At 50.2% G+C, this 144,179-nt stretch overlaps 1 protein-coding gene across 1 annotated transcript; it reads left to right on the top strand.

Moving 5' to 3' along the window:
- The first annotated feature begins 45,489 nt into the window (after positions 1 to 45,489).
- LOC116942072 (coronin-2B-like) lies at positions 45,490 to 131,811 on the top strand. The gene is made up of 12 exons (XM_032953630.2): positions 45,490 to 45,992; positions 102,519 to 102,713; positions 104,353 to 104,469; positions 107,989 to 108,138; positions 109,474 to 109,638; positions 111,068 to 111,184; positions 113,725 to 113,829; positions 114,670 to 114,766; positions 116,400 to 116,512; positions 117,834 to 117,924; positions 120,892 to 121,103; positions 124,053 to 131,811. The coding sequence occupies exons 2-12, from the start codon at positions 102,519 to 102,521 to the stop codon at positions 124,422 to 124,424; spliced, it is 1,734 nt and encodes a 577-aa protein (XP_032809521.2). The 5' UTR covers positions 45,490 to 45,992; the 3' UTR covers positions 124,425 to 131,811.
- Positions 131,812 to 144,179: the final 12,368 nt, after the last annotated feature.

The raw sequence follows: 144,179 nt of genomic DNA, 5'->3' as shown, positions 1-144,179 counted from the left end.
GAGTGTGTGTGTGTGTTTGGGAGTGTGTGTGTGTGTGTTTGGGAGTGTGTGTGTGTTTGGGAGTGTGTGTGTGTTTGGGAGTGTGTGTGTGTTTGGGAGTGTGTGTGTTTGGGAGTGTGTGTGTTTGGGAGTGTGTGTGTTTGGGAGTGTGTGTGTGTGTGTTTGGGAGTGTGTGTGTGTGTTTGGGAGTGTGTGTGTGTGTGTGTGTGTTTGGGAGTGTGTGTGTGTGTGTTTGGGAGTGTGTGTGTGTGTTTGGGTGTGTGTTTGGGAGTGTGTGTGTGTTTGGGAGTGTGTGTGTGTTTGGGAGTGTGTGTGTGTGTTTGGGAGTGTGTGTGTGTTTGGGAGTGTGTGTGTGTGTGTTTGGGAGTGTGTGTGTGTGTGTTTGGGAGTGTGTGTGTGTTTGGGAGTGTGTGTGTGTGTGTTTGGGAGTGTGTGTGTGTGTGTTTGGGAGTGTGTGTGTGTGTGTTTGGGAGTGTGTGTGTGTGTGTTTGGGAGTGTGTGTGCGTTTGGGAGTGTGTGTGCGTTTGGGAGTGTGTGTGCGTTTGGGAGTGTGTGTGCGTTTGGGAGTGTGTGTGCGTTTGGGAGTGTGTGTGCGTTTGGGAGTGTGTGTGCGTTTGGGAGTGTGTGTGCGTTTGGGAGTGTGTGTGCGTTTGGGAGTGTGTGTGCGTTTGGGAGTGTGTGTGCGTTTGGGAGTGTGTGTGCGTTTGGGAGTGTGTGTGCGTTTGGGAGTGTGTGTGCGTTTGGGAGTGTGTGTGCGTTTGGGAGTGTGTGTGCGTTTGGGAGTGTGTGTGCGTTTGGGAGTGTGTGTGCGTTTGGGAGTGTGTGTGCGTTTGGGAGTGTGTGTGTGTTTGGGAGTGTGTGTGTGTTTGGGAGTGTGTGTGTGTTTGGGAGTGTGTGTGTGTTTGGGAGTGTGTGTGTGTTTGGGAGTGTGTGTGTGTGTGTTTGGGAGTGTGTGTGTGTGTGTTTGGGAGTGTGTGTGTGTTTGGGAGTGTGTGTGTGTTTGGGAGTGTGTGTGTGTTTGGGAGTGTGTGTGTTTGGGAGTGTGTGTGTTTGGGAGTGTGTGTGTTTGGGAGTGTGTGTGTGTGTGTGTTTGGGAGTGTGTGTGTGTGTTTGGGAGTGTGTGTGTGTGTGTGTGTTTGGGAGTGTGTGTGTGTGTGTTTGGGAGTGTGTGTGTGTGTTTGGGTGTGTGTTTGGGAGTGTGTGTGTGTTTGGGAGTGTGTGTGTGTTTGGGAGTGTGTGTGTGTTTGGGAGTGTGTGTGTGTTTGGGAGTGTGTGTGTGTTTGGGAGTGTGTGTGTGTTTGGGAGTGTGTGTGTGTTTGGGAGTGTGTGTGTGTTTGGGAGTGTGTGTGTGTTTGGGAGTGTGTGTGTGTTTGGGAGTGTGTGTGTGTTTGGGAGTGTGTGTGTGTTTGGGAGTGTGTGCGTGTTTGGGAGTGTGTGTGTGTGTGTGTGTTTGGGAGTGTGTGTGTGTGTGTTTGGGAGTGTGTGTGTGTGTGTGTGTTTGGGAGTGTGTGTGTGTGTTTGGGAGTGTGTGTGTTTGGGAGTGTGTGTGTGTTTGAGAGTGTGTGTGTGTTTGGGAGTGTGTGCGTGTGTTTGGGAGTGTGTGTGTGTGAGTGGGAGTGTGTGTGTGTGTGAGTGGGAGTGTGTGTGTGTGAGTGGGAGTGTGTGTGTGTGAGTGGGAGTGTGTGTATAAAAGTCTGTTAAGGTTACACGGGGGATCGTTGTCTTTGTGCATAAGTGTTAGGTGTGCGTGTGTTACGTCAGTGTGTGACTGAGAGTGCGTGTGTGTATAAGTGTGAGTGTGTGTGTGTATAAGTGTGAGTGTGTGTGTGTTTGTGTGTGTGACTGAGAGTGTGGGAGTGTGTATAAATGTGAGTGTGTTTGTGTGTGTGACTGAGAGTGTGTGAGTGTGTGTGCGTCTGTGTATAAGTGTGTGTTTTGTAAGTACAACTGTGAAGGCGCTGCACTACGAACCCAGCCACGGCCAACGCCAGTGACGATAATTATCTGAACCGGTCTTAGGCTTCCCCTAAGTCGACTCAGCCTCAAATGCCATGGGTGGCATTGCCCCAACAGTCTGCATGCCGATAGTCTGTCTCGCACTGTTGTTGATTGTGATGCTGCTGCTACAGAAGATGCTGCTGCTTATTGTTATGATGATGCTTCTGCTGTTGACGGTGTTGCTGTATTTTTTGTTATGCGCCTTGCGGATGAACAACAACAGCACACGCTGTTATGATGCGGATGATGATGATGATTTTTATTGTTAAGATGCTGATGATTTTTATTATCATTTAAAAAAATAATGATACTGTCGCTTCCAATGACCATGCTTAGCCCCCCCCACTCCACCCCCCCCGCCCCTCGTCTCTGTTCAAACACGAGGAGAGAGAGGGGCGATCCGAGCCTCGAGAGACCCGGAGCGCGGCTCGGACAAACTCAAATAAATAGAGTCGTAATGCGATTGTCAACAGAGTTAAGGGCAATGGCAGAAGCCGGCACAAGTCCACACTCCATAAACAATTGTCTAAACTGTTTGTTTAATCTTTCCTTTTAAATCTCATTCTCCTCCTCTTCCTGCAGTGTCCTTTCAATCTCCTCTTGTCCTCATCCTCTCCTCTCTCGTCTCTCTCGTCTCTCTCCTCCTCCTCCTCTCCACGTTTTCTCCTCTCTCTCTCTCCGCTTGATTATCTCTCCCCTCGTCGTCTCCTCCTCCTCTGTCTGCTTTCTCCCTTCTCTGTCAACCTCTCTCTTCTCTCCTCCACCCTCCATCCTCCTCCCGTCATCTCTCCTCCTCTCTCACCCCCTCACTCTCCAACCTCTGCTCTACTCTTCTCCCATTCAATTCTCCTCCTTCACCCTCTTCATTATCACCATGTGTGGAGTGTGGAGAGTGGGTGGAGGGTGGGTGGAGAGTGGGTGGAGAAGTGTGGAGGGTGGGTGGAGGGTGGGTGGAGGGTGGGTGGAGAGTGGGTGGAGAGTGGGTGGAGGGTGGGTGGAGAGTGGGTGGAGAGTGGGTGGAGGGTGGGTGGAGAGTGGGTGGAGGGTGGGTGGAGAGTGGGTGGAGAGTGGGTGGAGAGTTGGTGGAGGTGTATGGAGGAGTCTTGAGCAGTGTGGTGGGTGGAGGAGTGTGAGCGGATGAGTGTGGGTGGTGGAGTGTGGTGGGTGGTGGAGTGTGGAGGGTGGTGGAGTGTGGTGGGTGGTGGAGTGTGTAGTGTGGGTGGAGTAGGAGACGAGTGGGTGGACCGTTACACAGAAGAGCGATCTTGTTGAGACCCTCGCCACGGTGGGAAGTGGACCGTGGATTTTATTTGAAGAGAAAAACAAAATCATTCCTCCTGCCTGGAGTTGCTCGCGGGAGGATTTGCCCCAATTCGCGGAGCAGGCTCGCGTAGCGGGCTGGGATTGCGGGGTGATATTAACCCAAATTAACTTGTTTGAACGACCGCTTGTATATTTAAAGGAAAAGCAAAAGACGTGTAATGATTTTTTTTTACAACGTAAATTTATTCGTGTGTTATATCTACCGATTTACCCAGTAGGGACTGCCCATGGACAGACTGTTGAGCTGCCCTGAGTTTATGATTGAAGGCCGTCCCGTTCTACTCTGCATTACGTCGTTGTTGTTATTGTTGTTATTGTTGTTGTTGTGTAGGGGTTGGGGTGATGGCAGTAGGGATTGTAGGCTGGGGTTATAGTGAGCGTTGTGATTAGAGTTGGGGTTAGGCTTTGAGTGGACGTACTGTACGTCGAACTTCTTTCGCACCGTACGTAGCCAACCACGCTAATCGGAGGTGCGCGGGAAGGACAACAAACTCAACACAAGAAGCAGTTCTAAAGAAATTAGCATTCAATCTAGATGATTTAAAATTGCATAGATCCAGTGGCTTCCTAGTGACGCTCTTCCTTCCGATGTTAGGAAGCCATTGGAGCGATGCACTTTGAAATCTAGATTGAAAACTAATTTCTCTAAAACTGCTTGTTGTGTTTGTTTACAATAGTTTATTGTCCTTCCCCCGCACCTCCGATTAGCACGGTTGGCTACGTACGGCGCGAAAGAAGTTCACCGTACATACGAAGGAAGAGGATTCCAGACGGCCACAGAAGCGCATCTGAACGCGCTCGATGCGGTGACCACCGTCTTTGTTTAACGGCTGAGCTAAAAGCCTCTGCTGCGAGGATGAGCAGAGTTCCTTAACGAGATCGGCGTGACATTGTGGTTCATTCGTGGCGAGCGCCTTGTGTGTAGTGAGTGCGGCCTTACAAAGTTACGTATGTGAGGGTTGGAATATGAGTTGGGGTTTAGGGTTTTGGTTGAGGGTTATGGTTAGAGTTAGGGTTTACGTTTATAATCGGGGCGAAGGTGAAATTTATACTTCAGTAAAGTTTGGGGTTTGAGTCAGGGCTCGGGTTATATTTATCTTCATAGAGTTAAGGTTGGGTTTGAGTCAGAGATAGGATTAGATTTATCTTTAGAGAGTTAAGGTTGGGTTTGAGTCAGGGCTATGGTTATATTTATCTTCATAGAGTTAAGGTTGGGCTTGAGTCAGGGCTAGGGTTAGATTCATCTTCATAGAGTCAAGGTTGGGTTTGAGTCAGGGCTAGGGTTAGATTCATCTTCATAGAGTTAAGGTTGGGTTTGAGTCAGGGCTAGGGTTAGATTCATCTTCATAGAGTTAAGGTTGGGTTTTAGTCAGGGCTAGGGTTAGATTCATCTTCATAGAGTTAAGGTTGGGTTTGAGTCAGGGCTAGGGTTAGATTCATCTTCATAGAGTCAAGGTTGGGTTTGAGTCACGACTAGGGTTAGATTCATCTTTATAGAGTTAAGGTTGGGTTTGAGTCAGGGCTCGGGTTAGATTCATCTTCATAGAGTCAATGTTGGGTTTGAGTCAGGGCTCAGGTTAGATTTATCTTCATAGAGTTAAGGTTGGGTTTGAGTCAGGGCTAGGGTTAGATTCATCTTCATAGAGTCAATGTTGGGTTTGAGTCAGGGCTAGGGTTAGATTCATCTTCATAGAGTCAAGGTTGGGTTTGAGTCACGACTAGGGTTAGATTCATCTTTATAGAGTTAAGGTTGGGTTTGAGTCAGGGCTCGGGTTAGATTCATCTTCATAGAGTCAATGTTGGGTTTGAGTCAGGGCTCAGGTTAGATTTATCTTCATAGAGTTAAGGTTGGGTTTGAGTCAGGGCTAGGGTTAGATTCATCTTCATAGAGTTAAGGTTGGGTTTGAGTCAGGGCTAGGGTTAGATTCATCTTCATAGAGTCAAGGTTGGGTTTGAGTCACGACTAGGGTTAGATTCATCTTTATAGAGTTAAGGTTGGGTTTGAGTCAGGGCTCGGGTTAGATTCATCTTCATAGAGTCAAAGTTGGGTTTGAGTCAGGGCTCAGGTTAGATTTATCTTCATAGAGTTAAGGTTGGGTTTGAGTCAGGGCTAGGGTTAGATTAATCTTCATAGAGTCAATGTTGGGTTTGAGTCAGGGCTCGGGTTAGATTCATCTTCATAGAGTCAAGGTTGGGTTTGAGTCAGGGCTAGGGTTAGATTCATATTGATAGAGTCAAGGTTGGGTTTGAGTCAGGGCTAGGGTTATATTTATCTTCATAGAGTTAAGGTTGGGTTTGAGTCAGGGCTAGGGTTAGATTCATCTTCATAGAGTCAAGGTTGGGTTTGAGTCAGGGATAGGGTTAGATTCGTCTTCATAGAGTCAAGGTTGGGTTTGAGTCACGGCTAGGGTTAGATTCATCTTGATAGAGTCAAGGTTGTGTTGAAAGTCGATGGGCTACGGTGAGGTTTACGTCTGGGGTCACGGTTGGGGCTAGGGTTCGGGTGATGACGGTTCCTGGCTTTGAGTTGGCTCAGGGTGGGAGATGGGGGTCAGAGTGGGATGGGGGGTCGGGGTTAGGCGAGGGTCGGAGGTGCAATCCGGGACGTGTCGTCTGACGCCGATGAGACGTCGCCAGCGCGTTAATTGAAGCCCGCGGAGTTGCGGCGGAGCGGGCGCGCGGAATGTGGCATCTGTGAGACGTTAACACCCACGGGAAGTGGAGAGAACGAGAGGGGGGAAGGGGAGAAAGAAGCGGAGAGAGAGACAGTCTGAGAAGAGAGGTAGCTAGAAGGAGGAGAGAGAAAAGAGGGATGATCAGAATCTGAATATGTATTTATACAGTACTGGAGGAATCCGATGAGCTATGAAGCTCTCTTTTTTACAGATGTCCAGTAGTCCAAGACAGAGAGAGAGAAGGGAGGGGACATGATCGCGGGGACATAATCGCGGGGACATGGAGGGAGGATAGAGGGATGGGAGAGCGAAGGATAGACAGGTCAAGAGAACGATCGGGAGAGACTTTTGACTTTTAAACAACTTTTATTGCCGCCAGCAGCAACAGCACTGGAGGCGATTCCGATATGAAACACACAAAGTCACCAGCAACACAAATACTCGCTATAAATCCACGCGCTGTGGCGCTAAATGCACCGCGCACAACACGAAATAAAAGTCACGTGGTGGTGGTGGTCATCGCGCACGTCACGGTGACGAGCGAGCGCTTCAGAAGGTGAACACGTGGGGGGTGCCGTCCACGCTGGTACAGAGAGGGGCTTGACCGGCTCCCCAGCGTTCGAAGAAGACGCGCTGCACATCACTGACACGTGTGTGGTATGCGTGCTCCAGCCGGAGCCGGAGAGAGGGAAATATGGAAAGTGGAGATGCGTGGGGAGAGAGGGCAATATAATGGGATGGGGGAGGGGAAGAGCTGAAGGAAAGAACAAGGGGATGAGATAACAGAGATAAGGGGAGTAGAGACATTGAGATGTAGGGGCAGAGAGCAATAGGGGGCTGCGGGGTGGTGGGAGGGTAGAGCGAGAGAGATAAGGGGCGGAGGGGGGTGGGGCTCGCGGGGGCTGTTTGGGAGTAGAGATGGGGCGCAGTCGCCTCGACCACGTGCACCGCGACCCGGACTCAAACCCAGAGGGAGAAGCGCAGTGGCACGGGGACGTTGGGAGAACATTCACTCGCCTGTACAAAGTTAAAAATTCCCCGTATAGCCTTAACATGCTCTTGGGGCAAGTGCTGCTAGCAAGTAGCACCTATGGAGGCCGGCGCACGAGGAAGGGTGGCCAGCACCACGCCCGGCCGCCTTTGTCTCCCCAATGGCGATGTCTAGAACACCGCACCAGCTTAGTCTTTTAATGCCGAGTCGACCTAGGGGGAGGCCGCGAGCGGGAATCGAACTCGGGTCCGTCACGCAGTGCGTTAACCACTTGCGCCGCTTCTCCCCACAGACACCCACCCACGCGCCCGCGAGGTTCGACCCCAGACTCCGGCTCCCCTGATTAGATCTTCCCGGCTCCGCTCGCCAATCCCTCCGCGCCGAGATGAGAGAGAGAGAGAAGTGAGAGGCACGGGGGGGGGGGGGACACACAGACACACACACGGACACACACACGAACACAAAGACAAAAATCCCCCGTATAGCCTTGCCCGACTGTTGGGGCAAGTGCTGTTAGCGAGCACCTATGAAGGCCAGAATGGCACCACGCCCGACCGCCTTTGTCTCCCTCGTGGCGATGTTTTTACACACCGCACCAGGTACTCATTTGAGGCTGAGTCGACATAGGGGAGGCCCAGGACCGGTTCAGATAATCGTCACTGGTGTTGGCCGTGAGCGGGACTCGAACTGACCGCTGCACCACCGCTCCTCACACGGACGCACACACACACGCACACTCGCATGGACACACGGACACACACACACACAACCACGCACGATCTCGCATTCCGCAAAAACTTGGAACACAGAGAGAGTTGGGGGGGGGGCGATTTTTTTTCAACATAAAAAAACACACGTGGCCAAAATCCACATCTGTTAAAATGATTGTCGGGGTGGTTTTAAATTAAATATATATGAAAGATGCAATCCCACCAGAAATATTTTGTGGCTTCTAGCGCTGTCCATACATCCTGCACCGATCTGTCCGCCCGTTCCAGCCGCACCGAGTCTCAAGACGAACAGGCGGTTTCTGCCCACGCATGCTTTGACGCGTTCCATTTTAGTTGTAGCGAGAGTTTGGTTGGCCGGGCGACCGGAGAGAACCCCCGGGGAAAAGCAAAGGCCCGTGCGTAAGACCGGGAAACTGTTAAAGTTCCGCGCAAATGGTTTCAATTATTTCTCGCTATCTTCACACCGACTGTCCACCTCCTCGGAGCGAGCGAGCTGCGGTGGTTGTGGTGGTGTCGATGGAGCGGTGGCGCAATGGTTAGCGCCCTGCGCTACGAGCCCATCGGCTCGAGTTCGAATCCCGCTCACGACCAAATAACCAGTGGCGAATATTTGAACCGATGTGTAGTTAACATCGCCACTAGGGAGACAAAGGCGGCCGGGCGTGGTGGTGGCCAAACTCACCCCTCGTGCACCGTTCCGGCCTTCGTCGGTGCTACTCGCTAGCAGCACTTGCCCCTACAGTCTGTGAAGGCTACACGGGGGAATCTGTGTCCTTGTCTTTTATGGTCACACATCCAAAGTAGCGCGACTTAAACCAGGCTTTAAAAATAAAATGAAAACCCACCCTGCTTAGCTTCTGAGAATCGATCACAGCCGGAGTGAATGTGTCCGTGAGCAGCAGCTTAGTGAGCGCTTAAACCTTAAGGCTCAACGCACACTCGGCGACCCACGACGAGCCGACTGCGATGTCTTGAAGCGATGTCGCCTCGACGTTGTCCCTACTCCCCCTAACCCCCCGCCCGTGTCCTATTCAATGACGGCACGTGGACAGACATACACGTTCTCGGTTCTTTCGTGGGTAGAAAATAAGAAATAATAGAATTGGAAATAAAAAAAATACGTTGGAAATAATAAAAGCAACAACAACAAAAACCACCGCGCGACGTTTCGATCGCAGCACAAGCGGTCTTCATCAGGCGAGAAGATTCGACGCGGGGTGTGTGTGTGTGTGGCGTGCGTGTCGGAGCGAGAGAGCCGCATCACTGTCCTGTGATGCGCGGTGGACACAAGAGACTTTTAACTTTTAAACAACTTTCATTGCCGCCAGCAGCAACAGCCCTGGAGGCGATTCCGATACGAAACACACAAAGTCACCAGCAACACAAACACACAAAGTCACCAGCAACACAAATAACGATCGCTATAAATCCACGCGCTGCGGCGCTGAACGCACCGCGCACAACACGACAAGTCACGTGGTGGTGCTGCTGGTGCTGCTGGTGTTCATCGCGCGCGCCACGGTGACGAGCGAGCGAGCTTCAGAAGGTGAACACGTGGGGTGGTGCCGTCCACGCTGGTTACAAGAGAGGGAGGGAGGGAGCCGTTTTTGTGGGACGTGGGCATTGACAAGGCCCATCCCGAGGCTGCGATGAGTTGGCGTCGCTGGTTTTTGCCGTGCTGGTGTGTTGGGGGGAGGGCGCAGATGGTGCATCGGCCTGTCCCTCTTGGGCAGTGAACACACGGCACCCAGGTCTGTCCCGTGACCTCCTGCCTGCCCAGCCGAGACGTTCGACGCTTCACGTGGCATTAAAGTGCTCCTAGCCTGGCACACAGACGCCGTGGTGACGTCGTCGCCACTATAGAGGCGAATTGCGGTTCTTGTTGTTGTTGTCGTTACTGGTGTTGGGCCTTTGCTTTGAACTGCTGCAGCCCGGCTGTGGTGCCCATTTAAGGCTGAGTCGACCTAGTGGGGAGCGCACAGGACGGCCTCAAATATTCACCACTGTTATTCGCCGTGAGCGGGGATCGAACTTTGGGCTCCGTAGCGCATTGCCGTCCACCGCTGCGCCACCGCTCCCCATCACGAGCACACACAAGACAAAGATGAATATTCCCCACGGTATATTTAGTGGACCGCTGGGGAAAGTGCTGTTAGCGAGCGCCGATGAAGGCCGGAACGGCACGTAGCTAGCACCACGCCCTGCCGCCTTTGTCTCCCTCGTGGTGACGTTTACACACGCCACCAGGCACCCATTTAAGGCTGAGCCGACCTAGGGAAGGCCCAGGACAAGTTCAGATCAAAAGGACAAAGGTTCCCCGTATATGCTGTAACAGACTGTTGGGGCACGCACTCTCACACACACACTCACACACACTTACACACTCTCACACACTCTCACACACACTCACACACACTCACAGACTCTCACACACACTCACACACACTCTCACACACTCTCACACACTCACACAGACTCTCACACACACTCACACACACTCTCACACACACTCACACACACACTCTCACACACTCTCACACACACTCTCACACACTCTCACACACTCTCAAACACTCTCACACACTCTCACATACTCACTCACAAACACTCACACACTCTCACACACACTCTCACACACTCTCACACACACACACTCTCACACACTCTCACATACACTCTCACACACTCTCACACACACTCTCACACACTCTCACACACTCTCAAACACTCTCACACACACTCACACACTCTCACACACACTCAAACACACACTCACACACACTCTCACACACACTCACACACACACAACAACAACCGCCATTCGCCACTAAGTGGCGGTGACGTCACCACGACGCTAGTGCCAGGCTATGTGCACCCTGAGGCCACGTGAAGTGTCGAACGCCCGCTGGCAGGAGGTCACGGGGCAGACCCAGGTGCCACGGGTCGACTGACTGAGATGACTGGCTGATGCACCACCTGTGCCCCCTACTGTGCCAACCTGCTGTGCTTTAGCCACCCGGCGCTCCGCTCGTTGTTCTGAGCGTCGCTCCTCCGTCTTCCGTTGTTGTTGGAGGGCGACTGCCTCCAACTGCCCAGTAGCATCCTTCACAAGCCTCCTCCACAGAGGCCGATCTTGACACCGCTGGTACCAGTCATCGGCAAGTCCACTCAGCTCCACGTCCTCCTGTACCACATCACTCCATCTCTTCTCTAGCCCGTGCCGCGCCCGCTTAGCCCCCTCAATCCGGCCAAACAAAAGCTGTTTCGGCATGCGGTGGCTGGGCATGCGGGCTACATGACCCAGCCATCGCAGCCTTGCCTGCCGGAGGAGCTCACCGATGGGACCCTGCCCAGATCTTTCAAGGATTTGTGAGCTCCTCACACAATCCAGTCTGGTTAAACCCAGGATGGATCGTAGGCAGGCCAGCCTAAATGTTTCTAACCGGCGAAGAGGTTCCATTAGGGGGGTCCACGTTTCGCAAGCGTAGAGAAGGGAGGGAATGACCGTGGCCGAGAAGACCTGAAGCTTAGTGCGGAGCGACAGACCAGGTAGCTTCCACACAGCGTTACGCAACCGATGAAAAGATATTGCCGCTCGACTGATTCGGAGTGAGACCTCTGCTGTTAAACTGGAGCCAGTCATAAGCACACTGCCCAGGTATGGGAAACTCTCCACTCTCTCCACAACTGCCCCTTCACCGATTGGGAGTTGTGGGGGTGGAGTGTCCGATGGTACAAAATACCCAGGCAGGTGCTTAGTTTTGGTGGGGCTGATGGTAAGGCCCCACCTCTTAGTGGCACGCTCCAGTCTCAGCAGCAGCGTCTCCAACTCCTCCTCTGACTGAGCAGCTATTACCAAATCATCAGCATACATAACGTGGTTGAGCAATAGGGAGCCATCCCTTGACCGCACCCGGGCATCGATTAGCCTCCCATTATATCTGTACCATATGGAGATTCCCCCGGTACAGCTATTGAAGGCTTCACGAACTACGTGGTCAAAATAGATGTTAAATAACGTGGGAGCCAGAGGACATCCCTGTCGCACCCCAAGGTGTACAGGGAATGGCTCTGACTCCCTGCCAAGTAGTTTTACCCGGGCCCGCTCACCATCATGAAGGTCCTTAATGATCGTGAGCAGAGGGTCAGGTACTCCAAAAGCACGAAGAACGACCCAGAGCCCAGGCCTACTGATGGTATCATAGGCCTTGACCAGGTCAATAAAGCAGAGATGTAGGTCTTGTTGGAATTCCCTACACCTCTGCTGTAGCAGACGGACAGAAAATATGGCATCTGTGCAGGACCGCCCTTTCCTGAAACCGCATTGGGGCTCCGCAAGCCACTCCTCAGCGTGCCTGGCAAGGCGATGCTGAATAATCCTTGCCAGGACCTTTCCCGGCACACTGAGGAGTGAGATGCCCCTGTAGTTGTTACAGTCTGTGCGGTCCCCCTTCTTAAAAAGGGGGACCACCAGGGCATCCTTCCAATCCTGCGGAACCCGTCCAGTGGTCCAGACTGTTGTTATGATGTCATATAGGGCAGTCTGTGCACAAACGCCACCCTCCCTCAGCATTTCGCTTGGGAGATCATCTCTGCCCGCTGCCTTTCCTGGTCTCAACTCCAGATCGCCTTCAATACTTCCTCAGCAGATGGCACCTCAGCCAGCCACTCACAGGGGGTGACTTCTTCCAATATTTGAGGCACCGCAGCCTCAGCAGGGTCATCCTCACCTTGTGCCACGATGTTTTTCTGGCTGTGGGATTTTCCCTCCCCCAGGACCTCACAGAAATGCTCAGCAAATCTGCGAACCTGTTCCTGGGGGTCGGAAATTGGATCACCGTTTTTTCCCCTAATGATGGTAATAGGTGTGGCGCTGCAGGTTACTTTTTTGATGGAGTTAAATAGAGATTTGTGATCACGGGCCACTGAGGCAGACTCCATCTCCTCAGCAACCCGCGACCACCACCCATCCTTGCAGCGCCTCACGGCTCTCCGAACCTCCGAGCGAAGGCTGCGGTAAGCCTCCTGATTCTCTGACGTGGGATTCTGTAGCCGATGACAGTGGGCCTGTCGCTTTTTCTCAACCATCCTGAACACCTCCTCTGTCAGCCAGGGTCTCTGGGGAGGTCTGGACCGCGTACCCAAAGCAGCCATTGCAGCTGCATGAGTCACAGTCCTAAACCTCGCCCATTTACCCTCGACATCAGGAGAAGTCGGGGACGATGCCAATCCCAGCCGCAAGCGATGATGAAATTCTCGCTTGCAACTTTCATCAGATAATTGAGACCAGGCCACTTTATGTTGGAATGGGGTCCTGGGTGTACACCCACCACCGGAGTGGAAGAATGGCAGGCGCATCTTACAGATGACTAGTCGATGGTCAGAGGGCAGATCAGCTCCACGGTAGGTCCTGGTGTCAAGGACATGGGCTCGCATTCGCTGGTCCGTCACTATGTAGTCCAGCAGATGTTCTTGCTTGGTCCCGGCATGCATCCATGATGTTGTGTGGATGCGCCGATGCCGGAACAGCGTGTTGGTAATTACAAGCCCATGGGCTGCACAAAAATCTAGCAGCCTCCTACCGTTGTTATTGAGCTGATCTGGCCCATGCCCTCCAATCACTCCAGACCAGGTGCCAGTATCATGACCAACTCGGGCATTGAAGTCACCCAACATGATGACTCTATCCCGAGGGGCCACTTTAGCCAGCACCTGTGACAGGAGGTCATAGAAGGCATGTGACTCATCGGCTTTGCCTGCATCCCTCCACGGATGTTCATCTTTGGTGGGGGCATAAGTAACCACGACCACCATTCCTCGCCTCCGGTTGATGGGAAGGCGAGCCCAAAGTAGCCTGGGGCTTACAGCTTCCCACACCTCACCGCCACGCTCCCACGCCCCCTTCATTCTTTTGTTCAAAAGAAGACCCACACCCTGTTGTTTGGCAGTCTGCTGCCCCGAGTAGAGGACTGTCCACCCCTCATGGTGGCAGGAGCCAGAGCCGGTCCACCGGACCTCCTGAATGCCGCATAGATCCAGGCGGTACCGGTCCAGCTCCCGACAGAGGAGTGGCAGCCTCTCCTCTGCAGTGAGCGTTCGAACATTCCACGTGGCCACCCGTAGTGGCTTTTCGTTGTTTCTGGAGTAGCCCCGAGGGTAGGTATTCAATCTCCTGGCTCCGCCAATTGGGGTTTGGCCAGGAGACGTCATAGACGCCTGGCCCCCCGGGGCCTCCGGCACCAAGCTTATTTGTTACATATTTCAGTTTAACTCGTGGTTTCGTGGTAATTAATTGAAGGTGGAGGGGTTACCAGCCCCTCGCACCCGTCCAGAGCCCCCGTTTAGCCCCTGTGGTGGACACATATGCCATGAGGGGAGGAGCCAATCAAAATTGGATATCCCCCCACAGCACCGTCCATGACAGAGTTGCCCGTCCGGCACCGCGAGGAGGTAGGGGGTTGTTTTGCCGGACCTCACACACACTCACACACTCTCACACACACTCTCACACACTCTCAAACACTCTCACACACTCTCACACACACTCACACACTCTCACACACACACACTCACACACACACTCACACACTCTCACACACTCACACACACTCTCAAACACTCGCACACACTCTCACACACACTCACACACACTCACACACACTCTCACACACTAACACACACTCTCAAACACTCTCAAACACTCTCACACACACTCTCACACACTCTCACACACACTCTCACACACTCTCACACACACTCACACACACTCAAACACTCTCACACACTCTCACACACTCTCACACACTCTTACACACTCTCACACACTCACACACTCAGACACACACTCACACACACACTCTCACACACACACTCTCACACACACTCACACACACTCTGACACACACTCACACACTCTCACACACACTCTCTCACACTCACACACTCTCACACACTCTCACACACACTCACACACACTCACTCACTCTCAAACACTCTCACACACTCTCACACACTCACACACACTCACACTCTCACACACACTCACACACTCTCACACACTCACACACACTCACTCTCAAACACTCTCACACACACTCACACACACGTGCACAAGAGGCATTGAGAAGCAATCTCACTCAAGGACGAGACCCCCGACTGGGTTTATTAAACGTGCATTGTGTTCACCCCCCCCCCCCACGCAAACTAGCCCCCCACTCGTGCTTCACGCACAACGCCAGCCTCACCCTTTACTCCCAACTCACAGTCAGCCGGTCACATTCCCCCGGCGACTTGCTCACCTCCCACAAATGCGAGTTGCCCGGGGAGTCCCAGGACCCTGAGCCAGCGATGATGACGAAGAATGAGAATAAGCAGACGGTGTGCGGCCTGGCCATTGTGTGTATGTACAGTACGTTGAACTTCTTCACCGTACGTTGCAAACCGTGCTAATCGGAGATGGGGGTGGGGAGGGAGGGACAAAAGACTAAACACGAAACAGCAGTAATAAAGAAATGAGCCAACGAGGAGGAGGTTGGTGGAAGCGCAGACGACAGCAGAGGGCCGTGGGCCAGGTTGAGTTACATCACTCACTGGCTGTGAACGGCAGCCGGCAATCGAATTCACTTTGGCCGGGCTCAACAGCGCAGCTTGCGAACAACTACGTCACCGCTTCCCGGGCATTTTAATGATTTGGCTTAGAGTTTTTTGACAGTTCACAGTGTTCCTCCTCCTCCTCTTCCTCCTCCTCCCATCTCCCCCTCCTCCCCTCTCCTCCTCCTCCATCTCCCCTTTCCCTCTCTCCTCCTCCATCTCCCTCTCTCCCTCCCCATCTCTCTCTCTCACCTCCATCTCTCCCTCCCTCTCCCCATCTCCCTTCTCCCTCTCCTCCTCCCCTCCATCTCCCCCTCCCCTCCCTCTCCTCCTCCATCTCCCCTTCTCCCTCTCTCCCTTCCATCTCCCTCCCTCTCCTCCTCCATCTCCCTCCCTCTCCCCCATCCTCCCCTTCTCCCTCCATCTCCCCTTCTCCCTCTCCACCTCCATCTCCCTCCTCCCTCCCTCCATCTCCCCTTCTCCCTCTCCTCCTCCTCCATCTCCCTCCTCCCTCTCCTCCATCTCCCTCCTCCCTCTCCCTCCTCCATCTCCCTTTCTCCCTCTCCTCCTCCCTCCATCTCCCCCTCCTCCCTCTCTCCTCCATCTCCCTCCTCCCTCTCCTCCTCCATCTCCCCTTCTCCCTCTCCTCCCCTCCTCCATCTCCCCTCCTCCCTCTCCTCCATCTCCCCGTCCTCCTCTCCTCCTCCACTCTTCCTCTCCTCCTCCATCTCCCCCTCCCTCTCCTCCACCTCCCTCCTCCCTCTCCTCCTCCATCTCCCCTTCCTCCTCCATCTCCCTCCTCCCTCCTCCTCCCTCCATCTCCCCTCCCTCTCCTCCTCCATCTCCCCCCTTCTCCCTCTCCTCCATCTCCCCCTTCTCCCTCTCCTCCTCCTCCATCTCCCCTCCTCCCTCTCCTCCTCCATCTCCCCCTCCCTCCTCCTCCATCTCCCTTCTCCCTCTCCCTCCTCCATGTCCCCCTCCTCCCTCTCCTCCTCCATCTCCCCTTCTCCCTCTCCTCCTCCATCTCCCTCCTTTCCTCTCTCCTCCTCCATCTCCCTCCCTCCCTCCTCCATCTCCCCTTCTCCCTCTCCTCCTCCATCTCCCCTCCTCCCTCTCCTCCTACATCTCCCCCTCATCCCTCTCCTCCATCTCCCTTCCTCCCCTCCTCCATCTCCCCTTTCTCCTCCTCCTCCTCCATCTCCCCCTCCTCCTCTCCTCCACTCTTCTCCCTCTCCTCCTCCATCTCCCCCTTCTCCCTCCTCCATCTCCCCTTCTCCCTCTCCTCCATCTCCCCTCCCTCTCCTCCTCCATCTCCCCTTCTCCCTCTCCTCCTCCATCTCCCCTCCTCCCTCTCCTCCATCTCCCTCCCTCCCCTCTCCATCTCCCCCTCTCTCCTCCATCTCCCCTCCTCCCTCTCCTCCATCTATTCTTCTCATTCTCCTTTTTCTCATTCTTCTTCTCTTTCTTCGTTTTCTCATTCTTCTTCTCTTTCTCCTTTTCTCATTCTTCTTCTCTTTCTCCTTTCTCTCCCCATCTACCCTCCCTCACCCCCCCCCCCCCTTCTTCTTCTTCCCCTCACTATCTCCTCTACACACACCCAACACCCACCCCACCACTCCCCCAACTCCCTCTCCACCACCACCCCCCACCACCCACACCTCCCTCCATCTCCCCCCCACCCTCCTCCCTCTCCCCCTCTCCCCTCTCCCCTTCACTCCCCCTCTCCATCTCCCCCTCCTCCCTCTCCTCCTCCATCTCCCCCTCCTCCCCTCCTCCTCCATCTCCCCCTCCTCCCTTCCCTCCTCCATCTCCCCCTTCTCCCTCTCCTCCTCCATCTCCCCCTCCTCCCTCTCCTCCTCCATCTCCCCCTCCTCCCTCTCCTCCTCCATCTCCCCCTCCTCCCTCTCCTCCTCCATCTCCCCTTCCTCCCTCTCCTCCTCCATCTCCCCCTTCTCCCTCTCCTCCTCCATCTCCCCCTCCTCCCTCTCCTCCTCCATCTCCCCCCTCCTCCCTCCCCTCCTCCATCTCCCCCTTCTCCCTCTCCTCCTCCATCTCCCCCTCCTCCCTCTCCTCCTCCATCTCCTCCCTCTCCTCCTCCATCTCCCCCTCCTCCCTCTCCTCCTCCATCTCCCCCTTCTCCCTCTCCTCCTCCATCTCCCCCTCCTCCCTCTCCTCCTCCATCTCCCCCTCCTCCCTCCCCTCCTCCATCTCCCCCTTCTCCCTCTCCTCCATCTCCCCCTCTTCCCTCTCCTCCTCCATCTCCCCCTCCTCCGTCTCCTCCTCCATCTCCTCCCTCTCCTCTTTCATCTCCCCCTTCTCCCTCTCCTCCTCCATCTCCCCCTTCTCCCTCTCCTCTATCTCCCCCTCCTCCCTCTCCTCCTCCATCTCCCCCTCCTCCCTCTCCTCCTCCATCTCCCCCTCCTCCCTCCCCTCCTCCATCTCCCCCTTCTCCCTCTCCTCCTCCATCTCCCCCTCCTCCCTCTCCTCCATCTCCCCCTCCTCCCTCTCCTCCTCCATCTCCCCCTTCTCCCTGGTATCCCCCCCCTCCCCCCGTGACCTGCTATCGAAAGAATGCGACTTCTCTTATCGTAGCCAAAAAATAACAGCAACACGAGCAGCATCTAGCAATGGCGAATAGCAAAGGCAGCAGAAATATAATCAACAACAGCAGCAGCAGCAGCAGCGGCAGGAGCGATAAGTTCCAGCAGCATCAACCGCAGCATCTCCTTCATCAGCAGCACAGCACAAAACAAAGATCTCCCGTGTAGCCTTTAGCAGACTGTTGGGGCACCGAACACGAGACGCTTGGTGGCCAGAACCACGCCCGGCCGCCTTTGTCTCCCGAGTTCCTATTCCAGCTCACGGACACCAACACCGACGACAATTATCTGAACCAGCCCTGGATCTTCCTCCTAGGTCTACTCAGCCTAAAATGAGTACCTGGTGCAGCGTGTTATAATATCAGCACTGGGGAGACGAAGGCGGCCGGCAGCGGTGCTGGCAATACCAAACATATTGTCCATTCAATGGGTTACTCAATGTCGACTGATATAAAACGTGAACTCACAACCGCGCATTTGTCAACTTTCTAAAAGGTTCAATTTTGCCCGGGTCCCATAGCGAAAAGGTATAAATCTCCCAACGAAATCTCAAAATGTCCCGCTCTGCGGTAGAACCAGTATCCGAAGCGCCAGCATAATACACGTTATCTTTCGTAAAGCCGTGTTCCAGTTGAAAGTGGTGGTGTAGTTTCTGTTGTTGTTGTTGTTCGATCGTGTGCCCGGCTAGGTGCACAACACGCACACGCGTGCACACAATGAACAACGCCTTCTGTCTCTCGATAAAGAGGGTCCTTGTCTCCACGAAGTCCTCCCCCCACCCCTCACCTGCAGCCCCACCGCAGCCCCGCCCCTCCATCCCCACACCTGCGCCCGCACGGGGGGATAGAGAACGAGTGGTAAAATTAGAGGCCGCGAACGGATGGATCTGAAACTCCAAACCCCCGTGACATTTCCTCCACCACCCCCCTCTATCTCAGGCCCCCCCACCGCCCCCTCTAACCTCCAAACCCCCCGGGGCCACTAAGCACTCCGCCGCCCTCCCCCACTCATCCTCGCCTTGGCAGAAAGGTATGCGCGCATGTCAGATATTTTTTTTTGTTGGGTGTTGAGTATAGACAAAGCTCGCGGCTTTCATTCCTCGTCCATTCGTTTATTCGAGTGGTGTTTCTTTCTTGGCCCCGCAGACCACTCGGCCGATGCACACATTTGCTGTGGTTCTTTCGGTAAAGTCACGGAGGTACAAAAAATAATGTCGGTAAAATAATAAAAAAAAATTAAATACAGTGAATGAAAATAAAAAAGATAAAAAAATATCACGACGTTTCGACCGCAACACCAGCGGTCGTCATCAGGAACGACCGCTGGTGTTGCGTTCGAAATGTCGTGATATTTTTATTTATTATTTTTTAAATTCACTTTATTTTCATTTTTCTTTTTATTATTTTATTGTGATTATTTATTTTTGTTTTCTATCTACGTGGCTTTACGGAAATAACCATGGGATATGAATTCCTGCAGTCACGAAAGTTTTCAGTCAAAAGATGCGCACATTTAACACGGACCACCCAGCCTCCCAACTTACCCACCCACACACCCTCCCACCCCTGCGTCATTCATCTCTCTAAGTACCACTGATGCGAACATTATTCATATTACCGAAACATTAAAAAAGCTGGGGTTTTTTTGTTTGAATTTTGTTCTTCCCGCGGTCGCGTGGATTGTTTTATCCGGGTCCTCCAGTTTTCCCCTGCACGTTTAGACTCAACATCACGCGCTTAGAGTATTTGGCTGCTAAACATTTCCGCACGATGATGATGATGATAAGCCCATCTCGGTTAAACTATCATTGGTGATGGCAAGGTCGCTTCCTCAGATATAACTCAGTGGGTCTTGCCGAGTAAAATAAAAACGAGTTTAGTTTTTCACCTAACTTCGTTTCTAATTAAATATAGTAAGCGACAACAACAAAAACAACCTCCGACACAAAAGGGGGATAATAAACATCGTCGGTATTGTCCGGGTCAACTCTGCGTTTGCATCACAGCCACGTGCGAAGCACGCGGAGTGATCGTAGCGAGCCCCTAAGCCGGCGGTACGGGTTGACCACCACCTTGAGGATCACTGCTCTCGACAAAGCTCACGGTGGCATTCTTCATTCATTCATTAATTCGTTCACTCGATCGTTCGTCCGGTCTCAGCCTCGGTCTCGCCTGTGGACCCAGAAGGGCTTTCAGGAGTCGTCATTCCATAAAAATTTGCCGAGCAAGCGTAACGCGATCAGATAGTAATAATGATAATCTCTACGATTTTCTTTGTATTTAATATCAAAGGTACAGGAATCGTCACTAAACATTTGTATCATCGTAAAATAAGGCGGATTATCATCTTACGCGCGTGAACAGATTTCGAGCGTTAAAACCCGACTTATGTATATATGTAATCGATTGATTACGGAGCAGACTGCAACGTCAGCAAAATCCCATTGTTAGACTGTACTACTATGCTTCCATATACGGTATACTGTCCCCGCCTCGACCAACTTGCAACTGACCAGCGTGGTGAAGTATGGACACACAAAACCCGCACGACCTGCCTGTTGTAGGGAGGCGCTCATCCAGCAGTGGATTTACAAAGGGGGTTCAACTCGTCAAAGTGATTTAGCGTGACTCAAATCATCAGTGAGGCATTGGTGCTTGACTCCTGAGCCAGAGGTGACAATTCTACATTGCTATAGTGGGGTTGGGGTGAGCCTCTGCCTACTCCATAGGACAACCACTGTTGATCTTCCCCACAAAGTGGTAGTCGTGTTTTTTATCGAGCCCAGAGGGATGATGGGCTGAGTCAACCCCACGCTCAACCAGGATTTGAACTCTCAACCTTCGAGTTGCGAGCCGCTCTCTCGCTCGACTGTTGTCTCCCACCTGGCCGGGTTCACAGGTGCATTTTACCCGTGACAAAATAGACCAAAAGCTATATATAGTGCACCCGCAGGGACTCCCAGAGATACACAGAGACTCGTAGGGGTGCATAGAGATGCATGGAGACTCGTAGAGATACACAGAGACTCGTAGAGATATTCAGAGACTCGTAGAGATACATAGAGATGCATGGAGACTCGTAGAGATACACAGAGACTCCTAGGGGTGCATAGAGATGCAAGGAGACTCGTAGAGATACACAGAGACTCGTAGAGATACATATAGATGCATGGAGACTCGTAGAGATACACAGAGACTCGTAGGGGTGCATAGAGATTCATGGAGACTCGTAGAGATACACAGAGACTCGTAGAGATACACAGAGACTCGTAGAGATACATAGAGATGCATGGAGACTCGAAGAGATACACAGAGACTCGTAGGGGTGCATAGAGATGCATGGAGACTCGTAGAGATACACAGATACTTGTATAGATACACAGAGACTCGAAGGGGGACATAGAGATACATAGAGACTCGTAGACACACAACAACTCGTAGAGATACACAAAGATGCATTAAACCCAGGCAACATGGTGGTGATTGTGGCTACTCAATTCAAACTATGGACCGATCAGTAAAACCGTAGACACACATAGAGACACATGGAGACACATAGAGACTCATGGAGACACATAGAGACTCATGGAGACACATAGAGACTCATGGACACATAGAGACTCATGAACACACATAGAGACTCATGGAGACACATAGAGACACATGGACACACATAGAGACTCATGGAGACACATAGAGACTCATGGAGACACATAGACACTCATGGAGAAACATAGAGACTCATGGAGGCACATAAAGACTCATGGAGACACATAGAGACTCATTGACACACATAGAGACCCATGGACACATAGAGAATCATGGACACACATAGAGACTCATGGACACACCTAGAGACTCATGGACACACATAGAGACTCATGGACACACATAGAGAATCATGGAGACACATAGAGACTCATGGACACACATAGAGACTCATGGATACATAGAGACTCATGGACACACATAGAGACTCATGGACACACATAGAAACTCATGGACACACATAGAGAATCATGGAGACACATAGAGAATCATGGAGACACATAGAGACTCATGGACACACATAGAGAATCATGGACACACATAGAGAATCATGGACACACATAGAGACTCATGGACACACATAGAGACTCATGGAGACACATATAGACTCATGGAGACACATATAGACTCATGGAGACACATAGAGACTCATGGACACACATAGAGACTCATGGAAACACATAGAGACTCATGGAGACACATAGAGACTCATGGAGACACATAGAGACTCATGGAGACACATAGAGGCTCATGGACACACATAGAGACTCATGGACACACATAGAGACTCATGGACACATAGAGACTCATGGACACACATAAAGACTCATGGAGACACATAAAGACTCATGGACACACATAGAGACTCATGGAGACACATAGAGACTCGTGGAGACACATAGAGACTCGTGGACACACATAGAGACTCATGGACACACATAGAGACTCATGGACACACATAGAGACTCATGGACACACATAGAGACACATGGAGACACATAGATAATCATGGAGACACATAGAGACTCATGGACACATAGAGACTCATGGACACACATAGAGAATCATGGAGACACATAGAGACTCATGGACACACATAGAGACTCATGGACACACATAGAGACTCATGGAGACACATATAGACTCATGGAGATACATAGAGACTAGTGGAAACACATAGAGACTCATGGACACACATAGAGACTCATGGAGACACATAAAGACTCATGGAGACACATAGAGACTCATGGAGACACATAGAGACTCATGGACACACATAGAGACTCATGGACACACATAGAGAGTCATGGACACACATAGAGACTCATGGACACACATAGAGACTCATGGACACACATAGAGACTCATGGGCACACATAGAGACTCATGGACACATAGAGACTCATGGACACATAGAGACTCATGGACATACATAGAGACTCATGGACACACATAGAGACTCATGGACACACATAGAGACTCATGGACACATAGAGACTCATGGACACACATAGAGAGTCATGGACACAAATAGAGACTCATGGACACACATAGAGACTCATGGGCACACATAGAGACTCATGGACACATAGAGACTCATGGAGACACATAGAGACTCATGGACACAAATCGAGACTCATGGACACACATAGAGAGTCATGGACACACATAGAGACTCATGGACACACATAGAGACTCATGGAGACACATAGAGACTCATGGACTCACATAGAGACTCATGGACACACATAGAGACTCATGGAGACACATAGAGACTCATGGAGATACATAGAGACTCGTGGACACACATAAAGACTCATGGACACACATAGAGACTCATGGACACACATAGAGACTCATGGACACATAGAGACTCATGGACACACATAGAGAGTCATGGACACACATAGAGACTCATGGAGACACATAGAGACTCATGGAGACACATAGAGACTCATGGACACACTTAGAGACTCATGGACACCCATAGAGACTCGTGGAGAAACATAGAGACTCATGGACACACATAGAGACTCATGGACACACATAGAGACTCATGGAGACACATAGAGACTCATGGAGACACATAAAGACTCATGGACACACACAGAGACTCATGGACACACATAGAGACTCATGGAGACACATAGAGACTCGTGGAGACACATAGAGACTCATGGACACACATAGAAACTCATGGACACACATAGAGACTCATGGAGACACATAGAGACTCGTGGACACACACAGAGACTCATGGACACACATAGAGACTCATGGATACATAGAGACTCATGGAGACACATAGAGACTCATGGAGACACATAGAGACTCATGGGCACACATAGAGACTCATGGAGACACATAGAGACACATGGACACACATAGAGACTCATGGAGACACATAGAGACTCATGGAGACACATAGAGACTCGTGGACACACATAGAGACTCATGGAGACAAATAGAGACTCATGGAGACACATAGAAACTCATGGACACACAAAGACTCATGGACACACATAGAGACTCATGGAGACACATAGAGACTCATGGACACACATAAAGACTCATGGAGACACATGGAGACACATGGACACACATAGAGACTCATGGACACATATAGACTCATGGACACACATAGAGACTCGTGGAGACAGAGAATCATGGACACACATAGAGACTCATGGACACACATAAAGACTCATGGAGACAGAGAATCATGGATACGTCTCGACTGGTAGTTTGTCGCGATGTACAGGCCTCGTTTGGCTCGCCATCGAACAAAGGCGGTCATTACAATCACGCGGCGCTTTCAGATGCGCTTCTGCGGCCGTCTGGAACGCTCTTCCTTCCGATGTTAGGAAGCCACTGGATGAGCTATGCACTTTTAAATAATCCAGGTTGCAAAATAACATTTTTATAATTGTGTTGTGTGTGTTTAGTTTGGTGTACTATTCACGCACCTACGGTTTCGCGCGGTTGGCCAACGTACGGTGCGAAATAAGTTCAACATGCATACGTGTATGTATCATGGTGTCGCCAGTATGGTCGCATACAGTCTAAAGCTGCGGATGCTGCTGCTGCTGTTGCCCGCATGCGTGGTTAGGCTGCTGCTGCTGCTGCTGCCTGCCCGCCAGTATTTTCAATTAGACGCGCGGCGGTGCGCGCAACGATTTGCTTTAGTTTTGTTTTGTCCGCAGTGGCTCGGCGGGCCACCAGTCCACTCCGCTAGGGCAGGCAGCACCACCACGTCGAGACATAGAAACCGTCTCGTCTCACACGCACCCGGGGATTCGGCCGATTAAGTAGCCCACCCCTGGGTGCTGCTGTGCGCGGTGCTGCTGCTGCTGTTAGCTGTTAGCTGTCAGCGAGCGCCTATTAAGGCTGGCGAGGCGGGGGTTTTGCGAAGCTGTGGCGAACAGAGATGAACGCGCGTGGGGTGGATTGTGTGCTGATGGATGGAACGGCGCAATGCAATACAGTGCACGCAGCTCACAAAGGAAAAGATTCCCCGTGTGGATTTTCATTGAGTCGAGCGCTGTTAGCGAGCGCCTATGAAGCCCGGCGGGGCGCACCAGCGGGTGGGTGGTCGGCACCACGCCCGGCCGCCTTTGTTTCCACCGTGCTGATGTTTACACACCGCACCAGGTACACGCATTTTTTGTTTTGTTTAAGGCTGAGTCCGCCTAGGGGAGGACCAGGACCGGGTTCAGATAATTGTCACCGCTGTTGTTTTTGCGCGAGCGGGAACGCGGATGGGTGGGTTCGTAGCGCTAACCACTTTGCCACCAATCCCAATTACACTTATTCACACACACACGCGCGCGTACAACTCTCGGCCCAACACACACAGACTGACACACGTAATACAACTCTCAAAATGTGCGCGCACAACCTAAGAGACAAAACCACAACACACACCTTTCGAAACATACACACACGGACGCGCACGTGAACACGACAAGCTCAAAATCCATCGCTCACACCGGTGCACGTAACTTTAAAACGACACTCACAGACTCACACGTAACTTTAACAAATATCCCCCCCCCCTATAGCCTTAATACACACGCAACGTCCACTCAAACACACAATTATTACACAGCTCCCAAAACACACACACACACAGGCATGCATTCACCCACACACAACCCACCCACACACACGCGCACACTCTCTACCCAACGCAAACTCGAAATCAATACCGTGCACAACTCTCAACAACACACACACACGCACTCACACGTAAACTCCCTATCCAACACACACACGCACACGCACTCACACGTAAACTCCCTATCCAACACACACACACACACACGCACTCACACGTAAACTCCCTATCCAACACACACACACACGCACTCACACGTAAACTCCCTATCCAACACACACGCACGCACAAACCATCACACAAAACCCAACACACACACACAGACGCGCACGGGCAATAGCACACACACACACACAGGGGTACGGATTAGGGTGGGGGGGGGGGTCCTTGTGTTAGCAGGGATGCCAGTCGGTTGTGGGGGGAGGGGTTAAAGGGAAGGGGGGCGTGTGGGGGTGCTCGATAGAGAAGCTCAGAATCCCTTCCCATCATCAACTCCACCCGCTCGGCAGCGGCGGCGGCAGCAGCAGAAGCAGCGACAGTCCGATCGGCTGTGGCAAATTGGGGCTGACAGCGCCGAATAAGCGGCCTTTGTTGGGCCCTGCAACACCCACAGTGAAGCGAGAGCTCCGCGCAGCCCACTCGGGCCTCAAGACCTGCCATCCATTAGACTGATTGGGCCGAAGCGCCTCATGCTGCTGCCAGCAAGGGCCCTCAAACAACGGGCCAGTGTTGTGTGTGTGTGTGCGCGTGTTTGTGTGTGTGTGTGTGTTGAAGTTCTTTCGCACCGTACGTAGCCAACCGCGGGCTCACACTTCTGGAGAAATGAGATAAATAGGGAGGGTTAGGGGGGGTCCATGGCAGCTGCGGCATTTTATTTTATGTGTTCGCGTAAAGATATATTTGTTGAACAAAAAATGTTGGGTTTCGGGTCAGAGTGTAAAAAAGCTAGCGCACAGAGGAAGGGCATTGTCCGCTGAGCGGGCACCTTTCTCAATCATTCGCGGATATATTTTTGTTGCAGAAACTAAATATAACTTTATTATTTTTTAAATTAGCTCAAAAGGAGAGCGCTTGTTTTTTTGTGGATGTTACAGGGCAAAGTGAGAAACCGTGTGGTAGGTAAAATGTGGTGTAAACATCTCCATAATACCACCTAAAAGTTAAACCTGCACCACACAAAAAAACCTAACTTTTCTGAATCTCCAGATCTGCATCAAGGAAGGTCCCGTATGGGGGTTGTTATGACCACCAATTCCTCTTTCAATATATATTTTTTGTCTGTGTATGGCAGGGAAACATAGTGCGTACCTACTACTGTACTCTACAGGTTCACATACCACTAATGATGATGTACAGCCAGCACCACGGCCAGGAATTGAACAAAGGTTACGTGCCATTGTGGCGACACACATTCGCGCACCAAACACCACTTCCATGTATGGTCTCTACGGACGGATAAGGTGGTGGGTCTCGCATTTCTACTACAACAGCAAAAAAAGTCACAAATTAATCTTTTTTTAAAAGCCAGACTTTGTCCGTGGCCTTGCAAACACAGCTCATGGCGATATGTATACGCGAGTCAATTTCCGATGTTTGGATTGAAAAACAAACAAACATTGACGATGATGACGGTGACAACAATAACCAGCACCCGGTGTCTTTGTGAGAGTAGATTTTTTTTTTACTGCGGCCTTGCTGTGAAGCCAGGGCACATTGGCCACGGCCGAGGAGGCAGTTAGTGCCAGGAATGTGAGACTCATTATGGGGTTATTTTGGCTCTGCTAGAATTCACGGGGGACGAGATGGGAGGCGGTGGTGGTTGGTTGGTGGTGGTGGTTGTGGGGGCGGTGGTGGTGTGATGGGGGAGATGGATGGGGGGGGGGGGAGTTTGAGAGAGGAGCACGGGGGGGGGGAGAGAGAAGGCGTGCAGGAAATAACAGAAAAATTAAGGCAAGCCGAGCACACGCACTTAGCGCCACAATTAGAGCGTCAAGGAAACGCCACGCCGTTGGTTTTTTTCTTTAAAAAAAACGGTCAGAAAAAGACGGAAACCAAGAAGGGCACAAGATTGGACGCATTAACTTCAATGGCTGTGACCGTAGGACGAGGGAGGGCACGGTGGGGAGAGAGGGGGGGGGGGTATGACATGACACTCGACTCCAGCACACACTCGACTTGAATTGTGAACGAACCACCACCCACCCACCCACCCCTCCACCTCCACTCAGAGTGGCCTGTGGCCCAAACAAGAAGGCACTGGAAAACAGCTAAACGTGAACAGGAAATCCAAGTTGAAAAGGGCCACGCTTGGCACGAGGAGACGGAGGAAGAAGAAGAAGAGGAGGAGCATGCTTCCACACTAGCCAATCAGATGGTAATCTAAATCCCTAGTCCTAACTCTAACCAGAACCTTACAGCCGCTGGCTCTTTATGCTGCCTTCTTACCGCCTCCTCCTCCTCGCTTTTGATTCGCTCCTCACGACCAGAGTTCACGGTGATTTCATTCACTGCAGCTGAAGCTCTGGGGCAGGAAGCCACCTCCCACAACCTCCTAATCGTAGTCCAAACAGTTTGTTCGGCGAAAAGTAAACTCTTTGACGATTTATTTTTTTCAGTCTAGCGGCTTGACGATTTTCAGGAAGTTAAAACAACTCGCTATGACGTCCCCGCCCCCCTCCCCCACCACGCCGCCAACTACTCTCGCATGTGATGCGATAAAGTTCACCGGTTCGGATTCTCGGAGCCAAATCTCACGAGAACACACCGACATAGAGGTCCGTGACAACCCGCTACGCGCGCAACGTTGGACCAACGTTGAGCCGACTTCGGTCCAAAGTGCTGAGCGGAGAACGAATGCGTGTACAGCGCGCGCAATTCGCAAAGGGAAAGATTTCCCGGTACTGTACAGTCCGTTCTCCTGTAGCGCGTGTTTTCAGAACGCGAATTGGATACAACGTGATGAATTGTATTGGGGAACACATTTTGTTTTTATAACGCGGATGCGAATTGGATATAACGCCATTAAGTGAACAGAACTACGTCGCGCGAGTAGGAATATGCAGTTGTACGGCTGGGATGCTGCTGGATGCTTCTAGATGCTACCCACTCGCCTCAGTCTTTGTTCAGCCTGAATACGCATCTCACGTGTTAACGTGAACTGCTTTTACCGTATATTATTTATCATAACGCGATGCTTTCCCATAACGTGGTGTTCTTCGGGAATGCAACTACCGCGTTTTTTTGGAGAACGGACCGCCTCGCCTTTTTAACAGACTTCTGGGGGCAAGTGCTGTTAGTGGAACAAAAACCAAAGAGGATTCGTGGAGACGCACGCTCGGAATGACACGGAGAGGCTGACAAAGGAACACGCAGATTAAAGAAAAAATGCTGGAGGCCACTCGCTTGAGACGCCAGGACACTTCATGGCTTCCAACCATCATGGCAACGTTGGCCCAACGTTGTCTTATTCACTGGGGTGATTATTTGGAAATCTTTTACTCGGTCTTTGAGGATCACGATAGCTTCCTTTAGATGTTAGACCACTTCTCTTTCAGTAACGTTAAACCAAATAAAGTGTCCTAACTAATCGTATAAAAATAAAGTCACATTCTTAAGAGCCACTGGAAGTCAGCCATTCTCCTTCCATAGGTAACCCCAACGGCTAAGTCACCAACTAACGTATGGACTCATAAAAAATATACGAAAATCCATGGTAATCTAACTTTTGAAATCCGAGCGTGGGTTAATTTACGATTTTGTAACTCTAGGCGCATGTCTGCCTCCCTCAGAGACCACTGCAAAGCCGCAAGATGGGATGGGATTAATTCCAGGAGATGTTGTTTATACGTGCAGTTTGCTACACGCACTCTTAAACAATTCCAGAAGCGTATAAGGGGCTACGGAGTGGAGATAATGGAAAACAGATGCAGAGTTATGGCATACAGTGTCCGGGCGGTGCTGGATTTTTACACTGTGTGTCAAAAGCGAAACATTCCCATTTAAGTGGGGCAGCCATCGCATAACATTCGATGCTGAGGGCTCTTGTCTTCCAGACCGGCTGCTTTAACCACCACACTTCCCTCTCACCCGCCAAACTTTGTACGTATGGTTATGTACGTTGAACTTCTTTCGCAACTTTGCCGATCAGAGGTAGTGGGGGGGGGAGCAAACTTTGAGACTCCCTCCCATCGCTTCAAACGATCAGCATTGTCGCAACTTTGTGCAATTCATGGAACGCTATCAAATCGTCATTCAGGGCCTCCCTCAATGGCCATTGTTAGTTGCTGGCCGCTTGGCATTTTGTGGAAACTGGACGTGACACCTGGTCCAGAATTGGCATTTGTGTTCCAGGTGGCAGGGATTTGTGTAACAAGATTTTTGGTACCGTGTTGATACTTTTGCCACAGTATTCAACTGCACAGTTGTGTATGCATGTTGAACGTCTTTCCCACTGTTGATCGATTGATAGATCTAAGGCCGACTAAGAAATATGTCTGGAATGGCTCTTAGAAAGGAAGTGGAATTACTCGTGTATCAGTAAACTGTGTTGCAACAACAAAAAAGTTGAGTGCGCAAATCAGAGACGGAATTTCAAATATTGACGAGAAAGGGCCTTCAGTTCAAGAGCGATAATAAGCCGAGTGCTTATATCCTATTTACAGGCCTGGGCTACTGGTGGAAATTACACATTCCCATGGCGGGAACAGTCTGCCCGTAAGATAGCCCACTTGTTGTCAAACGATATATTTAAAATGGTTAGGGCTGTAGTTTACTGTACGGTGTGCTTGCAATCCGTTGCTAGTTTGCCACCTGTCGGTGCAATTGTAGTTTGGTGTAAAAATGTTAAGGGGGTTTAACACGCAGTCGGCTTTCGCGACCAGTATCAATCGTAATAAAGGGTTTTGGGTTAAATCGCGTAAGTATAAATGCGTCGCAACCCTCCACCACACGACACGGACAATCAGTGAACAATGTGTCACGTTAACGCCAATTCATTACTTCTTCAGCCCACCGGTGTGTTTGAAGAGTGAATCCACAACATTTACAATTTGAGTAGTACGACGTTTCGCTGGTAATTACATCCAGCATCTTCGGGAGATTTGCCAGAACAGTGAAGCTACGCACGTGCTTCCGGTCTGAAATAGTGCAGGATGACGTCATCATTGTAGAACCCCATCAGGTTTCGAGATCAGAGGCGAAGGGGGGTATTGTAATTATATAATAGACTAGTAAACACATTCCTGCGGAGGGAGCTGGTAGGAACGTTGGGTTGCTCGGTCAATGGCCAGGGTCAACGGCGGCACGTGGTGTATTCCACAAATATGCCCGACTGTGAGGGCAGGCACAAGCCGGCGTGAGTAGGTTAAACGTTGAGTTTTATAAGGGCACCACGGGGTGAGCAGCCCCTCCCCACCTAGCCCCTCCCCTCCCACCCCCCACCCAGCCCCACCCAGCCCCTCCCCTCTCCACCCAGCCCCACCCCACCCACGTGGACAGACATCCACAGACATACACAATTAATCCCCTGCCTCCTGTGAATTAATCCCGGTTGGGCTTCCAGTCCACTACGTTTCCTACCAGTATAACTTCATTCGTATGTGATTCCTCTATAAGGAATTGTAATATGTATTGTGTATTACTTAATAATACGCTTCCAAATTTTGATTTAAAGCTTTCGTGACTGCAGGGATTCATATTCTTGGTTCTTTCGGTAAAGTCACGTCGAAGGGAAGCAATATTTGTATTATTTTATTGTTTCCCTTCTATGTGACTTTACCGAAAGAACCAAGAATATAATACGCTTCCAGGCTGCGCAAAGTCTGGAGCTATTAGAGCGGTTAAAATTATTGATATTTCTCTCAATTTCGATGGATTCTCTAATTATTCTTGGCCAGTAATAATTAGTTTTGCATAACACTTCAACATTATCAAAATCAATTGAGTGTCCTTGTTGGCAAGCATGTTCTGCCACTGCCGACAGTTGTGTTTGAGATAATTTAATGTTCCTTTAGCGTTCTTTTAGTCTTACACTAATGTTATGTACCGTCTGTCCAATATAGAATTTACCGCATAAGCAATTGATCCAATGCACACCTTCTGTTGATAACTTAGGTAATTCATCTTTAGTACAAGACACAAGTTTTTGAATTTTATGTACCGTACAAAATGTTACTTTAAGGTTTTGCTTTTGCAAAACTAGGTGCTAATTCTGGCAGCTGATAAAGGCCGCACTACTGTAGTGATGTCACGAACAGATTATGATAATACAATTAAATATTTACTGGAGGAAGATGCCTGTATTAAAATAAAACGAGATCCAACTAATGCTTTAGTACGCAAGATTACTACAATCATTGCAAATTAATTAACCCCCAGGATTTAGCAATACCAAATTAAGCCACGGGCCTCAAAGCCACCAAGATTGTATGGGCCACCAAAGATTCATGAAATCGATATCCGATTACGACCCGCAGTAGGTAAGAAGTAGCTAATTGGCGTTTTGTTAACGTGACACATTTTTTTACTGATTGGCCGTGTCGGGTGGTGGAGGGTTGCTACGCATTTATAAATAACGCGATCTAACCCAAAAACCCTTTATTGTGAATGTTAAGGGAGATGTGAAAACCGTGAGGAAAGTTGAGGAGAAATGTTAGCATCAGTTGTTAGTTTTGTGTGGGGTTTTTTTTGAGTGCGTTGAGTTATAATCGCAAACGTTGAAAGTTGTTGTTGTTGTTTGTGAGAGGGGAAAATTGGCGCCAAAAGCCGCGCTCGCGCCACTTCCGCAAACAAGATTAACATGCACGACCCACAATGCACCTCTCGCGAAAACTCCCCATCCTTAACAAGTAATAAAAATTACAAGAAAAAAAACACGTATCTATTCATACGCTTTGCGATGTCAAAATAACAAACGCTATTTGAAGTCATAAAGTTTGTACTTACAATGCATCTATGAGGAAATACGTCTCTCAAAAATGTAAACAAATAATCCGTCCCATGATGTAGCAGACCACTCTGGAATGTGATATATTTCATTTTTCATTAAATAAATCATAAGTTGACAGAGCTGCTGAGTCTGGTGGTTTAATACTACTCATAACTTTCGTGACTATAGGAATTCATAATCTTTGGTTCTTTTGCTAATGTCATGCAGATAGAAACATAATAACACAAATCAAGTGAATAAAAATAGAAATCATAAAAATTTTGATTTAAAGCTTTCGTGACTGCAGTAATTCATATTCTTAGTTTTTTCGGTAAAGTCACGTTGAAGAGAAACAACAAAATAACAAAATATATATAAAACAATAAAAAATTCTCACGACGTTTCGACCATAAATCAAACGGTCATCATCAGGTGTGTCGACACACACCTGATATATTTTGTTATTTTGTTGTTTCTCTTCAACGTGACTTTACCGAAAAAACTAAGAATATCATAAAAATTGTTCGTTTTTATTATTTCCATTCACTTTATTTGTACGTTATCATTATTTTGTTTTATCTACGTGAATTTAACGAAAGCACCAAAGAATGGCAACAAAACAGCTGTGTTAAGATGTTAAAAGACCAAACTGAAAACTTTCACAAGGACTCATGTCTGCATTAACCCAGCCTTGTCTGAAACGGTGCGAGACCAAAAGGCCTCCTCTGGTCTAAGGGGCCGTCCATAAATGACGTCACGCACCTAAGGGGGGGGGGGGGGTCAGACATTTGTGACGATGGGGGGGGGGGGGTCTGCGAAATGTGACGTCACATCAAAATGCGCAACTTTAAATAAATAAAGACAACACGTTCTACTTAATTAAATATATTTTTAAATAAATGTTTGCTCCTACAACATCAGAGTGCGGCGCCACATTTAATACGCACTACGATGACAGTAGTTTAACGCCATTTGAAGCATGTTTTATTTGGGGGTAGGGGGGGCAGAGCTTTGTGACGTCATATTTGAGGGGGGGGTCTGACTTTTTGTGACGCCGTGTGACGACGGGGGAGGGGGGGGGGTCAAAAATCGCGTGACGTCATTTATGGACGGCCCCTAACACCGTTTGAGGCTATGCTCGAAAGAACGGTGTCTCTGGTGTGGACCAATCAGTTTCAAACACAATGCATCATATATTATCAGTGATTTTTGTTTGCATACTGACCACAAGCATTGTGGTTAACGCAGACATGATTCCTTGTGAAAGTTTTCAGTTTGGTGTTTTAACATCTTAACACAGCTGTTTTTTTGCCAGAAAAATAGAGAAAATCTATTCTCATATTTTGGTACTGGCAAAGGAGGTCACATGAAATAGTAGTTTTTTCTTTTTGCAATGAAAGTGCTGTACGTTTGGTTTCATAATGTAATTCAACACTGCCGTCTACTGGCGAAATATATTAACCCATTACAAATTACAAAAAAAACTCAACACATTTGCCAATAAGACCACCTTCAATTAAACAAATGTGTTCACAGTGTACACAATAAGCGACGTTTCGGGCCTATCGCCCGATGGATGAACTTCGCCCCTGCCACGTGAATGTGGAATGTCCACCACTGGCTCGGAGTTCAAATCTCGACGTGAGGTTCACACTCAATGTTAAACTCAGTGTTGTGGGTGGGGAGCGATGGCGTTAGCGAGTGACATCTGAGCTGATCGTGGGCCACTCAAACTTCGCCTTCAACCACCACCGGACGAGCGTGGTGAAGTATGGTTAAACACCCCCACCCCCCGTGTCCGACAGAGCGTGGGGAGGCCTTCATCGAGCAGTGGATGACCAAAGGGCCGGTTAGTGTTTATTCATGTAATTTTTTTTTATATTTGTTTGTGTATTTAGCCGAGTAGGTGGAGCGGTGGCGCAATGGTTAGCGCACTTCGGCTATCACCAGGGGGGTCGGTGAACCAAAATTAACAACAATAGACATTTTTGTTTTCGAATTCGGTGAAAACTCATCGGTAGTTCAAGAGCCGCAATGCAACGTGAATACGAGACGCAGGTTCACTTTATAAATGACGGTCACCAAGCACCCATTAAAGAGCCCGTCGCATGCTGCTCCAGAGCCACAGGTTACCGACTCCTGCCCATGGTAAACTGGACTTCCATGGTAAACTGGACTCTCATGGTAAACTGGACTTCCATGGTAAACTGGACTTCCATGGTAAACTGGACTTCCATGGTAAACTGGACTCCCATAGTAAACTGGACTGTTATCGTAAACTGGACTCCCATGGTAAACTGGACTTCCATGGTAAACTGGACTTTCATTGTAATTTGGACTCTCATTGTAAACTGGACTCTCACGGTAAACTGGACTTCCATGGTAAACTGGACTTCCATGGTAAACTGGACTTTCATTTTAAATTGGACTCTCATTGTAAACTTGACTTCCATGATAAACTGGACTTCCATGGTAAACTGGACTCCCATGGTGAACTGGACTTCCATGGTAAACTGATCATGGGTCGGCAACCAAAATAACAACAAGAGACATGTTTTTTTTCGAATTCGGTATAAAGAAAACCCCCAACTCAACATTCCAAGAGGCGCCCTGCAGCCGTCCAAGAGCCGCAGGTCGCCGACCTCTGCGCGATACGGCACCCGACAACCCGACGAGTTGGAGTCCCGACAAATAGGGCTTAGACAGGTCGATGGCGAGAGATAGCCGAACTCGTCCTGAAGGAGCAACTCTCTGCTTTCACCACCAACCTGCACACTCACAAGCGTGGTGAAGTGCGGTCAAACAACTCCCACGACCGACACGGCCGGCGTAGGTGGCGGATGGGGGCGGGAGGAGTTCTTCATCCAGCAGTCGATTGGGCAGCAGGGGGCTGTAAAATGGCCCATCTGTAAATGAGAATGCACGTGGGGTTCACCTTCTCGTCGGCAGATGGCAGCTGGTGTGCGTTGTGTGTATGTGTGTGGGTATGAGTGCGTGTCCACGCGTGGGGAGCGGTGATTCCCGCTCACGGCCAACACCCAGTGACGATTATCTGAACCGGTCCTGGGCCTCCCCTGGGTCGACTCAGCCGCAGATGGGTACCTGATGCAGTGTGTAAAACATCGACAAAGGCGGCCGGATGTGGTGCTGGCTACCCACCCCCTCTTGTGCTCTGCCGCCCTTCATAGGTGTTCGCGAACAGCACTTTCCCCGGGGGATCTTTGCGTCTTTGAGGCTATGATGATTCATGGTTGCTGGCTAAGAGAGCTAAGGAGGAAATGCGGCCGAGACGATGTCAGCTCCCCCCTCCCCCGCGTGCAGATGGGATGGGAGGCGAACCGTGGTCTAGGAGCGTGAGGGATCGTTGTTGCATCGTGAAGTGATGGCGATGGCATTGGGGAGGCCTTCATCCAGCAGTGGATAGGACGTAGTTGGTTATCGTTTCTTAAGGATATCGAAGGCTGAATGAATCGCCTCCATATAAACTAAACACATGTTTAGTTTTATTTTACAAGTTAGTGGCCCACTGAGCTGTGTAGCTCTTTGTCAGAAGCGAACTGGCCGCAAATGACGGCTCAACGAAGTGGCTTATCGTGTGGAAATGCATAGCAGCCAAATCCTCTAAACGCGTGCTGTTCATTCCAAATGTGGAGGGGAAAACCGGAGAAAAATCCACGCGACCACGGGGAGATTGCCGCCATTTTGCTTGGGCCTCTCAAAATTATTACTCCGGTTATGGTGGGGGGAAAAAAAAAACACGAATCAATATTTTCCCACTGACAACTTTGATTTTATGGGCTCTGTCGGGTGGTGGAGAGTTATAGGTACGGCGGTCTAACCCAAACGATACTAATTATGAATCATAGTGTTGGTCGTGAACGCATGTAAGGATAAAATCACTCATAAAATTTACCCAGCCACATGACAGCCTTATTCCTGATTTAAACAACTTTACATATAAGCGCACCTTATATAAACACCGAACACAGAATAATTATTATGGCGGTCCTTGTGGAGAATATAAGTAACGCATTAAATAGCCACCTGCACCACTACCACCAGACCCTATATCATTGCCAGGGTTAGGGGATAAGTGCTGCATTAGCAATTAAATTAGGAGTTCCACTGGATCCCACACAGAGGCTGCAAATTAGAATCATTCCGATTGAGAGTGGCGGGGCGGCGGGGTGCGGGAGAGGAGGAGGAGGGGGCACAATTGAATTCCCCCATCAATGTCGGCGAGCATCTCTCGTCTCGGATCGTCTCAGCATCGCAGCCAGGTCACGGACATCAAGCAGCAGTGCGTTCATTAAGTGGCCCCCCGCGTCACCGACATTGATTGATTCCGTGGCAGTAATCGAATCAAACTCCACTGTAAACCCCATGACCCCCCCGCCCTCCACATTACCGCCACCCCCACACGCAAAGACAAAGGTCCCCCCGTATAGCCTTCAACAGACCGCTGGGGCAAGTGCTGTTTAGTGAGAAAGCACGGCACACGAGGAATTGGGTCGGTGGTCGGCACCATGCCCCGGCCCTCTTTGTCTCCCTATTAGCGGCGACCTTTACACACCGCAACCGTGTGCCTATTTGAGTCTGAGTCGACCTCGGGTAGGGCCAAGGACCGCTTTAAATGTTCACCACTGTTACTGGCGGGAAGTTGGCGGGAAGCCAACTCGGGTCGCTGGGTTCGTGACTCGGCACGCTAACCACTGCGCCCACCGCTCCTCACCACAGCCCACCGACCCGATACACACGCCCAAACCACCTCTCCCGCCCCGCACCCAAACACATCACGAGAAAATATCAACGGCAACTCTCCCCCCCCCCCCGCACAAACGAGTCCAATAATAGCATGGATGCGTTCAGCAACGCGGAAGGGGACGTTTCGCTGGTAGACGCAGCCGGCATGGTCGGGCTGTGGCCAGATCCTCCAGAGGCGTGCGAGGAAAAGGTCGCCGCTGTTCCGCGAAGGAGGCTCGTGTGAGCGAGAGAAGTCATCCGCCAAGTGCTCCGGTTCTGCTTTGTGGAGGGGTTTTTTGTCGTTGTTGCTGTGACTGTCTGAACACGCGTTCGCCTCAAGCACGGACGCATCACCTCCTCCTCCGTCACCACCTCCTCCGTCACCTCGTCGTCTGGGGCTTTCGATTTGTTTTTCCCTCAACTCCTGATGACAACCATGAAAAAATGTTTTTTTTTCTGGGTTAGATCGCGTTAATGTATACATGTGTCGTTAAGCCCGCCACCACCCGACACAGCCAATTTAGTAAAGTTTGTCACGTGAACAGAACGTGCCAATTCGTTGGCTGTAGCGGGTGGTGGCGGGTTTAACGACACATTTATATATTTACTCGATCTAACCCAACAGAAACTGTATTATGGCCATTGGTCGCGAAAGCCTACGCGCTAAACTGCCCTGATAATAAGTTCGAGCAAAACTAATTGTGTGTGTGTGTATGCTGCACTTCTTTCGCACCGTACGTAGCTAACCGCGCTAATAAGAGGTGTTTCTGCTTGTGGAAATATTCATCTGCCACCGGTGCTGTTACCACTGATGATGCTGCTGCTACTGATCAAGCTTCTGCCACTGATGATGCTGCTGATCATGTTATTGCCACTGATGATGACGACGATGCTGCCACTGATTACGATCGCAATGACTGAAAAATAAATTCGCTTTGATGACGATGATGATGATGGTTATATCCTACTCGGCGGCTGCTTGAAATGTATTCAAGCGCAGTACAAACACAATGTGATTCAGTGAGCATATCCACACATAATCCCAACTTGCTTCTCGCTGTCATTGAGACCAATGTCAACCCCAGGCTGCGCCCGAGTAGGTTTAATGTTGCGCAGGGCAGTGCCGTATCATCATCAGGGTCATAAACGTGGGTCGGATGTCCTTGACTCGGGGCACAAACCATTAGCTCAAGAAACCTTATTCCTCGCCGCTGCGTTATCTAAAGGGGGCGGGGAGCGGTGGTGCAGTTGTTATTATTGTCATTACAATAATGATGATGATGATTTACATTTGTAAAGTGCCGCATTTCATCCGTAGATCCTAACGCGCCACCACCGCGTATGGAAAGCGGGAAATTAAACAGAACCTGCACAGGGCAACCGGTCAGAACTAGGTGGGGGGGGGGGGGGGGGTTAAAGGTCAGTTTACAGAGGTGAGTTTGCAAGACGAGACTTAAACATGGCTAACGACTCTGGTTGCATTCTAAGAAAAAGGCGAAGCGTTCCTAAGCTTTGGGATCTGCACAGTGGCAACAGACCGATGATCATCCCTGCAGGAAATGAGCCTTGACATCGAAGCACTTAACAGAAGACGAGGCGAAGATCTCATGGATCTCGTGGGTGTAGAAGGATGGATCAGTTCCCGTAAACATCGCGCCCAGACACGAATTCGGCGACCCGAGTTCAATTCCCGCGGCCATGCCTACTGCGGCGTCAGTATCAGGGATGTTATTTTTTTAATCTTAGTCCTAGTGTGTGTCTCTCTCTCTTGTCGTCCCTGACTACCAAGTCCCAACAAGAACAACAACACGTGGAGGAGGAGGAGGATGAAGAAGAAGGTGTCGTGGATATTTCCCCCAGCAATGGAACGGCGTAGCCGAGTTCGATTCCCTTGCCACAGCTGACATCAGTGGCGAGCGGAACGTGAACCGGTACCGACCACATCCAAGACTTCACCCAGAGCCGGACCAACTCTGCAACAACGGGGAACGTCCAGAATCATCACCTCATTCGAGACCCAATCATCGTCCCACCTCCTACCCGGCCTTGACATTCATCGAAGAAACCGGCGGTGTGACCATCAACCGCATAAGAACATCAAAATCAGGTATGGTGCTGGCAACACATCTGCTTTATGGAAGGAAATGTTAAATTAAAGACAGGAGCCGCAGCGGTGCGATGGTGACCATTCAACCCCAAACTATGGACCATATCGTAAATCCATGGAGACACACACACAGATACTCAGAGAGATGCATAGAGACCCATCGAGATACACAGAGACCCATCGAGATACACAGAGATCCACTGAAGCCACACCAGTGCGATTGTGGCCATGCAAGCAAAACTATGTTTTAGGTTTTTTAGTTTAGTTTATTTATTTTGGTATAGCCCTGTGAGGCATTCGGCTCTTGAATCGGGTGCAACCACAACAAACAAAAACAAAAACTGCACAGTGAACCCACTGTAGTCTGCGTTCCTTCAACAGAGGTGGAACAGCAAATCGACGCGAACTCTCCCTTTGCTCGACATTGGCATCGAGCTTCCGATAACATTGCTGCCATGCGCGAGAACATATCCACTGCTGGATGGATGATCGGTGGTGGTTGGTGAGGGGTCGGTGGTGATGCCCCACCAGGACCGGCCCAGATATCACTCGGCCACTGATGTTAGGCGTGGCGCGGCGGTAACTGCATCAGTGTCGCTTAAACCCGTATCGTAGATAGGCGAGCGCATGCATCCAGGAGAGTGGCATAACCGGAATGTTGAGACGCCAAAGCTGTACCCGTTAATAGCAGCCCCCGAGCAGAGAGCTACCTCTGTGTGGGTTCATCCCACCGGATTCACACCACATGGGACGGAGACGTGGGCTGGGAGATGTTAGCTACCCCGCCTGGTATACAGGAGGTCGTGGGTTCAATCCTGACCCTGATGCCTGCTGTATATGTGGAGTTTGTGTGTGTGTCTCTCTCTCATCATCATCACGGTGGCTAGGAGATGTTAGTTACCTCGCCTGGTATACAGGAGGTCGTGGGTTCGATTCCGACCCTTCACGCCTGCTGTATATTTGGAGTTTGCGTGTGTCTCTCTCTCTCATCATCATCACGGTGGCTAAGAGATGTTAGCTACCTCGCCTGGTATACAGGAGGTCGTGGGTTCGATTCCGACCCTTGACGCCTGCTGTGTATGTGGAGTTTGTGTGTCTCTCTCATCATCATCATTGTGGCTAGGAGATGTTAGCTACCTAGCCTGGTATACAGGAGGTCGTGGGTTCGATTACGACCCTTGACGCCTGCTGTATATGTGGAGTTTGTGTGTCTCTCTCATCATCATGACGGTGGCTAGGAGATTTTAACTACCTCGCCTGGTATACAGGAGGTCGTGGGTTCAATCCTGACCCTGATGCCTGTATATGTGGAGTTTGTGTGTCTCTATCATCATCATCATCACGGTGGCTAGGAGATGTTAGCTACCTCGCCTGTATATGTGGAGTTGTGTCTCTCTCTCTCCCCGCGGTCGCGTGCATTTTCCCCCGGGTCCTCCGGTTGTTCTCTTCACATTTAGACTCAACATCACCGCGCGTTTAGAGCATTTGGCTGCTATAAAATTCCACGTGAGAAGCCAACTTTGTTGAGCAATCATTTGTAGCCAGGTCGCTTCTGAAAAAGAGCTATTGTAGCTCAATGGGCCTCATCTGGTAAATAAATAAAAATAGTTTAGTTTTGTTTTAGTTCTTTGATGTGGTGATGCTGCTGATGCTGCTGCGTTGGCACAATTACCACACAATTATTCAACACGTTTAATAGGCGACGTTTCAGGTAATGAGCCTTATTCGCCGCACATATAGGGCCATAGAGGTACACTCTCTCATCTTTCGCGCCTCTGCCGTGAAGAAGGCCCATTGCTCGGATCGTCATCTATTTTTTTTCATTTAAGAGACAATTGTGCTGACTGTGGTGGGGTGTTTGAACAAGAAACAAGGATTGCTGGCGTGCTCGCTCGAGCCAGCGGTTCGCTGCCGAGAAGCGAGAAGCAGAGGAAGACGGGGAAGAGAAAGGGGAGAGAGGGGAGGGAGAGGGGGGAGGGAGAGGGGGGAGGGAGATGGAGGGAGAGGGGAGAGGGAGATGGAGGGAGAGGGGGGAGGGGGAGGGAGAGAGGGGAGGGAGATGGGGGGAGGGAGGGAGGGAGAGGGGGGAGGGAGAGGGGGGAGGGAGAGGGGGGAGGGACAGGGGGATGGAGAGGGGGCAGGGAGAGGGGGGAGGGACAGGGGGAGGGAGAGGGGGGAGGGAGAGAGGGGATGGAGAGAGGGGATGGAGAGAGGGGAGGGAGAGAGGGGAGGGAGAGGGGGGATGGAGAGAGGGGAGGGAGAGGGGGGATGGAGAGGGGGAGGGAGAGGGGGGAGGGACAGGGGGGAGGGAGAGGGGGGGATGCGTGCCTGTGCGTGTGGGAGCCTGCTGCAGCCATCCCACGCGCTGCTACAAACACTCCAACATAATTCTTCAGCCATAGCGATGTTGAACTTTTTTTTCCCCAACTAATAAAATCACACTTGTCAACAATACTGCCTTAGTTTAACACTAAGGCTTAATAAAACCGCCTGAAAATGCAAACGACGTTTCGGACAATGGCCCTGATTCATAACAGATAGCGATAGCATGTCGTGGTGATGTGCAATTAAAGAGGGCGATTGCCCAAAACGTCGCCCAATATATATTTATTTTAAGTTCACAGTGTTGTTGGCGAGTGTGGTTGAGTTTCTGTTGTTGATGTAATTTGTGCTTGTGCACCGTTGCCAAAGCAAAAGCAGCAGAAGCAGCAGAATCAGAGAATGTTTCTTAAAAAAAAAATATGAACAGGTTTCACGGCCCCTGCTCACATCCATCAGTGGCGAGTGATTTCTAAACCGGTCCTGGGCTCCACGGACTCTTAACCCATCGTCCACACCCGACTTGCGTGGTGAAGCAAGGCCTTCCAGCAGGTTCGCTGGTGGTGGCGGTGGTGGTGGCGGTGGTGGCGGCGGTGGTGGCGGTGGTGGTGGTGGCGGTGGCAGTGGTGGTGGTGGTGGCGGTGGTGGCGGCGGTGGCGGTGGTGGTGGTGGCGGTGGTGGTGGCGGCGGTGGTGGCGGTGGTGGTGGTGGTGGCGGTGGTGGTGGCGGTGGCAGTGGTGGTGGTGGCGGTGGTGGTGGTGGCGGTGGTGGTGGCGGCGGTGGCGGTGGTGGCGGTGGTGGCGGTGGCAGTGGTGGTGGTGGCGGTGGTGGCGGTGATGGTGGTGGCGGTGGTGGCGGTGGTGGTGGTGGTGGCGGTGGTGGCGGTGGTGGTGGTGGCGGCGGTGGTGGCGGTGGCGGTGGTGGCGGTGGTGGCGGTGGCAGTGGTGGTGGTGGCGGTGGTGGCGGTGGTGGTGATGGTGGTGGCGGTGGTGGCGGCGGTGGCGGCGGTGGCGGTGGTGGCGGTGGTGGTGGTGGCGGCGGTGGGTGGCGGTGGTGGCGGCGGTGGCGGTGTTGGTGGTGCTGGTGGTGCTGGTGGTGGTGGTGCTGGTGGCTACGCTGCTGCACGTGGCGGCCTGTCACCCAGCACTATGGAAGCAGCAGCGAGGGTTGGTGGATCTCCGCACACCTCTCGTGAACAAACCCTTGACGTGGGTGGGCGTCAAGCAGGTTCCTGTACTCTGGCTCGCCAGAAGAAGGCGGTCCAGCAGAAATGTGTGGACTAATCTCCATCCTTGCCTTCTCTGTGCGATCGAGCGTTGCCCCCTCGCACGCGTGAGTTTTTCTCCGGTTTCCTCCTGTGTGGATAAACACTAAATGATTGGCTGGGGGGAAAAAAACATCGTGATATGTAGTGGACCGCAGAGCTTGGTCAATCTTTGGTAGTGACGGGTCACGTCACGTGGTAACTGCTGCTACTGCTGCCTTCCTGCTCCTCGTCTGTGGTTCCTCCTCCTGACGCCTCTGAGTCGTCACCTCTCTCTCTCTGTACGAGAGAGGGCGAACATTGTGTGCCTTACAAGAAGGAAATTATAATTATAACATCGGTGGCGAGTGATATGTGAGCTGGTCGAGCCACCCCCCAACCTTCACCGTCCCGCACTGACCGACGTGAAGTATGGCAAAGAAATCTCCCCCCCCCAACCCCTCGCCCACACCCCCTCCCCCCATGTCTGACAAGGCGTAGTTGTGGCCTTCATTCTGCAGTGGATCGACAGAGGGCAATACATGCCTGTTCAATGTTCCCTGCGGGGATCAAGAGCGGCACCCCTTTCCTCCCGAATGGATTATGGCGTTGCGTTGAAAAATCAGTGTTGAGTCTCCTTCCTTTAAAACGCCTCGCCTGCACGTCATATGTGCTGTCGGCTGATTTCCGTGAAAGGGCATTTCTCAACTTCTTCACGAGTCAAATGTTGCCGCTGGTGCTATCGGAAGGGTCGTATCTCGCCAGAGATATCTCAAGCACCAACCTAAAAATACCACCCAGCACGATCGGATCGTCACGGGGCAGTCTGCGGTCGTTGACGCTCCTGGTTGGTCGCCCTGGCTGTCCCGGCGAGAGAGGACTAGTGTGGGACCTTCCGTCTCGGTCACACAGCCGCGCGCGTTCTCGGGATCGTGGGGGACTGTTGGCATGAGCGAGTGGCGTCCGTGTAAGGCCGGCACGGCACGGCTCGTGCGTGACGGACGTGGTGTGGCCAGGAACACGCGTGGCCACCTGTACATCCCACTGGGGAATTTTTGCGCACAGCGTTGCTAGGCGGTGCCTTTTTTTCTGGTTTTTTTTTGTTCCCGGATGTTTCTGTTGCTCGTCGTCACTTTAAGATGCTTCTTTGTTCGTGTTTTTGTTTGTTGCGCTTGCGCGCGAGTCTAGGGCCGCATCGCTCACAGGGCTACACCTAATAAGTGAAACTGAAAAACTGAAACTAGGTGGCGGTGTTCACACATCGCACCGGGTACTCCATTTTGAGGCAGAGTTGACCTAGGGGAGAGATTGCAGGGCTGGGCACCTCTATCAGCTCCTGAAGAAGGTACCAGCACACGGCGCGAACCGTCGGACATCGTGAACAACACGCCGCCCAGGCCGGCAAAACACAACGGACAGTCGTGCCGCGAGAAAATAAAACCCACAGCCCAACGCAAGTCGTAGTATTGTTGTAGCGGTGGCGACTACGCTGCTACACGTGGCTGCCTGCACTGTAGAGGCAGCAGCGGGGGTTGGTGGATCACCACACAGATGGGGTGAACCTCCCTTCCCCGTGGGCGCCGAGGAGGACGAGCCATACCCTGGATCGCCAGCAGACGACGGTACAGCAAGTGGACTCATCGCCATCTGTTTCTTTATCATCGTCGTTTGTTTAAGTAAGTAATACATAATCGCCATCATTGACTTGGAACAGGGATAGAGCGTTGCCCCCTCGCGTGAGGCGTGGGGTTTCCTCCGGGTGCTCCGGTTTCCTCCTCCTCCCACATGAATAATAAACAAACACGACTCATCATCGTTAAATGGCTGAAAACATCTAAACATAAAAACCTCAAGTTCGTATCATCATCAGCAGCAGGACCCTCCTGAAAAAAGAGCCACAGGATTCAGAGTGTCTCTCCTGCATAAGGCAATGATGATGACGATGACTGCGAATTCATGGTCGTGTGCAGCAGCAGCAGCAGGGATCGTGAGAGGCTGCGGTGGTGGATTGAGGGAGGAGCCTTCATACAGCGGTGGCTAGGAGATGTTAACTACCTCGCCTGGTATACAGGAGGTCAGGAGGTCGTGGGTTTGATCCCGACCCTGATGAAGCCTGCTGCTGTATACTTTGAGTTTGCGTGTCTCTCGCTATCTCTCCCCGTAGTCGCTTGGTTCCCATCCCTCCACGTGCGTCTAAACTACGTGGCTGCTGCTATCAATGTCCACGCGACGATAAGCCAACTTCGTTGAGCCATCATTTGTGGGCCATGTCGCTTGCGAAAAAAATATATAGACCCACACAGTCCACAGCTCAGTGGGACCTTACCTGGTAAAAACAAATATTTTAGTTTTGATCGAGCAGTGGATTGAACACAGCTGCTGCTGCTGCTGCTACTGAGTGGACGGCAGTGGCGTCGTGGATGAGGCGCCCCGTGTGCCCTCCCCCGCGAAGAACGCGAATTGAGGAGGAGGAGGAGGAGAAGGCAGCGGGGACCTCTCCAACCCCGACTCGAGCCTGAGAGGACGAGGGTGGGTGGGGGTGAGGTGGGTGGGGGTGGGGGGTGTTGACGTCACGACGAGAGTCCTTATCTCATCCCTTGCTCTCTCTACCACCCACCCCCTCCTCCACCACCAACCACGCGTCCACACCCCGCCACTTGTACAAGTGATCGTAATTGCCGATCGCAGGCACACACGGGCACACACAGACACACAGACACACGTAGATAGACACCGCGGGTGGTCGCACGAGCGGATACACAGACAGACAGACGGCCAGCGTGCGGCTGCACAGTGTCCGTGTTCTGCAACGCTCCGTTTCGTCTTTCCGCTGTCACTGCCAACGTGGAGACATCGTCTGCCTCATCAGCATCACCACCACCACCACTCCCCCCCGCACACCGTATGGACAGACTCGCGGTGCGGCGCTACAGGCGCGCCTGGCAGAGGAAGGAAGCGACGGCCCGATATGAGAACGGGATACGGTGTTAGTGCGTGAAAGTATATCAGCAGCAGCAGCATCAAGAGTACAGACTGGAGAGAGAGAGCGACAAGGTACACGTGGAACGGCGCAGGTACAAAGGTGAGTGGAGTGTCTCAGGCGCGTGACACCGCGAGACGCACGCGCGCGGAGTGCATCTGGGTTGGTGGTGGTGGTGCAGGTGGTGGGGTGTGGGGGGAATCGACGCAGCCCGCGGGCCAAACACGCGCCGCTACTGCGGTTCGTACCCCTGCCGTGGCCACGGGAAAAGTTGAACAGCCAACTGCTTGTTAAAGGCACGTAAAGTGCCGCGCGGTTACCCCTTCATACCCCAGCCCCTTCATACCCCATCCCCTTCATACCCCAGCCCCTTCATACCCCAGCCCCTTCATCCCCAGCCCCTTCACCCCCTTCACCCCCAGCCCCTTCACCCCCAGCCCCTTCACCCCCTTCACCCCCAGCCCCTTCACCCCCAGCCCCTTCATCCCCTTCATACCCCAGCCCCTTCACCCCCAGCCCCTTCACCCCCAGCCCCTTCATCCCCTTCACCCCCAGCCCCTTCACCCCCAGCCCCTTCATCCCCTTCACCCCCAGCCCCTTCACCCCCAGCCCCTTCACCCCCCCAGCCCCTTCACCCCCCAGCCCCTTCATCCCCTTCACCCCCAGCCCCTTCATCCCACGGCTCCTCGCCAGCAACTGCGGTCCACTCGGACCCCCCCCCGTGTCCTCCCTCCTGGTCACCTTACTACGCTTCCTGGGCATCGCGACCACCCACCATCATCAGCACCACCACCACCCACCATCATCACAACCAACATCACCACCACTATCAACCTCAACATCACCAGCATCACCAACACCACCAGCATCACCACCATCACTCACCATCACAACCAACATCACCACCATCAACTTCAACATCATCACCACCATCAACTTCAACATCATCATCACCACCCACCATGGCCGGCGGCTTGCTAGGATGCTCTGCGCCTTCGTCTATAAGCAATGTTGTGTGTTGATGTGTGTGTGTGTGGATGTGTGTGTGTGTGGATGTGTGTGTGGATGTGTGTGTGTGTGGATGTGTGGATGTGTGTTTGTGGATGTGTGTGTGTGGATGTGTGGGTGTGTGTGGATGTGTGTGTTTGTGGATGTGTGTGTGTGGATGTGTGTGTGCGGGTGAGTAAGTGGGCGATTGAGCGGGCGTGAGCGAGTTGGGTGAGTCTTGTCGTGCTCCTCGCCAACAGCACTTGCCCCAACAGTCTGTCGAGGCTATACGGGGGATCTTTGTCCTTGTCGTTGTGACTTGCAGTCTTGGTGGTGGTTGATGTGTTGGTGAGTTAGTGGCTGAGTAAGGTCAATGAGTGGGTGTGAGTGGGTGAGCGGTGGTGGAGCGGTTAGCGCTACGCTGCGTTATGAACCCGGCGACCCGGGTTCAATTCACCGCTCACGGCCGACACCGCTTACGATTATTTGGACCGGTCCTGGGCCTCCCCTGGTTCGACTCTGCATCGAATGGGTACCTGGTGCGGTGTGTAAACATCACCGCTAGGGAAACAAAGGCGGTCGGGCGTGGTCCGGGCCACCCACCCGTTCGTGTGCCGTTCCGGCCTGCGTAGCTCGTGAACAGCACTTGCCCCATCAGTCTGGTAAGGCTATACGGGGGATCTTTGTCTTTGTTGTTTTTGTGAGTGGATGAGTAGGTGAGTTAGTGTCCATGTTACTTGCATTGTGGTGGTGGTGGTGGTTGATCACAGTGTGGTGGTGGTTGATCACAGGGTGGTGGTGGTGGTGGATGATCACAGGGTGGTGAATGAGACGACACAGTCAGTGTCAGCCAGACACAGTCTTCAACACAGAGCCAACGAGCGAAGTTCGACGTTTCACACACAACAACAACAAAACCACCAGCACAGCAGTTGCCAAAACTTCAACGCGCTGCTCCTTTCTGACAGTGCCGAGTCTGTGGCCGGCCCCACATCTGTTGTTGTTGTTGTTTTATTTGGCTACGTACCTTACCCACCCGCGGGTTAAACAAAAAAAAACGCACACGCTCACCACGACCGCCAGCACCACGGCCGCGAAGCATTGTTGAGTCTGATAAAAAAAAAATTGACACATGACGAAAGCCCCTTCTCCACTCAGGGGGTCAAAGGTCGCTTCGGGCGACGTCTCAGCCGTAGAGGAATCGGTAGCGGCCAAAACATCCCACGAACATTCACCAGATTTTTTTCTGCCCGAACGTTTTTTTTTGTGTGTGTGTGTTTGTTTGTTTGTTGTTCAAACGATTAAAACTCATTCAAACATTTAAACCCGGGTAATCCGCCGAGATGGGACGTCGCACATTTGCAAGAGTGACCCGGGGCGTTTGTTCGGTTGGCGGCGTACGCAGCAAACCACGCCGACGACAACCACGCACGTCTTGAACCTGGAGCTTTGTACGGCGCAGTGCTCTGCATTCGTACATTGGACGCCTACATCCACGGGTGAGCGACCGCCCGATTGAGCAAAGCGGTGGAAGAGTTTACAGATGAAGTAAGTAGAAGGGTTTGCAGGCTGATGAAGTGTTATCATCATCATGGTCGTCAATTAGCATCATCAGCTGTTGACCGGCTGAATGAAGCCATGATGTACCCACTACTGGATGAAGCCCATCCCCCCCCCTCCCATGCTGTCTCTTAGCAAGTCAGGGCGTTATGGGCACCCTCCCGACGCCGACGGGAAATGGAGTCTCGTGATGTCTGCTGCGGTGATCCACCAACCCTTGCCGCTGACTCCTCTGCGGTGCTGGATTCCAGGCAGCTGCGTGCAGCAGCAGCGTCGCCGCCACAGCCGCCGTGCTATGCGTCGCTGTGTTGTACCATTGGCAAATAACAGCATGCACAAGCAGAATAACAACAATCATAATTTACATTGTCAAGTGCCGCATTTCATCCGTAGATCCCACTGCTTCGCCAGCGTGTAGGGAAAGCAGGACATGAACAGAACCTGCAGGGTAAACGGCCACAGCTACAGGGTAAAGGCCAGTCTAAGACAGCGTTACAAAGTGTGGGAGCTGCCCAGTGGCAAAAGCCCGATGATCGCCCCAGGAAACGAGCCTTGACCTCCGAACGCTAACGAGGTCTCGCGGACATCGTTGCTGTAGCGAGACGGATCATTTCCTGTACATATTTGCGGGGCTAACCCACCGGGTGCCTTGTAGGTCAGCAGCAGGGCCTTGTGTCACACATCGTCGGAAATAATTCAGAGCCGAGGTTACCTCCTTGCGATGCCCAGCGCGTGGAGCCGATTCCATCGCTCCATCTCTTGAGGAGGCCGTGTCTCCCGTGGCGTGTTCTCTCCCTCCTTTGGCTGCCATTCTTCCACTGGGCGCGTCCCTCGACCGCCATCCCTTGCCGCCGCGGTGCGTCCAGCGTGAGTCTGCATCCTCTCCGTGACAGTCACATTGGTGCCTCCGATCGATGGCGTTAGCTGCCCGTCGTATCGTCGGGTGCTCGGCACCACACCTGGGCCGACGTTCTGATGTTTGCACAAAGACAAAGATCCCCCGTATAGCCTTCAACAGACTGTTGAGGCAAGTGCTGTTAGGGAGCACCTATGAAGGCCGGTACGGCACACCAGGGGGTGGGTGGCCCCACCGCCTTTGTCTCCCAGTGAAGATGTTTTTACACACCGCACCAGGATCTCATTTGAGGCTGAGTCGACCTAGAGGAGGCCCCAGGACCAGTTCAGAAAATCGTCACTGGTGTTGGCCATAAGCGAGAATCGAACTCTGGTCCACGTATTGGTAGCACAGCGTGCTAACCGCTACACTACCGCTCCCCATATAGATGATTGCACGTACACACAGACACGACTTTGTGCTCATGTACGGCCAAGTCGAGCTAGGAGAGGCCCCAGGACCGGTTTGGTTACCACTGACGTCGTCCAGGGCCGGGGAATCGCACCCAGGTGGGCCACCGCTTCCCGCAATATAAATGCGGCGTGTTTATACACTCGCGTTCGAATGCCAAACCCGTGGCGTGTGCGCGTTACGATTTAGATGAGGCATGTCAACACAAGGTGAGGGCTTCTGTCGGCATCCTTTACCCGGCTGCAGACAGATCTCGGTGTTTTCAACGCGAAACGCTTTCAAAACAGAGAGACGAGGGCCAATGGTGCCCGTGGCTACCCTAGCCAGGAACGCAACTCGAATTTCGTCGTTTTTTTGACCGAGCCTGGCCAAGTTCAAATGTCTTACTTTGCTCCATCATCAACACCACGGGTCAGAAGGAGCCCTTACTTGACCCGTGTGCAATATTTACCGAAGTGTGGCAGACTGACTCGCTAGATAAACACGCGAAGTTCGTAATCGTTTCGACAACGATGGTGATGACGATGAACGTGGTGATGTTTGCGTGTCTAGAGGGGCTTGCATTCACCATCTCAGGTCATCAGCAGCAACAGCAGAAGAAACAGCCATGATCTATCTACTGCTGGAAGGCGGCCTCCCTCGCCTCACCCCTCCTTCCCTCCCAAGCCGTCACCATTTCTCACATGGCAGCCGATTTCATTGCTCCGTCTCCGCGGTGGATGTCCTCTCTCGGGCGCGTTCCATCCTTTGGCTGCTGTCATTCCGTCTTTGGGCCATGACTAACGGCCATTGCCCCGAACCCAACGGACATCGCCCCGAACCCTTGACCAATGGCCATCGGCAGTGAAGGACTGGGACGAACAATTTTGCCCCGAGCGTTTGTTAGCAACACGGGACCCAAATTTCGGTGCGATCCCCATCGGGCCAGTTTGGCGCTTGGTCCAGAAAAAACCTAATTGGACCAGCGAGGAAGGCTCGTTTTGGGGCTGCCCAACATTGTGGGGACTTAACGCCAACCGAGAGCGTGAGTAAGCAATGGGGCGTACACATTAAAGGTAATAAAATATTTCAAGCATAATTTTTTTTTATACACTCTGGTCACATTTGAAATTTGCCCACTGCCACACAGACCGGCTCCACAGGCCCTCGGGATGGACCAGCCCACCGGGCATTTTGTGCTACGGTGGTGAGATGTTAACTACCTCGCCCGATATACAGGGGATCATGGGTTTTGAGTTTGCGTGGCTTTCTCCCCGTGGTCGCGTGGATTTTATCTCCGGTCCTCCGCTTTTTGTCCATATATATTTTTAGAAACATGCGTCTAGAGTATTTGGCTGCTCAAAATTCCACGTGATGATAAACCACTTCGTTGAATACTCTTTGGTATTCTTGGTTCTTTCGGTAAAGTCACCACGTAGAAGGGAAACAATAAAATAATAATAAAAATATATAAATAACATTAAAATCTCACGACGTTTCGGCCACAGCACAAGTAGCCTTCCTCAGGTGAAGAAACAGAACTGTCGGAAAGACAGCGCTCCAATGAACACTGCTAAGCTTGGCAGCGTCTTTTAAGCTGGGTTCTTTCGGTAAAGTCACGTAGGTATAAAATAATAGGAATTAAATCACGACGTTTCGGGCGCAGCACAGGTGCCCGTCATCAGGTGGAACAACCACAGCAAGAAACAAATTGCTGAAGTGGGCAAAAGGTTGTTCCAACTGATGACGGGCACTTGTGTTGCGCCCGAAACGTCGTGATTTAATTTATTTTATTTTCTACCCACGTGACTTTACCGAAAGAACCAACGAGTATGGATCCCTGCAGTCACGAAAACTTCAAATCAAGATTCACTTCGTTGAACTATTTTTATGGTCAGGTCGCTTCTGAAAAAGAGCTGTATAGTTCAGTGGGCCTTACTTGCTAACATAAAAAAAAATAGTTTTCGTTTAGGGCTTCCCTATGACCAGTCCCAGCCTGGCCTTCACCCCTAACCCTTGACCAACGACCATCGTCCCTCACTCTAGCGACGGGTTCAGCCCAAGCCCTACCTTCTGTTCTCTGCACACAACAAAGCTGCTTTATCTTCGACGAGTGGAATCTGCCGTTACGTGACACTTAAAGTGCAGACTCCGTGGAATACTGTATTAAGATAGCAACTTGTAAATTCCAACCCGTGTCCCCCATATAGCCTTTGACAGACTCTTGGGGCAAGTGTTGTTAGCACAGAGCACGTGATGAAGGCCGGCACGGCACATTAGGCATTGGGTGGTCACGGGTGGCTGTATTCTATTTGTTAATCGTGGAGGCTTCGAACAAACGCCTCCTCATTCGAGACACAAACATCATCGCACGCCTCCTCCGGTGGTGTAAGGCATCAACCACGTCACAACATCAGCAGCTGGCCGATGCTGCACCGGGTCTCCTTCGTGAATGAGAAAATGAAAGACGCGAGCCACAATGGTGGGACCTGCGGCCATGCAACCCAAACTCAGTAAAATGTAGCAAACCCATAGAGACACACGGAGATACATGCTCATAGAGATGCATAGAGTTACATGTCCTACTGGGTGAAAAAGAGCTTCATAGCTCATCGGATTCCTCCAATCTAAATAAAGATTTTGATTTTCACATATAGTTAGTTACATGATTAACAACAGTCGTGCTTTCATGTCCATGCAACGCAAGCTACGGAGCGCACAGTAACCCCACTGTGGTAGTCTGTGCTCCTTCAGCGCTCCTTCAACGCAGTAGGAGGAACAGCAAAACGACACGGACTCTCTCTCTCTCTCTCTGCTGAAGCCCTCTCGTCGTGGCCAGCAGTCTCTCTCGACATTGGCATCCAGCTCATGCAAAATAGGGATACACAGAGACCCATAGAGATACATAGAGACCCATAGAGATACATAGAGACCCATAGAGATACATAGAGACCCATAGAGATACATAGAGACCCATAGAGATACATAGAGACCCATAGAGATACATAGAGACACATTGAGATACATAGGGACACAGTGAGATACATAGAGGCCCATAGAGATACATAGAGACCCATAGAGATACATAGAGACCCATAGAGATACATAGAGACACATTGAGATACATAGGGACACAGTGAGATACATAGAGACCCATAAAGATACATAGAGACCCATAGAGATACATAGATACCCATAGAGATACATAGAGACCCATATAAATACATAGAGACCCACAGAGATTCATAGAGACCCATAGAGATTCATAGAGACCCATAGAGATACATAGAGACCCATAGAGATACATAGGGACACAGTGAGATACATAGAGACCCATAGAGATACATAGAGACCCATAGAGATACATAGGGACACAGTGAGATACATAGAGACCCACAGAGATACATAGAGACCCATAGAGATACATAGAGACCCATAGAGATACATAGGGACACAGTGAGATACATAGAGACCCACAGAGACACGTCGAGATGCATTAAAGACAAGCCACAGGAGTGAGGCCATGCAACCCAAACTATGGCCCACACAGGAACCCCACTGTGGTCTGCGCTCCTTCAACGGAGGAGGAACAGCGGACACGACACGAACTCTCTCTCTGATGAAGCCCTCTCGTCGTGGCCAGCAGCAGCAGCAGGACCTCGACATAGGCATCGAGCTCCTGAGCATCAGGTTTGCTGCTGCCTTCGCACGATTAGAATAGTCGAGTCCTTTAACACAGGGAGCGGGGGGGGGGGTAGATGGGCGTGGGGAGGGGGGCTCTGGTGACACCGCCACCAAACAATGGCTGGAATTTGAGATGGCTCTGCCAATAAACGCCATCTCGCTCGCTCGTAGCTCGTTACTTCCCAACCGAATGTAGCAAATATAAAAAAAAACTTCCGCTTGTCACGCCAGGGGAGGGATAGAGCGGCACCCCGTCACCGGAGAGACAAAGACGGCTGGGGGAGTCGCGGTGTCTCAGCGAATTCGGTAAACAAGGCGGCAGTAAGGGAGGGCACCCGGGGGGGACAGGGGGGGGGGGTGACCCAAATCATCATGCATCTGTGGGTGATGTAGAGACTCGGGGTGAAATTATTCAAATCGATGTTGAGAATACAAATAACATACATCATTAGGGAATTCGCCTCCTTCACAGACCTGTCCCTCTGCATGCAAAACAAGTGTTTTTGTTTTCACACATCCCATGAGCCACACGGTCTTCTGAAAATCAATTCAGCATGACGGTCCGATTCGAGAGATATATTTTTCTGTGTGAACTAAACACTACGGTGATTAATTAACTCAAAACTATGTTTTTAGTTTACCAGTTAAGGTTCGCCGGGCCGTATAGCTTTTTTGCAGAAGCGACCTGGCCACAAATTATAACTTAACAAAGTGGCTTATCGTGTGGAAATGTACATCAGCCAAAAACTCCAAACGCCATGATGTTGTTTATAAATGTGGAGGGGAAAACCGACCCGGAGAAAGATTCCACGGGGAGAGACACACGCAAACTCGAAATAGACAGCAGGCGTCAGGGTCGTCATCGTACCCACAACCTCCCGCAAACCAGGCGAGGTAGTTAACATCTCCTAGCCACCGTGGCGCAGCGTCTCCGGTGGCTGCAGGAGTGACTCGAGGGCCCATTCACAGGAGCAGCATCAGCAGCAAGCAAGCAGCGCATGCGGGGTGCTGTTGACGAATCGAGACGCGGACGATTCGATTCCCTGCATCGCGTCATTCGACCCCGTGCGTCACGCGGCGTATGGCTGATGTAGATGCAGAGCAGCAGTGGATAGATCGTGGCTGTTGCTGCTGCTGCTGACGACGATGACCTGAGCTGGTGAATGCAAGCCACTCTAGACACGCAAACACATCCCGTCGTCGTCGTTATCTGAACGATCACGACCACGAGGCTGAGAACCAGGGCCTTAGAGGTGACACGGTGAGCGATGACGCGGTGTGGTGACCTCCACAGGAACGTTGATTGTGGTTGACCTTGAACTTGAGCCGTATCTCCAGCCGTGGAAGATGACTTTGAATGTATGTATGTTGAACGTCGTTGACACCGTGAGCAGCTGACAGTGAGACAACAAACTAAACACAAAAAGGAGTTTCTAATGTCGATTATTTAAAAGTGCATAGCTCCAGTGGCTTCCTAACATCGGAAGGAAGAGCGTTCCAGACGGCCGCAGAAGCGCATCTGAAAGCGCCGCGTGATTGTAGTGACCGCCTTTGTTCGATGGCGAGCCAAACGAGGCCTGTACCTCGCGACAAACTACCAGTCGAGACGTATCCATGATTCTCTGTCTCCACGAGTCTCTGTGTGTCCATGAGTCTCTATGTGTCTCCATGAGTCTCTATGTGTGTCCATGAGTCTCTATGTGTCTCCACGATTCTCTATGTGTGTCCATGAGTCTCTATGTGTCTCCATGAGTCTATATGTGTCTCCATGAGTCTCTATGTGTCTCCATGAGTCTCTATGTGTGTCCATGAGTCTCTATGTGTCTCCATGAGTCTCTATGTGTGTCCATGAGTCTCTATGTGTCTCCATGTGTCTCTATGTGTGTCCATGAGTCTCTGTGTCTCTGCGAGTCTCTATGTGTCTCCATGAGTCTTTATGTGTGCCCATGAGTCTCTATGTGTGTCCACGAGTCTCTATGTGTCTCCATGTGTCTCTATGTGTGTCCATGAGTCTCTGTGTCTCCACGAGTCTCTATGTGTCTCCATGTGTCTCTATGTGTCTCTATGAGTCTCTATGTGTCTCCACGAGTCTCTATGTGTCTCCATGAATCTGAAAGCGCCGCGTGGTGTGGTGACCACTGTCTTTGTTCGATGGTTCGCCAAAAGCCACTGCGAAGATGAGCCGATTGCCACTGGCCGAGGGGGTCAATCAACCACCAAAGACAACGATCCCCCGTCTTGCCTTAAAGTACTTTTGGGGACAAGTGCTCAAAAGTACTGTTAGCGAGTAGCACCTGTGAAGGTCGGCACACACGGTCCATGAATTTTCAAAGCCAAGGTGCCCCTCGGCAGGCGGGTCAGCTCACACACAGAAGCTGTGGTCCATGGCAGGGGGCATGGGATATTGGGTTGGATTTGTGGTTGAGGACGCTACGAGCGAGTGGGTTTGCTCGTGCAGGTGTGTCTCATCTGGGAGGGCCTTAGTTGTCAATTTTTATTTTTTAAAGAGTGAGAACTATTTATCCAGGAAATAGCCTCCCCGAGTTTCGAGAATCTTTATATCGCGGGATCCTTCCACAATGGGGATTTTCGGCCATCAATTCCTTGGGGAGTGAGAGTTGGCCCAGTCCCCGCTCAGATAATCGTCAGAAATTCTGGCCGCCAAAGGGAATGACCAGACTCTGGTCGCCGGGTTCGTAGCTCAGTGCGCTTACCGCTGCACCACAAAAGACAAACATCCCCCCGTATAGCCTTGACAGACTGTTGGGGCAAGTGCTGTTAGCAAGCACCTGTGAAAGCCGGCACGGCACACGAGAGGGGGGTGTGACCGCCTTTGTCTCCCCAGTAGTGACGACATGTGCACATCGCACCAGGGTACTCATTTGAGGCTGAGTCGACCTAGGGGAGGCCCATGACCGGTTCAGATAATCGTCGCCGGCATTGGCCGCGAGCCGGAATGATCGAACTCGGGTCGCCAGGGTTCAAGACAAAGACAAAGATCCCCCGTACAGCCTTAACAGGCTGTAGGGGGCAAGTGCTGTTAGCGAGCACCTATGAAGGCCGGAACGGCACACGAGGGGGTGGGTGGCCAGCACCACGCCCGACCGCCTTTGTCTCCCTAGTGGCAATGTTTACACACCGCACTAGGTACTCATTTGAGGCTGAGTCGACCTAGGGGAGGCCCGGGACCGGTTCAGATAATCGTCACTGGTGTTGGCCGTGAGCGGGGAATCGAACCCGAGTCGGCAGGTTCATAGTGCAGCGCAGCGTGGCGCTAACCGCTACACCACCGCTCCCCAAGACACACACACAGACACTCACCGACACACACCCGCTCGCCTTTGCCGTTCTCATCAGCGAGCGGACGGATAAACGTCGCGCTTACCTGGCGGCAACCGAGCGGCGTTGCCATTGTGCGGCACGCACACGGCGACTGCCACGGGCGGCTTTCCAGTCGAAGGGCTCATGTGACAACAAAAAAACAAACGGTGCCAAGGGAAGACAGAAAAAAAAACCCAATTTGTGTTGACTTTTACATCGTGGCCTTCATTCAGTAGGCTGCAAATTAAAAACACACACACACAGGTACACACAGGTACACACACACACAGGTACACACACACAGGTACACACACAGGTACACACACACACAGGTACACACACACAGGTACACACACACAGGTACACACACACACACAGGTACACACACACAGGTACACACACACAGGTACACACACACACACAGGTACACACACACAGGTACACACACACAGGTACACACACACACACAGGTACACACACACAGGTACACACACACATAGGTGTACACACACACACAGGTACACACACACATAGATACACACACACAGGTACACACACACAGGTACACACACACAGGTACACACACAGGTACACACACAGATACACACACACATAGGTACACACACACAGGTACACACACATAGGTACACACACACAGGTACACACACAGGTACACACACACAGGTACACACACAGGTACACACACACAGGTACACACACACTGGTACACACACACACACAGGTACACACGCACAGGTACGTACACACACACAGGTACACACACAGGTACACACACAGGTACACACACACACAGGTACACACACACAGGTACACACACACAGGTACACACACACAGGTGCAGCTGCAGGCGTGGGGATCCGTGGCGGGGAGAGTGTGCAGGCGGTGCAGCTGCTCCCACCAGGAGCCGGAGGAGGCTCAGGTGTCCAGGATACGAAGATGGAGGAGGAGGAGGGGTGGTGGAAAAAGCGGCCAGCCCGTTCCACGAATTGCCCCAGAGCCGATGCCAACGCGCGCCGTTGCTGCTGCTGCTGCTGCTACGCTACCGCCCCTACAATGAGACGCGGGCTCACAAACCACACAGCTATTGTACAATTACAGCTATAGTAGTTACACGCGTGGGCCGCGTGTCCAGGGGCTGTCTGGGTTAATGAGTGGGGGGAAACATACTTTTAAGTGCCTTTCATGCATGTTCAACTTCTTTCGCGCCGTACGTAGCCAACCGGGGGAAGGACAACAAATTAAACACAAGAAGCAGTTCTAAAGAAATGAGTTTTCAATCTAGATGATGATTTAGAAGTGCGTAGCTCCCATTGGCTTCCTAATATTGGAAGGAAGAGCGTTCCAGACGGCCGCGGAAGCGCATCCTAAAGCGTGCGATGAGGTGACCAGCGTCTTTGTTCGATGGCAAGCAGCCAAAAGCCGTCGCTGCGAGGATGAACATTCATAATAGAGGTTTTTGGGGGTTAGGTCACGTAAATATAAATGTGTCGTTAATCCGCCACCACCTGACACAGCCAATTAGTAAGGTTGGTCACATAAACAGAACGTGGCCAATTCGTTACTTGTACAGCAAACCGGGGTGTTGAAGAGCAAATCCGTTGTGGATTCACGAATGAAAGCTCAGCGAGATGGCTTATCATCGCGTGGAAATGTGTCGTAGCCAAACGCTCTAAAAGCGTGGATGTTGATTTATAAATGTAGAGGGCAAAACCCGGACGACCCAGAGAAAAATCCACGCGACCACGGGGAGAGAGAGAGAGACACGCAAACTCCACATATACAGCAGGCATCAGGGTCAGGATTGAACCCACGACCTCCTGTATACCAGGCGAGGTAGTTAACATCTCCTAGCCACCGTGATGATGATGAGAGAGACACACAAACTCCAAATATACAGCAGGCATCAGGGTCAGGATTGAACTCACGACCTCCTGTATACCAGGCGAGGAAGTTAATATCTCCTAGCCACTGTGACGCCCCTTCTTTATATATTTGTTTTTATCAATACCCAGGGCTGCACATTTGTATTGTTATTATTGTTACAAGGGCGCTGCATTTTCCCAGGCGCCCTGCTGTAGATGTTTTGCCGCACAGCTGCCAAGCCAAACATTTAACTTTTCATTCCCAGGGCTTAAAATGTGAGATATCATTTTTTTTAAATAACAATTTAGTGGGATGTTTGTGGGGTTTTTTTTTTATCGGAGATTGCGCTGTGACGGTCGACTTATCGCGCTTGAGAACCCCATCAGACGCGTCCTACTGCACGCACATCGGCGCGACGTCCGACGTTTCGCTCCACGTACCTCTTCACGACAACGGCGATAGCGCCGTGCAAACCCTCCGGAGGAACTCCTCGTACGGGGGGGGGGGTGGGGGATGGGGCGGAATTCCCACCTACCGCTTTGTAGGAGCGCAGCTTTCACCGAAAAATGTTTTGTGTGTGTAAGCGTCACGGGATACAGCTCGGCCGGCACCTTGTTGGCGTGTGTCCCCCACCTGCCGTGTGGACACACGGCCCCCCCCCTCCACCCCCCCCCCCTCCGGCAAAACAAAACAAACAAAAAAATCCACAGCGCCACCGAAAATTACCCGAGATGGCAATTAACCGGTTTCCTCCGCAGTCCAACGTCACCGTGCTGTGGGAGACGCCACGGGGTTAGCTGCAACCTGCCTGGACAACAACAGAATGAGAAGCCGCGAACACCGACTCGGACCGTGGCATGTCGTGCCAGATGCCATCACGGGCGGCAGCTGCCACGGCGTGCGGTGAAAGGGCGACTCGCGTACCGCAGACTCGCTCGGGGGGGGGGACACACGAGAGAGTTGGGGGGGGGGGCAGAACGGGGGTTGAGGAGCACAGAGTAGTGTGGCAAAGTGCCGCACTTTGCTCTCTCTCGCTGTCATCTCACTCTCATGTCTCTCTCTCTCGGTCTCTCTCACTTTCTTGCTCGCTCTCTCATGAGCTCATCTTTCTTTCACTCTCACTCTCTCGGTCTCTCTCCCTCTCTCTCTTACTCTCATCTCTCTGTCGCTTTGGCTCTCTCTCTCTCTCTCGATCTCTCTCGGTCTCTATCTCTCTCACCTTTCTCGCTCTCTCTCTCTTACTCTTCTCATCTCTCTGTCGCTCTAGCTCACTCTCGATCTCTCTCTGGCTCTCTCGGTCTCTATCTCTCTCACCTTTCTCGCTCTCTCTCTCTTACTCTCATCTCTCTGTCGCTCTCTCTCTCGATCTCTCTCTGGCTCTCTCGGTCTCTATCTCTCTCACCTTTCTCGCTCTCTCTCTCTCTTACTCTCATCTCTCTGTCGCTCTAGCTCTCTCTCTCTCTCTCAATCTCTCTCGATCTCTCTTGCGCGCCCTCACTCGCTATCGCCTCTCTCTTTCTCTCTCGCCTCTCTCTTTCTCTCTCGTCTCTCCGTGCCGTGTCTCTGCAGGACTCCGTGGGGTTTGGGGTTACGCGCCAGAGCTGTCGTGCGGCGCCCCGATGCCGTGCCACCTGTCACTCGGCCGCGATTGTCCGACGTTTCCCCTCCACGTGCCGGACCGGTTTCGACATCCAGTATCTCATCGGCAGAGTCAGGCTCGCTCGAACTGATCCCGGTGAACTGTGAGACGTGCGTAAGGGGCAAAAGAAAATCCCTCGTTGCACGTACGCATGTTGAACTTATTTCGCACCGTACGTAGCCAACGGTGCTAATCGGAGGTGAGGTGGAAGGACGACAACGGCCTCCGTGAGCCACGCCCGAGTGTCACGTGGCCACGCCCACACGGCCACTAGCACCGCCCGCACAGGGAACGGCCACTGCACGCGTAGCCCCGCCCCCTTGCCGGTACTCGCGGGGGAAGGACAACGAAATAATCACTAAAAGCAGTTCTGAATAAGAATAAAATAATAAAATAGTAAAATAAAATAACACAGTAAAATTCTCACGACGTTTCGGCCACAACGTCGTGAGAATTTTATCGTGTCATTCTATTTTATTATTTTATTCTCATTCTACGTGACTTCACAGAAAGAACCAAAGAAGATGAATCCTTGCAGTCACGAAAGCTTTAAATCGAAATTCAGTTCTGAATAAACGGGTTTTCATATTCTTGGTTCTCTCGGTAAAGTCACGTAGACAGAAAACAAAAATTTAAGTTAAAAGCACAAAACCCGTGACGTTTTGATGGCAACAGAAGCGGTCTTCTTCTCTCCACCTGAAGAAGACCGCTTCCGTTGCCATCAAAACGTCGTGGGATTTTTGCTTTTCATTTAGATTTTTGTTTTCTATCTCCGTGACTTTACCGAGAGAACCAAGAATATGAACTCCTGCAGTCACGAATGTTTTAAGTCTAAATTAGTCTTTCAATTTAATATCGTGGTATAGTGTATAGTAGTGTAGTGTATAGTGTGCGGTATAGTAGTGTTGCGTATTGTGTAGTGTATAGTAGTGCAGTGTAGTGTATAATGTAGTGTAGAGCAGTGTAGTGTATAATAGTGGAGTTTTTAGTAGTGTAGTGGAAAGTGTAGTGTATAGCAGTGCAGTGTAGAATAGTGGAGTGTATAGTACTATAGTGTATAGTAGTGGTGTGTAGTGTATAATGTATAGTAGTATAGTGTATAGTAGTATAGTGTATAGTAGTATAGTGTATAGTAGTATAGTGTACAGTAGTGTATAGTTGTATATAGTAGTGTAGTGTAAAGTGTAGTGTATAGTAGTGTAGTGTATAGTGTAGTGTATAGTAGTATAGTGTATAGTAGTATAGTGTATAGTAGTGTATAGTAGTATAGTGTATAGTAGTGTAGTGTATAGTAGTATAGTGTATAGTAGTATAGTGTATAGTAGTGTATAGTAGTATAGTGTATAGTAGTGTATAGTAGTATAGTGTATAGTAGTGTAGTGGAAAGTGTAGTGTATAATAGTGTATAGTAGTATAGTGTATAGTAGTATAGTGTATAGTAGTATAGTGTATAGTAGTGTAGTGTATAGTAGTGTATAGTAGTGTATAGTAGTATAGTGTATAGTAGTGTAGTGTATAGTAGTATAGTGTATAGTAGTATAGTGTATAGTAGTGTATAGTAGTATAGTGTATAGTAGTGTATAGTAGTATAGTGTATAATAGTGTATAGTAGTATAGTGTATAGTAGTGTAGTGTATAGTAGTGTATAGTAGTATAGTGTATAGTAGTGTAGTGTATAGTAGTATAGTAGTGTATAGTAGTATAGTGTATAGTAGTGTATAGTAGTATAGTGTATAATAGTGTATAGTAGTATAGTGTATAGTAGTATAGTGTATAGTGTAGTGTATAGTAGTATAGTGTATAGTAGTGTATAGTAGTATAGTGTATAGTAGTGTAGTGTATAGTAGTATAGTGTATAGTAGTATAGTGTATAGTAGTGTATAGTAGTATAGTGTATAATAGTGTATAGTAGTATAGTGTATAATAGTGTATAGTAGTATAGTGTATAGTAGTATAGTGTATAGTAGTATAGTGTATAGTAGTGTAGTGTATAGTAGTATAGTGTATAGTAGTATAGTGTATAGTGTAGTGTATAGTAGTATAGTGTATAGTAGTGTATAGTAGTATAGTGTATAGTAGTATAGTGTATAATAGTGTATAGTAGTATAGTGTATAGTAGTGTAGTGTATAGTAGTGTATAGTGTATAGTAGTGTAGTGTATAATAGTGTATAGTAGTATAGTGTATAATAGTGTATAGTAGTATAGTGTATAGTAGTATAGTGTATAGTAGTGTATAGTAGTATAGTGTATAGTAGTATAGTGTATAGTAGTATAGTGTATAGTAGTGTAGTGTATAGTAGTATAGTGTATAGTAGTATAGTGTATAGTAGTGTATAGTAGTATAGTGTATAATAGTGTATAGTAGTATAGTGTATAGTAGTGTATAGTAGTATAGTGTATAGTAGTATAGTGTATAGTAGTGTATAGTAGTATAGTGTATAGTAGTATAGTGTATAGTAGTGTATAGTAGTATAGTGTATAGTAGTGTATAGTAGTATAGTGTATAGTAGTGTATAGTTGTATAGTGTATAGTAGTATATAGTAGTATAGTGTATAGTGTATAGTAGTGTAGTGTATAATAGTGTATAGTAGTATAGTGTATAGTAGTGTATAGTAGTATAGTGTATAGTAGTATAGTGTATAGTAGTGTAGTGTATAGTAGTATAGTGTATAGTAGTGTATAGTAGTATAGTGTATAGTAGTATATAGTAGTATAGTGTATAGTAGTGTATAGTAGTATAGTGTATAGTAGTGTATAGTAGTGTAGTGTATAGTAGTGTATAGTAGTATAGTGTATAGTAGTATAGTGTATAGTAGTATAGTGTATAGTAGTGTAGTGTATAGTAGTGTATAGTAGTATAGTGTATAGTAGTGTAGTGTATAGTAGTATAGTGTATAGTAGTATAGTGTATAGTAGTGTATAGTAGTATAGTGTATAGTAGTGTATAGTAGTATAGTGTATAATAGTGTATAGTAGTATAGTGTATAGTAGTGTAGTGTATAGTAGTGTATAGTAGTATAGTGTATAGTAGTGTAGTGTATAGTAGTATAGTGTATAGTAGTGTATAGTAGTATAGTGTATAGTAGTGTATAGTAGTATAGTGTATAATAGTGTATAGTAGTATAGTGTATAGTAGTATAGTGTATAGTGTAGTGTATAGTAGTATAGTGTATAGTAGTGTATAGTAGTATAGTGTATAGTAGTGTAGTGTATAGTAGTATAGTGTATAGTAGTATAGTGTATAGTAGTGTATAGTAGTATAGTGTATAATAGTGTATAGTAGTATAGTGTATAATAGTGTATAGTAGTATAGTGTATAGTAGTATAGTGTATAGTAGTATAGTGTATAGTAGTGTAGTGTATAGTAGTATAGTGTATAGTAGTATAGTGTATAGTGTAGTGTATAGTAGTATAGTGTATAGTAGTGTATAGTAGTATAGTGTATAGTAGTATAGTGTATAATAGTGTATAGTAGTATAGTGTATAGTAGTGTAGTGTATAGTAGTGTATAGTGTATAGTAGTGTAGTGTATAATAGTGTATAGTAGTATAGTGTATAATAGTGTATAGTAGTATAGTGTATAGTAGTATAGTGTATAGTAGTGTATAGTAGTATAGTGTATAGTAGTATAGTGTATAGTAGTATAGTGTATAGTAGTGTAGTGTATAGTAGTATAGTGTATAGTAGTATAGTGTATAGTAGTGTATAGTAGTATAGTGTATAATAGTGTATAGTAGTATAGTGTATAGTAGTGTATAGTAGTATAGTGTATAGTAGTATAGTGTATAGTAGTGTATAGTAGTATAGTGTATAGTAGTATAGTGTATAGTAGTGTATAGTAGTATAGTGTATAGTAGTGTATAGTAGTATAGTGTATAGTAGTGTATAGTTGTATAGTGTATAGTAGTATATAGTAGTATAGTGTATAGTGTATAGTAGTGTAGTGTATAATAGTGTATAGTAGTATAGTGTATAGTAGTGTATAGTAGTATAGTGTATAGTAGTATAGTGTATAGTAGTGTAGTGTATAGTAGTATAGTGTATAGTAGTGTATAGTAGTATAGTGTATAGTAGTATATAGTAGTATAGTGTATAGTAGTGTATAGTAGTATAGTGTATAGTAGTGTATAGTAGTGTAGTGTATAGTAGTGTATAGTAGTATAGTGTATAGTAGCGTATAGTAGTATGCATATTGAACTTCTTTTGCACCATACGTAGCCAACCGTACTAATCTGAGGTGCGGGGGAAGGACAACAATCTTTAAGAAGTGGGGTCCCTAGTTCGATGCAAAACGAATACTACGAACAAAAAAACCACGATAGATTGGCGCCTGATTGGCTCACAAGTGACGACATCACATTTATGCCCCGCTCTATTTAAGACTTATCCACCACTCTGGCTGTCGACGATTGCTGCTGGTTGTAATCACTGGCGAAGGTCATGGTATTCGAATGGTAAATGTTGTGGGTTTACTCTCGAACACACCGGTGTGCTGAAGTAGTAACTAATTGGCGCGTTTTGTTTACGTGACAAACCCCGAACTGATTGGCTGTGTCGGGTGGTGGCGGGTTTAACGACACGTTAAAATGGGATGCATGAAATGCAAGCTAAACATTGATTATGAAATGAAGACTAAAAAAAGTAATGACAGCACTCTCCTTGTAAACAAGGCGCTGTCCTCGAGACAGCCTGATCCCTTCACCTGATGAAGGCTGCTTGTGTTGTGGCCGAAACGTCGTGATTTTTGTTGTTTTATTTTTTACCTACGTGACTTTACCGAATAGAACCAAAGAGTATGGATCCTTGCAGTCACGAAAGCTTCAAATCTAGAATTAAATCTAGAAAGGCTACGGGCGACGGTTGATGGACACACGCGGTATCCCACGTGCCCTCTCCTTGTGCCGCGGTGTTGTTCAGCACGATTGTCCGACGTTTCGCTCCACGTGCCCCAACCACGTAGGGGGCGGCGCGGTGAGGGGCATGGGGCGGATGTGATTGACCATACTTCACCGCACCGGTCGACGCAGTTTGGTTAAAGGGGCGTGCGCCCAGGACGCGTTTGACTAATCGCTCGCTACCGACGTCAGCCAACGGGGCGCGCAAATCGACATCGGGTGACCGGGGTCATAGGGCAGAGTACTGTACGTAGAACTTCTTTCGCAACGTACGTAGCCAGCCGTGCTAATCGGAGGTGCGATGAAACGTGACCCTAGGAAGCCCCCCCCCCCCGCTCCCCCCCAGGGTATTCGCCCCCTACCCCTTCTTCAGGAGCTGTCCCCTTGAAACGAGCTGACAACCGCCATGGTGACCCCACGCGGATGACCCCGGCGCTCCGGAGCCAACGCGACCCAGCGGCTTTGTTGGAGCACGCCGGCTCTGGGCGGGTTGCGATCTGCTGGTGTCAGGCTTTGCTTTAAACAAATTAGGTTGACAACTAATTTCTCTAGAACGACTTTAAGTGCTTTAGTTTGTTGTCCCTCCTTCCCCCCCCCCCCCCCGGACATACGATTAGCACGGTTGACTACGTATGGTGCGAAAGAAGTTCAACATATTACTGTACACTCCACGACACACTACACTATACACTGAACGACTACACACTACACTACTATACACAACACATTACACTATACACTACACTACACAATACACTGCTATACCACACTATACAGAGGACGACTACACACTACTATACACTACACTACTATACACAACACACTACACATTACACTATACACTACACTGATATACCACACTATACAGTGCACGACTACACACTACTACACACTACACTACTATACACAACACACTATACACTACACTATACACTACACTGCTATGCCACACTATACAGAGGACGACTACACACTACTATACACTACACTACTATACACTACACACTACACATTACACTATACACTACACTATACACGACACTGATATACCACACTATACAGTGCACGACTACACACTACTATACACTACACACTACTATACACTACACACTAGACGATACTATACACTACACATTATACTATACATTACACTATACACTACACTGATATACCACACTATACAGTGCACGACTACACACTACTATACACTACACTACTATACACTACACACTACACATTACACTATACACTACACTATACATGACACTGATATACCACACTATACAGTGCACGACTACACACTACTATACACTACACTACTATACACTACACACTACACATTACACTATACACTACACTATACATGACACTGATATACCACACTATACAGTGCACGACTACACACTACTATACACTACACTACTATACACTACACACTACACATTACACTATACACTACACTATACATGACACTGATATACCACACTATACAGTGCACGACTACACACTACTATACACTACACTACTATACACTACACACTACACATTACACTATACACTACACTATACATGACACTGATATACCACACTATACAGTGCACGACTACACACTACTATACACTACACTACTATACACTACACACTACACATTACACTATACACTACACTATACACGGCACTGATATACCACACTATACAGTGCACGACTACACACTACTATACACTACACTACTATACACTACACACTACACATTACACTATACACTACACTGCTGTACATATTGGTGGGTGCACTCGCTCGAAACGACAGGGCGCTGTTCGACAGTCACTCAGGCATTGTTCTCAGCACTGATTAGTATGTAATTTATCTACAGATAAATGTGCTATCCGGTAATAAATATATATACAATATAAAATGTTTTTTAAAAAACTGACACAAAGCAAATATGAAAGCACGAGACTGCCTCCTCCAGTGAAAGACAGAAACATCGTCAATCTCAAACATGTGACAGAGATTCCGTGGCCTTGCGCCTGCTTATCTCGTGCCCACGGGGCCGACGGTCAGCTGACTACTGCTATCTCCTGGCGTCCCCCACCCACTCATCCACCCAACCACCCACCCATCTGTCCACCCACCCAACCACCCACTCACTCACCCAACCACCCACCTACTCACTCACCCACCCAACCACCTACCTACCCATCAACCATCCATCCACCCACTCACCAAACCACCCACCCACCCATCCACCCAACCATCCACCCAACCACCCATCCACCCACCTACTCACCCATCCACCCAGCCACCCACCCAACCAGCCACCCACTCACTCACCCATCCACCCACCCACTCACTCACCCATCCACCTAACCACCCATCCACCCACCCACCCACTCACTCACTCACCCATCCACCCAACCACCCAAACACCCACCCACCCACTCACCCCTCCACCCAACCACCCACCCACCCACTCACCCATCCACCCAACCACCCATCCACCCACCCACCCACTCACCCATCCACCCAACCACCCACTCAACCATCCATCCAACCACCCACCCAACCACCCACCTACTCACTCACCCACCCAACCACCCACCTACTCACCCATCCACCCACCCACCCACCCACTCACCCATCCACCCAACCACCCATCCACCCACCCACCCACTCACCATCCACCCAACCACCCACCCAACCACCCATCCACCCACCCACCTACTCACCCATCCACCCAACCACCCACCCACCCAACCACCCACCCACCCACCTACCCACCCATCCACAGAGACCATCATCCTCTGGCTGGCGCCAACGGTAGAGAAGGGGGCTTTTCTATGAATTGCTGTCAAACTGAATTCCTATCCAAATGATCATTGAGATACTGGTGGGTGTGCATCTCTTGTTAACAGCCTCCGCCAAAGGAATGTGAAAATGTGGAAATTCCACATTCCTATGGCGGAGGCGGCTGATAACTTGAAAGTTGTCGAATGCGTATCGTCAACAACCTTGCACGGATCCAGTAATGTACGTTCCAGGCATACAGCTAGTAGTCGAAGACAATGGGTGGGAAATTAGATATTTTTTCACGAAATTAAGTATGATAATGCAGACATTATTGCACGACACAAGGCGCGATGGATATCCATTATTATTATTTTTTTATTATCTCTTTGTAATTGACGCTGTTATGAACAATCATCATCAGCAGTAGTAGCATCCAGCCGAGCGGCGTACTACGGAGGGAGGTCTGTGTTTCAAGCCGCCGTGAGTTAAACCATCGATTAACCCCCAACCTGCCCCTCCTCCAGGTCCGCCGCCGCAACTCAGCAATCCCTAGAAGGCACTGGCAGTCACCTTGTTGTGGGAAGTTTCCGTCCTCCGGGGGGGGGAAACCTTCGAGTCTCGCCAGGCCATTCGGAGTCTCGCTTTGCGTCAGTTGTGTTGTACAATATTGTAGTAGTAGTAGTAATAGTAATAATAGTGTAATGACGACTTGACACACTTCTCTTGAGATGGCACTTTATTGAAGACACCTTCACTTGACATCAGGCCCCACTGCAACAGCCCCAAGTGTCCCGTGCATCTCCCCCTTATATACCGACCGAGGCCACGCCCCCTTCCCGAACCTTCTCGCTGACTCTGGATGCTCGCTCCACCGGCAGACTCTTCCGTCACCTGACCGCGCTCCCTTCTCGATCATTCCCGTAGCCACCAGTCCCTTCGCACTCACAGCTGACTCCCCTGTCATTACCTCCCGTGGCCACTAGTGCATTCATACAGTAGGCTGACTCCGCTGTCATTACCTCCCGTGGCCACTAGGCCACTCACACCGCATGCAGACTCTACCGTCATTACAATAGCAACACTAATTCACCGCTCACTGCGTGCACACGTCCACCCCTCATGTGCCGCTATTGCGAGGTATTCATCTTCCTATGATTTAGCCGGGCAGTGTCAGCGGTGGTGGTGGTGGTGGCTACGCTGCTGCACGCGGCTGTCTGTGATCCAGCGCTGTGGAGGCAACAGCAGCGAGGATTGGTGGATCACCGCACACAGATGGCGGCGTTAAACTCCTCTCAGATTAGCACGGTTGGCTACGTACGGTGCAAAAGAAGTTCAACACACATGCGTACGTACAAAAGGCATCTTCCTTGTCGTGGGTCGTGGCTGGAGAAACGACGCAAGTTCAAGGTCAAGAGGTCAACCGCAATCAACGTTTCTGTGGAGGTCACCACACCGCGCCATCGCCTCCTTCCCTCTGCCAGATTACGCAGCAGGTGATCGATCAATTCCCACCAGAAGAAGACGGCACAGTGAGTGTGGACTCCATCTGTATGGGATAGAGCGTTTCCCCCTCGCACCCATGGGTTGTCTGCGGGTGATCCAATTTCCCCTGACATGTAGGCGTAACTCGATCCCGCGTCCCCCCATCCCCCCACACTTTGTCTCTCTCTCTCGTCGTCTCTCGTTCGCTCCTTTTGTCTGAAAGCCAGCCGCTGGATTCACAAGCCAGCCATGGGGTTATAGAGTTGCTGCTCAGTTCACGTCCGTACGGCAGATGAAGAAGACGAAGAAGAAAAAGGGAAGAAGAGGAGGGACGAAGAGGGAAGGAGAGGAAGAGGCAGGAAGAAGTACGAAGGAAAGGAAGACCTTGCCAGCTCCACGGGCGACCGTGCAGCTGCACGGCCCCCACTGACCGGCCAGGCGGCTCTGCGGTGGAGCGAGCTGCCCTCATAATCGAAAAGGCTGCGAGTTCAACTCCTGGTTTGGTGGCTTGGTCAGTCAGCCAATCGGTGAGTGGACTGGGTTCACCAGTACGTTGGCTGGTCCGTTGGTCAGTGAAGCGAACCAAGTTGGTGGACTGTCTGCACGAGTACAATTTATTGATTCGTTGGTCAGTCAGTTGGTGAGCTAGTTGACTCGTGCATTAGTGAATTCGTCAAGACAGTCGGTTAGTGAACCGGCTGAGCGGTAAGCTGGCGGGGTTGGTTGGTCAGCCAGCCAGGCAGCCAGGCAGTCTGTCAGTCAATGACCGGTCAGTCAGCTGATCGTTTAATTCTTTTTTCCCACCAGACGCTCAGTCCTTGTCTTTCGTGACCTCGCTGTTGCTGGCTTTGGGGTCACGCGGATTGGTCCGTTGGGCTTAAGACTCAGCTGGGGGCAGCTCCACTCCCCCCCCCCCCTCTTCCCCCCGCCTCCCTTCCGCGACCCCACAGCTGTGATGGGGCAAAGGTCTCCGGAGGCGTCTGCGGAGATTGAAGAAATTCGGCGACTGCACGGCGCGGGTTAATCTACGCGCGTGTGGTTAATGCGTGCGAGACCGGGTAATGGGCCCGTGCCACTTAAATGTAAATTAAGTTTAAACACACAGAGTGCTCCTCGATAGAATGCGGGGAGCGTCCGTAATGGGACGTGGCGCGTGCCTAATGATCCTGCGCTCAATGTTGCGCGGGGTCAGCTTTGTCGTTCTGTTGGTTTCAGAACCCGCCATAGGAACGTGGAATTTCCGCCACTTGCCTCATAACACATCTACAAAGTGAAGCATTGTCAATGAAAGACAAAGCACCCAAACTCTAAAATCAGAATTAGGGTAACCTGTGACATTTATCCCAACCTAATAATATATCCCATCTTATTCACTGCATCCTAAAACAATTTGGGAGACTGAAGTAGTTGGAGCATTGGCCCAGCGCCTTTCAGATTCCCAGTTAATGTCCGGGTTTCAGCCGCCCATTGTTAAACCGGGGTTTCAAGTGTCGAGGTTTTTATTTGACCAGGTAAGGCCCGCTAAGCTGTGTAGCGCACCTGCCTATCACAAATGATAGCTCAACGAAGTGGCTTGTTGCGTGGAAATGTACAGTTGAATAGTCCCAAATGTGTATGTCTTGGAGGACATTTCTCCAGCAATGGCGTGAACAATGTAAGGACCGAGCCTTGATATAATAATGAATTATAGGCGGTATCATTATTGATGTCCAGCCTGCAACAGACGTTTCGGTCCGTCTGAGTTTCTCATCATTCCCAGAATTGGCATGGCCGGATGAAGGAGTTGGACGAGAAGGAAGTGGGACGAGGGTGAGAGACGAGAGGAGAGGGAAGGAGGGAGGTAGGGAGGCATGCATGGGTGGAGAGAGAGAGGGGGGGGGGGAGGGAGGCATGAATGGGTGGAGAGAGAGAGAGAGGGGGGGGAGGTGGAAATTTACAGCAGCCAAATGCTCTGAACGCGAGTGAAATGAAAAATTTGGAGGGAATAACGGGAGGACCTGTAGAATGAAATCTACGGGACCACTGTCAGAGAGAGACACGCAAACTCTAAATATAGTGCTGGCGTCAGGTTCGGGATCGAACCCACGACCTTCTTCATACCAGGAGAGGCAGTTAACATCTCGCCACTGCGGTGCCCCTGATGGACTCAGTAGATGGACTTATCCCGGTTACCAGTGACTCACATAGACACTCATAGACTCACATTGACACTCATATACTCACATAGAGACTCATATACTCACATAGAGACTCATAGACTCACATAGAGACTCATAGACTCACATATAGACTCATATACTCACATAGAGACTCATAGACTCACATAGAGACTCATAGACTCACATAGAGACTCATAGACTCACATATACACTCATAGACTCACATAGACACTCATAGACTCACATAGACACTCATAGACTCAAATAGACACTCATAGACTCACATAGACACTCAAAGACTCACATAGACACTCAGACTCACATAGACACTCATAGACTCACATAGACACTCATAGACTCACGTAGACACTCATAGACTCACATAGACACTCAAAGACTCACATAGACACTCAGACTCACATAGACACTCATAGACTCACATAGACACTCATAGACTCACATAGACAAGCAAAGACTCACATAGACACTCAGACTTACATAGACACTCATAGACTCACATAGACACTCATAGACTCACATAAACACTCATAGACTCACATAGACACTCATGGACTCACATAGACACTCATAGACTAACATAGACACTCAAAGACTCACATAGACACTCATAGACTCACAAAGACACTCATAGACTCACATAGACACTCAAAGACTCACATATACACTCATAGACTCACATAGACACTCATAGACTCACATAGACTCAAATTGAGACTCATAGACTCACATAGACACTCATAGACTTACATAGACACTCATAGACTCACATTAGACACTCATAGACTCACATAGACACTCATAGACTCACATAGACACTCATAGACTCACATAGACACTCAGACTCACATTGAGACTCATAGACTCACATAGACACTCATAGACTCACATAGACACTCATAGACTCACATAGACACTCAGACTCACATTGAGACTCATAGACACTCATAGACTCACATAGACTCACGTAGACACTCATAGACTCACATAGACTCACATAGACACTCAGACTCACATAGACACTCCTAGACTCACATAGACACTCAGACTCACATTGAGACTCATAGACTCACATAGAGACTCATAGACTCACATAGACTCACATAGACACTCATAGACTCACATAGACACTCATAGACTCACATAGACACTCAGACTCACATAGAGACTCATAGACTCACATATACTCTCATAGACTCACATAGACACTCATAGACTCACATAGACACTCATAGACTCACATAGACACTCATAGACTCACATAGACACTCATAGACTGACATAGACACTCAGACTCACATTGAGACTCATAGACTCACATAGACACTCATAGACTCACATAGACACTCATAGACTCACATAGACACTCAGACTCACATTGCGACTCATAGACTCACATAGACACTCATAGACTCACATATACACTCATAGACTCACATAGACACTCATAGACTCACATTGAGACTCATAGACTCACATAGATACTCATAGACTCACATAGACACTCATAGACTCACATAGACACTCATAGACTCACATAGACACTCATAGACTCACATTGAGACTCATAGACTCACATAGATACTCATAGACTCACATAGACACTCATAGACTCACATAGACACTCATAGACTCACATAGACACTCATAGACTCACATAGAGACTCATAGACTCACATATACACTCATAGACTCACATAGACACTCATAGACTCACATAGACACTCAGACTCACATTGAGACTCATAGACTCACATAGACACTCATAGACTTACATAGACACTCATAGACTCACATTAGACACTCATAGACTCACATAGACACTCATAGACTCACATAGACACTCATAGACTCACATAGACACTCAGACTCACATTGAGACTCATAGACTCACATAGACACTCATAGACTCACATAGACACTCATAGACTCACATAGACACTCAGACTCACATTGAGACTCATAGACACTCATAGACTCACATAGACTCACGTAGACACTCATAGACTCACATAGACTCACATAGACACTCATAGACTCACATAGACACTCCTAGACTCACATAGACACTCAGACTCACATTGAGACTCATAGACTCACATAGAGACTCATAGACTCACATAGACTCACATAGACACTCATAGACTCACATAGACACTCATAGACTCACATAGACACTCAGACTCACATAGAGACTCATAGACTCACATATACTCTCATAGACTCACATAGACACTCATAGACTCACATAGACACTCATAGACTCACATAGACACTCATAGACTCACATAGACACTCATAGACTGACATAGACACTCAGACTCACATTGAGACTCATAGACTCACATAGACACTCATAGACTCACATAGACACTCATAGACTCACATAGACACTCAGACTCACATTGCGACTCATAGACTCACATAGACACTCATAGACTCACATATACACTCATAGACTCACATAGACACTCATAGACTCACATTGAGACTCATAGACTCACATAGATACTCATAGACTCACATAGACACTCATAGACTCACATAGACACTCATAGACTCACATAGACACTCATAGACTCACATTGAGACTCATAGACTCACATAGATACTCATAGACTCACATAGACACTCATAGACTCACATAGACACTCATAGACTCACATAGACACTCATAGACTCACATAGAGACTCATAGACTCACATATACACTCATAGACTCACATAGACACTCATAGACTCACATAGACACTCAGACTCACATTGAGACTCATAGACTCACATAGATACTCATAGACTCACCGGGTTCTTAAATGTAGTGAGTTGATGGTCTCAGCCCGATCACCAATTACTGCACAAAATAAACCTTTGAGTTTTCACTTCGTTTGGCTCAAATCCGGCTCTGAGAAGTGAATGTCAATCAAACATCGATGTTTGATTGACATCCAGGACCGGTTCGGACGTCAGTCGCCACTGACCTTCGCCTTGACCTCCAGGAATCAAACGCAGGTCAAACGGGTCACCACTTACAGCCCCACATTTACAACAACAACAATGGTTCTCTATCCAATCAATATTTTTTTAAATACCAACAAAAAATTCCAATGGAAAACGATGACAGTTCTGTGACCTGTTGTAATTAAATGTTTCAATTATAGTCTTGGTGGAGTTTAAAGGGGGTAAGTAGGGGTGTGTCGGCGGAGAGATGTTATCTCCCTTGCCTCATATGCAGGCGGTCATGGGTTCGATCAGGACCCTGACGCCTGCTGCTGTATATTTGGAGTTTGCGGTGTCTCTCTTCCCGTTGTCGCGTGGATTTTTCTCAAGTGTCCTCTTGTTCTTCCCCTCCACATTTAGAAACGACATCACGCGTTTTAGAGCCTTTGGCTGCTTATAAATCCCCACGTGGTGATACGCCACTGCATCGAGTTATCACTTAGCGAGAGCCACCGTCGCTGCTGAGAAAAGAGAGCTCTCTCTGTAGCTCAGAGTGGCCGTGCCTGGTCAAATAAAATATGCGTTGTTACATAGCAGCAGGTCAGAAGTCTGGCTATGGGTGAGGATCGAGAGCCTTTCCTAACCCCCCTCCTCCCTAACCCCCTCGACCCCTCCTCGAGGGGGTGGAGGGGACGTCGGCGTGGGTGGGGTGCGTGGTAATTTTCAGGATTTCCTGCCGAAGAGCGTCGGGGGAGTTCCGTTCGCGCGGCTCCCACTCGATGCCACGAGAGGCACCGGCGCACGGAGCGACCACGCCATGCCAGACCAGAGGGAGGATCTGTCCCTCCAGACGGAGCGAGAGTGGTGATCTCTTGACCGAGGGGGTACGGCAAAGGAAAGAAACAGGAGACCATTTTTGTTTAAATGTGTTTGTCGAATTGGGTAAAAACAACAACAACAAAGAAACAAACAACCAAATCTCCTTGGTTCTTTTGGTAAAGTCACGTGGAAGGGAAATAATAAAATAATAAAAATCAAACAATAACAGAATAAAATTCTCACGACGTTTCGGCCACAACACAAGCAGCCGCCCTCAGGTGAAGAAACGGAACTGTCGGGACGACAGCGCTCCTTCTACGTGGTGGTGACTTTTACCGAAAAAAACCAAGAAGATGAATCCCTGCAGTCACGAAAGCTTGAAATCTAAAAACAACCAAATCTCAATAAGATTTCAACAGCCACAATGCAACGCGGCGAACACGTGACGGTGGGTCCTCGAATGAACGACGCCAAGGTGCGAGGCCGTAAAGAGCCGCACGCTGGCTCCTGAGCCACAGGCTTATCAACCCCCTTTGGTCTTGGCGAAGGAAACCGTCGGGGTGGGAGGTGGCGGGAGATTCGAAGGGAGGGATGGTGGGTGAATGTTAGCGGTCCGGAGATTCTCATCGATGAACGTTCACAGAGACACGCGCCGGAAACAAAGGAAGATTCAGAGAGACACGGAGATGCGCTAGACGTGGAGATACGCCCAGGGGGACTTCGTCAGTTCGTGAAGATCCAGGCACGTGCAGTATAAAACGTCGGACATCGTGCCAAACAGCGCGCGGTGAACATCAAGAGAGCTACGTTGAAATGTCGTTTATACGCGGGGCATTTTGATTGACTTTAATGATTTGCCCAATGCAAAATAGTTGATCTGAGGTAGAAGGTAGGGGAGCTGCCACCCGTCCCGGTTTAACCCGGGACAGTCCGCGAATTGGCATCTGCTGCGTTCAGGTTGGCAGGGATCGATTTGCCAACCGGGAATCTGGCACCGCGGGTGCAGTATTCTTGTGCTGAACTTCATCGTAGTCGTCCTCACCGGGGCACCATTCTGGCAACAAGACCTGGTGCTGACTGAGAATAATAATAATAATGATGGGCTCTGTGGACTCGGCAACGAACGTAGCTAGAGCACTGCTGATGAAGGACCGCGGTGCGATGAGCCCAGAATCTGGAGGCGCTTTCCCCTGCTGTGGTCTGGCAGCGAAGCTCTGAGCAGTGAGCGACACACGCCGGATTCAACGAGCTCATCGACAAAGCCGCCGTGGCCTCAACAAGGAACCGCCGAGGTTGAGAGTTGCAATACAGTGGGTTCGGTGCTTTGTCAACCGGGGGATACGCGGACCCCTGGGGAGAGGCGGTGGCGGGGGGGGTGTTACGTGGCAATGTCCCAGCGGGGTACGTGAGGTGATTTTTTTAAACAAAAATATGTGAACCTATATAAATGAGAGTCATTGGTGAATAACTTACAGTGCTTGTCAACCCATTATCAGTGCCCTACCTTATTACAGACCAATTCGGACCTTGTTGGTCACCCCGTGCCCCTTATAAATCTCAACGCTCATCCTACACAAAGTCCCATCACAAGGAGAGAAACACACAAACACAAATAGTCCGTACGGCGTACAGCCGTACTGAAACGGCTGTACGCCGTACGGACCTGGAAACGCGATTCGGGTGTGGAATAATCACGCGTGAATCTGCCAACATAAAACAACTGCGACACAAGTGTGATTCCACATGGCGACCTCGGACGATGTTCAAAGACCTCTCTGAACTCACTGGTCGCAAAACAATCCGGGCCTCTGAGAGTAGCCAGCGGTCGCGAACAAATTACGTCAGTTTGAGTTTTTATTCGCTTGCAGTTACTTAGCTCGTTTAGAATAACCTCACAAAATGGATGGTTGGTTCAAATTCATACATTGATATGTCACAACCATGTTGGGTTTGGCAAAGGGTGGGTGGGGGGGGGGTGTTACTCGTGTAGTGTACTAATATTGAGACACTATTAGGAGGCGTTATCCCTCTTGTTTATTCCGGCTCTCACAGCCATACGGGATAACTCGTCGGGACAGCTAACATGCTTCCAGGCCCACAGCTTGAAGAGGCGAAGATCACGAAGACAGCAGCATGATGAGCTCCATTCCCGATGGCAGCCGGCCCCGACTGTGAGTCGGAGCTCGCCTTTTATTCTCCCAAGCGTGGCCAGGCTCCGCCCTCAGCCACACGTGGCCAGGCTCCGCCCTCGGCCACGCCCCCTTCTGGATCCCCCAGAAGGCTCCGGGCTTGGCCCACGGGTCCAACTGGTAGAGCGGGCTGCTACCCCTAATTCCATTGTCTACCAATCTCCCAGCGCCACGCGCTGCAGTGACTCATTCAATGTCACTACACTCGGTTGAAACTAAATTTAACAAGGGGGGGGGGGTACAGTCGCCAAGAAAATGTCTACGGTCACTGGCTGCGTAACAGGACAGCGGTCCTTCCGCGCAGCGTGCAGCGAGGCGAGACAGCGTGGGGCCACGCGACCGACAGACCGCCCTCTTGTGGCACCGTGGCGCGTGCCACTGTTGGATTTCCCGGGCCGTGGCCATCGTGACGTGGGTGGCGAGTGACGTCCGCGCGTGGGAACCGCTCGCTCTGGCTGGGAACGTGACGATCGGAGAGACCTTGAGGCCGGACTAAAGACGCGAAACGGCTCTTCCGTTGCGTTTCATTTGTCAGTTTCCACCCCCCCCCCCTCTCCTCGGCTCCTTTTGCTGAATGTGGTGAAGTATGGTCAAAACACCCTCCAGCCACCTCTGACGCCCTGCCACAACCACCCCAGCGACTGACACGGCATGGGATGGGATGGATGCCTTACATGGGATGGATGCCTTACATCCAGCCAATGGCCTGGCAAGAGGACCGGACCGCTGGTAAATCGTCACCGGTGCCGAGAAAAATAGAAGAACCCAGGCTAGCAGCAATCCCTTGGGTTATGGGTGCTTACTCACACGCTCGCTCGTGTGTGTGTGTGCATAGGTGCTACTCGCCAACAGCACCTGCCACGACCGTCTGTTAAAGGCTATACGGCAGTGACGTGCGGTGAGGTCAATGGCTGGGGAGGCACTCGCTAGTGTCAGAGCCAGATTCACACACTGATGGGGGCGTGGCCTCACGGACGGGGGCGTGGTCTTACTGAGGGGGCGTGTCCTCACTGAGGGGGGCGTGTTAGACACGTCCCCCTCAGTGAGGCAGATGTGATAGCTGCCTCCCCTGGTGCTTTTTCATTGCAGTTTCATGACGAGACCAGCGAGCCTAAATATCTTTATACACATAGGCAAAATAAGTTACCTGGAGTATGGAAGGCGAGGACATGAAATGAAGGGGTCTACAAACATTACATTGGTGACACACTGAGATAGTAACAGGCGCACACATATTGCCCACACTCCATTTAGTTACTGAGGGGTTGCGCAATCAGAGGGGAGGCTGAGCTCGTCGCTGCCTCACCTCTCGTCTCTTCAATGTATTTTCAGCGGAGCTCCGCAAATTTGCCGATTTTGACTACAAAAATTATTGGAATTGTACAGAAATTACATTTCTAACACAGATCAGTGGGAAAATCTTAATATTAATTTCATTTTATTATTCTTTCTTTTTAACTTTTCGTAACAGCTATTTTCATTGGCGTATGACAGGCGAGGCTCTGCCTCCACTGCCTCACCTGACCGCACGTCCCAGCTATGCGGGGAAGATCTTTGTCGACTTCGTGTGTGCCGTCGACTCAGCCTCAAATAAGTGCCTGGTGCTGGGTGGGCATGGGAGTGGTAAACATCGCCACGGGGGAGGCGGAGAAGGAGGCTCGGCCGGGCGTGGTTGCTTCGCCCAGCCACCCCGTGGTGTCCCGCACTGGCGACAGCCTTCACAGGCGCTGCTACTCGCTGACTTGCCCCAACAGGCGGTTACGGGGGTGGGCGGTGGGGGATCTTTGTTGTTGTTTGTGAGTGGGTGAGAATGTGGTGGTGGTGGTGGTGTTGATGTGACCTGCAGTGTGGTGGTGGTGGTGGTTGATCACAGTGTGGTGGTGGTGTTGATGTGACCTGCAGTGTGGTGGTGGTGGTTAATCACAGTGTGGTGGTGGTGTTGATGTGACCTGCAGTGTGGTGGTGGTGGTTAATCACAGTGTGGTGGTGGTGTTGATGTGACCTGCAGTGTGGTGGTGGTGGTTGATCACGGTGTGGTGGTGGTGGTGGTTGTTGATCACAGCGTGGTGGTGGTGGTTGTTGATCACAGTGTAGTGGTGGTGGTAGTTGATCACACTGTGGTGGTGGTGGTTGATCACAGTGTGGTGGTGGTAGTTGATCACAGTGTGGTGGTTGTTGATCACAGTGTGGTGGTGGTTGTTGATCACAGTGTGGTGGTGGTTGATCACAGTGTGGTGGTGGTAGTTGATCACAGTGTGGTGGTGGTAGTTGACCACAGTGTGGTGGTGGTGGTAGTTGATCACAGTGTGGTGGTGGTGGTTGATCACAGTGTGGTGGTGGTGGTTGATCACAGTGTGGTGGTGGTGGTTGATCACAGTGTGGTGGTGGTGGTTGATCACAGTGTGGTGGTGGTGGTAGTTTATCACAGTGTGGTGGTGGTTGTTGATCACAGTGTGGTGGTGGTTGTTGATCACAGTGTGGTGGTGGTTGTTGATCACAGTGTAGTGGTGGTGGTAGTTGATCACAGTGTGGTGGCTGTTGATCACAGTGTAGTGGTGGTGGTAGTTGATCACACTGTGGTGGTGGTGGTTGATCACAGTGTGGTGGTGGTGGTGGTAGTTGATCACAGTGTGGTGGTGGTTGTTGATCACAGTGTGGTGGTGGTTGTTGATCACAGTGTGGTGGTGGTTGATCACAGTGTGGTGGTGGTGGTAGTGGATCACAGTGTGGTGGTGGTGGTTGTTGATCACAGTGTAGTGGTGGTGGTAGTTGATCACACTGTGGTGGTGGTTGATCACAGTGTGGTGGTGGTAGTTGATCACAGTGTGGTGGTGGTGGTTGATCACAGTGTGGTGGTGGTGGTTGATCACAGTGTGGTGGTGGTGGTGGTAGTTGATCACAGTGTGGTGGTGGTTGTTGATCACAATGTGGTGGTGGTTGTTGATCACAGTGTGGTGGTGGTTGATCACAGTGTGGTGGTGGTTGTTGATCACAGTGTGGTGGTGGTAGTTGATCACAGTGTGGTGGTGGTGGTTGATCACAGTGTGGTGGTGGTGGTAGTTGATCACAGTGTGGTGGTAGTAGTTGATCACAGTGTGGTGGTGGTAGTTGATCACAGTGTGGTGGTGGTTGATCACAGTGTGGTGGTGGTGGTAGTTGATCACAGTGTGGTGGTGGTGGTTGATCACAGTGTGGTGGTGGTGGTTGATCACAGTGTGGTGGTGGTAGTTGATCACAGTGTGGTGGTAGTAGTTGATCACAGTGTGGTGGTAGTAGTTGATCACAGTGTGGTGGTGGTTGTTGATCACAGTGTGGTGGTGGTGGTGGTTTATCACAGTGTGGTGGTGGTAGTTGATCACAGTGTGGTGGTGGTGGTGGTTGATCACAGTGTGGTGGTGGTGGTGGTGGTAGTTTATCACAGTGTGGTGGTGGTTGTTGATCACAGTGTGGTGGTGGTGGTGGTTGATCACAGTGTGGTGGTGGTGGTGGTAGTTTATCACAGTGTGGTGGTGGTTGTTGATCACAGTGTGGTGGTGGTTGTTGATCACAGTGTGGTGGTGGTGGTTGTTGATCACAGTGTAGTGGTGGTGGTAGTTGATCACAGTGTGGTGGTGGTGGTTGTTGATCACAGTGTAGTGGTGGTGGTAGTTGATCACACTGTGGTGGTGGTGGTGGTGGTTGATCATAGTGTGGTGGTGGTGGTGGTAGTTGATCACAGTGTGGTGGTGGTTATTGATCACAGTGTGGTGGTGGTTGTTGATCACAGTGTGGTGGTGGTGGTTGATCACAGTGTGGTGGTGGTGGTAGTGGATCACAGTGTGGTGGTGGTTGTTGATCACAGTGTAGTTGTGGTGGTAGTTGATCCCACTGTGGTGGTGGTGGTTGATCACAGTGTGGTGGTGGTAGTTGATCACAGTGTGGTGGTGGTTGTTGATCACAGTGTGGTGGTGGTGGTAGTTGATCACAGTGTGGTGGTGGTTGATCACAGTGTGGTGGTGGTTGATCACAGTGTGGTGGTGGTAGTTGATCACAGTGTGGTGATGGTGGTTGATCACAGTGTGGTGGTAGTTGATCACAGTGTGGTGGTAGTAGTTGATCACAGTGTGGTGGTAGTAGTTGATCACAGTGTGGTGGTGGTTGTTGATCACAGTGTGGTGGTGGTTGATCACAGTGTGGTGGTGGTAGTTGATCACAGTGTGGTGGTGGTAGTTGATCACAGTGTGGTGGTGGTAGTTGATCACAGTGTGGTGGTGGTAGTTGATCACAGTGTCCGCCAGACGCAGTCTTCAACACGAGCGCAGTAACCAACGAGCCAAGTTCGACGTTTCATACACAAACCAAATAAAACACCAACACAGCGCTTGCCAAAACTTCACCGCAACTGCTCCTTTCTGACAGTTCCTAGTCTGTGCCCCCCCCACCCCCCGTATTTTTATTACACGCTTTTATTTAACTCGCTCTGTCTGTTGTTGTATCCTCAAATCTTGAACTTAATTTTACTCCACTTCCCAATGTGGTATCGACTGCAAACTTGGTATACTTATGTCATACTGATGACAATACTATATTCTATCAAAAATATATACATTAATTTTTATATGTTATGTTTCGTCTTGGGTCTAATTGTCCACGTTCAACTGACGTTGGCTGTAATTGGCCACGAGGCCACTTCCTGGAGTCGTGGAGTCCTGCCATTACTTAGTACACTTCATAAAAGCGTGTTTAAACAAAAAGTGTTTTTTTAAATATATATACATTACTTATTTTATTTCAGTTGCCTGCGTAGCTAACCCTGACAGCCCGTTCAAAGGCTCTACGGAAGAGATCTTTTGTCTTTGTGCGCGCGTGTGCCCTCACTGCTTTCACCGTGGGCATGGCAGCTAATGACGAGGTGGCAAAGCCATGATTAGTGCCTCTCCGGACCACCCCACCCCCGTATGGGTCTCGAGGGGTAAAACAACGTGCAAAGCCCGGGGGGTCGTGAACGGCCGATGCATCCCCCGATGGCCCGCGCTGAACTCCCCGCGGAAGGAAGGAAGGGAGGGGAGAAGTCGGAGAGAAGTTCATCGTGGACTTCGGCAGCCACCCGCGGGGTTAACGGTGCCGAGAACCAGTTTGAACTCATGACCCCACCTCCCCCACCCCCACCCCGCGGCTGATGTAACCACCCATGCAGTGTTGATATTGACGAGGCCGTGGCGTAGTCTCGGTTGTCGCAGCTGCGGAGGGGTGGTTGGGTAGGTGGGTAGGTGGGTGGGTAGGTGGGTGGGTAGGTGGGTAGGTGGGTGGGTAGGTTGGTAGGTGGGTGGGTAGGTGGGTGGGTAGGTGGGTAGGTGGGTGGGTAGGTGGGTAGGTGGGTGGGTAGGTAGGTGGGTGGGTAGGTGGGAAGGTAGGTGGGTAGATGGGTGGGTAGGTGGGTGGGTAGGTGGGTAGGTAGGTAGGTAGGTGCGTAGGTAGGTAGGTGGGTAGGTGGGTGGGTAGGTGGGCAGGTTGGTGGGTAGGTGGGTAGGTAGGTGGGTGGGTGGGTAGGTGGGTGGGTGGGTGGGTAGGTAGGTAGGTGGGTAGGTGGGTGGGTGGGTAGGTGCTGACGGGCGATGGCAGCTGGCAGGAGGTGGCGGTGGCTGTGCTGGCGGTGGTGCTGGCGGTGGTGCTGGTGGTGGTGTTGGCCACTTACGCCACTCGTGTTCCGTGCTGGCCTTCTTCATACAGTAGCTGATGCTGCTGCTCGCTAACAGTACTTGCCCCAACAGTCTGTTAAAGCTATCCTGGGGGGCGGGGTCTTTTGTCTTTGTTGTGGCGGTGATGGCCACGCCCGGCTATCCGGTTGCCTCTCCTCCGCCACTCGCGCATTGCCTCCTAAGGCAGCAGCAGCCGCAGCAGTAGTCACGTGGAGAATTTTACTGGAATGGTTTTAGATGCTGCACAAAAGGCTTCTTCCTTTCGATAGCGGATTACAGGGGGGGTGGGGGCATCTCCCCCCCTCCCATCCCCGACCATTTCCATACTATCTATTTTAACTCAACTCAAATTGGCTGCTATATCTTGGCACCGGATACCGAACTCTCTCCCTCTGCGGGACTAAATCTCGCTCCGTGGGGCTGCTCCTGACATTTCCCGACATCGTGGTGGGTAGCCGCTGCGGGGTGGGGGGCCCTGGGTGGTGGCGGCGGTGGCAGCGGGGACATCGAATGCTCGGCCCGGCTCGGTCTGTCGCTCCGCCTCTGTGGCTGTCCACGTGCTGGGGGATTTCTTTAGTTTGTTCCTCGCCGTTTGGGGCTGCGCTCACCGTGGGTCGTGGAGTCGCTGCGCGGGGCCCTGGCGTGCCGTGCGCTTGCAGAGTGTGCAAAGAGCGTCACCCGCCCCGTTTATTACTCGACTGTAAACGAACTAAACTCTGTTTGATTCCACCAAGGTAGGGACCCCACTGTGCTGTGTAAGCTCTGGCCACAAATGATAGCTTCGACGACGTCGCTTTTGCGTGTTGAATTGTAGAGCGGCCAAATACCCGAAACGCATGATGTTGGTTTTAAATGTGGGAGGGAAAACCTCGGGCGACCCGATAAAAAAATCCACGCAACCACGGGGAGAGAGAGAGACATGCAAACTCCAAATATACAGCAGCAGCAGGCGTCAGGGTTGGGATCGAACCCACGACCTCCTGTATACCAGGCGAGGTAGTTAACATCTCAAAGCCACCGTGATGATGATGATGATGAGAGAGAGACACGCAAACTCCAAATATGCAGCAGCAGGCGTCAGGGTCGAGATCGAACCCACGACCTCCTGTATACCAGGCGAGGTAGTTAACATCTCAAAGCCACCGTGATGATGATGATGATGAGAGAGAGAGACACGCAAACTCCAAATATACAGCAGCAGCAGGCGTCAGGGTCGGGATCGAACCCACGACCTCCTGTATACCAGGCGAGGTAGTTAACATCTCAAAGCCACCGTGATGATGATGAGAGAGAGACACGCAAACTCCAAATATAAAGCAGCAGCAGGCGTCAGGGTCGGGATCGAACCCACGACCTCCTGTATACCAGGCGAGGTAGTTAACATCTCCTAGCCACCGTGATGATGATGAGAGAGAGAGACACGCAAACTCCAAATATACAGCAGCAGCAGGCGTCCGGGTCGGGATCGAACCCACGACCTCCTGTACACCAGGCGAGGTAGTTAACATCTCAAAGCCACCGTGATGATGATCATGAGAGAGAGAGAGACACGCAAACTCCAAATATACAGCAGCAACAGGCGTCAGGGTCGAGATCGAACCCACGACTTCCTGTATACCAGGCGAGGTAGTTAACATCTCAAAGCCACCGTGATGATGATGATGAGAGAGAGACACGCAAACTCCAAATATACAGCAGCAGCAGCAGCAGGCGTCAGGGTCGGGATCGAACCCACGACCTCCTGTATACCAGGCGAGGTAGTTAACATCTCCCAACCACTGCGGTGCCCTCTGTCGCTGTCACTCGCTCATCAGTCCTTGTAGGACGTCCCCGTCAACTACGCCATGCCGCTCTGACACAATTTTCTCAGCTGCGTCAAGCGCGTTGAGTGAAGAGGTTACAGATAAATCTAAATTAGAAGGCGTGCCAAAATAATTCCCGGAACAACGTTTTGGGACCGTTTCGGATGAAATGAGGCACTAATCGTACGAGATCGGACACATTTATGTTTAAATTGTAACCGTTAAACACGGTCACTGAGCGCAGGGCCCTCAGAGGCAATACGGCAGTGTCGTTAAAACCCGCCACCACCCGACACACCGGTGATGCTGTACCAGTGGCGAATTGTCCACGTGCTGTTTACGTGACAACCCTTACTAGTTGGCTGTGTCGGGTGGTGGCGGGTTTTAACGACACAACATTTATACATTTACGCGATCAAACCCCAAAAACCTCTGTTGTAACGATACGGAGTTGAATCGGTTGTTTAGATGCCACGACGCACGGTTCCGTAAAGCTGCTTGCGGAAGAAAAGACAAACACGTACAGGGTTTATCAACCACAACGCCGCACAGATAGAGGCAATAATCCATCGCTGCTCTTCCGCCAACAAAGGGGACGCTGCGGTGGCGAGATGTTAACTACCTCGCCTGGTATGCGGGAGGTCGTGGATTATATTTTGACCCTGACGATGCCTATGTATATTTGGAGTTTGCGTTTCTCTCTCTCTCCCCGTGGTCGCGTGGATTTTTTTCCCCTCCACGTGTAGAATCGTCACGCGTTCACGGTATATGGCTGCTATAAATTCCCACGCGATAAGCCACTTCGTTGTCCTACCACGTGTGGCCCAGGTCGCTGCGTAGGTCAGCTGGGCCTTAACTGGTGACAAAAAAAAGTGAAAATAGTTTATAGTTTAAAAAAGTTTTCAAACAGTTCATAGTCTATCCCGCGGGCGAGCCTGCAGCCACGATATCCCGACGCTCCAGAACGCCGCCACCGCTGATGCCGACGCCGACGACCTGGGGCCGAGACAGAATGACGCGCGAGAGGAGAGACGAGTCGAGAGGAGAGGGACATTTAAGGTGCACTCACTCACTCACTCTGAGCCGATTGCGAGAAGGCAAATTAAAGGTACCTTTAACCCCCTCCCCCCTACCCACACTACTCACCACCGGCCGAGGCCGAATGGGGTGGAGCCCAGAGCGCCGGTCAAAGTGGAACTTGGTAATAAATCCTGGGCCTCGGGAGCTGTGTGGTCCGGGTGGTGGCGGTCAGAGGTCACGGCCGGGGGTTCTGGAGGAGATTTCGCAAAATCGACTTAAACCCCCCACCCACACCGCAGCAGACATGACTACTTTACGAGAATTCGTTTTTTTTCCCTTCCGTTGGCCTGTAAATGTATTTGTTTCTCGTTTCGTTGTTTCGGGTCGCAGGGCGTGGCGCGGCGCGCCACTGCGAGAGAGAGTGAGAGAGGGAGAGGTTTATTTTTTATTTTTTTCGTTCTCCTTCAAGGCCCCCCCAAAAAAGAAGGAAGATTTGTATCGGGAGGTTTTTTTGTGTGTTTGTTGTTATTTTGGATGAGTGTGGAGGATTGTCAGAGCAGAATCCAGGCAAGGTAAGGGTGAGTGACGGACACACACACACACGAGTACGTTGAGCTATGCTGAAGCATTTGGACGTTTGTCGAGAGAGAGAGACTACATGCCACGGAAAGATGGTAAAACGCACTTTTTATGGATTTGCCGGTCTTCTTAAAAGCTTTACGCAGCGACAACAGCAACTGGAGAGAGAGAGAGCGAGCCACCCGTAAGTGCACGCTGCTCAACGCGGATTGAATTAAAAAATCAATGCCGTTTGAGAAGTATCCTGCACACTCTATCGGAATGAATTATTAACGATAGCAACCGCGGTGACTCGCGCGCCAGGCAAACAAATAATAACGTCCATCCTATATATAGTTATATAGTGTCTATGGTTATTTAATTTTGGTGGGCGACTGGACGTCTCGTTCGTCGTTGCTGGGATTCTCGAGGTGACCGCTTTTGGGTCGTGCTGTGTGTCGGTCGGTAAGTCATCATCACTCATCATCATCATCATTCATCATCACTCATCATCATCATCATTCATCATCATCACTCATCATCATCATCATTCATCATCACTCATCATCATCATCATTCATCATCATCACTCATCATCATCATCATTCATCATCACTCATCATCATCATCATTCATCATCATCACTCATCATCATCATCACTCATCATCTCTCATCATCATCACTGATCATCATTATCACTCATCATCATCACTCATCATCACTCATCATCATCACTCATCACTGATCATCATAACTCATCATCTCTCATCATCATCACTCATCATTATGACTCATCATCATCACTCATCATCATCACTCATCATCATCACTGATCATCATCACTCATCATCTCTCATCATCATCACTGATCATCATTATCACTCATCATCATCACTCATCATCATCACTCATCATCACTCATCATCATCATCACTGATCATCATCACTCATCATCACTCATCATCATTACTCATCATCATCACTCATCATCATAACTCATCATTATCACTCATCATCATCATAACTCATCATCATCACTCATCATCACTCATCATCATCATCACTGATCATCATAACTCATCATCAGTCATAATCATCATCACTCATCATCATCACTCATCATCATCACCACTCATAATCATCTCTCATCATCAAAACTCATCATCATAACTCATCATCAGTCATCATAACTCATCATCATAACTCATCATCACTCATCATCATCACTCATCATCATCATAACTCATCATCATAACTCATCATCATAACTCATCATTATCACTCATCATCATAACTCATCATCATAACTCATCATCATCATTATCACTCACGAGTCATCATAACTCATCATCATCATAACTCATCATCATCATCATCACTCATCATCACTTATCATTTCTCATCATCATGATAACTCATCATCACTCATCATCATAACTCATCATCATCATCGCTCATCATCATCATAACTCATCATTATCACTCATCATTATCACTCATCATTATCACTCATCATCATAACTCAACATCATCATCACTCATCAGTTATAATCATCATCAGTCATAATCATCATTATCACTCATCATCAGTCATCATCACTCATCATCATCATCACTCATCATCAGTCATAATCATCACTCATAATCATCATTATCACTCATCATCAGTCATCATTATCACTCATCATCATCATCACTCATCATCATCACTCATCATCATAACTCATCATCACTCATCAGTCATAATCATCATCACTCATCATCATCACATCATTATCACTCATCATCATTATCACTCATGAGTCATCACTCACCATAGCTCAGTAGGCCATACCTGCTAAAAAACTAAATAAAAATAAATAGTTCAGTCTGGCCGACCCCAGCTCTCCCTGGCTAAAGTGACGGTGGCTTCAAGCGACGACGACTACGCGTTGTTGGTGCCCTGACTGGTGGACTCTGTACTCACGGATCAGCAGCGTTAGGGCTAAGCGATCAATAGCGATCAGATCGGTCAAGAGCCGCCTTCAGTGTGAATGTTTATCGAGCGCGCGAGAATTGGTGTGTGTGTGTTGATGTGTGTGTGTTGATGTGTGTGTGTGTTGATGTGTGTGTGTGTTGATGTGTGTGTGTGTTGATGTGTGTGTGTTGATGTGTGTGTGTGTTGATGTGTGTGTGTGTCGATGTGGGTGTGTTGATGTGTGTGTGTTGATGTGTAGCGGTTAGCGTGCTGCGCTATGAACCTGGCGACCCGGGTTCGATTCCCGCTCACGGCCAACACCAGTGACGATTATCTGAACCGGTCCCGGGCCTCCCCTAGGTCGACTCAGCCTCAAATGAGTACCTGGTGCGGTGTGTAAACATCGCCACTAGGGAGACAAAGGCGGTCGGGCGTGGTGCTGGCCACCCACCCCCTCGTGTACCGTTTCGGCCTTCATAGGCGCTGCTCGCTAACAGCACTTGCCCCTACAGTCTGTTAAGGCTATATGGGGGATCTTTGTGTGTCGATGTGCGTGTGTGTCGATGTGGGTGTGTTGGCCACCCACCCCCCCCCGTGTGCCGTGCCGGCCTTCTTAGGTGCTACTTGCTAACAGCTAACAGCACTTGCCCCGACAGCCTGTTAAGGCTACACGGTGGCTCTTTGTCTTTGTTGTCGAGAGTCGGAGGGGGTTTCTTTAGACGGTAAGAAGTTCCTGAGCCTCCCACCTGCTGCTCCTTTACAAGGTGGGCCTTACCTGGTGACTTAAAAACAATAGTTTAGTTGTAAATAGTTTTAACTGGACCACCCTGATCTCGAATGCACTTGTAATACAATTTAGGCGCTACAAATTCACCGCACGTATTTTTAAGTTTGACATTGAGCCCTGTGCTGTGATCGAGGGGTGAACAGCTCTGGATAAGGATTCTAAATAGGGAGGGGGAACTTAGGGATCTCACCGGTACCAGTCATATCAACCTGTCAATACCTAAGTTCAATTCCTGGCCGAGACGAACGCGGGTTGGGGTTTAGTTGCGAGCGAGATCTGAACCGGTCCTGACCCCCCCCCACCACCACCAACACGCCAGCCCCGCAACCCCCCCCCCCCCCCACTTCGCAAACCAAACCCCACACCGACCAGCGTGGTGAAGCTACGTTCAAACAACCCCGGACACATCTGTGTGAAAAAAAGGACTTCCTAAGCTCGTAGCGGATTCCTCCAGGACGGTTCTGAACCCTCTTGGACTTGGCACGCACAGCAGCGGATTTGGTGCAGTTCATGGCGACGCGTGTCCACCACGTTTGTGCCACTGTTAGAGCGGCTGTGGGAGCGAGCTGGATAGTGTGCGGCGGTGGTGACGGCGGTGGTGACAGTGGTTGTGCATGCTGGGGAGCGGTGGTGCAGCGGTCAGCGCTGCGCGGCGCCACGAACCCGCCGTCCCGAGTTCGATTCCCGCTCACGGCCGCCAAACACCGGCGACGATTATGTGAACCGGTCCCCGGGCCTCCCCCTAGGTCGACTCGGCCTCAAATGAATACCTGGTGCGGTGTGTTGTAAACATCGCCACTGGGGGGAGACAAAGGCGGGCGGGCAGGTGCTGACCGCCCACGCGCCCTCGTGTGCCGTGCCGGCTCTTCGTAGGCGCTGCTCGCGAACAGCGCTTGCCCCTACAGCCTTGTTAGAGCCGCACGGGGGTGCATTACAGGTGGACATTATTATTATTATTACCATCTTCTCGTGTCCTCAGAGAGGGTCGCGCGCGTGCGCCTTGAGAGGGTCGCGCGGGCGCGCGCGTGCGGGGTCAAAGTGCGAGTAGGAGGAGGCGCGCCACGGGGTTACCTGGCGCCTCGGCAGCAGCTGACCCGACTCGATTTTAACTTTTATAATATTCACATTATGGTTAAGTGTAAATATATATATACAGGGCTAAAGAGATGCAGTGTTGTTAGTTATAGATGTGTACACATCTTGTATATACACGGTATACGACGTGCTTAATAATGAACACTGGTATTTAGCTAAGGTGCACGTGTTCCAACTGATTTGACTCATAGTATTAAGGTTAACATTTCGGCCACGTTTCTCCATTGTAATAAGTGTTCGTGGCGACGAGAGTTTTGGTTTATATTTCCTTGGAGACTCTCAATTTAGTCTCAAGAGTCAATTGTTTTCACCAGGGTCTTGCTACAAATTCTGTGGGGTCTGTGTTTAAATATCGGACGGTTGTGGGGCTTTGAGCGAGAGGGAACCCAGAGAAAACGGACACACGGACTAGTGGGTTGACACTAATGCAATATATTCACAGAAAAACCACGGCCACTTAAATCAATGTTTACCCTTGCACAACAGAGACAAAGATTCCCCACCCCCTCCGCCCATGTAGCCTGAACAGACTGTCGGGGCAAGTGCTGTTAATAGCGAGTAGCACCTGTGAAGGCCAGGGGCAGGGCACACAAGGGGGTGAGGTGACCAGCGAACACACCCGGGCAGCCTTTGTTCCAATCGTTGGCGATCGTTACACACACCACCACGCACTGTAACTCAATTGAGGCTGAGTCGGCCTTGCGGAGGCCCGGGACCGGTTCGGAGAGAATCGTCACTGGAGTCTGTGTCCTTGAGCGGGAATCGAACTCGGGTCGCCGGGTTCGCCGTGCAGTGCGCTAACCGCTGCGCCACCCACCCCTCGCTCCGCCCGGTACACAACACAACACACACACTGTGTAACAACAACAGAGGTACATTAGTAATTCCCCACTATTTACCGAGGAAGCGTGCATCTCAAAACCTTATTGTTTCGAGAGGGCCCCGGCTAATTTGAGATGTTTGGCCGATTTTAATTAATGCGTTGGGGGTTTAAAAAAATAAAAAATTGGCTGCTCGTGGAATTAAATCTGAGAACCCAGAGACAACGCCCAGTATGCATCCCCAGAGGGGGGGGGGGCACTCAAACGCACCCCCACCCATACACATGGATTCACGAATCTGATGTTTCACCGAAATTTTGGTAGATCCAAGTCACCCACCTTGGTTATTCCCATACAGCCTCCCTATCTAACTGGGGGGAAGGGGGTGGGGCGCCGTGGTGGCTAGGAGATGTTAACTACCTCGCCTGGTGTACAGGAGGTCGTGGGTCCGATGCCAACCCTGCCGCCTGCTGCTGTATATTTTGAGTTTACGTGTCTCTCTCTCTCTCATCATCATCACGGTGGCTAGGAGATGTTAACTACCTCGCCTGGTGTACAGGAGGTCGTGGGTCCGATGCCGACCCTGCCACCTGCTGCTGTATATTTGAATATTACACGTCTCGCTCTCTCCCCGTGGTCACGTGGATTTTTCTCCGGGTCCTCCGGTTTTTCTCTTCCACATTTAGAATTAACATCACGCATTTAGAGTATTTGACTGCTGTACATTTCCACGTGATAAGCCACTTTATTCAGCTATCATTTGTGGCCAGGTCGCTTCTGAAAAGTAGCTATAGAGTATAGTCCAGTGGGCCTTACCTGGTAAAATAAAAATACAGTATTTTGTAGTTTTAACTGCGTACTGACCAGGCTCAAATTAGCTGAGCTTGTGAGATATTAACACGATTGGGCAAAATCACGGCAATTTTACGGGAATTAAACGGTAGTTGTATACTGGCATTTGTTCAATCCACTGCTGGATGATTGCATGTATACCAGGCGAGGTTGTTAACATCTCACCACCGCCTGTTAAGGACAGCACCACGCCCAGCGCAGCCGGAGTGAGGTGCGGGTGTTGACTCAGCGAGCCCGCCACGTGCGTTTACACACACAGAGTTTACACACACACAGGGTTTACACACATACAGGGTTTACACACACACACACAGGGTTTACACACACAGGGTTTACACACACACAGGGTTTACACACACACAGGGTTTACACACACACAGGGTTTACACACACAGGGTTTACACACACACAGAGTTTACACACACACACAGGGTTCACACACACACACAGGGTTTACACACACACACGCAGGGTTTACACACACACAGGGTTTACACACACAGAGTTTACACACACACACACAGGGTTTACACGCACACAGGGTTTACACACACAGGGTTTACACACACACACAGGGTTTACACACACACACACAGGGTTTACACACACACAGGGTTTACACACACAGGGTTTACACACACAGGGTTTACACACACAGGGTTTACACACACACAGGGTTTACACACACACACACACAGGGTTTACACACACACAAGGTTTACACACACACAGGGTTTACACACACACACAGGGTTTACACACACAGGATTTACACACACACACAGAGTTTACACACACACACAGGGTTTACACACACAGGGTTTACACACACACAGGGTTTACACACACACACACACACAGGGTTTACACACACACAGGGTTTACACACACAGGGTTTACACACACACACACAGGGTTTACACACACACACAGGGTTTACACACACACAGGGTTTACACACACACAGGGTTTACACACACACACACAGGGTTTACACACACAGGGTTTACACACACACACAGGATTTACACACACACAGGGTTTATACACACACAGGGTTCACACACACAGGGTTCACACACACAGGGTTCACACACACAGAGTACACACACACACAAGGTTTACACACACAGGGTTTACACACACACAGGGTTTACACACACACACAGGGTTTACACACACAGGGTTTACACACACACAGGGTTTACACACACACAGGGTTTACACACACACAGGGTTTACACACACACACAGGGTTTACACACACAGGGTTTACACACACACAGGGTTTACACACACACACAGAGTTCACACACACACACAGGGTTTACACACACACAGGGTTTACACACACACACAGGGTTTACACACACAGGGTTTACACACACACAGGGTTTACACACACACAGAGTTCACACACACACACAGGGTTTACACAGACACACACAGGGTTCACACACACAGAGTACACACACACAGAGTTTACACACACACAAGGTTTACACACACACAGTACACACACACACACAGGGTTTACACACACACACAGGGTTTACACACACACACACACAGGGTTTACACACACACAGGGTTTACACACACACAGTTTACACACACACCCACGTTACACACTCACCACTCAACTACATTTCACACTCACCATTACTACCCCACCACATACTCGCCGTCACCCACTCACCTCCACCACTCAACTAGCTCATACACTCAGCCACATTCACCAGCCACCCATCAACTCTGAACCCTGACCACTCACCCGCACCCTTCACTGACATCACCCAATCAATGACACCTGACCCTCACCCCGCTCCAGCATCAGCCACTCTCATACCTCCACCCCATCCCATCCTCATCACTGACTCGTCCACCTCTGGGCTCCCTCTCCTTCGCAATCCATCCACGCTCCTCACCCACCACTCACACAGCGCGTCGCCAACTCACTGCCCACTCACTGCCCACTCACATCATTTACCTTCACCGCTCACACTTAGCACCAACCCAACAGATGCGTCTCTCCTTCATGTCCCTGTTGATGCATTGCACAAATTCCGATTTTGAATTAACCCCCCCCCCCCCCAAAACAACAACCCACTTGCCACAAAGATAAAGACTCCCCACCCCCCCCCCCCCCCGGGTGTAGCCTACACAGACACGTAGCAAGTTCTGTTGACAAGCGCCTATTTGTTTGTACCGTACGCTGAACTTCTTTCGCACCGTACGTAGCCGACCTATGTAGGAAGACGGAACGCGCGCTGCTGTAGCCAGCAGCTGCTGCCACGCCCGTCCACCTTTGCACCAGGGGGTTGCCACTTTCCACGGGCAAAACCTCAGCCAGCGGCTTGGGTCTCTGATCAAGCAAGGTGCGGGTGTGCTCTCTCTCTCTCTCGCTAGCGTATGGCAAGCATGTGCACCTATTTTGTCTACTTAAGGCAGGTGGGGGGAACCTTTTTTCTTCCAAGGGCCATTTGGATATTTAGAACATCATTCCCGGGCCATACAAAATTATCAACTTAAAAATTAGCCCGTTATATTTGGCGAGGCGTGTGATGATGTTATCTGCTATTGCTGATGTTGTTGCTACTCGCAACTGCTTTTCCAGGTTTGCTCCTAGACTTATTGAATTTCGAGTCCCGCCTGCGGTTGCCTTGGCACGGCCAGAGACCCAAATGATTTTGCGGGCCGGACGTTGCCCACCCCTGACTTAAGGCAAGAAGGTGTGTGGTCATCTGTTTGTATACCCGCTGTTGTGTCTGTGCGTGTGATTCGGCTCACGAACTATTTTGGTCAAAGACAAAAACAGAAATGTCTCTTCTTCTTCTTCGAAAGGTTGATGACCCCTGACCTAGGGGGTGGGGAGGCCTAGGGCTGGGTTCAGATCATGATCAGCGACCGGTCGATGTTAGCCGTGGTCAGGGATCGAACTTTTGGGGCCACCCACGGGATTCGTAGAGTCGTGCGCGAGACTGCTGCGCCGCGCAATTAGGACATCATACAGCGTCTTTACTGTCACACGCGCGTCCTTCATTACAATGAGCTCGAATATCACGCACAGAATCACAGAATTGTACTGGTAGGTACCTCCTGGTTACACCACCCCACAGGGGATTATTGTGTCCGTCCGTCGTGCATCCAAAAATGGGAGTGGTGGGGCTGGGTGGGGAGGGGCTGGTCACCCCGTGGTGCCCTTATAAAGCTCAACGTTTAACCTACTCACGCCGGCTTGTGCCCGCCCTCACAGTCGGGCATATTTGCGGAATACACCACGTGGTGCCGCCGTTGACTCCCTGGCCATTGACCGAGCAACCCAACGTTCCTACCAGCTCCCTCCGCAGGAATGTGTTTAATTCCCCGACTCTCTCAGCGTAATCAATGCCAGATTATCCGAGTAGCAACAGGAGCTAAATATGCTACGGGACCCGCACTTTCAAGGGCCCTGCGCTAAATTATTTCAGGCTATGAATTCCGGTTCAGCGATTCTGCTCTATTACTATAGTACTATACCACCTTCAACTTTGACGAACGACTGGGTTTTTAAGGTTAGCGATTTGTCGTATTATCTGTCTGTTTAGCAAATGAAAAAGTACAATTACTTCACTACGTAAGTTAAAAATGGATGTATTTTTAATATTTATGTTTTTTTTTTAATTTAAGACCCCTTTATAACAAAATGCTACAGGCCCCGCGCCTAGCTTAGTCCGGCACTGAGCGTGATGGGTGACCAACGCTTTGCTGCTCACACGCGGTCCTTTTGATGTCTACAGATGGCCTTTTGCGTGTAAAGTATCGGCGGCTTTATTACCCTCCACATTCCACAGTTATCTTGTGTTACGCGAGCAGACCTCACGCCTAGCAATAAAAAGCTAACACTTTGAAACGCCAAAATACCTTTAAACGTCGGAGCGACGGGGCAAAGGGTCCACGCACGGATTTACTTTTATCTCGATGAAGCTCATCTCACAGCTATGATCTTGATTCGTCACCTCCACCGCATGTAAACACTCAGCAGGCGGCTTCTCTCTCGTTCGTGGTTCCTCATCGTTGGCGTCCTCTCTCACCGAAGACCGTCACTCTCATGGTCCTTTTGACTGTCCCAAGAACAAGAATTCCAATAGGTGACCAAACCATTTCAAGTTCCAGCACCATGGTTTTGGAACAGCCTCGTTTCCTCCCTAAACATCCAGTCACGGACTAAGCTAGTTCGGGGCCTGTAGCATATGTTATAATGGGGCCCTAAATTAAAAACAAAAACACTTAAATATTGCAACAAATTTTTATCTTCTTGGTTCTTTCGGTAAAGTCACCACGTAGAATGGAAATAAAATAATAAAGATAAAACATAATAAAATAAAATTCTCACGACGTTTCGGCCACAACACAAGTAGCCTTCCTCAGGTGAAGAAACAGAACTGTCGGGAAGGCAGCGCTTTAGTGAGCGCTTCAGTGAGCGCTGTCGTCCCAACAGTTCTGTTTCTTCACCTGAGGAAGGCTACTTGTGTTGTGGCCGAAACGTCGTGAGAATTTTATTTTATTATGTTTCATTTTTATTATTTTATTTCCATTCTACGTAGTGACTTTACCGAAAGAACCAAGAAGACGAATCCCTGCAGTCACGAAAGCTTTAAATCGAAACCAATTTTTTAACTTGCATTTTAAAGTAATTGTATTTTTCAATTGCTATACAGCCAGATAATACGACAAATCGCTAACCTTAAACACCCAATCGTTCGTAAAAGTTGAAGGCGGTATAGTACTATAGTAATAGAGCAAGTGCAGAATCACTGAACCGGAATTGATAGCTTGAAAGCATTTAGCGCGGGGCCCTTGAAAGTGCGGGGCCCGTGGCTACTACAAATGTAGCGACTTTCATCCTTACCCATGTATCGATGGACACATTTTACAAGCTACTGAGTTTGCGAGATCGGGCAGTGCATTCTGGGTGGGGTCGTTAGCGGTGAGGATTTTGATTTCGATTGCGATCCCCCCCACGTGCCGTTAACCTCCGAGTCGGCCTCGAGTTGTCAACGGGAGGCGACCGATTGAGATCTGATGGACGGAGACTCGGCAATGATTCTGACCCCCTGTTGATGAAACTGAGCGGTCACCGACTTTGTGAGGTTGTTGTTCTATAGCTCGGACAGCTGCTGCTCGTTTGACAAACAAGCCAACAAGGGTTGGGTAAAAAATCAGCAGCATCGATGAAACTATCGTGGCTCGTGATCGGCCGCGATTTAATCCACTGCTGGATGATGACCTCCAAAAGCCGATACCTGTGGTGTAACACAGACATTCCTAATGAAGGAAAATGTGTCTTTAACACATCGCAACCCGACACAGCCAATTAGTAAAGGTTTGTCGTGACAATTAGTGATCTTCTTCAGCACCACCGGTTGTGTGATATTTCGCTGGTGATTACAACAACAACAATCAGTTTCATCAGGCATATTTGTCAGAATTGGCGATTCCCCAAGCATCACCGACGATTGGAGGGATTATTCTTCCCCGAATTTTTTATTATTATTATTATCAATCCGCTGCTGGATGAAGGTCTCCCGAAAGCCCTTGCATCATATTTTCACCACCCCCTTACTTTGTAGACCCCTTTCAAGTCAAATCAACGCATTTGGGAAAACGGTGTCACTGTGTAAACTGTGAGTGAATAATCAGTATATCAAGCGTTCGCCTGCATTGTATAATAACAATAATAATGGCATTTGACCAGGAAAGCCTCACCGAATTTCAAGGCTGCTTTTTGTATTTACCTTCCAGAGTGCCCTGTTCTACAGGGTGGTCCAAATGTCTTGTGGCTCCCCCCCCCTGGCCCCCACCATTTAAATATCTAAAACTTTATTTAAAAAAAATAAAAGTGAGGCTTATTTACAACAAAAAATGATTATGTTAAAGTAAAACAAAAAATGTTATGGATCAACTAATTGGGGCGTCACAAGACATCTGGACCAGCCTGTTGTACATCGGTTGGATGTTTGGCCAAACTCCCAGGATATGAGAGCGTTCAGGCGGGGCGCCCAAAACTACTTCACCAGTTGGACTGGGACTGCTTCGCACTCGCCAGGTTTCCGTTCCGCCGGCAACTCGCGCTGCGGCTTATCCGGACGTTTGGGTGGCACCGCCGATTTGCCCCACAAGCCCTCGACAGGAAAAAAGGGGGAAATGAGACGAGATGAAGGATAAGCCACTCCTCCGATAACCACGACCGATTACCGGGGCCTTGAGGAGAGCCTTCTTGCGGCACGATGATAACCATCTCATTACCATCGCGCAAACTCCGGCCATCCTCGCGGCGGCGGCGGCGGCGGCGGTTGGCCGGCCGCCGAGCGAAGACGGCGCCCGGTGCCATCGCGCGGCGCTTTCGGGCGCGCGCTTCTGCCGCTCTCCGGAACGCTCTTCCTTACCGGCTTTTTGGAAGCCGGTGGAGCTGCGCGCTTTGAAATCATTTTGAAGATTGAAAACGCACGTACATATCCGGTTGGGTACAGGGGGCTCAAGCAGGGCTAGCCTTTTCGGTGAGTTTCAATCGGACGCCGCGAATTAAGTGATTCGTCCAATGTTTTTTTTTTTTGCGATCATAAGCGTCATGAGTTCTTCGTCATCACGATCCATGGGGCCAAGATAGCCCGTGGGTGCCCACTGAACATGTCGTCATTTGTTTCCACTGTCCTCTCTCTTGTCTTGCTCCAACACGCTCAAGCGGTGCCACATCGTGCTGGCACCAATCTCTTGTGTCGCTGTTCTCCGGTCTTCCTCTCTTTTTCCGGTTCCATCCATTTTTCCGGACAACACACTTTAAACTTTCCTGTTATCCATCCTACATACATCCATTATAAAAGCCCGCAATTACGTTTGTCCATCAACTAAATGATAAAAGCCCTTCAGAAGGCCTGAATCAAAAAGTTGAAAGAAGTGGACCTCCACCCCACCCCACCCCCCCAAGATGTGGGGGTAAAAAGTTGATCAAACAGGTTTACAACAATTGTCGACCCACGCAAAATATTAATGTGTTTTTTAAACACCCCACTTAAAAGTCAGTAGTGTCTACTATCTACTGACTCTATACACACCTACACACCCTACATACAATAGTCAGTAGTGTCTACTATCTACTGACTCTATATACACCTACACACCCCACATACAATGGTCAGTAGTGTCTACTATCTACTGACTCTATATACACCTACACACCCCACTTAAAAGTCAGTAGTGTCTACTATCTACTGACTCTATACACACCTACACACCCCACATACAATAGTCAGTAGTGTCTACTATCTACTGACTCTATATACACCTACACACCCCACATACAATAGTCAGTAGTGTCTACTATCTACTGACTCTATATACACCTACTCACCCTACGTACAATAGTCAGTAGTGTCTACTATCTACTGACTCTATATACACCTACATACCCCACATACAATAGTCAGTAGTGTCTACTATCTACTGACTATATATACACCTACACACCCCACATACAATAGTCAGTAGTATCTGCTATCTATTGACTATATATACACCTAGACACCCTACATACAATAGTCAGTAGTATCTACTACCTACTGACTCTATATACACCTACACACCCCACATACAATAGTCAGTAGTGTCTACTATCTACTGACTATATATACACCTACACACCCCACATACAATAGTCAGTAGTGTCTACTATCTACTGACTATATATACACCTAGACACCCCACATACAATAGTCAGTAGTGTCTACTATCTACTGACTATATACACACCTACACACCCTACATACAATAGTCAGTAGTGTCTACTATCTACTGACTATATATACCTACACACCCCACATACAATAGTCAGTAGTGTCTACTATCTACTGACTATATATACACCTACACACCCCACATACAATAGTCAGTAGTGTCTACTATCTACTGACTATATATACACCTAGACACCCCACATACAATAGTCAGTAGTGTCTACTATCTACTGACTATATACACACCTACACACCCCACATACAATAGTCAGTAGTATCTACTATCTACTGACTATATACACCTACACACCCTACATACAATAGTCAGTAGTGTCTACTATCTACTGACTATATACACCTACACACCCCACATACAATAGTCAGTAGTATCTACTATCTACTGACTATATATACACCTACTCACCCCACATACAATAGTCATTAGTGTCTACTATCTACTGACTATATACACCTACACACCCCACATACAATAGTCAGCACTATCTAGCAGTATCTACTACTGACTCTACAATAGATACTACTGACTCTACAATAGAGTCAGTAGTATCTACTGACTCTATTGTAGTATCTGCACACAATGCGGTCGAGGTGGGGGAATAAGAGGACATGTGGCGCAAAGCGCCGAGAAGCCCCCTACGTGGGAGATATAAGAAGGTGGCCAGAGGCTGTCGAATTACCGTGTCCACATCGGCATCACTGCCGGCATCATCAGGTCCTCTTGTCCGTGCAAACCTTTTTTTCCTTCTACGTTGGTCACCCTTTGGATCCATTTCAGTTCAGCTGTGGGTAATCAACGTTTACGTTTACAGGGGTCTTTATGTTTTTCGTGTAAGCAGGTGAGAACTCGCAGAGACCGGGATATAGTCTCGTTGGCGATTGCGACTGACTGACCCTGGTGCAGCAAAATGACAAAAGCGACAAAGTATAAGAGCAATGTGCAACAATTAAGGGGATAGACATCGGGGCACAAATATCTGCAATACGGATGAAAACGCGCACGCAAGTGAAGTTGTCGTTTTCAAAATTGCTTCGAGAAAGCGTCGCAGGAATGAAACTGAATTGTGGAACTATGAGGGTGCGTTGAGAGTGCTGATTGCACTCGTCTGAAGACGACAAGGATTTATATTCGTGAGCGGTTTGGTTGGAATGGGTGTGTGTCGCATGGCAGTGCAAAGTTATGAAGACGCGGTACTGTGTGTGTGTGTGCAATACCTTCATATTTAAACTAAAAACTATTAAAACGTTTGTTTATATTTTACCAGGTAAGGCCCACTTGAGCTACATAGCTCTTTTTCAGAAGTCACCTGGCCACAAATTACAGCTCAACGAAATAGTAAAGTGGCTCATGTGGAAATGTATAGCAGTAGTCAAATACTCACGGTTCTAAGTGGTTCTACATGTGGAGGGAAAAACCGGAGGCCCCGGAGAAAAAAAATCCATGCAACCACATGGATAGAGACAAGCAAACTCCAAATATACAGCAGCGGGCGTCAGGGTGGGGATCGAACCCACGACCTCCTGTACACCAGGCGAGGTAGTTAACATCTCCTAGCCACCGTGATGATGAGAGAGAGAGACACGCAAACTCCAAATATACAGCAGCGGGCGTCTGGGTGGGGATCGAACCCACGACCTCCTGCATGCAAGGCGAGGTAGTTAATATCTCATAATTTGGAGAAAAAAAACACACAGCAGTGTCACCCCCTACTGGCAGACTATATAAGTGTCTGAAACATAGTGCCATCGCGATAGCCCTTTTGCTGTAACGGCACAAATACGAAATTAACTGAATCATTGTGGGGCAAATACAGGCAACGGGAGCAGTGGCCATTGCCTCTGTGGGCGTTGCTAGTGGCCGGGTGGGCGTGGCTACGTAACAATTGGGCGTGGCTGATGGAGGCCATTGTTGTCCTTTCCCCGTACCTCCGGTCAGCATGGTTGGCTACATATGGTGCAAAAGAAATTCAACATTCTGTACACTCCACGACTATATACTTCACTACTACACATTACACTACACTAAATTGAAAACCCATTTCTTTAGAACTGCTTTTTGTGTTTAGTTTGTTGTCCTTCCGCACCTCCAATTAGCACGGTTGGCTACGTACGGTGCAATAGAAGTTCAACACATTGGCAGTCATCGACTTACGAACACAATTAATTCCTGATAGCCGTTTGTAAGTCGGAACATAGCAATGCACTGTATTTAAATGCCCATACGGTTGGTGTGAGAAGCATTGTTAAACTCACGACTTAGAAGAAATATTGTACATTTGCATGGTTTGTAAGCGGAGGTGTTCGTAAGTCGGGTGTTCGTAAGTGCAGGTGTTCGTAAGTCGGGTGTTCGTAAGTGTAGATGTTCTTAAGTCGGGTGTTCGTAAGTGTAGATGTTCTTAAGTCGGGTGTTCACAAATCGGGTGTTCATTAGTGCAGGTGTTCGTAAATCGGGTGTTCGTAAGTCGATGACTGCTTGCATGTATACACACGCACATAGTCTGGCAGCCCTCAGCGTGCGCCGGTTGAGCCCCCCAGAAATTTCGGCAGCTTCATCGCCCCCCCCCCCCCCACTCTCCCCCTTCTCGGTTCCCCCCCCCTACCTCCCCCACCGCCAGATGTCATGGCGCCCCCAATACCGCAGCTCCAAGTTCCGGCACGTGTTCGGCCGTCCGGCCAAGCATTGCTACGACAGCGTGCCCATCACGCGCAGCGTGCACGACAACCACTTCTGCGCCGTCAACCCCCGCTTCCTCGCCGTGGTGACCGAGTGCGCCGGCGGCGGCGCCTTCCTGGTGCTGCCGCTCCAGCAGGTGGGTCACTCGCGCCCGGCGCCTACGTCGCCCGCCATCGCCGGCACCGGCGCTGGCACTGCTCTGCCGTCACCGACGTCACCGTCGTCGTCACGATCACCGTCGTTGCTCTGCCGTCACCGACGTCATCGTCGCCGGCACGATCACCGTCGTTGCTCGACCATCGGCGTCGTCGTCACGATCACTGTCATTGTTCTACCATCAGCGTCGTCGTCACGATCACTGTCATTGTTCTACCATCACCGTCGTTGTAACGATCACTGTCATTGTTCTACCATCACCGTCATCGTCACGATCACTGTCATTGCTCTACCATCACCGTCGTTGTAACGATCACTGTCATTGTTCTACCATCACCGTCGTCGTCACAATCACTGTCATTGTTCTACCATCAGCGTCGTCGTCACGATCACTGTCATTGTTCTACCAACATTATTGGCGTCATCATCATCGTCACGATCACTGTCATTGCTCTATCGTCATCATCATCGCCATCATCACCACCATGACCCATCACAATCATCGTCGCTGCCACCATCACCGTCACATCACCACCTCCGCAATAGCTGTCATCAGAATCAGAATATATATTTACACTGGAGGAATCCGATGAGCTATAAAGCTCTTCAGCACAGATGTTCAGTAGGGACAGGTCAGAACGTTACAACAACAAACAATACAAAAACACGGGTAGGAGCACAAAGTAAAGGAAATGTAATTGCAATCATTCTAGGTGCCATGGTGGCCTGTTACACAGGAGCCCATGGGTTCGATCCCGGCCCTGACAACGCCGCCTGTATATATGGAGCTTGCGCGTCTCTCTCGCTGTCCCCGCGTGGATTTTTCTCCCGAGTCCTCCGGCTTTTCCCTCCACATTTAGAATCAACGTCGCGCGTTTAGAGTAAATGGCTGCTCTACATTTCCACGTGACAAGCCGCTTCGTTGAGCGATCATTTGTCATCGCCAGGTCGCTTCCGAAAAAGAGCTTCATAGCTCAGTGGGGCCTTACCTGGTGAAATAAAAACAAATTAAATAGTTTAATGATTTAGTTCAGCACATCTGGCTCAACCAGCTCGGTGCAAAATGACAGCTGCTGCTCTTCGCCAACAGTCAGCCGCACGAAGGGGGAGACTGCAATAGCACAACAAGTTGGGTAAAATACTTAACACAAACAAAAAGAGAAACAACAGTGGCAACACTGGAGTGCGCACGAAAGTCACTTGGAAGTACGTTCCATCGCACCCCCCGCTCATTAACCAAGCCACACAGCCCCTGGACATGTGGGCCCGCGAGTGGTAAAATTAAAAAAAAGTCAAAAAAATATCTGCCAAAAAATCATCCCCTTCCCCCGCTCATTACCATACGTGGATGGGGCGGTAGACTCTTCACCCTCCTCCCCGTTTGACTGTTACCCCCCCTGAATGGATCGATCGTGATGGGTCTGCGCACCTCCTGGATGTCTTTGCCTGGTTGATTTTGTTTTGTGTTTTTTTCGCACATCGTCACGGCCTTAAGTATTCAACGAAAGCCTTGAAAAATAGAATAGTTTAGTCTTTTTAAACAGCGGAGTTCATTCTCACGAGCGGTTTGTTGTCATGGTCGTCTTTGTCGCGTGTGTGTGTGTGTGTGGTGTGCCCAGACGGGCAAGGTGGACCCGCACTACCCGCGCGTGTGCGGGCACCAGGCCATCGTGCTGGACATCAAGTGGAGCCCCTTCAACGACTTCATCATCGCCTCGGCCTCTGACGACGCCACGGTGAGCGGCGTGCAAAAAATCCTCGTCGCTGACGACAAAAAAAATACACAAAGACACAAGCAACACATGCACCAGCTCGGACACGTTCGTCGATAGCAGCGCTGCGCGTCGCCTTAAAAGGAGAAAAAACCCCGCAAAAAATGACATCATAGGCGACGTTTTTGTCGTGTTGGGCAATGGCCCTCCGTGGTAGCAACAACAATAAAGTCAACTTGTAACGGCGCGCAAGGTGTTCACTCCTCGCTCACGGTTGGGGGCCGCATTCACTTACGTCCTCACGCGCGGTGTTGTTGTTGAGCCAACCTGTAGCTCGGCGTTCTTCTTCATTGCAAGGCCACCGTAGGGCCACTGACGGCCCCTGGTGGCCTTTAGCACGGCCCCTGACGTGCGCCCCCCCCCACCCCCCCTACGTCAATGCACAAAAAGTCAAAAACACCCCCCCCCATCGTCATCATCGTGCTGCTGTCACAAACCAAACAATGGTTTAAAATAATGTGTGGCGGCCCCTCACGCCGCTGTAGTTTGTGATTGTTCACTGCGCTAATATGCCACCGCCAAGGCAAGCAGCAGCAGCGGCGGCGGCGGCGGAATCGCCAACAACATTCGTTTAAATCTTCGTCTTCTTCTCGACGCTCACCTCGTTCGCGACACGGATGCATACCCACGCAGGCTCGCTGTCGCCAGCGTCCGCTGATTGAAATCTCCACGCCAGCCGGACGCCTGCGATCGGTCGGAACGTCCGGCGAACGCGTTCCCTCGTGAACCGGTGATTCACAGTCGGCGTTTTGGCGTCGGGCCGCGGGAACGATCCGCGGGCATTTTTGTTTGCTATCGTGAAACCCTCGCCCCGCCATCACCACCAGCCGCCACTGCCACCGCCGCTGCTTAACCCGACAAACCGCTAAGCAACCTACACAGGAACTATCATTCATGTGAGTGTTACCGTGGTGTGATGCTCACGCGTGTAACCGCGGTGTGACGCTCACACGCACGTGCCCGTGGCGTGACACTCATGCACGTGACCACGGTGTGACGCTAAGGTGTGTGACCACGGTGTGACGCTCACACGCACGTGCTCGTGGTGTGACACTCACGCGCGTGACCGCGGTGTGACGCTAAGGTGTGTGACCACGGTGTGACGCTAAGGTGTGTGACCACGGTGTGACGCTCACACGCACGTGCTCGTGGTGTGACACTCACGCGCGTGACCGCGGTGTGACGCTAAGGTGTGTGACCACGGTGTGACGCTAAGGTGCGTGACGGCTCTGTAACATTCAAGGGCGCTGCCTTGCCCTGTTCCTGCACAAACACCCTTGGACCGTGCGCACACCTGCACCGTACACGTTGTGTATTTTATGATTGCTTGTGCGCGGCGACATTACGCGTCAACGCCGCGCCACCTGACACCCCGGGATGCACGAGGCGGTTCCATCTCAAGGGATTCGTCGAGGTGGAATATTTTAACAACTGAAATCAATGATGCTAGTTTCACTCCCGGCCGCCGGTGCGGAAAGCTACTGAGCTCGATTTGTTTGCGAACAACTCTAGCTCATCTTCTGGGTTCTTTCGGTAAAGTCACCACGTAGAATGGAAATAAAACAATAAAAATGAAACATAATAAAACAATAAAATACAATTCTCACGACGTTTCGGCCTCAACACAAGTAGCCTTCTTCAGGTGAAGAAACAGGTCTGTCCAGAAGACAGCGCTTGGACAGACCTGTTTCTTCACCTGAAGAAGGCTACTTGTGTTGTGGCCGAAACGTCGTGAGAATTTTATTTAATTATGTTTTATTTTTATTTTATTATTTCCCTTCTACGTGTCGACTTTACCGAAAGAACCATGAAGATGAATCCCTGCAGTCACGAAAGCTTCAAATCGAAATTTAACTCTAGCTCACGTAAATCCATCTCCAGTCGTGATGGGAACCCCCCCGGGAATGTCTATCTGCGATGGGGGCAACAACAACAAAAACAGGCGAAAAAATAAATCAGCACCCTTCATGTAGCTATTCCTCCACACACAAGTCTTCTTTACACATGCACGCACGTTAAACTTCTTTCGCGCCGTACGCAGCCAACCGTGTTCATTGGAGGCCCGGGGGAAGTTCACTACTTTAGCCCACCGGTGTGTAAATGTTGTGGATTCACTCTTCAACACACCGGTGGGCTGAAGTAGTAAGCTATTTGGCGTTTTGTTAACGTGACACTTTTTTGTTACTGATTGGCCGTGTCGGGTGGTGGAGGGTTGCGACACATTTATAAATAACGCGATCTAACCCGATTTTTTTTATATATATAGTGAATTTAACTTGACTACAAACCGCCGAGATCAATTCCATCCTGGCAGCAGAAAAAACCTCGGTGGAATAGAGCCACGTCAAGGTCAGATACCCTGGGCAGGTCGACTCACCCTCCCGCCTTGCCCAACCCCTGCCGCCGCTCATCACCACCACTCACCGCCGTGCGTGTGCGGCGTGTGTGTGGTGTGTGACGTGTGTGGCGTGTGTGACGTGTGTTTGACGTGTGTGACGTGTGTTTGACGTGTGTGACGTGAGTTGTGTGTGTGGTGTGTGTGACGTGTGTGGTGTGTGTGGTGTGTTTGACGTGAGTGGTGTGTATGGTGTGTGTGACGTGTGTTTGACGTGAGTGGTGTGTATGGTGTGTGTGACGTGTGTGGCGTGTGTGACGTGTGTTTGACGTGTGTGGCGTGTGTGACGTGTGTTTGACGTGTGTGGCGTGTGTGGTGTGTGTGGTGTGTGTGACGTGTGTTTGACGTGTGTGGCGTGTGTGGCATGTGTGACGTGAGTGACATGTGTGTGACGTGTGTGACGTGAGTGACGTGTGCGTGACGTGTGTGACGTGTGTGCAGGTGCGTGTGTGACGTGTGTTACGTGAGTGACGTGTGAGTGACGTGTGTGACGTGTGTGCAGGTGCGTGTGTGGTGTATGTGGTGTGAGTGGTGTGTGACGTGTGTGACGTGAGTGACGTGTGTGACGTGTGTGACGTGTGTGCAGGTGTGTGTGTGGCATGTGTGGTGTGAGCGGTGTGTGTGACGTGTGTGACGTGAGTGACGTGTGAGTGACGTGTGTGACGTGTGTGCAGGTGCGTGTGTGACGTGTGAGTGACATGTGTGATGTGTGTGACGTGAGTGACGTGTGTGTGACGTGTGTGACGTGAGTGACGTGAGTGACGTGTGAGTGACGTGTGTGTGACGTGTGAGTGACGTGTGTGTGACGTGTGTGCAGGTGTGTGTGTGGCGTGTGTGGTGTGAGTGGTGTGTGTGACGTGTGTGACGTGAGTGACGTGTGAGTGACGTGTGTGACGTGTGTGCAGGTGCGTGTGTGACGTGTGAGTGACATGTGTGATGTGTGTGACGTGAGTGACGTGTGTGTGACGTGTGTGACGTGAGTGACGTGTGAGTGACGTGAGTGACGTGTGTGACGTGAGTGACGTGTGAGTGACGTGTGAGTGACGTGTGTGTGACGTGTGTGTGACGTGTGTGTGACGTGTGTGCAGGTGCGTGTGTGGGAGATTCCCGAGGGCGGCCTGCACCAGCAGCTCACCGAGCCGCTGGCCACGCTGCGTGGCCACTCACGCCGCGTCAGCCTCATCGAGTGGCACCCCGTGGCCTCGGGCCTCCTCTTCAGCACCGGCTATGACTGCAAGGTGACGGCACACTCACCGCCATCACTCTCGCCACCGCCATCACCATCAGAACCGCCATCGTCATCATCACTGCCACCGCTGCAATCGCCACCGCTATCACCATCGCAACCGCCATCGCCATCACAACCACCATCGCCATGACCACTGCTATCACCACCGACATCACCACTGCCATCGCTATAACAACCACCATCGCCATCACCATTGTCATCACCGCTGCCATCACCACCGCCATCACCTCCGCCATCGCTACCTCCAGCACCATCACAACCGCCACCACCACAGCCATCGCCATCACAACCGCCATCGCTATCACCACCGCCATCGCTGTGGGGCAATGGAGGCAGCAGGCCCACGCTTTTACAAAACTCAGAGCGTTACCCATTCAGCCCGGCTCGCGTCGACGATTGCTGACCACGCTTCACCAAAACCGCATCGTTGCTCATCCACCGGATCACCAATTTAGCAGAGGATAGTTTTTGCACACGGTGGGTGGGTAGGTGGGGGGCGTCGGTTCGTAAGGAACGGCACCTTGACAGGAGCGAGGGCCCGGGCAGTGGTCACGGTGGCGATGGTGGTGATGGTGGCGACGGTGATGACGGCGGTAACGGTGGTGACGGTGGTGACGGTGGCGACAGTGGTGACGGTGGTGACGATGGCGATGGTGGTGATGGTGGTGACGGTGGCGATGGTGGTGACGGTGGCGATGGTGGCGACGGTGGTGATGGTGGTGACGGTGATGACGGTGGTGACGGTGGTGACGGTGATGACGGTGGTGACGGTGGTGACGGTGATGACGGTGGTGACGGTGGCGACGGTGGTGACGGTGGTGACGGTGATGACGGTGGTGACGGTGGTGACGGTGATGACGGTGGTGACGGTGGTGACGGTGGCGATAGTGGTGACGGTGGTGACGGTGGCGACGGTGGTGACGGTGGTGACGGTGGCGACGGTGGTGACGGTGGTGACGGTGGTGACGGTGGTGACGATGGCGATGGTGGTGATGGTGGTGACGGTGGTGACGGTGATGACGGTGATGACGGTGGTGACGGTGGTGATGGTGGTGACGGTGGCCATGGTGGTGACGGTGGCCATGGTGGTGACGGTGGTGACGGTGGTGACGGTGGCGACGGTGGTGATGGTGGTGACGGTGGCCATGGTGGTGACGGTGGCCATGGTGGTGACGGTGGTGACGGTGGTGACGGTGGCGACGGTGGTGACGGTGGTGACGGTGGTGAGGGTGGTGATGGTGGTGACGGTGATGATGGTAGTGACGGTGGCGACGGTGGTGACGGTGGTGACGGTGGGTGTTGCGTCATCGTGGGTGGCCCGCAGGTGCTGCTGTGGGATGTGGAGAAGCGCACGGCGGTGCGCTCCTTCGACTGCCACGGCGACATCGTCCTCTCCATGTCGTTTGATTGCGCCGGCAACGTCATGGCCACCGCCTGCAAGGACAAGAGCATGCGCGTCATCGACGCCCGCACGGGCGCCGTGCTCAAGGTGCGTGGCCGCTACCACCCCCCCGCCTCCCCCGCCCGCCTCTTTAGACGTGGGCCTCCAGACCGACACAAAATGATGCGAGGCGTGACGGCCCGTCTCGTCTCGGCGCTCCGTCGTGAGCCACGTCTTTGCCTGGAGGGTGACCCCCAGGGTGCGATCGCAGGAGACAACCGCGGGTTCCCACCTCTTTCGGACGTCGTCCGTCGCACATGTAGCTAGCGTAACGTAACACACGTGTAGCTAGAGTAACGTAACGCACCTGTAGCTAGCGTAACGTAACGCACCTGTAGCTAGCGTAACGTAACGCAAGTGTAGGTAGCGTAACGTAACGCAAGTGTAGCTAGTGTAACGTAACGCACGTGTAGCTAGTGTAACGTAACGCAAGTGTAGCTAGTGTAACGTAACGCACGTGTAGCTAGTGTAACGTAACGCAAGTGTAGCTAGAGTAACGTAACGTGTAGCTAGTGTAACGTAACGCAAGTGTAGCTAGCGTAACGTAACACACGTGTAGCTAGCGTAACGTAACACACGTGTAGCTAGTGTAACGTAATGCACGTGTAGCTAGAGTAACGTAACGCACGTGTAGTTATAGTAACGTAAGGCACGTGTAGCTAGAGTAATGTAACGCAAGTGTAGCTAGTGCAACATAACGCACGTGTAGCTAGTGTAACGTAACACAAGTGTAGCTAGCGTAACGTAACGCACGTGTAGTTATAGTAACGCACGTGTAGCTAGTGTAACGTAACGCACGTGTAGCTAGCGTAACGTAACACAAGTGTAGCTAGCGTAACGTAACGCACGTGTAGCTAGAGTAACGTAACGCAAGTGTAGCTAGCGTAACGTAACGCACGTGTAGCTAGTGTAACGTAACGCACGTGTAGTTATAGTAACGTAAGGCACGTGTAGCTAGTGTAACGTAACGCACGTGTAGCTAGTGTAACGTAACGCACGTGTAGCTAGCGTAACGTAACGCACGCGTAGCTAGTGTAACATAACGTGTAGCTAGCGTAACGTAACGCAAGTGTAGCTAGCGTAACGTAACGCAAGTGTAGCTAGCGTAACGTAACACACGTGTAGCTAGTGTAACGTAACGCAAGTGTAGCTAGCGTAACGTAACGCACGTATAGCTAGCGTAACGTAACGCACGTATAGCTAGCGTAACGTAACGCACGTATAGCTAGCGTAACGTAACGCACGTGTAGTTATAGTAACGTAACGTGTAGCTAGCGTAACGTAAGGCACGTGTAGTTATAGTAACGTAACACACGTGTAGCTAGTGTAACGTAACGTGTAGCTAGCGTAACGTAAGGCACGTGTAGTTATAGTAACGTAACACACGTGTAGCTAGAGTAACGTAACGTGTAGCTAGCGTAACGTAAGGCACCGGTGTGTGTGCGTGCGTGCGTGCGGTGTCGGTGTGTGTGCGCAGCACCGGGACGGCACTCCGCACCGAGCGCAGAAGGTGGTGGTGCTGGGGGACACCAAGATGCTGGCGTCGACGGGCATCTCCTGGAGCAACCAGCGACAGATCGCCGTGTGGCACCAGGTGAGGGTACCCTCCCCCTCCACCCGCTGACTCGTCGTCGCTGCCGTGTTCTATCCACCGCCGGATGAAGTGCCTCCCTCCGTGTTATCGCCGCTCGTTTCTCAGCGCGGACATCCGTTCGCACGAGGTGGTTTCCTCGCTCCGTCTCTCCGCGGTCGACACATTTGGCTGCCACTCCGTTGTGCGTCTCGACCACCGGCGATCACCGTCCCTTCTATCCGCGGCGAGTCCGGCCACTCGCTCGCTCGCCATCCTTCACGGTCAATGCAGTGCCACTAACTTGCGTGCGTTTTCAAAGTCTGTTTCTTTGAAATCTCAATAAGTTTAGACCAAAATCAGCAGATCTAAGTGTTTGCAGTGGAATATAAAACCTAAACTAAGCTAAAAAAAATTATATTATGAGACCTCCTTTACCAGTAGCAAGATATAGTAATAGGTTTTTACCCTTTTATCTGGCACCAAAACTGACACCTTTATACAAGGGATCATGTTTGCAATAACCACAACACAAGCAGTCAAAATGCAAACATCTGGTCCAACACCAGTGGAGACTAGGCTCTAAGAAAAGCCGTCTCGGGTGTGGAGAAATCAATTTCAAGGACAATGCATATCATTATCAGAGTTGTCTCTTTTTGTTTGCATTTTGACTGCTTGTGTTGTGGTTATTGCAAACATGATCCCTTGTATAAAGGTGTCAGTTTTGGTGCCAGATAAAAGGGTAAAAACCTATTACTAAGCTAAAACTATTTTTATTTTACCTGATAAGGGCCACTGAGCTATGTAGCTCTTTTTCATAAGCGGTCTGGCAACAAATGATTGCTCAACGAAGTGGCTTATCACGTGGAAATCTAGAGCAGTCAAATACTGTTAATGCATGTTGATTCGGAGAAAAATCCACGTGACTCACAGGGAGAGAGACATGCAAACTCCAAATATACAGCAGCAGCAGGCGTCAGGGTCGGGATCAAACCCACGACCTCCTGTATACCAGGCGAGGTAGTTAACATCTCGTCACCATGGGGAAGTCACCTTTACAATTCTGTCCTAAACTTATTGCGCCCCTTGCTTTCTCCGGCCCCTCCCCCCACCTCTGCTGCTTATTTTAAGCCTCTGTCTGTTCATCCCTCCGGCCCTTTTTCTTGCTCCTCTGTCCTTCTTTCCTCTTCTTGCCTCTTGGTGTCCCTGTGTATGTATTTCTGCTACCTTGTAACTCGCATTTGTTCACTCTGTCTATGCTGGTGCGTTCAACCCAGAGGATGAACACGAAATTTAGCACTCTTATGAAATTCGTGGTCCGCCAGGCAAGTGTCTAACTGTGTCGTTGGCCGACTGATTTTGCATCACGTAAATTTTTCTTAGGTTTGTTGAATTCTCGTCTCTCATCTTCTTGTTGGATTTACCTCCGTGCAGTTTAACGCTCTCTATGTGTTGCGTTGATGTCACCCTATGTGCTCCCTCGCTATTTGTTTTTTACACCTGATGAAGATCGCTTGTGTTGCGGTCAAAACGTCGTGATTTATTTATTTTAATATAATTTTATGGTATTTCTACATACGTGACTTTACCGAAAAAAACAATGAGTCATTTATGCAGTCACGAAAGCTTAAATTCTTTATTAGTTTGGTGAGATGTTTAGGGGCCAAATCATTCAAGGTCTGAAACGTGAGAAGAAGAATCTTAAAAGTCGATTCTGTACCTTACAGGGAGCCCGTGCAGGGAGGAGAGGATTGGAGTGATATGTTTAAAATACATTGGCACGTTGCCCTTCATACCCCCGGTGCTTTGCTCCAAAGGCACTCCCAACTTGATGGCTCCCCTGCCTCTTGGTGCCACCGCCGGGCTGGGCCGATTCGTGGAGACCGCTGCCGCAACGCGAGGCAGCCGTTGCCCGCAGCGGTCCCCACGAAGCCAGCGACGAACGGGGGGGGGTGGGGGTGGAGAGAGATGGCAGCGAGACGACCATTGCCAGGGCAGACGCTGTGAGGCTGCGTGCCAGCCGCGCAGCAGCAGCGGCCGTGCGGTTTGGTGGCAGGGTAGGAACGCGTCGGGCAATAGAGATGCGGTGGTGCTGGTGTTGGTGGTTGTGGTGGTAGCGGTGTTGGCAGTGGTGGTGATGGTGGTGTTGACGGCGGTGGTGGCGGCGGTGGTGGCGGCAGTGGCGGTGGCTGTGGCGGTGGCTGTGGCGGTGGTGGTGTTGACGGCGGTGGTGGTGGTGGTAGTGGTGGCGGTGGTGGCGGTGGTGTTGACGGCGGTGGTGGCGGCAGTGGCGGTGGCTGTGGCGGTGGCTGTGGCGGTGGTGGTGTTGACGGCGGTGGTGGTGGTGGTAGTGGTGGCGGTGGTGGCGGTGGTGTTGACGGCGGCGGTGGCGGCAGTGGCGGTGGCTGTGGCGGCGGTGGTGTTTGACGGCAGCGGTGGCTGTGGTTGCGATGGCATCGTCCGCCTCGTGGGCCCACGGCGACGTCTCGGCGTTGACCGTGACGAGGGCAACAGCGACGCCACCGCTGACTGAGCGCGTTGGGGCGGTCGCCGTCTCGCCGCAGGAGGACCTCTCCAAGCCGCTGGTGGCGCTCGACCTCGACGGGATCTCCGGCCTCCTCTTCCTCTTCTTCGACTCCGACACGCGCATGCTCTTCGTCGTGGGCAAGGTGCGGCTGCTTCCCTCCGCTGGCTCACCGTGAACGGGCGGGCGGGCACCACGCGCGGGTGTTCCCACGTGGGCAGTCGGGTTAGCGAGCGCCTATTGAGGCCGCGTGCTGTGTGGCCAGCAGAGGCCGGTGCGGCAAAATCCATTGTTGTTCCGCTCGATGCTCCCACCGTCTATTGCTTCCTGCTTCGTGTTTGTGAAATGGAAACTGAGGTTCGCGTTACACGCTCCACGGTTCTCTTCTGGGTCGCCGCTCACTGCCGGAGAGTTGAAAAATTTCGATCTGTGCATCAACATGAACATCATCAATACAATCATCATCGTTCATAATAAAGGTTTTTGGGTTAGATCGCGTTATTTATAAATGTGTCGTAACCCTCCACCACCCAACACTCAAACTGTAAATGTTGTGGATTCACTCTTCAACACACTGGTGGGCTAAATTTGTGAACTATTTTGTCTTTTGTCAACGTGACACTTTTTTGCTGATTGGCCATGTCGGGTGGCGGAGGGTTACGACACATTTATAAATAACGCGATCTCACCCAAAAACCTTTATTACGAATAATATTGGTCGCGAAAGCCTACGTGTTAAACAATCATTATCACCAAGTATCCTCATCAGCTGCTGCTGTGGTTCGTGAAGTGGATGCGGTTTTAGGGGTTGCCGCATCCGCACAAACCATGGCGGCAGATGCGGATACTAGACCATGACGAAGATGACGACGACGATGATGACGACGATGATGCATACAATTGGACAATCCATTGTCGGAGTGACTCAAGCCTGTGCCTCTCCGATCTGTGATGACCGTCCGCGCGACCGGGGCGGTGTGCGCAGGGCGACACGACGATCCGCTACTACGAGATCAGCACGGAGAAGCCCTTCCTGCACTTCCTCGGGGAATATCACTCCCATCAGCCGCAGAAAGGAATGGGTGAGCCCCCCCCCCCACACCCCCCTCACCCCCCCCCCCCGTCTCTGTCTCCCCGTGGTCGCGTGGATTTTTCTCCGGGGTCCTCCGGTTCTTCCCTCCACATTTACAATCAACATCACCGTGCGTATTTGGCTGCAATACATTTCCACGTGATGATAAGCCACTTCGTTGATCTATCATTTGTGGCCAAGTCCCTTCTGATAAAGAGCTGCATAGCTCAGTGAGCCTTACCTGGTAAAATTAAAAAAAAATAGTTTATAGTGTAAGAGCCCTTCGGAGAAGATGCTGTCGTTTATACCACGTGATTGTTATCATAGTGTCAACCATCATCATGATGGTCATTATCACATCATTATAATATTATAGTTACCGTCGTTTTAATGAATGTCATCAGAACCATCGTGCAGCAGCATCGTCATCGTTGGCAGTGTCATCAGGATTGTTCACGGGCACATTGTAAATAATCCTCAATCATCGCCGTCGTCATCGTCATCATCATCATCATCAATCACCGCTTGCGGTGGTACGTTCAGTAGGCAACCGCCAACGTCTACTCTTCCAACTTCATTCCCACGATGGGAGTTGTACGGCGAGGGTCCCCCGCGCCGCCCTCCCGACCCCCCCCCCCCTCTGCTGCCCCCCTTCCGCTTCGTGCTGCCCCCCTCCTTTGACTGGGTCAAGGCACGCCCAGAGGCACACGGCAGTGGTGGACGTCGATGGCGGTTCTGTGCCAATGAATCCCGGTACTGACAAAGCCGGTCCACGGCCGCGTCCTCGTGTCTCAACGCCGTTCGCACCGTGCGTAGCCGACCGGGCTAATGGGAGGTGCGGCGTCGTCTCAGTTACTTGCAACGGGCGAGCGAGGACAAAATCGCCACAATGCGGTTCTTCTGAACTGGTGGTCACTACCAACGACGTGCGAGCCCCAGGGGAACGTGTTTTGCACGTGTGGTGCGCGCCATTGCGCACTGTAACGTTTACTTGATTCCCGGCCTGCCTTACTGCCTGCCTTCCTGCCTGCCTGCTTGCATGCCTTACTGCCTGCCTGCCTTTCTGTCTGCCTTCCTGTCTGTCTGCCTGTCTGCCTGCCTGCCTGTCTGCCTGTCTGCCTGCTTGCCTGCCCGCCTTCCTGCCTGTCTGCCTGCTTGCCTATCTGTCTGCCTGCCTGCCTGCCTGCCTGTCTGTCTGTCTGCCTGTCTGTCTGCCTTCCTGCCTGCCTGCCTGCCTGCCTGCCTTCCTGCCTGTCTGCCTGCCTGTCTGTCTGTCTGCCTTCCTGCTTTCCTGCCTTCCTGCCTGCTTGCCTGCCTATCTGCCTGCCTGCCTGTCTGTCTGTCTGCCAGCTTTCCTGCCTTCCTGCCTGTCTGCCTGCCTGCCTGCCTGCCTGCCTTCCTGCCTATCTGCCTGCCTGCCTGTCTGTCTGTCTGTCTGCCTGCTTTCCTGCCTTCCTGCCTGCCTTCCTGCCTATCTGCCTGCCTGCCTGCCTGGCTGCCTGCCTGCCAGTCTGCCTGCCTGCCTGCTTTCCTGCCTTCCTGCCTGCTTGCCTGCCTACGTGCGCGACTGTGTTCTACCGTGATGGGGATGCCTCGTGGCTCGCAGATCAGGGCTGATGGCGAGCGTCCGGTTTGCGATCCAGGCATGATGCCCAAACGAGGCGTGGACACGGCGGTGTGCGAGGTCTTCCGCTTTTACAAGCTCATCGTCCCCAAAGGCACCATTGAGCCCATCTCCATGATCGTACCACGGCGGGTGAGTGGGCGACTGAGCGGGGAGGTGGGTGGGTGAGTGGGTGGTTGAATGAGTGGGTGACACTGAGTGGGTGGGTGACTGAGTGGACGACTAAGTGGGTGACTGGGTGGGCGAGTGAGTGGTTGAATGGGGCGCCGCAGTGGTGAGATGTTAACTACCTCGCCTAGTGTACAGGAGCCCGTGGGTTCGATCATGTCCCTGATGATGCCTGCTGTATCTTTTGAGTTTGCGTGTTTCTCTCTCTCACCGTGGTCACGTAGATTCTGCTCCAGTTCCTCTGGGTTTTTCCCTCCACATTTAGAATCAACATCACGTGTTTACAGTATTTGGCTGCTATACATTTCCACGTGATAAGCAACTTCGTTGAGCGATGATTTGTGGCCAGATCGCTGCTGAAAGAGAGCTATATAGCTCAGTGGGCCTTACATGGTAAAATAAAAAAAGTAGTTGTAAAAGGGTAAGAAAGCGGGTGAGTGGATGCACGAGTTATTGAATCATTGAGTGGGTGAATGAGCGAGTGAATGAGCGGATTACTGAGTGAATGAATGAGTGAATGAGCAACCTAGCAAGCGTCCACCACGACCAGTAACTGCTTCTTTGGTTCTTTCGGTAAAGTCACGTAGAATGAGAATAAAATAATAAAATAAGATTCGTAGCGACTTTTAAGCTGGTTAACATCGTTCACTGAAGCTCTGGCGTCCCGACAGGTCTGTTCCTTTCACCTGAAGACGGCCGCTTGCGTTGTGGCCGAAACGTCGTGAGAATTTTATTGTGTTATTTTATTATTTTATTCTCATTCTACGTGACTTTACTGAAGGAACCAAAGAAGATGAATCCTTGCAGTCACGAAAGCTTTAAATCGAAACAGTAACTGCTTGTATCACGAAAAAAAAATGGGCAATGAACCCCTTACCGATTTAAAGCTTTCGTGACTGCAAGGATTCATCTTCTTTGGTTCTTTCGATGAAGTCACGTAGAATGAGAATAAAATAATAAATTAATAAAATAAAATAACACAATACAATTTTCACGACGTTTCGGCCACAACACAAGTGGCCTTCTTCAGGTGAAAGGAACAGACCTGTCGGGACGACAGAGCTTCAATGTCCCGACAGGTCTGTTCCTTTCACCTGGAGAAGGCCACTTGTGTTGTGGCCGAAGCGTCGTGAGCATTTTATTGTGTTATTTTAGTTTATTAATTTATTATTTTATTCTCATTCTACGTGACTTTACCGAAAGAACCAAAGAAGATGAACCCCTTAGCCATTGTGCGCCCAGCCAACGTTCACTGCACAACTGGTCTCATCCGTCCCTCCCGCAGTCTGAGGCGTACCAAGAGGACATTTACCCCTTGACTGCTGGGCCCCAGCCAGCTCTGAGTGCCGACGAGTGGCTGAGTGGCGTCAACAAAGGTGCGTTCATTGGCTCAACGAGCCAGGGTCTGTTCCGCGATTGCAGCTTCTGAGCGGTGGTGTTCATGCTAGCCGATGGTGGAGAGAGAGACCAGTCAGTCAGTCTATTGTCTAGAGTCCCCATCAGAAACAAGTCAGTCAGTCTATTGTCTAGAGACCCCATCAGAGACCAGTCAGTCAGTCTATTGTCTAGAAACCCGATCAGAAACAAGTCAGTCAGTCTATTGTCTAGAGTCCCCATCAGAGAACAGTCAGTCAGTCTATTGTCTAGAAACCCCATCAGAAACAAGTCAGTCAGTCTATTGTCTAGAGTCCCCATCAGAGACCAGTCAGTCAGTCTATTGTCTAGAGACCCCATCAGAGACCAGTCAGTCAGTCCATTGTCTAGAGACCCCATCAGAAACAAGTCAGTCAGTCCATTGTCTAGAGACCCCATCAGAGACCAGTCAGTCAGTCCATTGTCTAGAGACCCCATCAGAGACCGGTCAGTCAATCCATTGTCTAGAGACCCCATCAGAGACCAGTCAGTCAGTACATTGTCTAGAGACCCCATCAGAAACAATTCAGTCAGTCCATTGTCTAGAGACCCCATCAGAGACCAGTCAGTCAGTCCATTGTCTAGAGACCCCATCAGAGACCAGTCAGTCAGTCCATTGTCTAGAGACCCCATCAGAGACCAGTCAGTCAGTCCATTGTCTAGAGACCCCATCAGAGACCAGTCAGTCAGTCCATTGTCTAGAGACCCCATCAGAGACCAGTCAGTCAGTCCATTGTCTAGAGACCCCATCAGAGACCAGTCAGTCTATTGTCTAGAGTCCCCATCAGAGACCAGCCAGTCAGTCTATTGTCTAGAGTCCCCATCAGAGACCAGTCAGTCAGTCTATTGTCTAGAGTCCCCATCAGAAACAAGTCAGTCAGTCTATTGTCTAGAGACCCCATCAGAAACAAGTCAGTCAGTCTATTGTCTAGAGACCCCATCAGAGACCAGTCAGTCAGTCCATTGTCTAGAGACCCCATCAGAGACCAGTCATTCAGTCTATTGTCTAGAGAACCCATCAGAGATCAGTCAGTCAGTCTATTGTCTAGAGACCCTATCAGAGACCAGTCAGTCAGTCTATTATCTAGAGACCCCATCAGAGAACAGTCAGTGAGTCCATTGTCTAGAGACCCCATCAGAGACCAGTCAGTTTATTGTCTAGAGACCCCATCAGAGACAAGTCAGTCACTCTATTGTCTAGAGTCCCCATCAGAGACCAGTCAGTCAGTCCATTGTCTAGAGACCCCATCAGAAACCAGTCAGTCGGTCTATTGTCTAGAGTCCCCATCAGAAACGAGTCAGCCAGTCTATTGTCTAGAGTCCCCATCAGAGACCAGTCAGTCAGTCCATTGTCTAGAGACCCTATCAGAGAACAGTCAGTGAGTCCATTGTCTAGAGACCCCATCAGAGACCAGTCAGTTTATTGTCTAGAGACCCCATCAGAGACAAGTCAGTCACTCTATTGTCTAGAGTCCCCATCAGAGACCAGTCAGTCAGTCCATTGTCTAGAGACCCCATCAGAAACCAGTCAGTCGGTCTATTGTCTAGAGTCCCCATCAGAAACGAGTCAGTCAGTCCATTGTCTAGAGTCCCCATCAGAGACCAGTCAGTCAGTCTATTGTCTAGAGTCCCCATCAGAAACGAGTCAGTCAGTCCATTGTCTAGAGTCCCCATCAGAAACCAGTCAGTCAGTCTATTGTCTAGAGTCCCCATCAGAAACGAGTCAGTCAGTCCATTGTCTTGAGTCCCCATCAGAGACCAGTCAGTCAGTCCATTGTCTAGAGACCCCATCAGAGACCAGTCAGTCAGTCTATTGTCTAGAGACCCCATCAGAGACCAGTCAGTCAGTTTATTGTCTAGAGTCCCCATCAAAGACCAGTCAGTCAGTCCATTGTCTAGAGTTCCCATCAGAGACCAGTCAGTCAGTCTATTGTCTAGAGACCTCATCAGAAACAAGTCAGTCAGTCCATTATCTAGAGACCCCATCAGAGACCAGTCAGTCAATCCATTGTCTAGAGACCCCATCAGAGACCAGTCAGTCAGTCTATTGTCTAGAGTCCCCATCAGAAACAAGTCAGTCAGTTTATTGTCTAGAGACCCCATTTCAGACCAGTCAGTCAGTCTATTGTCTAGAGTCCCCATCAGAGAGCAGTCAGTCAGTCTATTGTCTAGAGACCCCATCAGAAACAAGTCAGTCAGTTTATTGTCTAGAGACCCCATCAGAGACCAGTCAGTCCATTGTCTAGAGTCCCCATCAGAGACCAGTCAGTTAGTCTATTGTCTAGAGACCCCATCAGAAACAAGTCAGTCAGTTTATTGTCTAGAGACCCTATCAGAAACAAGTCAGTCAGTCCATTGTCTAGAGTCCCCATCAGAAACAAGTCAGTCAGTTTATTGTCTAGAGACCCTATCAGAAACAAGTCAGTCAGTCTATTGTCTAGAGACCCCATCAGAAACAAGTCAGTCAGTCCATTGTCTAGAGTCCCCATCAGAGACCAGTCAGTCAGTCCATTCTCTAGAGTCCCCATCAGAGACCAGTCAGTCAGTCTATTGTCTAGAGACCCCATCAGAAACAAGTCAGTCAGTTTATTGTCTAGAGACCCTATCAGAAACAAGTCAGTCAGTCCATTGTCTAGAGACCCCATCAGAGACCAGTCAGTCAGTCCATTGTCTAGAGTCCCCATCAGAGACCAGTCAGTCTATTGTCTAGAGCAACGGTTATTACCTTTACTGCAGCCTTGCACCCCTTTGATTCTCAATCGTAACAAAAAAAATGTATGTTAATAAATACACGGAGGTTTGATTAAGCAACGTATTTGTACTTCCGTTATCTCGCACGTCCAGGGGGTCCGTGCGCCCCAGGCTAAGAATAAGAAGCACTGCTCTCTCGAGTCTCAAGACCTGATCAGAAATCCGGGTCTGTCTCACAGGCCCCATGCTGGTGTCTCTCAAGGACGGGGCCCTGGACGCCTCCACCTCAGTGGTGGTGGCGCCGGGCAGGCCGGACTTGAGCGCCGCTACCGCTGCCGGCGTGCCGCGGGAAGCGGCGCAGGCCCAGCGCTCCTTTCTCCGGCACATGGCTCCGGTGGTGGTGAACGGGCACGAGGGAGCCAACGACTCCAACGATAAACTCGACGGCAAGGTGAATCGTGAAAAAATATCAGCAGGAAAGGCAGGAGGTCAGCCCACAGTCGGCACTCTAAGAAGTTGCGATCGATAAGGGTGTCGCACGTGTCCTGAATTGAGCGAGGTTATTGTACTAAACTATTTTTTTTTTATTTTACCAGGTAAGGCCCACTGAGCTATGCAGATCTTTTTTTTTAAGCGACCTGGCCACAAATGATATGCCAACGAAGTGGCTTATCACGTGGACATTTATAGAGAGACACGCAAACTCCATCAGGGTTGGGATCGAACCCACGACCTCCTGCGTACCAGGCGAGAGTGTAAACATCTCCCGGCTACCGTCGCACCCCACATTAGACGAGGCTGGGTCGTTGTTGTTTTTTATACCGTATTTCACCTCACCGGTCAGCGTGGGTTGGTTGAAGGGGCAGCCGGTACCAGGATCAGGTTCAGGTGCCACTCGCCACTGATGCCAGCCCAGGCTGGGGAATCGAACTCGGGGCTGACTGGGGATGTTAACCACGCGAATGGGCCAACCGCGGCAGTGCCAGCGCCACAGCCTGTCGGCTATACGCACGTTCGCCAATCTATTATTCACCGCCCCGTCACAATGTACGCACGATAGTTTTACGAGCGTGGGTGAAATTTATGCTCATTACAATGAGGGGGGGTGGGTGGACGGGCGGGCGGGCGGGCGGGCGGCTGCCACCTGATGGAGCTGTTCGGGGCAGCGGTCGGCAACCGGAGTAACAAGAATAGCAAATTGTTTTAGAATTCGGGATAAAAAAAAAAACTAAACTTCGATATTTCCAGAGTTGTATGGTGGGGTCCCGTTCACCGCTGAATCTCGGAGCGTGCGCGCAGCTCAGCGTTAACTCTATTTAGAGAGGGGTAGCAGCGCCGTTGTTTTTAAAGACACTGTACTCGCCGCATACAACTGTAGCGACACGACCGCCGCAATCTACGACAGCTGGGCGCCAAACTGTGCCGCACGCCCTCCCGTGAGCTCTTTCACTTCCCGCTCCGATGGCGCACGCGAAGAAGAACGAATGACGTACACGTACGTCACGAAGCGGTCCTCAAAGAGCCGCAGGTTGCCCACCCCTGAGTTGAGGTCACCAATCACACCCGCGGTGGGCGTAGGGAGCAATCGCACGCCTTTGTCACTCAGAAATCCCACCGTCAATCTCTTCCGCTCTTTATGATATCCGCCGCTGGATGGAGGTCTCCCTCTCCACGCCGCGTATTTCCCCACTCTGGTCGGCGCAGGTTGGGAGGTTGGGTGAGCCGGGGTCGCAGGGCCAGTTCAGATATCCGCTTGCCACCGACGTTAGCTGGGGCAAAGAATCGAAATCATCGCCGAGCTCGGAGCGGACGCAGCGTGCCAACCGCTGCACCCACTGGCGGAGCCAGTGGGGGGGGTGATCCGATCGAAATCGCTAATTTCGATCGGATCATTGGGGTTTATTCGTAATAAATCGGCATTTTGCGACCCCCACTGCCACTGTGAAGCATATTATTACGTGCCAGGGACTCGATGAGACGATAGGACGATAGTCTGAGTCCATAATTGGCAATAAGTAACGGCAAAGCGGTTATAAGTGACTCAGAATTGTGCCCAGTTGTGTATACAGTACACAACTTCCCTGAAGGCATCGACACCTTCAGCGAGCGCGATGCCGATCACACAACGCGGTTCGAATTCGACCCTCGATCGATGGCTGCGCCATCGCCGCACAATCGTGGAATAAAAAGCAAGGGACAAGTCCTTACTTACTAACAACTCCTATCATTCCCCCCCCCTCCCCACCTGAAAATCCTGGCTCCGCCATTGGCTGCACCACCGCTAGCTTTACTCTGAGTACTTTAATAATAGTAATAATATCATTCCTCCCGTGTGGTTTGTGCAGATTCGTTTTCTCCACTCGCCAAAAAATATATAACTTCGGAAAATAATTGACGAGCGGCCGGCCAGTCGGTCGGGCTGGAGGGGTAGCGCAGGGCGGCCAGCGTACCGTAACTCGGAGCCCGGGAGAGCCCGAGTTCGATTCCCGGCCGCAGCCAACGTCAGTGGCGATTATCTGAACCAGTCCCGCGCCATCTCCCTGCTCTGCCAGCCAACCCGCATTGACCAGCGCGGCGAAGTTGTGGTCGAACAACCTCCGTGACTGATACAGCGCGGGGACACCTCCGACCGCTCAGTGGCTTGGCGGAAGAGCTGTAAATGGGGACTGCCATCTCTCGGCGTACTTAGCAGCAGGAATTATATCATGGGAAGTAGAATGTCGTTGCTAGGCCAGAAGAGGGTGGGAGTTGCATGCAGACTATTGAGTGGTGTATTCGACGAAACAAACGTCGTGAGAATTTTATTGTGTTATTTTATTATTTTATTCTCATTCTCCGTGACTTTACCGAAAGAACCAAAGAGGATTAAACAAAAACTGTTATTTATTTTACGAGGTAAGGCCCACTGAGCTGTGTAGCTCTTTATCAAAAGGGACCTGGCCACAAACGATAGCCCAACGAAGTGGCTTATCACGTGGACATTTATAGAAGCCAAATACTCAAGGCATATGGTTATAAAATGTGGAGGGAAAAAATCCACGCGACCACGGGGAGAGAGACACGCAAACTCCAAATATACAGCAGCAGGCGTCAGGGTGAGGATCGAACCCACGACCTCCTGGCTACCAGGCGAGGTAGTTAACATCTTTAATTACGCAACTGGGTCCCGGGAAGAACATACAGGTTTCCCAAGACAGCAGCTGCCTCGACGTGAGGACAAGGCGGGGATGAAGCCAGCAGACGTGGCAATGCTGGCTGCGAGCAGACCGCAAACGACCGATCCGACGCACGGATGAGAGTTAAGACGATCGAATCGACGCGTCGTTAACTTTGTACCGGTGGCTAACACGGCGCCTTCGCTCCCCCCACCCTCGCTCCCCACACGCCTCCCTCCCGCTAGCACCGGCCGCCTCCGGACGACGATCGGCTGAGGCAGCAGGAGCAGGAGATCCGCAACCTGCGGTCGCAGCTGGCGATCCGTGACGCCCGCATCCGGCAGCTCGAACTCGAGCTCCGGAACCTGCACAACAGCGCGAGCCGTGCCGTCGTCCACCAGCACCAGCGGTACCAGCAGCAGCACCAGCAGCAGGCGCAGCAGCAGCACCAGCAGCAGGCGCAGCAGCAGCAGCAGCAGCAGCAGGCGCAGTTCCCGTTGGCCACCGTGGGGGCCCAAGTGGCTGCACCTCTCTTCTTGACGCCCGCCGACGCGTCGGCCCGGCACCCTGTCCTGGCGCGGTTTAACTCGGCGGCGTCGTCGCACTCCTCGGCGTGAGCCGAGAGCACGCCAGCCGGCAAGCGGGGGCACCGGCGACTGGTAACCGGGGGCACCGGCGACCGTCAACCCAGCGGCCGGCGCTTTTTTTGTGCTCGGATTTAATTGCACCCGGGTGGTCCCTTCGCCGGAGAATATTTAGTGGGTCGCCGGTTACCGGACAGCACCGACGAAGAATCGGGAAGGAATGGAATAAAAGATCGGGAGGCTCTTTCCCTGCAATGGGAAGTTACGGGCTGACAACAACAACAACAGCAGCAGCAGCAGCAATGGTAGACTGCAGGACGCACGTGCCTGGCGGCCACGGCCGTACCGAGCGGCGTGCCGAATGTGGCGCGCCGGGCAAGCCCTGGTTCTGCTGTCCGGCGAAGGGAGCTCCGGCGGGTGAGGTAGAAGACTCCGTCTCAGGTTTTGCTTTTGTTTGTTTTCCCCCGCATTGCCTGCTGGGTGAGTCCAGCGTCTCAGCTCGGTGGTCGTCGCAGACACAGGGTCGGGCTGTCTACATCCCCCCCCCACCTCCTTCCCCGGCTTCCGCCACTCCCCTGATCATCACCAACTTTTGGACTTTGGGGAGGAGAAATCCGTTTAACATCCTTCCACGTGCCCCCCTCCTGCCCCCGCGTTGGCTGCTCCGGACCGACCACGAAGTCCTTGCTGGATGCCTGGGAGAGTGGCCGACATTGGGCGGTTTGGGAACTGTGCGGCTCTGAGATCACGGAGGGAGGAGGTCTCTCAGTCTGCCTCGTCTGTCTCCGCCCACTCCCCCCCCTCCAGTCTCACTCCCCACCTCGTCTGTCTCACCCCTCCCCTCGTCACTTTTCACACGCAGCTTCTATCTAACGCAAACGCGCGCCGTGGTTCCCCCTCCTCCCCCCCGCCCCGCACGCTCCGGGGGGGTCCCTCCGAGGGTGACGTTCGAGGCCGCCGCGGGCGGCCGCCCTTTGCCGCCCTTGCCCGGTGCGCCCCGTGGTGGTGGTGGTGTTGGCGTTGGTGTGCTGGGGAGCAGCAGCGTAGCGGTTAGCGCTACCGGCCACCCGAGTTCGATCCCCGCTCACGGCCACCAACACCGATGGCGGATTATCTGAACCGGTCCCTGGGCGCCTCCCCCCCCCCCCCCCCCCAGATCGACTCGGCCTCAAATGTGTGCCTGGTGCAGTGCGTAGTAAAACATCGCCACTGGGGAGACAAAGGCGGCCGGGCGTGGTGTTGGCCACCGACCCCTTCGTACACCGTGCCGGCCTTTGCAGTTGCTCGCTAACAGCACTTGCCCCAACAGTCTGTCAAGTTTAAATACTGTATATGGGGGGGATCTTTGTCGTGGTGGTGACGGTAAGAATGTAAGTGATTCTGACGGCGGTGATGTCATGGTGGAGATGATGGCGGTGAAGCTGGTGGAGACGATAATGATGATGGTGGTGTCTATTTTTTAGTTTTTATAATTTTTTATTCTCATTTTACCATGTGAGTGCCACTGTGGTACGTAGCTCTGTTGTTTGGCATAAGCGACATGGCCACAAATAATCGCTCAACAAAAGGGGATCATCACGTGGAAATGTATAGCAGGCAAAAAAATCCAAACGTGTGATGTTGATTCTAAATGTGGAGGGAAACAACCCGGGGGACCCGGAGAAAAATCCACGCGACCACGGGGAAAGACACGCAAACTCCAAATATACAGCAGCAGCAGAAGGCGTCAGGGTCGGGATCGAACCCACGACCGCCTGTATACCAGGCGAGAGAGTTAACATCTCGCCACCACGACACACATGGTGGAGATGATACTGATCATGTTGCAGGTGGTGCCATAGTTGAATTGATGATTGTGTAGGTGGTGGAGATGATGAAGATGATCATCTAGGTGATGTTCTGGTGGCCTCGTGGTATAGATGATGATGATGATGGTGTGGGTGATGGTGACGGTGGGGCTCGCTTGCGGTCGCGGTGTGATGGTGATGATGGGTGATGCCGGTGTTAAGTGGCGGTTGTGCCATGGCCACCGACGCTTGTACAGCCCCAGGTCCGCCAGTCTTTCAACGCACGCCGCGATCGAGGGAGGAGGCAGCGTACGCAGCCAGCCAGTGGGACGCTGTGGCAACGCGAGACTCCTCCTGCTTTTTTCCCAGCCGCCGGGGATTTCACACGACAAAAAAAAATCGTACGTATGAAATCTATGGCGGGCTGATGCGGGGCTCCTTGCGCCGGCAGTGAGAGTCGGCCGCTTGCACAATAGCAGAACGAGGGTTGTGGAGCTACGCACGAGTGGTCCAAATTATAATAACACGAGTGTATGTACCGTTGAACCTCTTTCGCGCCGTACGTAGCCAACCGTGAATAATCGGACTGGGACTTCTTTAGTGCCCTGTGAAGACTTACAAATTTCCCTTGGGCAGCTACCTCAACGAAAAAGATGATGATGCTTAGAGAAAACCAGGAACGGGTGATCGCGTTGGTTGAGCGATTTTTGCCGGAGCTCGCTGCGCTCTATCTCCCATCTCTCCCCTCTCTCCACACGCTCGCTCTCTCTCGCTCTCTCCACCACAGCCACCGCCCCAACCCCCCGGAGGAATTCCGCTAGCCGGCCACTCGTATTGTATCGGCGAGAAATGAAAATATATTATTAACGAGCTCCACGGGAGAGGCAACGGCATTGGGCCCCCGTCTACTGTAACGCGACGGAGGGGCTCGGCCGGGAAACGGTCGCGACACGACGCCCTCCCTCCCCGTCCGTGTGCCACGCCACCTGAAGTTCAGGTGACAATTTCACGAGGGCACAAACGATTAAGCGCTGCCCACCTCCGTCGCTGCTCCACGCCGCCGTGGCAACCCATACGGTGTACCTCCTATTCTTGTACAGGGAGACGGAGTGTTAAACAAAAAAACGAAAAGTGTCTATGTGTTTGAGTTTCTCCCTTGTGATGGGACTTTGTAGGATGAACGTTGGGATTTTTAAAGGGGCACGGGGTGACCAATAAGGTCTGTAATAATGTAGGGCACTGATAAGGGGTTGATAGGTATGCTACTAGCACTGCCACCACGCCTGCCTTATTACAGAACGGACCAAAAAGAATGTTGTTACAGCAACAAGGCAAATGTTTTGGTCGTGGGGTTTTAGTTTGAGCTGAGGGGTCGTGCTTACATGGCAAGGACATCTGGCACCCATTCTTTTTCAATATGTTCTCTCTCTTTTTTTAAGACCGAATTTATTATTATTTTTTCTCCGTAAAATCCTTTCCTTTATCCATAATAGAGGGGTTTTTTTGGGTTAGATCGCGTAAATATATAAATGTTGTGTCGTTAGAACCCGCCACCACCCGACACAGCCAACTAGTAAGGGTTGTCACGTAAACAGAACGTGGCCAATTCGTCACTAGTACAGCACACCGGTGATGATCATTGATGATGAAGCTAGCTAATTACTGGCAAAATGTCGTACTCAGTTTGTAAATGTTGTGGCTTGGCTCTCCAACACACCGGTGTAGTGCTGTACAAGTTTCGAATTGCCCACGTTCTGTTGACGTGACAACTCTTACTAGTTGGCTGTGTCGGGTGGTGGCGGGTTCTAACGACACAACATTTATATATTTACGCGATCTAACCCCAAAAAAAACCTCTATTATGGATGATATTGGTCGCGAAAGCCTAACACGTGTTAAAACTCCTTTCCTTTATCTTCAACCGGGGGGGCGACACGGGAGTGGCACGATTAGCACGGTTGGCTACGTACGGCGCGAAAGAAGTTCAACGTACACACGCGCGTTGCCCGACGCTGAACGCACGAGTATTAAAAGAGTGCCGTTGACGGCGCTCTTCAACTTGTTGATTTAAGGTGTAAAAAAAAAAGCACGGGTGAAATTATTTTCACACGAAGAAAATGAGGCGTTGTGGGGGGACACTACATCGGAAACCCATTTCTTTAGAGCCGCTTTCTGTGTGCCTAGTTTGCTGTCCTTCACCCGCACATCTCATGGGCACGGTTGACTACGTACGGCGCGAAAGAAGTCCAACGTACGGGCATACATACGAGGCAGGGGCAAAGATGTGCGTGTGTTGACATCACACGCGCGCTAACGCTCAGATTCCTATTCCCTTGGGCGATTAGCAATCGTAACAGACTCCTCCGTCAGAGAGACGCGTAAAATCCCCCACTCGGGGAACTCTCGCAAGACAGCAGTATTGGCACCTTGTGGCAGGCAATTGCAACCATATCTGCTGTCCCTGCGCTCGCTCATTGGGCCATTGCCTCCACAGCACTAGCCCACTACTGTACACACACATTTCTGTGATAAGGCGGCATTGGTAATGTTTTTTTTAGCGGAGGGGTGGTGGTGGGTGGAGGGGTGGTCTTATTTCCGCTGAACTTGAGATTTGCTTTACGAAAATCTGCCTTTTGTTTGCCAGCTGCCTCCGCACGGTCCCTCGCTTTGCTCCCGGACCACGGATTGTTTCAGTGAGCGTCAGTGCCGGATTAAGCTAGTGCGGGGCCTATATCATATGTTATAAAGGGGTCCTAAATAAAATAAAAAACACGTACATTTTTTTTACTTGCATAGTAAAGTCATTTTCATTTGCTATACAGCCAGATAATACGACAAATCGCTAACCTTAAACACCCGGTCGTTCATAAAAGTCGAAGGCGGTATAGTACTATAGCATTAGAGCAAGTGCAGAATCACAGAACCGGAATTGATAGCTTGAAAGCATTTAGCGCGGGGCCCTTGAAAGTGCGGGGCCCGTAGCTACTACATATGTAGCTACTGTTGCTGCTGGGATAATCCGGCACTGGTTAGCGTGCATCACTGTCGCCTTAAAATAAAGGTTCCACGAGCTCCACTAAAAAATGACGCCGAGTTCACGCCCACGTCAGAATCAGAATCCGATGAGCTATAAAGCTGTTTGTTCACAGATGTCCAGACGGGTATGGGACGGAGAGTTACAATAACGAGCGATACAAAAAAAACACGTTAGGAGTGCAAAGTGTCGGAATGTTGAATGAAATCGCACGAAAAATAAAAGGAAACTATTTTTATTTTATTTTACCAGGTAAGGCCCACTGAGCTATTAGCTTCTTTTTTTGAAGCGACCCGGCCACAAATGATAGCAGCTCAACGGAAGTGGCTCATCACGTGGACATTGATCGCAGCTAAATAATCTAAACGCGTGTTTTTAAACGGGAAGGGAAAAACCGGAGGACCTGGAGAAAAAATCCACGCGACCACGGGGAGAGAGACACGCAAACTCCAAATATACAGCAGGTGTCCGGGTCGGGATGGAACCCCAGACCTCCTGCATACCGGGAGAGGAAAATAACATCACCTACATTCAGGGCCATACACCGACACGCAGTCTCAATGATTGTTCTCCATTTGTGCTTGGGTTCCCACCTTCAGAGGTACCAAAAAAACGAGACATATCACGGGAGGAAGACTTATATCACTGTTCTATGTACCGCGAAATGGGGAATACTACGCGTTAACGTTTCGTCTCGAGTGATGTGTCATTATGCAACCGGCGCTATTTTTAACATCCCGGGAAGACGTATATTTATTTTCTGGGACAACTACCTCAACAAGAGGACGACCCTGCATGGAGGGGGAAAAAAACAAAAACGCCTGGACAGGGTAGCAAAGCCCCTTGTGCTTCTGTAAGCAAACAGCTGTGGTCAGTCTTCAACTCGTCACTTCGGCTTAGGGAGGAAAGCAGATTGAAACGGGACATTTGTATTCCAGTTCCACGATTTCCCGGCGACACTCTGAAGATACGCGTCCATCACGTGGTGGCTTTTTAAACCTTCGGGCAACACACAACGTCGAAAACCGATGCGCGCGGCAAACCCCGCGGTGCGTCCCGCTGCTCCCGCACGGGCGGTCACCTTTCACTCGCCCACGCGTCGACGGAGCCATCGCGTTTCGTCAACTTTCCGCGGCGGAAACGAGCCGCAATTTTGTTCGCCCGCAGATCGGACGATCGCCTTCCAAACCAAACGTCGTCTTCCCGAAGATGACGAACGAGGGCCGACGATCCGGGATGAACCCCCCCCCCCCCACCGCCCCGAGCGGGACGCGTGGCCCCGGGTCGCTGGTTCGGAACGGACGCCCCGTAGATCACGAGTGTAATTTTGTTTTGTTTGACTGCGCGGTTGCCCACATATTTTTGAGACTCGGTAGAAGCTGCCCCTTCCACCACCAACACCCCTTGGGGAGCAGGGCCAGCTGTGCTTATATCCGAAGTGCTCGTTTCAGAAGTTACCACAACACCACTGCCAACGGTAGTTTTTGTGCCTCAATCTGGTCACGTGACTGGCAACGTCGTCGTCGATGGCTTTGTGGGGTGGCTGGGTAAACTCACAGAGATGCGGGCACCTGCGTTCGAATCTGGATGGGTCTCAGACCCAGACGCCAATGAGTGCACACAAACCCGTGACGTTAAACTTCGCTTTTTGCACTTTTAAATATGGCCAAAAAAGAAAAAAAATCCATGCTTTGAGAATGAAAAAAAGCATGTGCTTGATTGCAATGCGATGGTCATCACGTCTCGGTGGCAGAGCAGATTGGTGTGGAGGGGGGCGTGTTACCGCCTTCCTGGGATGGATCAGAGAGATGTCGGAGGTAACTGTGTACGGTGTCCCTCTCCGTGGGTCGTGTCGCTAACAACTCGGAGACAGAAGAGAGAGGGAGGGAGGGCGTCGGTCAAAGAGGAGAGACATCCCACTCAGCGGCGCGACAACGACGGAGCAATCCGAGTTACAGCTGTGGGGAGGAGGAGGAGGAGGTGGGGGTGGGTGGCAAAAGATAACTAGAAAAATGTCCTCGAATTCCACGAACCAAATGAAACCACCTGCACCGTTCAGAGAGCCCAGGTGGATTCTGTTCCCCAGCGGGCCGGAGCCAACGCCCAAAGAGCAGCGTGGATTCTGACCGGCGTTGAATGTTTACAGCGCTGAACGGTTGCACGGTCACTGCCGGATTTAAAAAAAAACGACGCCTCTTGTTGTTGTTGTTCTTCTTGTTGTTGTTCTACGTTCCAAAATGGATAAACTCGACATCCGGATTGGCGCGTCGAAACCTCGGCTGCGCGGTTTTTTTTGTTTGTTACGCGCCCGGGTACCGTGTTGCGGATACGAAAGTATAAAGATTAATATAATTCGTGAGTCGTGTTCGTTTTTCTGTTGTTGTTGTTGAGAGGTGAGAATTAAGGGGGGTTGCTGATTTTAAAAGTGAATTTTAATCACGGAGATCTGTGTCTTCTGTAATTGTCGACAGAGAATTTTATACGCATGCACGCGCAATGCATGCATTGGACATTTACAGCGTATGTATTTGTTGAAATTACCTTATGGTACTCATAAAAAAATATCCATATACATCCAAATAAAATCTGAGCTTCATAACTTGTTTGTTGTTATACGTGATGTGTGTGCTACAGTGATAACACTGTGTAACTTTTTTATTTTGTTTTTTCCTGGGTAGTAAGTGTTATTTCCTAATTGCTTACGCCTCAAAAGTACAGAAAATGGCTATTATTTTCCACAAACTTTGCTTTTGTGACCAGGATATTGATATTTTGAAATTCTACCTATTTTCCAGAACATTCCAGATAGATTCAGTGCCGAGTAAACTTGGAGTAGCTTCTAGAACATTCTAGAACTTTCCAGTAATATAAATAGTAGTATAAATACAGGGGCCTGAAGCCCACCAGTTCAGTTTAGTTCCAGCTGCATAAGTGGATACATCTCTACATTTTTCTGAGTTGGCATCAAGAGGCTGCAAGCATCCGGCAGACGCATTTTGCTTTGTCTGCGGCCAATTTATCAAGACAAGAGCGATAAAACACTCTGTGGAAGCATCTGCTAAGATGTGTGAGACCTAGAAGGCATATTTCGGCATGCCTGTCGGGGATCGAGACAAACCCTGGGCACCTCATTTCACCTGCGAGCAATGCAAAAACAACTCTGGAAGGTAAGATGGACAATTGTTGCTCGGAATTTGGAGGATTTTTTTTGTAAAAGTTCACAATTTTTAAATGTTTTACAATTTTCCATGTTATTGAAAAAATATATCAATGAAAAATGTTGGGAGAATCTCTTACACATCAGTCATGGGTGAAATAAATGTATGTTTGTAGGATGGTACAGAGGGGAAAAGAGAGCCATGAAGTTCGCTATCCCAACAATTTGTCGGGAACCCACTGACCACTCAAGCAACTGCTACTTCAGCATGGTGGACCCTTCCAAACGTCGGACTGGCAAGAATGCACCTGCTATCACGTACCCGGACCTTCCTTCATCCATCGCCCCGGTACCACACTGCCATGAGCTCCCCGTAACCACTCCTCCGGAGAGAGAGCAGCCTTCTTTAGAAGAGAGCAGCAAGTCAGAGAGCGAGGAAGACGTTGTAGATCTAGATGACAATTACAGAGGTGGAGTTGAGGACAGAAACCCATATTACCCCAATCAAAAAGACCTCAACGACTTGTTCAGAGATCTTGGTCTCACCAAGTCCAATGCCACGCTTTTGACGTCTAGGCTCAAGTAGTGTAACTTGTTGGATGAAGGTGTGCAAGTCGCAGATCAGAGGAAGCGTCACCAACCTTTTTGCAGCTTCTTCACCCGTCAAGATGAGCTCTGCTCCTGCCACAATGTGACCAGTCTGTTCGAGGCAATCGGAATCGCCTGTAACCAGAATGAGCGGCGCCTCTTCATTGACAGCTCATCCAGGAGCCTCAAAGCCGTGCTGCTCCGTAATGGTAACAAGTACTCGTCTCTTCCCCTGGCTCACTCGGTGCACCTCAATGAGGATTCCAGGGCGATTTTACCAAGTTTCCCTGCTATCTTTGCCTTTGGGACAGCAGGGACACCAAGGCGCACTACCACAGGCGGGTCTGGCCACAGCGGACCAAGTTCTCTGTGGGGAGGAACAACGTCAAGTGGGAGCCACTGGTGGACCCCCGGAAGGTGCTGATGCCACCACTGTACATCAAATTGGGCCTTGTGAAACAATTTGTCAGACCTGTAGATAAGGAGTCGGCAGCCTTCAAGTACCTTCAAGACTTCTTCCCTAAGCTGTCTGAGGCAAAGGTCAAAGCCGTCGTCTTCGTCGGACCACAGATAAAGAAGATCCTGGAGTGCAATGAATTCCCCAAGAAGCTCACTAGTAAGGAGAAAGCGGCTTGAGACAGCTTTATCGCAGTGGTTCGTGGCTTCCTGGGCAATCACAAGGTCGAAAACTACGTGGAGCTGGTTGAGACTCTGGTGAAGAACTACGGCACAATGGGATGTAGGATGTCCCTCAAAGTCCATATCCTTGATGCTCATCTTGATAAATCCAAGGAGAACATGGGAGCGTACTCGGAGGAGCAAGGCGAGCTCTTCCACCAGGATATACTGGACTTTGAACGCCGCTACCAAGGACAGTATAACGAGAACACGATGGGAGACTACATTTGGGGGCTGATTAGTGAAAGTGATTTACAGTATAATCGTAAATCTCGAAAAACTACTCAGTTCGAAATCTTTTGTAGTATTTTTTGTATTACTTTAGTATAAATACATGCTAATTTTGATTCAAATGTTGTTGTTGTTTTTCTGACTTTATGTGAACGAAAAGACACAAATCCGGCCGTTTTCTCATTGAAAATAGGTACATTTTAAAATATCGTTGTCCTGGTCACAAAAGCAAAGTTTGTGGGGAATAATAGCCATTTTCTTTACTGTTAATGCATTAACAATTATGAAATAACACTTCCTACCCAGGAACAAGAATTGTGTTACAGAGTGTTTAATCATTAGCGCACTGCGCGCTATGAAGCCGGTGACGGGTTCACAGTCACGGCTACTAACATCAGTGGCGAGTGACATCAGAGCTGCTGCTGCTGCCCTCTGCGACCCCACTGCAACTGCCCCCCCCCCACCCCCCCGTAGTGATACACATTGTGGTGAAGTATGGTCATTAAAACCCCAATGTAGTGAGTCCCATCATTGGCGGATTGAAAGTGGTTTGGGGTTCATTGTTTTTCCGCACTTTATTCGGCGAATCCTGTAAACTCTTGCAGAGTAAAATAACGAAAAAAATCGCCATTGGGTCGTGAGATATCGCAAGAGATTGCCGAAAGAGAATCAATTCATTCGAAACCCCTTTCTGGAAATGTTTTCAAAAACAGCACGGTTTTTTCGTTTTCAACGGGAGCACACTCCCCCCTCCGTCGCACACAACGGATTCCTGTGCCGCTGTGCAACAAGCCAGCAATAACCGCTGCGGGGGATATCCTGGAATTAAAAAAAAATTGCGACCGTTGCCCTCCGCGCATTCTCACGGTTGTTGGCTGCAATCTTGTTCGGCTTTCCGAAGAAGATGTGGCGACCATGGGGAGAGACGCCGCAAACTCCAAATATACAGCAGCAGCCGCAGCAGGTGCCAGGGTCGGGATCGAACCCACGAGCTCCTGCATATCAGGCGAGGTAGTTAACATCTCCTGGTCACTGTGATGATGATGATGATGAGAGAGAGAGAGACGCAAACTCCAAATATACACAAGCAGGCGCCAGGGTCGGGATCGAACCCACGACCTCCTGCACACCAGGCGAGGTAGTTAACATCTCCTAGCCACCGTGATGATGATGATGATGATAGAGAAACACGCAAACTCCAAATATACAGCAGCAGGCGTCAGGGTCGGGATCGAACCCACGACCACCTGCACACCAGGCGATACTCGCGGTGCCACTACGTTTTGGCGCAATCTCAAGCACGTGGGGCCACAACCCAGGGTTAGGGTTAGATGGCTGCGAGAACCGAGGGCGGAGCGGTGTCATCGGTGCCCTCTGTGCCGGATGTTGCTGTGACGGCCAAGGCAGCAGCAGCAGCACGATGCTCAGGGACGGGCTTGCTCACTGGGTCACACGAAGTCAGGGGCAATGCAACTCAAGACATTCTAGAAATGCATTTTTTAGAAATGATTTTTTTTAGTTAAGTGTTGCTGCTGCCTCGCGTGCGCTGGAGCTGGCTGGGTTGTCGAGACGGGGTGGGGGGGGGGGTCGACCGTGAGAGAGAGAGAGAGAGGCCCAAAGCTTTGGGTGGTCTTCATCCAGCAGTTGATAGATCGTGGCTGATGGTGATGTCCCCAGTGTACGGCAAGGTCACCGCCGGCACCACGCGTGAGCTCATCGCCCTCTGTTGGCCATCAATGCACATTGTGGTGGTACTATACACAAAGACAAAGATTCCACCCCCCCCCCCCCCATAGCCTTAATAGACTGTTGGGGCAAGTGCTGTTTGCGAGCACCTATGAAGGCCGGCACAGCACGCGAGGGGGCGGGTTGCCCAGCACCACGCCCGGCCGCCTTTGTCTCCCCACGTGGCGATGGTTACACAACACACCAGGTACTCATTTGAGGCCGAGTCGACCTAGGGGAGCCCCAGGACCGGTTCAGACGATCGTCACCGGTGTTTGACCGTGAGCGGGAATCGAACTCGGGTCGCCGGGTTCGGAGCGCAGCGTAGCGCTAACCGTGACGCACACGATTGTACACACGCGCACTATGGCATTTGGATGTACAATTATGCAAACATTGAATATTAAATAAGTCCAATTTGTATGATTACAGTGCAGTTGATGAGACGTAAAAATTCCTATCGAGGGCTTAAATCCCTCGACTCATTGTAAAACTCAGCGAGTTGATCGATAGGTGTAGATATCCACTGTCTGTGATCGAGTGCTTTGGAAGCAAGGGGTTGGTGGATCACAGCGAGACTCTGTGGCACTGCCAAATCCGCTGGGTCGCGTGCTTGGTCACCAGGAGATGGCAGCACAGTCAATTACCTTTTTGAATCCATCTGTGCAGAGCCTTATATATAGTTTTTCCCACGCGTGAGGTTTACCGCTTGCAAAAATGACCGTCCCCATCGCCGCCTCGAATATGAAGCAACACGAACGGTTGAAAATTAACTTCCCAAATATTCATACACTTTGGTTTTTTCGGTAAAGTCACGTGGGTAAAAAATAAACAAAATAAATTTAAACTAAATTAAATCACGACGTTTCGGGCGCAACACAAGCGTCCTTTGTCAGCTGGGGACAACTTAGCGAAAGCACAAAGGCTTAAGTGTGTCCTAATTTAGTTTTCATTTATTTTGTTTATTTTTTACCTACTTGACTTGACCGAAAAAAACAAAGAGTATGAATCCTTGCAGTCACGAAAGCTTCAAATCTAGAATTCCCAAATATTCCACTGCAGCAGGGACCTGCCAGCAGGCGAAACATACTTTCTTTAGCGTACGTTTAAAAATATATATTTGCTAATCTGTATTTTATTTGTTCGCGAAACCAAAGATTGTTTTATCACATTTCTACATTGTTATTTCTACTTACTCTGCTTGTGATCTTTGGGAGGAAATGACACATTCGTCCGCGAGGCACCTCGGATCAGCAAGGTTGGCTACGTACGGTGAGAAAGAAGTTCAACATACATTTGTTTACGCTATATAATAAACAGCAGCAGGACGCGATCTTGTGTTATATTCAGGTGAAAGCGAGCTGGACAAGAATGGGACAAGGCAACTCAAGTTACACAATCACACCGCGGTTGTGTTACAGGGCGGGTTACACAATCACACCGTGGTTGTGTTACAGGGAGGGTTACACAATCACACCGCGGTTGTGTTACAGGGAGGGTTACACAATCACACCGCGGTTGTGTTACAGAGAGGGTTACACAATCATTGTTTTACAGGGCGGGTTACACAATCGCACCGTGGTTGTGTTACAGGGCGAGTTACACAATCACACCGTGGTTGTGTTACAGGGCGGGTTACACAATCATTGTTTTACAGGGCGGGTTACCCAATCACACCGTGGTTGTGTTACAGAGAGGGTTACACAATCACACCGTGGTTGTGTTACAGGGCGGGTTACACAATCACACCGTGGTTGTGTTACAGGGAGGGTTACACAATCATTGTTTTACAGGGCGGGTTACACAATCACACCGGGGTTGTGTTACAGAGAGGGTTACACAATCACACCGTGGTTGTGTTACAGGACGGGTTACACAATCACACCGCGGTTGTGTTACAGGGCGGGTTACACAATCATTGTTTTACAGGGCGGGTTACACAATCACACCGGGGTTGTGTTACAGAGAGGGTTACACAATCACACCGTGGTTGTTTTACAGGGCGGGTTACACAATCACACCGTGGTTGTGTTACAGGGCGGGTTACCCAATCACACCGTGGTTGTGTTACAGGGAGGGTTACACAATCACACCGTGATTGTGTTACAGGGCGGGTTACACAATCACACCGTGGTTGTGTTACAGGGAACGCTCCTCACTCGCCCGCATTCCAAGGTCACCCCAGGGTTGAGTGATGAGCTCAGGCCCGGCTCACAGCGCCCTCTGTCGGCCGCTGCCATCAATCGACGTTTGTGTCCCACGGTTACAGGACGCACAGAATCCATACTCTGTGGTTCTTTCGGTAAAGTCACGTCGGTATTAAATAAAATAAACCACAACGCACGGAATCGTCGACGGGGAATTGTGATGCAAATGTTGTGCACACACACACACACGCGCGCGCTTGATATTACATAGGTCGCAATTTGTATTACCCTCTTAGTACGCTGTGGTTTGTGGAATTAAGACACATTTTGTTATTCATATCGAGGGGGGGCCTAATTCCCCTCTCTAATGAGAAAACCCAAGTGACTGGCTAATTCTACGTAACCGCACGTTGGACTTCTTTCGCACCGTACGTAGCAAACCGCACTCGTCGGGAGGCGCGGGGGAAGGGCCAGCAAACACAAACGCGCATCCACAAAAAAAACAACAACAACAACAAGCAGTTGTGAAGAAATTTGTTCTCGATTTGGATTTAAAAGTGCATCGCTCCCAGTGGCTTCCTGATATAGGAAGAGCTTTTGGGAGGACCCTTCGATGCGATGACCCAGTGCTTTGGACGCAAGGGACCGCTGGATCACAGAGACATTCACGAGGGCTGTGCAAGTGAATTCGTGAAAACCATCCGTGCGGAGCGTTTTGGGGGGATTTGTTGTGGTTCCTTTATATGCAACATGAGGGCGACCTCTCATTTATTCTCACATGAAGCTAAACAAGACGCTTATTTTCAAACATGAATGCTCCCACATGTCACATTTTTTTTTAGCAGCACCCTTAGCGAAACGGAATCTCGGACGCACGGACAAAATTCACAAAGACAGCAACATTGACATAAAAAAACCCCGGCACGACCGCGGCTAGCCACGGTGTTACAATCCCCAAGACGCAATCTGCGATTTGAAGCTTTCGTGACTGCAGGAATCCATACCCCTTGGATCTTTCGGTAAAAGTCACGGGGTAGGTAGAAATTAAAATAAAACAAAAAGTAATATATCACGACGTTTCGGTGGCAACACAAGCGATCGGTCACATTTGCAGATATATACAGGTCGTCCCCGACTTACGATGGTCCGACTTACGATATTTCGATCTTACAATAGCGATATGACAAAATTGTAAAAAAAAAATATTTCGCGCGGCAGGCAAACACAGCTGCGTACGAGGTACGATACTGTAACTTGATCATCGCCATCCTCCTCTTCCGGCAACTAAGTTAATGTAGCCATCAACAACCTTAACATCGTTCAAGTATACAGACGACGGACAGAATCTTGGTGAGTACACTAGAATGTGATACGTTACGATACGTTCAATGCGTGTATGATACGTAGCTTTAGCAATTTCATTTTAGGGTTACCACGATACGATACATACGTTCAACGCATGTTAAAAGTTTTTTTTTTTTATAGCAGATAGGATTGTTTCCTGAAAAAAACTTTCTATGAAATTGCAGTTCATATAGGTAGTCTAAGAATTTACCTTGTTTTTTTTACTTTAAATTTTACTGTGCAATACAGTATTGTAATTCATAAATACATACAGTATATAGTTTATACAGTACGGTACTGTAAATTGCTGTTTTGCTAAATTATCACCATTCTTTAAGACTCCTGGGTAGGCTAGGCCATCTTCGACTTACGATATTTTCGACTTACGATATTTTCGACTTACGATGGGGTCGTCGTAACGCATCTCCATCGTAAGTCGGGGACTACCTGGAACCTTGTTGTAACAGCTCTCTCGCTGGTTCAGCAGTTACACTGCTGGATTGTTTTTTTTTCCCGCCCGAGGACGACCGCTTGTGTTGCGATCGAAACGTCGTGATATATACTTTTTTCGTTTCATTTTTGCTACCTACGCGACTTTACCGAAAGAATCAAAAGAGTAAAGAACGCAATTTTCACAACGCGCGGGTTGGGTTTAGCGTTCGTGTTGGACTCAAATCGATGTTGGGGGTGGTGGGGTGGGGGGTTCTCATTCTGTGTCGCAACGTGGACGACGAAGACTCAAGAGGCCACGCGCATTCAAAAGAGAACGCCCGACGAGAAGATGTCTTCTTGACGCTTGGCTGACCCAGGCTCCAAACCGGAGGCTCTGCTGGCATGAACCCTCAAGGCTCGTGATCGCTCACGCCTCGTCCGTTCCTCCTACTTCTTCGCGTGTGCCAAGAGCTTGTCCCGACTCGCAGCCCTGAGAGATGTGTTTGCGGGTTTTTGGGGCGTTTCCGCGCCGATCGATCCGCTGTCAGTCGGCAGCAGCCCCCTTGCGAACTAATTTCTTTACAGCTACTTTTTTTGTGTGTTTTAGTTTGTTTTGCACCCACCTCGTCCTCATCCTCACCACCGCCTATTAGCACGCTTGGCTATGTACGGTGCGAAAGAAGTCCAATATACATGCTACTTTACACTCCACTACTATACACTAAATTTCGTTTGAAAGCTATTGTGACTGCAGGGAATTTATATTCTTGGTTCTTTAAGAAAAGAACGCCACTTTGAAAAAAAATGTTCTTGCTGTGGTTTTCACACCTGACGATGATTGCTTGTGTTGCGATCGAAACGTCGTGAGAATTTTATTGTTTTATTTTTATTATTTTATTACATCCCTTCTACGTGACTTTACCGAAAGAACCAAGAATACCACTACACTACACGATACACTACACTATACACTACACGATACACTACACTATACCCTTACCAGGTAAAACCCACTCAGGTATGAACTTCTTTCTCAGAAGCGACCGGGCCACAAAGGATAGCTCAACAAAGTGGCTGTTTCACGTGGAAGTGTAAAGCAGAAAAAATAATCTAAACAATCTCGATGCATGTTTTTTTTCTTTTCTCATAAATGTGGATGGAAAAACCGGAGGACCCGGACAAAAAAAAAACATAAAAATCCACGCGACCACAGGGGGAGAGAGAGACACGCAAAGTTCAACATACGCACGAGTCACCATTTACGACCATTGGACAAACAGTGGCGTGCTCGCTACACCTCTGTTGGACCATGCACGCCAGCCACATCGTCATTTTGTGTCCCCTCCTCCATCCTCGGTATGTCTTCTTCCCTCTCTCCTTGCAGGAGCTGATGGATTGGACGGGCTGGATGCTTTCAAAAAGAAGCATGCACGATTTGAAATGTTTATCTATCCAAAAGACAGAAAAGTCAAAAGGGGCCGTCCATAAATGACGTCACACACCTAGGTGGGGGGGGGGTCAGACATTTGTGACGAAGGGGGGGGGGCGGGGTTGAGAAATGTGACGTCACATCAAATGCGCAAATTTAAATAAATATAGACAACACGTTCTACTTAATTAAATATACTTTTTAATAAATGTTTTCTCCTACAACATCAAGAGTGCAGCGCCACATTAAATACGACTACAATGACAATAGTTTAAAGCGATTTGAAGCATGTTTTATTTTTTGGGGGGGTGGGAGGGCAGAGCCTTGTGACGTCATATTTAAAGGGGGGGTCTGACTTTTTGTGACGCCGTGTGACGAGGGGGGGGTGTCAAAAATCCTCCAAAATCACGTGACGTCATTTATGGACGGCCCCAAAGTGCTGTCCTGCTCTAAAGACCAATCGAGGGGTGTTGTTGCCCATCTCCCCTTTGCATCCCTGAAGCGGTGGTGGAAATGACACGTCGCTATGGTGGAGTATAATGTATCCACAGGGAAAAAAAACAACTCTTACCTGTGGAGGTATAGTCAGAGCCTTCCCATTGCCAATCCGCCCTCCCGCTGGTCCACCAGGCCGTTAGTAATATTCGTAACAATTATGAGCCAATTATTGTATTTGTATAAATGCACTGCCCGAAATGAAGAAAACATCACATACGAGGCAGTACAAACAGCAAAACTGATCCTTGAAAGATAACCCAGAATTGTGATGGAGTAAATAAGAAACTTGTGGATAGGATGAATCATTCGTGTAAACCAAATAAATATGAAAACCACCAACAATAATCTAGCAATGCCATTGGTTATAAATCACCCCTTGATGAACGTGATGACATTTAATAGCAGCCTCTGCTGTTAAGACTTTTCCTTTTGGAAAGGAGGCACCATGGAATCCCCATCCCTATGGCATCACTATTCATCCAAGCTGTCGTGAGTCCACTGGGGAGCCATCCTCTACAAAGTCCAGGCGGAATGGTAATTAAAATTAATTGGTATTTTCCATAATCAGATGATTGCATGCATGTTGAACTTCTATTGCACCGTACGTAGCCAACCGTGCTAATCGGAGGTGCAATGGTTGTGCATGGTGTCGATGGTAGAGAAGTCTTCTCTTATAAGAACGCGGCGTTCCATATGTCTGTCAACTAAATGATGAGAGCCTTTCAGAAGGCCTGAATAAAAAAAATGTAAAGAAAGCGGACACCCATCCCGCAAGATGTGGGGTTTTAAATAGTTGATCCAACATGTTTCAATTCCCCCCACCCCTCAACAAATGTTTCACCCCCCCCCGCTCCAATGTTTTATTTATTTTGTAGGCATTTATACCTACACACCCTACATACTATAGAGTAATATCTACTATCTACTGATTATATATATACATACACACTCTAGATTTGAAGCTTTCGTTACTGCAGGAATCCATACTCTTTGGTTATTTCGGTAAAGTCACGTAGGTAGAAACTAAAACCGAGAAGATGGATACAAATTGAGCAATCATTGGAAGGATGTTATTAACCAGGCTAAACCCTAACTGCTTCATAGTGGTTGTCGTCTTTCATACCTGCCGGGTACTGGTCTATTTTACAACGCTTTTTATTAACTCACTCTGTTGTTGTTGTATCCTCAAATCTTGTAACTCAATTTTAACCCACTTCCCAATGTGGTATCAACCGCAAACTTGGTATACTTATGTCATACTGATGACAATACTATATTCTATCATACATTTAAAAAAAACATATTTTAAAACGTTATTTTTTATATGTTATGTTTCGGCTTGGCTCTAATTGTCCACGGTCAACTGACGTTGGCTGTAAATCACCACGGTCCCTTACGTTGTGGCAAGCTTCGGGGCCACTTCCTGAAGTCGTGGAGTTCTTCCATTACTCGTACGGTACATTTCATTAAAGCGTGTTTTTAAAAAAGTTTTTTTAATATATTACTTATTTCCGAGTTAACTTCCACCCCCGCATCCCCAGCTCTCTCGGCCTCCCACTTCCAGCCCCGCCCACTTCCCCCCTCCCCCCCATCCTCACTTCCCTTTCCTAGCGTCCACGCAGCGCTCCCCCTACCCCAAACCCCACACCCCCCTCCTCCCTCTCCCCCATTGCCCCTCCCCCTCTCTTACCTATATAACCTCTTACCACGGCAACTCTCTCTACCACTTCAGCAAAAACACTTTTTTTCTTGCTGTGGTTTTCCCACCTGATGATGATTGCTTGTGTTGCAATTGAAATGTCGTGATTTATTTTATTTTATACCTACGTGACTTTACCGAAAGAACCAAAGAGTATACCTACACACCCTCCATACAATAGTCAGTAGCATCTACTATCTACTGACTATACATGCCTACACACCCTACATACAATATAATCAGTAGTATCTACTATCTACTGACTATACATGCCTACACACCCTACATACAATTAAATCAGTAGTATCTATTATCTACTGACTATATATGAACCTTATGGCAGTACCCTGGGGATTGATTGGTACCCCAGTCATGGAGTTAAGTACACCCCTGGAAAAAATAATGTCCCAGAAATAAAATATTTAATTGCCTCGGCCATTTTGTATCATTTGGTACCCTGGGGTATTTCCACCGCCAGAGAGGGAGCGTCGGTTCAAAGCCGACTGCTTGGGAGACCTCCTGGCCGCCCTCGCGGCTTTGACCACTGTCCTGCAATGGGAGGACGACGACGGTACGCCAACGCCGTGTCCCAGGACCACCATCAATGCCGCTGCACGCGCGCGGGAAAACGGCGCATCGCGCGGGAAACCGCCGATTTTTCAAAAGCGCGGGACGGGGTTCCTGCCCAAACTGCTCTCCCGCCGACGGCGCTGGTTCCCGCTTGCAGATTGAAGAAGTGACTCCCTTTCTTCAGGGAGTTCACGGCGGCGGGTGGAGACTGGGAGGCATTCTGCCGCTGCTTCCTCGCCGCCTGCAGCCTGGCAGAATGGACTGAGGAGGCGCTGCGGGCGATTCCAAAAGCTATGACGACGATGTGCTGGCAGCGTTCGACGCCATCCAAGACAAGAACAAGACCACACTGGCCCAGGCCCTGGTGCAGATGGGGGCGATTTTCGCTCCTCCGTCCGTCAAGCGGTACAAATTCGCCACACATATGTGGGGGAAGGCCGATACACTTCTCGCTTATCGCGTGGCGCTT

This window comes from Petromyzon marinus, chromosome 13, assembly GCF_048934315.1.
Source record: "Petromyzon marinus isolate PM22_M1 ecotype Great Lakes invasive population chromosome 13, UKy_Petmar_22M1.pri1.0, whole genome shotgun sequence".
Taxonomy (NCBI): Eukaryota; Metazoa; Chordata; class Hyperoartia; order Petromyzontiformes; family Petromyzontidae; genus Petromyzon; species Petromyzon marinus.
This window is presented reverse-complemented; position numbering and strand designations above follow the sequence as displayed.

Bases quoted from the DNA above. Each gene is read 5' to 3' on its own strand.
- LOC116942072 (XM_032953630.2), top strand. From the start codon at position 102,519: ATGTCATGGCGCCCCCAATACCGCAGCTCCAAGTTCCGGCACGTGTTC. The intron at 113,830-114,669 runs GTGCGGCTGCTT...CGGTGTGCGCAG, and splicing joins TGCTCTTCGTCGTGGGCAAG to GGCGACACGACGATCCGCTA. The intron at 121,104-124,052 runs GTGAATCGTGAA...CCCTCCCGCTAG, and splicing joins ACGATAAACTCGACGGCAAG to CACCGGCCGCCTCCGGACGA.